This window comes from Lycium barbarum, chromosome 9, assembly GCF_019175385.1.
Source record: "Lycium barbarum isolate Lr01 chromosome 9, ASM1917538v2, whole genome shotgun sequence".
In the NCBI taxonomy this organism is placed as follows: Eukaryota; Viridiplantae; Streptophyta; class Magnoliopsida; order Solanales; family Solanaceae; genus Lycium; species Lycium barbarum.
In genome coordinates this window covers 22,955,577-23,099,755 of record NC_083345.1, presented here as the reverse complement: position 1 = coordinate 23,099,755, position 144,179 = coordinate 22,955,577, and the positions used below count along the sequence as shown (strand labels likewise).

Sequence of the window (144,179 nt, the reverse complement as noted above, 5' to 3'; positions counted from 1 at the left end):
CAGGCACCTCCGGAACAATGGAGGGCTTTCAATCAACTGGCAACTCTAAGAATCTGGAGCAATGTCTCCTCCCTGTCTACCTGTGGGCATGAACACAGCGTCCAAAGAAAAAGGACGTCAGTACGAACATTGTACTGAGTATGAGAGGCATAAACAGTGAAAGAATACATCTACAATATAGAAAAGCATCAACATAACATCTGGATCTGACTACTGATCATAAAAGAAGTAATGCATGTTGTCTTACTCATACTCATCATCATGGCATGTATGCATCATACACAAGCTGCCCGTTCATATCGGAACGGTGTGATAATCAATAATAGTAGCCCGCGTCCAGGCCTCCCGCGTCCGGGGTACCATCTCATGCCACCCACTAGTGGTGTCTGCCCATGCCCAAAGGTCATGGTGTCTCCGTATAGCTGCCCGCCTTGGCGGTGACTGCCCGGCCAACTAGGCACGGTGTAAAATGCTCATGACATGCTTAATGCAAAATGCTCATAATAGTATGGTCATCATAAAATACTCATCTTATCATGATATGTATATACGGCTCAAGATCAACTTTATTCTATCGGGGTGACGTAAGGTCGTAATCCCCCGGATACATTATGGAACCATTATGGACATTCTGCCTCACCTTGAAAGGACTAGTACATAAGGTGAGTGTAGGCAAGGAATAACATCCTCATATCGTATAGCTTATCTTATAGAGACATTCATAGGCATAAGCTTTTAACTTCTTAGAAGGTGAGAGCTCATGAAAGGAATAGGGATTTAAGCTAAGAGATTCATGCCATTAGAAGGAAGGACTAGCCTCACATACCTTTGTTGTTTAGCTAAGCTATCGGTCACTCGTTCACCTCCGATGTCACGTCGTCACCTTCATTAAAGAATGTGAGGTACATTAGCTAAATAACTATGAGAACGCGTCGTTAGTTTCTAGGAAAAATTGGGCAGCACTTCCTTTGTTTATACTACTTCTCCCATGTTCTACATCAACTCCCAACATTCTCAATATTACTCACAATATCACAATCAACACTCGTCATTCATATGCACTTAGCAAAATCCACCATTTTCTTCCAATTAACTCACATTTAGGGTTATAGCTCATTATCGTATTTTTCGCATTCATAAAACTCATTTCATAGCCTAAGCTTCATTCCCAACATGTTCATAATCACCACATACCAACATCCTTGATTCAATCCCTCTATCATCCAATTGTGTCACTATTCACTCAAAATTACCCCATTTTTTTATGTTCTTCTACATTTCAAGCATCTAAGCTTTCTAATACCTTAAACAACATGGGATGATCATAAAACTCACCTTGGATGATGGTTGAACAAGCCTTGAAAGAGAATACCTCTTTAGCACCAAAACCCTACTTCATTCTTTCTTGAATTTCCTTGAAGAAGATAAGCTTTACTTGAATCTACCCACTTGATTTCATGTAATTGATGTTGTTGATCTTGGTTTTCTTTTGATATCTCTTATAGATGGATATTGGAGAGAGTTCTAGAGCTTTCCTTAGCCAACAAGATGGAAAAAATGATTTTTGGACGAGTTGGGTACATTTAAAAGGGGTCCAGAATTTTCTGGACTGGCACGACATGCGACACACTTCGCGAGTCACGGACATGCTCCGCGAGTCGCAGGTTGTGTCGGGGAGCTCGCCAGATGACCGACCCTCACTGGCACAATCTGCGATGAAACGGCGTGGTCGCGGGTCGTGTCCGCGAGCCGCAGGTGGTGTCGCGGAGTGTGCCAGAAAGGTGATATTATTTGCCCCGAAACGGTCTGTCGTAGAGTGGCCATAACTTTTGATCCCGATATGCTGTGAGGGCCTACGACCTATGGTTAGAAAGATATTTCAGTTATCTACAACTTCCATACTGTGGTGTTTTTCCCAAATTCCAACTTTACAATGGCGTTTTGGCCCCTCCAAACCAGATCCTCCGAAAATGTTTCCTTAACTCGCCCTTTTGGATGGCTTATGCCCATATTTGGCTTATGGGTCCTTCTTGAAACTTACTTGGCACTTAATTACCAACATAAGGGGCATTATAATTCTTCTCCTAAATATCATTAAGACATCACTAGTTCGATACTCGTAATCGTCCTTCGCCCGTCGATTCACTGTGCGCGAACGAAAATTTTTCCGGGGTGTAACAGCTAGTCACACATCATAATAAGATGATATGAAATGAATATGGAACGATGCAAGTACAAACAATGAATAATATCAAGTTCAAGTTGTGCCACACACAACGCATCAATATCATCAACATATGATCCATACAGTAAACATAATGAATCTCCAATATCCATAACAATAAGGGCCGACTATCCCAAAATGGCTATACCAATAACGAGGCGTACACTAATTACCAATATCAATATCAAGTAATTTCATCCTTCCGATTTACTCCCAATTCACAAACAATCCACCAATTTATACACAACGTACCAAGCTGGGTCATATGGAGTCTACAGGCCACTAGCCTGATCAAACAAGTCATAAGCAATACCAACCCTAAGGCAACATCCAACCCAACATCATACCCGAACGTTTACATGAAATCTCCAACAATATCATCTAACTATACGCTTCGTTGGTCGAAGTCTCACCACAGGGGTAAACTGTAACCTACATGGAAGGCCGAACAACAATATCACCAACAATCACTCCTTAGACTTCCCTTTCCTCTGAGCCTCGAGATAAAGAAAGTCTAGGCACATTCGAATCAAAAAATTAGAATCAAGAAGAACATCAACGAACCCTACTTCTATTTAAGACCCAAATCCCCCCCAACCTGTGGGATAAGGTTTATGAACTAGAAGGGTGGAATTAGGAATCTAAAGGTCACAACATGAAATTAAATCTCTAGGTGATCAATTCTCATCAATAGCAAGCTAGAATAATCAACAATTCACTCAAATTCATATTCTAGGCAAAACCCCCAAATTTGGGTATAAACCCTAACTTCCAATTCCATAAATTAGCCTCTAATTAGGAAGAAGTTATGAAATAAGGGATTTTAATCATCAATTCAATGCTTAAGGAAGCTAATCCATTCAACAAATCATGATTTAGAAGCCTAGAAGAATAACTCATTAAACCCATTTTTAATCTTCAATCACTTAATGAACTATCAAGATAAAGAGATTCTAAGATGATTAGGGATAATGAAATAGCAAAGGGATTAGAAGGACTTATCATCAAGAATCTTCTCCAAGAATATCCTAGATTTGCTCCAAATAGCTCAGATTTTGGAATAGTAATAAATGGGGGACTAAGGGTTTTTAATACACAATTAATGAAATAACCAGACCCAATACCATTTTGGCGGCAGCGGTCTCGACTCGACGATCTCTCAGACCGTTGTGACGGTCGAGCCTCAAATACACTTGGCCACCAAAGCGGCCCATCCCTCCGCTATGGCGGTACCGCTGAGGTGGTAAGGGTGCCGCCAAAGCAGCGGTGCCGCCAAAGCGGACACCAGCACTAGAATTTCCCCAAAAATAATCTCTATCTCAATTCGAAATCCCGACTAATACCCGAGGCCATCTGCTCACAAACCACATACACATACATACATAAAAACACGCTACGAACACACTCGTGACCTCGGAATTCCCAACGGAGGCCTCGTTGACCGAGTCAACCCCCGATACCTCAATTCCAACTTCCCAACCCAAGTCCCAAAATGCACCCGAGTGCCTTGGGAACCGAACTAGATATGCACACAAGTTCTAAATAACCATCCGAACCTCTCAGAATCGACGAATTTCCTGAAAAAGTCCGTTTACCCAAAAGTTAGGTTGGAGTCAACTTTTTCTCGCTTAAAGCCCAAATTTCACAAAAAGTCACCCGAGTCAAATCTAAATAACTCGGGAAGCGTGTCAACGGTCTCCTTGGGTCAAAAAGTGTCGAAGAGACTATAACGACCAAGCGGGTCGTTACAATGATAGAAGTGTTATTTTATGCAGCTGCAACTTTATTCTACAGAGTAGACAATTGACAACTGAATGAAATTAAACCTGTCTTCATTTTTTAAGTAAAACAACTGTCTTATACCAAGCTAACAAAGTTAAACAATGGGACTACGAATGGAAACAATCATAGACCATTGTAGAAAATCACTAGAATTCACATTCAATAAAAACTTACTCTGATCCAAAATTGAAAAGAGAAGGATGAGAATGATACCAAACAATTTAATTGATGTGAAAATCGAGCAAGAACTGTGAAGTACACCGCTTAAGCTTAGAAAAATAGCAAATCGATGCACAAATTACTGGAATTCATACTCAACTAAAACTCTCATATCCAAAATCATAGTACAGAGAAGAATGTAAGATATTTTAACCATGGTCATGTCAGTAAAAAAGCAAATGGAAGTGAGCATACTTAGAAAAAGTCAATTTCAAGACAAGTTTTAATAGGAACACATTTTACACATTAACTTACACTACTTGACCTCTGAATAGAAAACACAAATAAATAAATACTAATTACCATCATTTACCAACTTTAAGGCATTGGCATTTCAAATCACCTTCTCTCAGACTTTCCGGATGACGCTTAAGCAGTATGCAGTCAAATCATACTTAAATTTTTAAGAAGAAAGCAATCATTCTAATTCTTGTCCTATTTTTAAGAAGAAAGCAAATCATTCTAATTTTTAAAATATATAGCAACGAAAAATATAATAGCGGAGCAACAGTAACATACCTTCAATATCATTTAAGCAAATATCAAACCAATTGCTATCATCTAGATCTATAGCTTGTTTAAGTGTATCACTTCAATATGATCCCAATAGCTTCACCAGCAACTTTTGATCCCTCGGCTACCTATCAAACGGTTTAATGCCAAATTAGGTTAATATTAGCATGAACAACAACTAAAAATGTCAAAATTAGGTTAATATGATATTTAGGTTAATATTAGAATGAACAACAACTAAAAAAATAACTACAAATGTCAAAATTAATTGCATGCAACCCAAATACCAACCAAAGCAGCGAAAATTTAGGAAAATATCAAACCTAATAGTTTAATAATACAAATTCTCTAACATAGTAACTTTAACTTAATTAGAATTTGGGGACAAACATAGCTAACTGATTCAAATGCCAGAATTCGAAATTAATAGTTTGCATAATCAGAATACTTGCATTTTCTTGACAAAGAAAGAAAGTTTTCTCAAAATATCTCATTCATTAAGTGACTGATTTAGAACTAGTAATTACTTTAACGCCTCAAGATGAAATTGTAAACAATTGTAAACTCCAACATCTTATCAGTGAGAATAAAAACATGACAAAATTTGTATAAAATCTATAGAAACTCAGAAAATTGAACAAATTTGCATCAAATCTATGAACTACCGCTAAAAATGTCAAAATTAATTGCATGCATCCAAATGCCAAACAAAGCAACGAAAATTAAAGCACTAGAACCCTAAAAAAATAGAAAAAAAGAAGAACAAAGTGATTGACTATAGAGCGATTCAGAGTTTAGAGCTATTACCATAAAGCGACTAAGAGTGATTTTGAGAATTTTGAGCTATATTGGGGAGATTAGAGTGATTGATTAGAGCGATTGAGAGCAATTTTGGCGAAAGAGAGAATATGTTGTGGAAGGTTCTAAATACGTACAACCTTAATATGCTGTGGGATGTACTCTTTTTAATTAAAAAAAATAGCGGCGGTTCAAACCGCCGTAATAATATTAAAACCGTCGCAAATAAAATTCTTAATATGGCATTTGGAAAACCGCCTTATTATTTCGCTTATTGTGGCGGTTATAGAAACCGTCATAAAAACACCACCGTAAGGAACCATTTTTTTTTTTTTTTTTTTTTTTTTTTGTAGTGATTCTTTCTTTTGAAATGCAGATGGTTAATGTTCCAGGAGACCAATCTGCTGCTTTGACATAGCTTCGGAGAAGGAAACAAAGTTGCACATGCATTAGCAAAGGAAGCAACTTAGCAGAAGCCAAGGCTGTTCTTTTTTGTTTGAATTGATGCATGAACAATAGTATGAGTCATATCATTCTCGAATGCGACTCTCTGTTGGTTGTGAATATGCTACTGGGAAAGACAATTCCTCCATGGAAAATGCTTGACACCATACAGGAGACTAAGAAGCAACCGAACAAGGCAATTACAAAATCCAACATTGTTACAGAGAAGCGGATGCCTTGGCTAAATGGAATGGAAAACCTAACAGATCGTCGGTCAATGGACTACCAGCTCAGGCAAGAGGCTCTTATAAATTGGATTTGGTTCATATGGCAAGTTTTCGACACATCCACAGGTGGAACCATTTCTTGTAATTTTTTGGGACATGAATTTGCCTCTGTTTAGCTGAGTTTTTTTTTTTTGCCTTATGGAAGATGTAGTTTTATAGTTTCCTAGTTTACAAAAACTCTTTAGGCAGTTACAGTTTTTATTCCTACTCTTATGTAACTAGCATTTGGATATATATGGAAGGGACACGCCACCGTACGGCGTAATTGCATTTAAAAAAAAAAAAAAGGGAAGCTCCCCAATGTCCAGCTCTACCAATGTTTATCGTTTTGTTAATCCTCCATGTTTTGTTAAGAAGCTACTAGACAATGATATCAGTAGTAGTACTATTTTTAGGAAAGAAGTTGATGCTAGCTAGTTTTGGCAATCAAAGTGTCCTATGTGACACTTCTATGGCTTGTACTGACTTAATTACGTAAGTAATATAATATTATTTTGAATGTTCAAAAAAAAAAAAAAGAGATACACAAATTGTCTTTCGATGTTGTAACTCTTTTTATACATAAAAAACGAAAATTCAAAAATGGAAGAATTTAATATTCTTTGTCAGTCCACAGACTCTGCCTTTCGATCTACTCTCTCTGTCTCAAATTATCTGTCGTAATTGGTAAAAATAGTTATCTCAAATTATTCGTCATAGAAGTTTAAGACAAAATTAATTATTATTATTATTCACCTTTAATACTTATTGTTTTTTAAGACCACAAACAGTTCAATTATGATATAATGTTATGATTGTTCAAAAATTATACCAATGAAATGGAGAGTAAAATAGTTAAAAACTCTTCTAACTAATACTCCCTCGGTTTTATTTTACTTAGCCCAAATTGACTTGACACGTTCTTTAAGAAAATTTTTTTTAGGGGTGTAGTTTACAAACTTACCTTAGTAATGATGCCTTGAAACTCTAAATTTAACTATTACAGTAATATTTTATGTAGTTATTTAATGCAAAGGATAATATAAGGAAAAGTAACGAAACTCGTTGAAATGGACAAATAAAAAGAAAAACCAATTATATTAGCATAGGGATCAAGTAAAATGAAGTATCTATATATATTATAAAACTAGGCATAAACAAGGTGATGTGACACCTCTCTATGGCCTCCATTCCCATTTATCTTTTTTCTCCTCTTTTTGGTATTTTTCTTCCTTATTCCTCTAAATAAAAATGTTTAAATATTAATTTTCCATGAATTTTCAGTTACAAATCCTTCATTATAATCTTAAACTAACATTAAAATCTACACAATAATGTCTTTGAGTCTCTTGAGTTTGACACACTCTGAAGCCAAGAAATCCATTAATTATTTTTCTTAATTTTTTTACTTTTCCTTCCTATTTCTTCCATTTACGTGCTTTATTAAGAAAATCAAAGGACACCTCTTAATAACTCACTTAAATATGAATTAATTTTATCCTATTGATTGAGTCACTAATTAGATGGATTTACAATTTTAGGTCAGTTACAAATTAACCGTTTTCATCTTCCTTATTTTTTCCTTTACCCCATATTTATACGCTTTTATAAATATGTTCCAGATCCCCATTTCTTGAGGACCTGTTATGGCGTCCAAATGGCTTCACAATTATGGTGCTAAATATGCTAATAGCTAGCTAGAGTATTGCTGTAGTTCTCAGGTTATATTGTTTAGTTACATCAATTAAGCTTAACGTACATTTTGTGATAAAATAATTATTTTTATTCTTGATGTGATTTTGTTTCTCCACGTTTTCATCATTTCACGTGGAATGTCATTAATATTATACTCGTGTTGTTGTTTTTCATAAAGAGTGTCATTTGGTGATAAGTTTATATTTTGAAGTAATCTTGCTTGGTAAACATGTCCAACTACTTCCTGCTTCTTAAATTTATATATGTGATATTTACTTTGTAAACTTGCAAGTTATTTGTAGCCACACTTATGGTAGAGGAATGCCATTTCCCCTGGTCTCATAGGAGGTTTTACTCCTACAAACAGACATTGCCAGTTGTAATACAACATATTCATATGTTACTTTTTTTAATGTCATGTACTATTGTCATAATGCAAGTCTGTTCAAAATAAGTATTGAACTGCTTTATCTATATATCAGATTGTTTGAAGTCTCATATAATGATGTTGTTTTATCGTCTGAAATTTGCATGAAGTGATTAATTTCAGCGAAGGTTGACAACATGAAGACAATAAAATTCATATCAATCCACCAAAAACAAGGCAGACGAGTACACTTCTTTTTATTGTATTTTTATTAGTTTATACTCTAATCTTCAATTTTATGATAGTTTTCTTTTTAAATGGAAAAAGGATTAGAGGAGACGTCTAAAGTGTCCATCTCTTGGATAAATATAATTTAGTGTGGAAAAAGCTAATCTTTCTCACCTAGCTTCTTTTCTTTCTCTTTTTTATATTCTTTTTCGTTATTACACCTTTTTCTTGATTTTGTTATTCTTATTTCTTCTTTGACGATTCTAATGTGATAACACGTTCGTGAATCAACGGAAAGATGTTTCTCAAATAGACTGAAGCTTGATAGATTTTTCATCTCAAGTCTTATGGATTCTCTATGTAATTTTGTGTGTGTAGAATTTATAGGATAAGCTTCCAAATGAATTTAATATATCTGACATTTTGAACAATTTTAGTATAATTATATGATTTTGAGGATGAAAATAAATCATTTTAGAATGAAAGAGCGAATATTAGGGAAGATGATAAGAAGATAGAGAAAGACGAAAGAAAAGTAGGATCGACATTTCTTTTTCTTTTAGAAAAATGAACAAGGAGTAAGCACGGAAAAAAGAAGAAAATGATTAAGGGTAAACAAGGGAAAAGAAATGAAAATATAAAGGCGATAATTATATATATATATATATATATATATATATATATATATATATATATATATATATATATATATATAAAGATAAATACAATTTGATTTTGAGGATTTAGTACAATTTGATTCTACGCTTCTTTATTTTGATTCTTCCTTATTTTATAGTCTTATTTAGATCTTAAAAATGAGAAAATTATGAAAATAATCGCCATTATTTTCTAATGAAAGGGAAAAATTAATAAAAGTGTTTTATAAAATAATAAAAGTGTTTTGAAATTGTATATGTATGCACGTGAAATGAGGAAGATTTCTTGAATCTTCCCTTTGTTTACATGCTTTATTAATAAACATTAAAAAGTTAGTTAATAAATTTATAATGTTCTCATTATCGCGCGACACGCGGTCATATTACCTAGTTTAAGTATAAAGAATAATCATAGATAGATAATTTAAGACGGGAGAGTATTTTATATATATATATATACGATAAAGAACGAAAATGCAAGAATTCAATAGTCTTTCCCAATTATCCGTCAGAGCGGTTTATTTTTGACATTGAAATTGAATGAAGAGACCGATAACGGGAGAGATTTTTTTATACAATAAAGAATGAAAATGCAAGAATTCAATAGTCTCTCCCAATTATCCGTCATAGCGGTTTATTTTTGACATTGAAAATGAATGAAGAGATCGATAGAGGAGAAAGTCGAAAGACATTACAATAATGAGATGGCAGAATCCAATACGCTAGGTAGCCCCTCGTGGCCCAAAATTCACGTGAACGAGGCACCGCAAAGAGGGAAATGACCACATTGTGCACGCATACAAAAACTAACCCCTTCCTCTTCACCAATCATATCTTCTTCCTTTCTGCATGGAACCAAAACCTTTATTTTTCCATTAAAAAATTGGTCATAAAATTAAAACATTTCATCTTCAACCCTCTCGTGTCACCATACTACTCGTCTTTCCCCTTGATGTAATTACTATCAGACTTCAGCTCCATCTCTTTAAGGAATTTTGGTTCAGTCTAAGCTTTGATTTTTGTACTGATTCTCTATTGGTTAAGCAATAAAAGGATGGTTGTATTATGCGTGTATTTGTAACATATTGTTAATTTTAGTAAATTGTGAGGAAAGGGAAGTGACACGTTGCAGCAAATGAAGAACTCCGCCACTTCACCTACGAATGAAGACAAGCCATTGTGAGCAAAGAAATCGCACTACCATTACCTCTTCTCAACCAGTCGGTCCAATCCTTCATGCTTTAATATTTTAAGCGCATGTTGTTTTGTTTTTTGTATTAATATGGTGATGGTGATCCAATCTTACTTTGCTTATTTGTTTTTTTTTTGTTTTTTTTTTTTTTTTTGTCAGCTACTTTGCTCATGTGATCGACACAAGTTATATTGTGAGTAATTTTGAACATCAAAATTTGAGCAGATAAAAAAATCGTCATTTTTTTTTTAATGCAGTTGTTACATATCGTTTCATATAACCATGATCTTTTTTATTTGCTCAAATTTATAAAAAAGAAGGGAAAATATTTAAAATGCACCCCAACGTTTGGCCAAATTTATAACTATGCATCTAACCTTTGCGGGTGATATATTACCCCCCGCACCTACTTATAGTATTTTATTGGCATTTGTTTGGTGAGCTGGACATGAGCGTGAGGACACGTACAAGGGGCGCGTAAGGTGCATATTAAACTCGGCTGACCCCTTTTTTTTGTCACTTGGCCCTCCCAATGACTATTTTTTTTAATCCCCTCAATTTATCAATATTGACCCATTTCAATACCACATCACCCTATTGGAACTCCATTGAAGCATAAAAAATTGAAACCCTAACTTCAAATTAAGGGATGGATTCAAGAAGTAAGTTACAAACTTGAGTAAGTTTCTCCTCTTCTTTCATTTCTTTTCTTATATCTAGTAGGTTAGCGTTTCCAATTTCCCCCAAATTTTTGTATACATTAAGTTGATGTGTGAATGGATTTTTTAGTGTCTTTAGTGTAAAATGTGCCAAAATCCAAACCTTAAACTCAACGATTTGACTATAATGTGCAAAAATAAGCAAATAATGTGAAGATTTGAAAGGGAGTCGGTTCGTTTTTTTTTGGAGTGTTTTTCGTCTAAGTGTTATAGAATGGGGCATATATTATAATGATAAGGGTGTTTTAGTCTTTTCTCAGGCGTGGGGTGCACCTGACTTTAAAAAACTAGAGGTGACATTTTAATGGCCAATAAAACACATTATAAATAGGTACAGGGGTGTAATAGGTCACCCGTAAAGGTTAGGTGTGTCGTTGCAAATTTGGCCAAACGTTCGGGTGCTTTTTAAGTATTTTCCCAAAAAAGAATAGGGTAGGGGGTATATCTATTACAAAAAGATAGGATAAAGGATAAAATAGAATTATTACTCTCTCTGTTTCAATTTATTTGTCTGATTTTGACCTTTGCATGGAGTTTAAGAAAGTAAAGAAAACTTTTGAATTTTGTGATTTTAATCTAAAGATATGTAGAATGTATCAATTTATCATGTTTAATCTTGTGGTCTTAAACATGCCACGTGAAAAGTTGAAATTAAAAAGTACTAAAAAATGAAAGAGACATTATTTTTGAAACACACTAAAAAAGAAAGTAAGACAAACAAATTGAAACTGATAAAGTAGATATAAGCAAAAGAAAAAAATGAGAAGAAAAAACAAGGTAACGAATCACACCAAATCGATCGTTACATTAAACAAGACTTTTGATCATTGTATAACAATGATTTAAAAATACAATACAATAAAATTTAAGTGAAAATCACAACAAACATTATATTTAAACCAAACACCACAATACTACTTCCTCTGTTCCATAATAAGTGTTACCTCCGCCAAATTTTTTTGTCCATAATAAGTGTCAACTTAGGATACCAATGCATATATTGACTAGTTTTTTTTTTTTTTTTTGCCTTTGGACAAAAAATGGCAAATGATGATGGTTGGATTCCCACTGTAAAAAGATGAACTACTTATGCATGCTTTAATCATCAAGAAGATTTTTTTTTTATATATATATAAGGGTAATTTGATAAACTTTGCAGTTCATTATATCTTAATATGCGTGTTTTTTCTAAGGTGACACTTATGATGGGGACAACGGGAGTAATTAGCAACCATCCACACAAGCTGTTACACAAATTGTTACTATATTCTTTTACCCATATTAGAAAGAGAATTGAGCTGCCTGTGTCATCAATGGTGGAGTAACGTTAATGTTTTTTTTTCACCTTACAAAAGTGTGAACAGAAGAGCACCGCTGGCTAGCACCATTTAGATGACAACGTATGTCATATGGCGGAGAATACGGGAATATGTGTAGAAACAAACGGCACCAGGTTTTTGTTTTGGTGGTTTCTTCTCTCATTTTTGAAAGTTTTCAAAACCACCCTTATCAGTTTATCTTTCACTCTCTCTGTCTTACATATTTTCTCTCTCTTACTTAACAACAAAGTTAAACCCCCTAAAAAAACCAAAACTATTTGAACTTATCTGCAACAAAAGTAGCTAACTCTTATGGAACTTCCCGGAAATGTCGACAAAAGTTAGTAGCGATAATAAGCCGCGGTGGGTTGTTTTTATTAGTGAATTCTGACGAACTTTAGTTTGTTGTTTGGTGTGGTGCTTTTTTCACTAATACAGTCTACAAATTTTTGTCTTGGAAGAAAGATAAAAAGAGTTGTTGTTCACAGTTCATGACTTCTTTGGTTTTGCCTGAATTCTACTTCCATTCTCCACTTGTTCGTGTTTCCTCCGCCTTGGTTTTTAAACTACCGATTTTATTTAGAGTAATGATACAAAAATTTTAATTTCCCTTGTATAGGTATCATCAGTACTTAAATTGTAAGTTGTTGTGCTTTAATAGAGTAATTTAAAGTGTTTGTGTATTTAATAATCAAGAACCAGAAAGAGTCGCTTTCACTATACTTGTTATTTTTATTTAAAAAGATACTCAAGGCCCTAGCAGCAGATGGTTTATGTTACAAATCAATCCCACTTGCAGATTTGATAAGAAAGTGTAGAGAAAAAAAGGGCCCCTTTTGCTTCCTTTAAACCTAGCTTGCTTCCTTAATCAGTTACAAGCAACTACTCACTTCCTTATCCGTACGCAGAGTATCTCTGCCCATTCTCTCTCTCTCTAAATTTCTCTTTTTCTCATCAGCCTCTCTTCTTCTTCTTCTTCTTCTTGTTTTTTTTTTTTTTTTTTTTTTTTTTTTTTTTGACCTTCGTATATAACGAAAGAAAGGCTTTTTTGTTTGTCTAAACAAAGATGAAAAGAGGATTAGAGTTTGATGGTAAGCAAGATTTGGAGGATGGACTAGAAAATGTTATGGTTGCTATGGAAGATATTCAAAGCCAACACCAATACCAGCAGCAGCCTAGTGAATTTGAACCTATGGAGGAAGAACAAATGATTGGTTCTATTGTGGGTGACACAGATATTTTTCTTGATGGAGATAGTCATCATGTGCATAATCTTGATGTCAATGACACTTCCATTTTTTCCACAGACTTCACCCCTATCCCTGATTTTCCATGCATGTCATCTTCTTCATCAACTTCTTCAGCTCCTCCTCTTTCTAATCCTTTTCGAACTTCATCTTCATCATCTTCAGCATCCTCTTCTAATTCTATCAACAAGAAAATCTTGTCAATGGAAGGTGATCTCCCTCTTCCCGAAGACGATGACTGCTTAAACGTGATGGAAGATCTTGGATACATGGATTTGATCGATGGAAATGAATTTTGGGACCCTTGTACGCTTTTCCAAAATGATCAAACTCCACAAGATTACAACATGTCTGAGTCATTCCAACTCTCAGAAAACGATAATCAAGAAAGGAAACCCGAGCTCGAAAGTGGTGATGATCAAAATGATGGGCTGAGTTTTTTCCAAGGTAACGGCGAGCTGGCCGTTATCTTCTTTGAGTGGTTGAAGCAAAACAAAGACTATATCTCTGCTGAAGATATGAGGAACATTAAGCTAAAGCGTTCCACTATAGAAAGTGCTTCGAAACGCTTAGGGGGAACAAAAGAAGGGAAAAAACAGTTGTTGAGACTCATACTTGAATGGGTTGAACAATACCAACTGCAAAAGAAACGAATGAGTGAAGCATCATCTGATTCGCCGTGTCAATATCAAGAGTCTCTTCATGAATCGAACCTAAACCCGAACTCCGGTTTCCAGTATAACACAACTGTTGCTCCTGATCCAAGTACTTGTTTCTATCCATCACCATATATGCCAACTCCCCCTACTTATATCCCTCCCCCCGAGCACTTTTACCCAACGCCTATGAGCGCGGGGTTTGTAGGCGATCCGTACTGTGACGGACCTTCATTTACACCTCCGTTGAGTCAAACAGTAAATGGGAACATGGAATATCAAACCATGGAGTCTGCTCAATCCTGGCCTCCATCGCAATTCTCCCCGATGGAAGCTTCTCAATACAACCCGTTAACTCCTGAGGATGATTGCAACATCGCCACAAATGCTAATCCTCACGATTTGTTCCGTCAATATCCTTACCAACTCTTCGATGAGAATGGCGAGAGAATGGTGAGGTCGGGCTCTTCTGCTACCAAAGAGGCTAGGAAGAAGAGAATGGCTCGGTCGAGGCGACTATCGTCGCATCATTATCGCCACCATAGCCATCAAACGCAGCATCAGAGCCAAAGTAGTGACCAAAGTTTAAGGATGGTCGGAGAGAATTGTGCAATGGCTCTGGCTAATAATCCAGGAAATTGGGTATATTGGCCTTCTGCTGCTCCGGCACCAATGATGATGGTTCCACCACCTGAGGCACCACAACCACATGCTACGACCGAGAGGCCCGGGATGCAACCACAGAACTATCAGAAGCATGGTTCTGCGGACAAACGATCGCAGGTTCATTTCTTTGTTTCGCCACATTTTCGTTAGAGTGTAACTTTTGTTTCACGATTATGTCATTTAAAAAGTAATTTCAAGTAACTTTCCATATTAAATGGCCTTGTTCACCTGCAAAAAGGCAGGGAACCTGCTACAACAAAAAAAAATATTGCACTATTATCAGTGTACATAACAAAGATCGTTTGACATGAAGATTATTTATGTATGTAAGCAGCCCTAAATTTTGTGTGGATGTTCTATGATAGGGTTTGAAAACAGAGAAGAACCTAAGGTTCCTGCTACAGAAAGTGCTGAAGCAGAGCGATGTTGGCAATCTTGGAAGAATTGTGCTGCCAAAGGTACATTATTTTTGTACTTATTTTTGCCGTCATGAATTTTGATCTATTTTCGTTTCAGGTTTTTAGTTAATATGCTTGATGAATTCTTAATGTTGTTAACAAACAGAAAGAAGCAGAATCGCATCTGCCAGAACTTGAATCAAGAGATGGAATTTCAATTGCTATGGAAGATATTGGAACTTCTCGTGTTTGGAACATGAAGTATAGGTGTGTGGACTCAATTGATTGGAGATGGTCATAATTAGTCTAGTTAATTTTCCTTTACAAGAACATAAAATTAATCAATTTTTTCCCCAAATTGCTCTGCTCAATTTGTGAACTTGTTTTTTGGGTGTTTCAGATTTTGGCCGAATAACAAGAGCAGAATGTACCTTCTGGAGAACACAGGTAACAAGGACACATTTTGATCCTGCTAGCATCTTATTAGAATAGATTTATTTGTAAAGAGTTAACTAATATACGTTGAGAATGTATAGATTTTTTTAATCATTAGTGGTGTGTTTTTTAACTTAGTTGTAGAAAAATATGACTTGTTTTCCCCGGTGAATAATCCATAGGCGGGCTGGGCTACTTGTTGTATTTTCTATGACTTGATAGTGTAAATTTACAATGTCTATTACTTAATTCCCACTTATAAATGTATCATCTACCATTTTTATCAGGAGATTTCGTACGAGCTAATGGACTTCAAGAAGGAGACTTCATCGTAATATACGCAGACACCAAGTGTGGCAAATATGTAAGTCCATAGTATTTATCTTCAAATCACTCAGTTTTGTTGATCACATCGGGTGTGACTTAATTTCCTGGCTAATTTCATTAACATTGTTGAATGATACATCAGTTGATACGGGGAGTAAAAGTGAGACAAACTGGACCAAAAGCAGAAGGCAAGAAACCAGCAAAGAAGAATGCCCGGAATTCGTCTTCAGCAGCTAATAGCACTCCAGTTGCACTGATGAAGCGACTTGTGAAATAGTGCAGCATCACAAAAAAATTCCACCCCTATGTGAAGGAATGAGCATGTCGGAGACTACTGTTCTTTATCCTACGTATATGTATATGTAAAACCTGAAGTTTCTGCAGATGGTCCTCTCATGCAATACTTCATTTTGGTGGACATGTTTTAGGGGTGTAATTGTGTAGAGAATCTGTATGTAAACTGTGTAATATGCGCGTTTTGGTAGCGGTCTTTTTTTGGGATCATTGAACACCATCAGCTATGATCATAGATACTGTATGTCTACTGCCTGTACCTACTAATAAGTGTATCTTATCTTTAATTATATCAATATTTCTGTTCACTGTTTGTATGTGGTACGATCACTAGAAAATAGTTGAAACTAATTGCTTAAATATTTGCGCTTTCCCTTTGAGTGACATGGGTTATAATTAGTTGCAGTACAAATCTCGAACTGTATTTGACACTGGTTTATAGAATTTTGGACGAGTATTTAGAATGCATAAATGGCTTCTTCAAATTTTACTACATCAAATGCTAATTCGAAGTTGGGAAGCTCGAGTTCTTCTCCAAGTTAGGGGTGTCAAATAAAAATTGAGTTGAATTTGGAGGGATCAAAATAAAGACTCATGTGTGATTAAAAGGTAGTGCGATTAAAATACACCATAATTGGAGAGATTTCTCAACTTTGGTTAAATTTTAATTTTGTAATTTTTTTTATAATTTGTTTACTATTTAGAATAAAATTAATACAAGTTATATTTTTATACCAGATATTTAAAATAATATTTGAATATGTTATATTTTTATTTTTAACTATATAATAAGTGTGAGTCATGGGTACGACGAAGGGTATTACAGTCATTTAATATGTGAGTCTCACTTTGTTATTCCACTTATTTCAGTTCCTCCCCGTTTCTTCCAGAACTTAATTCTTCGATTCTTTCATGTGTCACGGCTTGAAGGGGAGCCTTGGCGTAACTGGTAAAGTTGCTGCCATGTGACCAGGAGGTCACGGGTTCGAGCCGTGGAAATAGCCTCTTGCAGAAATGCAAGGTAAGGCTGCGTACAATAGACTCTTGTGGTCCGGCCCTTCCCCGGACCCCGCGCATAGCGGGAGCTTAGTGCACCGGGCTGCCCTTTTCATGTCTCTCCTCCGAGCTCTCCCTGTCAAACAACGATGGAGACTAGATTTGAGTCCTAACTCCACCTTCAAATTCTAATGATTGTCAATTTGGGTCTTTTCTTTCTTTTTCACCGTCTTTTTTTCCCAATTACTAACCCTACTCTCCCTCCAATTGTTTTTTTCACTCTCAACCCCCCTCTCTCTGTGTTTTAGAATATTTATTTCCCATATATTGTAGGAAGTAGTAATCTTTTTGAGGAATTTTTGGGGACCGAAGCTTAATTCCGAAAGCAATAGCTACTTCAACAACTCTATGAGATTCTAATTCATGAAGAGCACTTATTTAAAGCTCAGAAAATGATTCGGTTCAAAAAATTGCCAATTTTTTTTCATAAATTTAAATTTCATTCTCATTTATAAGGATTCCAGCTTCAATATGTGCTAATTTGCCTCCCACCTTTATTCTTAATGGGTTGTTTCTCCGCTTCGATAGAAATGTCCACAAACAAAGATGTTGTGGTGCGTAGAGCTCAAGAGATTAAGGAACAACGACGCACTGATAGAAATTTGAGACGTCGCACCAGGCGTGTACCAAATGAAGTATTTGAGAAATTGAGAATCAAAATGTTCATTCAATTAAAGAAAACGTATATAAAAGAATGAGTGTTTCTTTATGCCTGTTCGTGAAGTATAAAACGGTTCATTTGTTCCTGAATAGCTTCTTTCAAAAGGGCTTCTGCTTCCTCGGTAAATGATATTATATGGATGTGCTGTTTTCTCTTCTTTGTTTGCTATTCTGATTACTCTCCTCTTTTTTCTTTTTTTTTTTTGGTCTTCTTTCAATTTCAGAGTTCAGGGTGAAAGACCATTTTGTAGTGAAAAAATAACGAGAAGGCGTATATTGATACGCTCAATGGACATGTCTCTCTAGGTAATTTGAAGGAGGCATTTCTTTTGCATTATTGATTCCTAATAACAAGCTTTAGCTTCTTGATTTTTTGCATGATTCATTATTGGTGGACAATACCGGTAACTATATGTCCTTTTAATTGTAATTAAAAAGAACTATAAATTAAGATTTTAACTCCATGTCTTTGATTAAGAGATGTGCGTAATGGATGAGAAAAGAGTTAAAAGAGACAAATAGAAGAAAAACTTATGGAAGTGGTTCATGTTTTATCCAACAATTGCTTGATTTGATTAAGTCGTGGTGTACTTTTTGTTGTTTTTTAATGGGTCATATCTCTTTCAAGTGTTAATTAATGGGTAAACATCAAAATGCTAGAATTGATATTTTGCAGACTTGCATGGAGAAAAAAGTGTGAAAACGAGGGGAAGTCCAGAGCACCGGTACAAACACTGGTATATGCATCCAACTTTAATTCCCTGAAAACTTAATGTTCATGGAATGGTACATTCATATTATTTTAGTGACATGTTGATATAATGTTAAAAATAAGATATATATGTAAGCCATGCTATTTTAATATTGTGCTCGCAGGATTTATGAAGGCACATTTTAATTCACTATACAAGAAACTTCACTTTGACATCATCCCGAAGCTAAGGTTGAAAAATCTGAAAGGTTATTGTCTCCATATGAAGTCAATAAAACCTCCTACATAGAAATAATGCTCTGCTTTGACCAATTTTTGTAGTCAAAAGCATTTAAAAGTCAGCAAATTGTTCAATTTGTTTTCCTTTTCATGTTCCTGTTAAGGTATTGGTTTACCTATTCGAAAATGCTTAGTTATTCCGCTGCTTTCTTGCTGGAAGCTTCTAAGGTGAGCTGCATTTGGAGGAAAAGATGCAGAAAGAATGACTAAAATGAAATAGAAGTTCAAGTAAGGCAGCATTAATGTGAAAAGATTACTTTTAGTGTTCTTATCGATTGTTTAACCCAATGTATCAGTCCAAAGTTGACGGGAGAAGAAGTTTTGATTCAAAAGATACCCCTATATACATTTCTGGCGCTAAAGCTATGGACAACATAAAGACTTCTCATTGAGACAAATAAAAGAAAAAGGAAGTTTATATAGCATAGCCTTGCCCCCCTTACTATTTTAGAAAATATTAATGTTTTGCTTGTCTATTTCCCCTTATCAGGTCACAATCCCATCTTTGCTATACTTCAAGACAAAGAGATGCACAGTTGAATTACCCTGTGCTACATTATTTCATCATAGTAGGATCTTGACCTTATATATCCTGAAAGCTTCTTTCAGTATGTGCTTTTATCTCATGTTTTCAGTGAATATAGTGATGTAGTTAATTGATACTTCTCCAAGATAGATGACGAATATTTTATTTGTTTTTTTCTTTCCCTGAACAGTACTAATGTATAGTGAAGAAGCAATCAACAGAGGTGTGAAAAAGAAATCTGCATGGAAAAGTGAAAGCTACATAATTGCTCACAGTTCAATGATCAAGAAATATTTTTAGCAGCCACTATTTTCCTTTGGAGCTCTCTTTACTTTGATCTTTCTTAGCATTTTTAATACTGTAATTCTCAACTGAAAGTTGTGGTCATTTGCAATTTTCCTCCAAAGCTCAATGATGGCGGGGCATTTTCTCTTGGTTATTGCTCAAAATTACAACTGTTAATGACTGCTATGTGTTATGAGTTGTTGAAGCATTTAGATTTATTTTGCTGTGTCAAATGAAGATATCAATGGATGAAGTGTAACTTTTTGGTGATGTTGACACCCAATTTTGTCCCGCCTCTCCTCCGAAATACCTATTTATGCTTCTAATATTTTTGGAAAATTAAAAAATATATATATTATATCTTACTATAATTACTAGCCTCTTATCAATACCCACGTTTTATTATTCTATTACAGTTACCTATTATTATTATTATTATTATTATTATTATTATTCACAATTTTATCATTCCGGCATTTTTGCCAGCTTACGCACACGCATCGCATTTATCTTTGCATAATTAGATAATTGTGTTTATTTACTGTGAATTTTCGAAATATTATTGCACGGCTATTACAACACCATTTTTTATCTGAGCACTAATAATTGCATATTTTATATTAAGTAATATTTTAACACAAGTTATTTAAATAGGTCTTTTAGTTAAATGTAGTAGCCCAATCAACTCGTACTATTTTCGGACCAATTCACAAAAAACCAGTCCACATTTTAATTTACCTGACATCATTTTAATTTACCAGCCCAACTTAATTCACCCCAGCCCAAATAATTAGCCAACATTTCCGACCAACCCATTCTTCTTATTTGCCCAGCCTATTCTTTTTATTTGCCCAGCCTATATTTTAGCCAAACCAGCCCATTTTTTAACCCGACCCGGAAGCCCAATTCCCGTCCAAAATAAGGGAACCACTAGGGTCCCCTTCTTCATTTTCTCCCTGATCCGCCGCCTCCCCCTTCCTTATCCTCTCTCTCTCCTTCTCCCTCCTTTCTCCCTCTCTCCTCTCCACGCCACTGCCACTCCACCATACCTTGTCCCCCCACGCTTCTGTTCCCTCCACCTCCGTTTGTCACCCCACTCCCCTCTGTCCCCGCTCCTCTCTCTCTTCTTCGCAACAAACTCTAGAATCGCCCTATAAATAATCGGTTTTTTAAGTCATCAAGAGAGGTTTTTTGGATTGGTGAAAACCCCCCTAGAATCTGAGGATTTTTGATTGGTGAAAACCTCCCAAGAACCGAGAGGTTTTCAATTCAAAAATTCCCCAAGGAAACTGAGGTTTTTTTTTTCGATTCAGAAACCCCCTAAGAGATACCTTAATACTTCTTGATATTCATTTCGAAACACAAGTCTTTAATGGTTCCGGTCCCCTTTCAAAATATCGGCTTTTAATTGTTCGATATCGTCACAAAATTAAATCCTGTTTTTTGGGCTGTGGATGTTCGTTTTGAATCCGAGAATACGCAAGTTCGAATTTATGTAGTGTTCGAGTGGATATCGAAGCCCCGCACCCTAGTTCGCTGCACCCCAAAAAGGCCTGTAATTCCCCTTTCTTTTTACTTTGCATTTTTGTTCTGTCTCTTTGGTTATTTGTAGTTGATTATGTGTTAGGTTAGCATGTTTTATGTGTTGTTTCGTTTAGTTACTATATGGCATGATTTAGATGTTATTAGTCTTAAATTTTATTAAGTACATGATTGGTTCTATTTCTACCTATTGCTTTCTCAGGCATTTGCTATATTCCTATTACGATCCTGTTAGCATATTGGTTTACTTGTGTAAGTGATTAATTTGATCATAGTGTGCTAGCTTGAATATCTTGTTTAGTCAGAATCGTTGAAAATGCTTATGTAGTATGTTTGATGGTTTACCTGATCCCTATGTGACTTGTCAGTAGCTGTTTGGTATTTGAAAGCATAAAGTAATCTTTAAGCATGCATATGTCTGGTTGCTAGTCAATACAGAGCTGTTATTTCAAATGATGTTTGGCTTTAGGAAGTTTAAATTTTGTTGTATGTTAAACCCTGATGATAAGTTGTGTACCAATTTGTATAAGGCTGCTTAGATCTAAAACTACGTTCATAGAGACCAAAAAACATGTAACTTGAGTTATTAAACTGACCAAGACCTTTGTAAACTCCTTTCCTTTGGTTTTAAGTTCCAGCATTCTGTATGTTTGTGTGTGTATAACATACTGTGTGTTTATATGTGTATCAGTCTAGTCTTATTTAGTTGAGGTTTTAGGCTAATATGCTGATCAAACTATATATGATCTACCTAGTCCTCAGTATGGATTTCTGTTCAGTCTTGCTTATGTTTAGTTTATCACATCTGTTTATGCTTCGCTTAGTTAATGGTTTGATCAGGTGATTCACCTGTAGGATAGCCGACTCTAATAGTGTTATAAGTAACTCTGTGTTGATCTTAATTCCTTGATAAATGATTTAACTTGTTGTGGCAGTCTCACTGGTTGGCTATTGAAAGTGTCTTAAATGCTTAAAAGATGATTTGTATACATTTAACATTACTATTATTCCTTAATATGAACTCACATGCTCTGTGTGAAGTATGAACATCTACTAGGAATCCTATTAAGCTTCCTTATAACCTGGTTATAGTGTGTAATGACATGCCTTAACTCCTCTTGAAAAGCATGGCTTTAATGCCCTATTCTATTTTCAAAAGGTGTATTTCATTGTTTAGTGCACCTCACATTTGCTGATGCAAGAAATGGTACACATAAATTTAAGTCAATGCATGAAGGAAAGTATGGTCCCTTGGATTCTTTGTTTGGCCTGTGAAGTATTGCTATTGGTTCGGTTGTTGGCAGAAGTTTATTGTTGTCTGAAACAGGGTTCACATAGTCTTAATAAGATCTAAAAAATGTCCTGAAAGGTTTAGTCTATTGGACTATATGGAGGCGGTATGTTGGAATGATTTCGGTAAATATTTTAAGATTTTGGTTGGTTAAATCATGGCAAGATCTAAATTTGAATCTTTCCTGCTGACTTATATATAAGGTTGACCTTTGAAATACCATATGACTATACTGGAAAATGTATCTTCTTTTTTATTTAGGCCTGAGCTTGTTATTTGCCTCATTAGAGTGGCTTAACTTTTGGGTACATAGTCATGTTACCTTAATATAAAAGGGGTGCAGATCCGTGTGAAACGCCATGATGATTTTGTGCTTATTTGAATTCGTATATGTTGATGTATCTAATACATCCCTGTGAATTGTGTATACACGAAATATATTTAAAATATACAAATTATATATCATCTACTGATCTATTTTGAGCTTATATTTTTTACATGTTTTATCATATTCGTTGAGTGTATACTAATCCTTTTCCTTTTATCTTTCGCATGAAACTCGCATACGAGTCCGAGGGACTCGTTCTTCTCCTGCATGCGTTGTTGTTCTTCTCCTGCATGCGTTGTTGGGCTAAAAGCCCAACGAAATCATCTTGAATCATTTCTCATCAAGACAATCTGCAATATCAATATATAAAATTTATTGGGCCAAAGCCCAATAACATGCATAGTGTGCAGCAGCTGGGCCGGGAAGATGGGCCAGATGCATTCAACTTTCTTCCCCTCTACTTTATTTTATTGTTGCGTATTTTGATTGTTTTTGTATGACTAACCTTATCTTATTTTATTAACTTAGATGAATCCTAATGATTTAGTAGATTTAGTTTTAGTAATGGGTAGTTAGTTTAAGGAAGATTAACAATTAATTCCATAAGTTATACCATTCTTTTTCATGTTTCATTTTTTATTTGGGATAATTGATTTGCAAATGGCATGACTATATATTTTAAGTAAAGGGAATCATGTTTCTATCATAAACGTTTCAAAAACGTCACTAATACGCAAGTATAAACTCAAGTATTATTTTATAAATAACTCTTCAAGTTTGAATCAGTCATGTCTATTTTTTAGCCGAGTATAACTAAATAAATCAGTAAAAAAGAGAAAGAAATTCATCATCTTTGCATTCTATTTTTTAAAACAAGTCTAGATTTCTTACATTATTATACTGATATAATGCCACATTGGCTAGGTTTACTCTTAAAAGCATTCTATTTATATACAAATCATTATATTTTGCTAGTCTCATTTTTACAATAAAATTATTATTTTTAAGCTTAACAATACTTATAAGTTTTTTTTAAGTGGACTACTATGCGTTTCTTCAAAGTCAGTTTAAATAGCATCATTATGTTTCCCTTTAAAACCTCAATAACATTTACAACCTATTTTTCTTAAGAGTTAAGTATTATATTTAATCTGAATTAATTAACCTGAGTTTGGCCGGACAACCGTAGTTAGCGGATTCTAAAGGATGCTTGACCCCTTCCCTTTAGGATAATATAGAGCTCTTACCTAGAATCACATTGGTTAAGCAGACTATTAACGGAGGTTTAGTTTTAACTTTACCTTAGTTAACATTTAGGTGTCCTAATTCACCGTTAAATTAATTAGGTGGCGACTCCTTAAATAAAACAAATAGGAATCACCAATATGTTGCACTCTAAAATTAACCCAGTTAAAATGGGGTGTAACAGCTTGGCGACTCTGCTGAGGAATTTAGGCTCTAACCATAACAGACTTAGGTTAATAGTTAATTTGTTGAATATCTTGTTTGTTTTCTTTTTGCCTTCATTATTGCTTTTCCCTTATATGCTTTTGGGTGTTTGTATTTTATTCCTTATGTAAATTTTTCTATGTAATATGTATGTTATTGCTTTCCTTAAATTGGCATTCCGCTCATACTTCTTCCACTCCTGGAAAACTCACACATATTCACACACTTAAAGCGGCTTCGCAGTTTGCGCCCGTGCACTACTAAATTACCCCTTTAGTTGGATTGGTCTAGTGGATTTAGTCGATCGGCGGTGCAGTCGACGGCCACGGACTTTCCACTCCCAGGTTGTCCGCTTGGGGGAGCCTTGTGTCATAGGAAAACCACTCTTAGTCTACCTAGGTAGAGCGAAAACCAAAACCTTGTAAGGACATGCATCATTTTAAACCTAGGAGGCTTAATACCCTTGGTGTATTAAGTTCATTAGTCAACCTTACCAAATGTCGAAATGAGTCTATGACTCTAAGTGACACTATTCACTATCTATGTGCATTATTTGAAGGACAAATATGTGGAATATGTGGACCAAGGACTCTATAGATAAATATTTCAGGAAAAACTGACATTTTGTTGCAGGTTGTCGTGGAGCATTCAATTAATACCAGAGGGTTGAAGACAACTAATAGAAATTAGTGGAGATGGAATATTAGATATCTTAGATTAACTTTGAATTGTATTATTAAGCTGGCATGTAATAATTTTTTTTAGTTTTAGAAGAGTTGTGGAATGATACATAAAAGACATGTTTGTCCTTCAAATATTCGTTAGGCCTACCTCTGGCATAAAGAGGTCTCTTGCATTATAAAACGCGATGTATTATGTACAATAATTTGTTTATATGCAATAATATGTCCTTACCGTATACTGACTCATTTTCTTTTTCTTTTTTCTTGTTTTATCCTTTTTCTTTTTAAACCTATTTTCAAAACAAAAAAGATTGACTTGTGCTAAAAGGGGAACTGGCGGAGCATCCATATTTCACACGGTCTAGGGCCAAGAAATCAGACTCAGACTCATCACTAATCACCTGGTTAACCAAAAAGACTCGTTCTAAAATGGAGCAAAGTTTGATCAATGCAACCACTTCATCTGAGTCATCTTTTAGTTTACCGATCACGAGTGATCCCACATCCTCTAATGAACCAGAAACACATTTGGAGATCATTGCTCGTCTGGAGCGACGAGTTGCTGATTTAAGCCACATGGTACTTCAAAATCGATCATTTTCTCAAACTCCGCCACATATGACTCCATATCATGGGGTTCGTTAGACTTTGCCTATGCCAGATTCTCAAACCAAGCAAGCTATTTTACCTCTTCTCGACCAGCTCATTCCGAATCAGACGCCCACCTCATAATGCGGGTATTTTTAAATTTCAATTTAGGCAACCCACATAGGGTTCGGCCCTCCCTTTTATTAAAAACAAAACTCAAAAGTTCTTATTTTGATCACGAACTACGTCTGGCCTGATTCCTTTGGGATACATAGGCAACCCGAGGCGGGTTCGGCCCTTCTATTTTAATTTTTCAATGTCTTCGGTTTGTCCAAACCATTTTAGTTCCTATAAGATACATAAGGATTTTTATATAAGATTTTGATCTTCCCACTGTTTAAATTCATGTGTTTTACTATCTTGAAACTGGGACAAAATTTTGAAATCGGTCAAATCACTTTCAAAAAACTTTCATTATAAGTTCTCACTTTTCAATCGTTTAGAACCAAGTGTCTTCAGGACTGGAAACTGGGACAAATTTTAAAAGTAGCACAAAAGTGGTCTTAAATGTTTAACGATTTTAAATAAAAGTCCGCCCATATATTTCTAAAAATGCTGATAAATTCAAATTCGAGTCTTCACAATCTTTATCTATTGGAGCCATTAAGTATTTCCCTTCGAAGTCATCCAAATCTCGTTGCTCTCATTTTTCAAAATACACTTCTATAACTGAAACTCCCCGGCAAGGCAAAATATGTGGTGAGGCGTCGAAGAACGTGGACGCGACCGAAACAAGAATCAGTTCAAGGGTCAAGTTCCCCGACATGCACAAGTCAATCAATTTTCTTTCAAACTCACAATTTTTCTTTGATGAGACAGGTTTAATTAGCATGAATGTGGTTCATATTTGGCTCCTCTTAAAATTTTAATTATGGACATGATCAAAGAGTTGGCTTTCTTCAAAAAGGCAAATATTCTTCAATGTGGATGCAAAGGTAGCTTGCGCTAAACGGTGGACGTTGTTCCACTCATCATTAAATTTTGATCGCACCAGTGGACACAAATTTATCTTCTCAACCAAGGGCTGTGAGCATAATTCTTTCAAACCCAACTATTTACATATTCTTATCACTAACAGTTGTTTTAGCTCGTGGCATTTCTCGATGGATCAAGTACCCATAATCGTGGATTTAACCTTCTCCAAAGTGGATACTGACATTGGTCACCTGTTATTGGTTAGAATTCCTCAATTTTGTCATCACTTTATACATACTTATTTATTTCAAGTCGCTAACAAGTTCTTTTAGAATGTGGTTTTTAATAAGATAACAAGATCGAAATCTTGCGTCGTATATTAAATTGTGGGGATAATTATAGATTTAACTTCCGTCACAACGGGACATGGATTAGGATGTGGATATAAACGTGGATACCTTTCTACAATACTATTTTTAAAGTGGACGTGGATTTACATTTACATTGTGGATGTGGGCGTGGAAGTGGAATTAGATTTATATTACAAAAAAAGAAAAAAATATATATAATTGTGGAAGAGGATGTGGATTCATATGAACATTGTGGACGTGGAAGTGGATTTATTTTTAAAGTTTGTGAAAGTGGAGGTGGATTTATTTTCTTGCACCGTGGAAAGTGGATGTGGATTTATTTTTTGAAAGTGGATGTGGATTTATTTTTTGTACTGTATAATACGGACGTGGAAGTGGATGTGGATTTATTTTTGTACCGTATAATACGGACGTGGAAGTGGATGTGGATTTATTTTTTTGTACCGTATAATACGGACGTGGAAGTGGATGTGGATTTATTTTTTGTACCGTATAATACGGACGTGGAAGTGAATGTGGATTTATTTTTTGTACCGTATAATACGGACGTGGAAGTGGATGTGGATTTACATTTTTGTACCGTGAAATGCGGACGTGGATTTATATTTTGACCTGTGAAAGTGGACGTGGATTTATTTTTCTGCACTGTGGAAGTGGATGTGGATTTACATTTTTGTACCGTGGAAGTGGACGTGGATTTATATTTCAGTTATGCGGGTATTTTATATTTCAGTTCGGGCACCCACCTCATGATGCAGGTATTTTCAATTTCAGTTCAAGTACCCACCTCATAATGCGGGTATTTTAAATTTTAGTGGAAGTGGATGTGGATTTATATTTTATGCCGTGGAAGCGGGCGTGGATTTATATTTTACCGTGGTAACGGATGTGGATTTATTTATTTTACACCGTGGAAGTGGATGTGGATGTGGATTTATATCTATATTGCCTCAAAATAAACGTGGATGTGGATTTAGCTCTCGTTAAAGTGGATATCAATGTCGACTTAATTGGAAGTCATAAATTTAATTCATCTTCAAAGTATGTTGTAGATTCAACTTTCGAAACAGGGGTTGCAAGTGTAAGCTTCTCCAACCCTGTCTTATTTACACATATTTCTTTATTGCTAACAATTGTTTTTAGCTGGTGGCTTCTGACAATATCGAAGTTGGCATCACACATCAACTCGTGGAACTATTTCTTCGGCCGCGAACTGGGGCAATTTGTCGGGAAGGATAATCAGACTTCCCGACACGGGTCAAGGATCTACCTCGAACACTCGTCTCTAATCACAAGTATTCTACCTGCATTCCAGCAATTCAATTATCAAAATTCTCAAGTTCTATCATAATACCCAGTGTCATCATAATTCAACATTGGGACAATATTTTGCAAAGATTCGCACCAATTGGGATTCATTGGTCATAAGGTGTCGTAGTTGTCCCAGAACTACACTCGACCTGATTCTCGTGCAGCCCGAGATATGTAGGCAACTCAGAGACCGGAGTTCGGTCATAATCCTCTCAAGTTTCCTTTAGCCGGGACAAAATAGGCTACTGAGTCAACGTCTTTGCCCGACAACTCTTTTCATCATTACCGGGCAAAGAGGGACAAGTTGTTGACACCCAATTTTGTCCCGCCTCTCCTCCGAAATACCTATTTACGCTTCTAATATTTTTGGAAAATTAAAAAATATATATATTATATCTTACTATAATTACTAGCCTCTTATCAATACCCACGTTTTATTATTCTATTACAGTTACCTATTATTATTATTATTATTATTATTATTATTATTATTATTATTATTATTATTATTATTATAATTCACAATTTTATCATTCCGGCATTTTTGCCAGCTTACGCACACGCATCGTATTTATCTTTGCATAATTAGATAATAGTGTTTATTTACTGTGGATTTTCGAAATATTATTGCACGGCTATTACAACGCCATTTTTTATCTGAGCACTAATAATTGCATATTTTATATTAAGTAATATTTTAACACAAGTTATTTAAATAGGTCTTTTAGTTAAATGTAGTAGCCCAATCAACTCGTACTATTTTCGGACCAATTCACAAAAAACCAGTCCACATTTTAATTTACCTGACATCATTTTAATTTACCAGCCCAACTTAATTCCACCCAGCCCAAATAATTAGCCAACATTTCCGACCAACCCATTCTTCTTATTTGCCCAGCCTATTCTTTTTATTTGCCCAGCCTATATTTTAGCCAAACCAGCCCATTTTTTAACCCGACCCGGAAGCCCAATTCCCGTCCAAAATAAGGGAACCACTAGGGTCCCCTTCTTCATTTTCTCCCTGATCCGCCGCCTCCCCCTTCCTTATCCTCTCTCTCTCCTTCTCCCTCCTTTCTCCCTCTCTCCTCTCCACGCCACTGCCACTCCACCATACCTTGTCCCCCCACGCTTCTGTTCCCTCCACCTCCGTCTGTCACCCCACTCCCCTCTGTCCCCGCTCCTCTCTCTCTTCTTCGCAACAAACTCTAGAATCGCCCTATAAATAATCGGTTTTTTAAGTCATCAAGAGAGGTTTTTTGGATTGGTGAAAACCCCCCTAGAATCTGAGGATTTTTGATTGGTGAAAACCTCCCAAGAACCGAGAGGTTTTCGATTCAAAAATTCCCCAAGGAAACTGAGGTTTTTTTTTTCGATTCAGAAACCCCCTAAGAGATACCTTAATACTTCTTGATATTCATTTCGAAACACAAGTCTTTAATGGTTCCGGTCCCCTTTCAAAATATCGGCTTTTAATTGTTCGATATCGTCACAAAATTAAATCCTGTTTTTTGGGCTGTGGATGTTCGTTTTGAATCCGAGAATACGCAAGTTCGAATTTCTGTAGTGTTCGAGTGGATATCGAAGCCCCGCACCCTAGTTCGCTGCACCCCAAAAAGGCCTGTAATTCCCCTTTCTTTTTACTTTGCATTTTTGTTCTGTCTCTTTGGTTATTTGTAGTTGATTATGTGTTAGGTTAGCATGTTTTATGTGTTGTTTCGTTTAGTTACTATATGGCATGATTTAGATGTTATTAGTCTTAAATTTTATTAAGTACATGATTGGTTCTATTTCTACCTATTGCTTTCTCAGGCATTTGCTATATTCCTATTACGATCCTGTTAGCATATTGGTTTACTTGTGTAAGTGATTAATTTGATCATAGTGTGCTAGCTTGAATATCTTGTTTAGTCAGAATCGTTGAAAATGCTTATGTAGTATGTTTGATGGTTTACCTGATCCCTATGTGACTTGTCAGTAGCTGTTTGGTATTTGAAAGCATAAAGTAATCTTTAAGCATGCATATGTCTGGTTGCTAGTCAATACAGAGCTGTTATTTCAAATGATGTTTGGCTTTAGGAAGTTTAAATTTTGTTGTATGTTAAACCCTGATGATAAGTTGTGTACCAATTTGTATAAGGCTGCTTGGATCTAAAACTACGTTCATAGAGACCAAAAAACATGTAACTTGAGTTATTAAACTGACCAAGACCTTTGTAAACTCCTTTCCTTTGGTTTTAAGTTCCAGCATTCTGTATGTTTGTGTGTGTATAACATACTGTGTGTTTATATGTGTATCAGTCTAGTCTTATTTAGTTGAGGTTTTAGGCTAATATGCTGATCAAACTATATATGATCTACCTAGTCCTCAGTATGGATTTCTGTTCAGTCTTGCTTATGTTTAGTTTATCACATCTGTTTATGCTTCGCTTAGTTAATGGTTTGATCAGGTGATTCACCTGTAGGATAGCCGACTCTAATAGTGTTATAAGTAACTCTGTGTTGATCTTAATTCCTTGATAAATGATTTAACTTGTTGTGGCAGTCTCACTGGTTGGCTATTGAAAGTGTCTTAAATGCTTAAAAGATGATTTGTATACATTTAACATTACTATTATTCCTTAATGTTGACACCCAATTTTGTCCCGTCTCTCTGCCAAAATACCTATTTTTAAGCTTCTAATATTTTCGGGAAAAATAAAAAATATATATATTATGTTTACTATAATTATTAGCCTCTTATCAATACCGCCATTGTATTATTCTATCAATTATTATTATTTACCGTATTTTATTATTATTATTATTATTACTATTATAATTATTATTATTATTCACAATTTTTTATCATTCCAGTACTTTTACCAGCTTACGCACACACGTCGCATTTATCTTTGCATAATTAAATAATAGTATTTATCTTACTGTGGATTTTTGAAATATTATTGCACGGCTATTACAACGCCATTTTTTATCTGAGCATTAATGATTGCATATTTTATGTCGAACAATATTTTAACACAAGTTATTTAAATAGGTCTCTTATTCAAATTTAGAAGCCAAACTATTTCTTCCACTCGGTCCGTATTTTGACTTACCGGACCCCAAATCAAAGTCCGATTAACTCCTAATATTTTTTGGACTAGACCATATTTTTTACTCAATTTTTAGACCAGTCCATGTTTGAATTTATTAGTCTATTCTTTTAATACCCAGTCTAAAAATTGACCCAGTCCATTTACGGACTGGTCCGACCCATTTTCAAGAAAATAAGGGAACCCTAAAGGGGTTCCCCTTCATTTCTCCAAAAACCCTTCGCCGCACCCCACCTTCCTCCGCCTCCCTCTTCATCGTCACCTCCTCGTCTCCATCTCTTTCCCTCTCCCTTTACCCCTAACCCTAGCGCCGCCCATCTCCCTCACCTGACGCCCATCGTCACCTTCACATCTCCACCTCCCCATCGTCACCTTCACACCTCCACACCCATCACTCCACTACACCACGCGTCTGACGCCACTCCCACTATACCTCTGACACCACCCACGCCGCTGTCCTCGCCACTTCATCTTGTCTCCACCCACCTTCGTCTGACACCCCACTCCCTTCGCTCCATCTCACGCTTTCTGACATTTCCACCCACGCCTCTGCGCTCCACTCTCCTTTGTTCCCTCTCCTCTGAAACTCGAACCAAAAATCAGTCTATAAATGTGTTTTCATCATCCATTAGAAAGGGGGGGATTTTTTTGGGAGCTTGATTGGTGAAACCCCCAAAAGAATAGGACCTTTGATTCAGAAAATTCCCCAATAACTGTTTTTTTTTCGATTCAAGAAACCCCCTGCAAAACATTTTTTGTTTAGCTATCACAATATCACAAAAATATCGAATCAAAATACTCAAACAATTTTTTTCGTCTGTTCTGTGGTTGTCGCGAATCCGAGTTTCGCAACCTCGAATTTGAAGTGTTTCTAGTGTAAATCGAAGACCCGCACCCACTTCGCTGCACCCGAAGGAGGTAAATTTCCTTCCCTTAAATTATTTTCAGCAGTGGTTTGAGTGTTTTAAACTACTCATGTGATTCGTTTGGTTGATTATGTTTTAGTTCCTATTTGTGATGGTTTAGTTGTTAAATAAATTCTATTTATACAATTACGCATGTTAGGTATGGCAGTTTGGTTCTAATCTAATTCAAATGTGTGAGTTAATCATGCTAGTTGTTCAAGTTGCGTACTGCTGTATAAATCTGAATGATTAGTTATTAGAAAATTAGAACCTGTTTAAGTGTTGTTTCCTAGGAATCTGAATCTATACGAATCTGTCCTGTTTGAAAGTGTTCTGTTTCATTGCATTCATTGATGTTCAGTCACTAATCCTGCTGAGTCTAATCTGTTTCAGCTCATTTATGAGCATTGTTGTGAATCATATGAGTATATACCTTTAGGAGATGTTCATTTTAAAATCTGTATGAATTGTGAATCTGTTGCATCTGGTTTATATGTGGGAATCATGCTAGAAGCATTTATAGGTTCATTCTAGGTTTTCATTCCTAATTAATTTGGTTAATGATCAGTTAAGCATGTATAACCACTTGTTGTCTTCTAATTGTTTATGTTTGTTCAATTGAGTCCAACTTGAATCAACATGAACCTGTCTAGGTCATTCAGGTTTATTAAAGTCTTGTTTTGGATGATTTCAGTCTAGTCAGTGTCAGTGATCTATGTTGTTAATTCACTATTGGTTTTAGTATGTGAAAATCTCAGAATATGTTTCTTTAAAGGGATACAAGTATTTAAACTCAGTTCTGTCCCTTTTGTCTGGATTCTATATTTAAAAGAAGGAAGTGTCAAATTTGTTGAGTTTTGTCTTCTTACCATGACCTGGTCATTCCCCTGATTCGAAAGAAACTTATTTGCTATGGTTTTCATGCATGATGTTACCTTCCTGAGTTTGTATGAAATCAGTTAAGTGCTTTTTTTTACTTGGTATGTTGTAAGAATCTGAAATGAGCATGTTAAGGTTGATCTGTATGGCCATCATTTGAAAGATAGGAGAAATTGGTGAAATATAATGTCTGAATCAGCAGGGAATAATGGAGGACTCGTTAAAATGCGAGTAGTTGAGTCATGATTTCAATCATAAGTGGTTTCTTGTATTGTGGTGTGGTGCCTAAATTACTTTGATTCTGTATATTTACCATTTTTAGCTAATGACCATGTATAAGTTCCTTTCCATATTCAAGTCGTTTCCCTCCTGTTATGGTAAATCTTTTTTTTTGTCAGAAGGATTCCAACTAAATAATGAATTAGATCTGGGGGCAGTTTGGTTCACTCATTTGTTTGGATATTGAAAAATGAATATACTGGTTTGAACTAAGGCTAATTGGTTTCCCTGTTTAATCATACGCCTATGTTTGGCATTCTTCCTTCATCTCTTACTCATCCCAGCTAGTCGAATTTGGGTTTGCCACACTTTATTTCATAATAGATTGGTTCAGCAAGTGTAGAAACACATTTGAACATGTTTGATTATTTCTTTGTAGTTACCTTCCTAGTATCCTTATTTATTTGGTCGTTAAGCCATTCTCTTTCTCTGTGTCTCTATTTCATTTTTGGATATACACGGCATATACTCACCCGCTGATCTATTTTGAGTCTCATTTTGTGTGTTTGACCTTACCCCTCGATTAGATATTACTTCTTTTTCTCTTGTTTTATGCATGATCGTCGCTACAAGTCTGGGGGACTCATTTCCCCCCAACATTCGGTTTGGGCTAAAAGCCCAATGTGAATTACTCTTCCTGTGTCCAGCCCATCTATCCGCAGCGAAAAAATAGAAACACATTCTGGGCCAAAGCCCAATAGACAGGAACAGTAGCAGCATCCGCAGCAGTTTCTAAGATTTCAGCTGGGCCGAGACCCAACAGCAGCAAGCGGACCGAAGCAGCTCCAAATGGGGCGGAACCCATTTATTTATATTTCTTGGGCTTCTATTTTATTTTTATTCTGCATTTATCGCATTTAACTTATGTTGTTTTGACTAACACTTTATTTTATTGGTCTCTTAGCTTAGACGAATTATAGGAGATTTAGTGGGGTTTAGTTTAATAACGGGTAGTTAATCCAAGCAAAACTAATAATCAGTTCCCGTAAGTTTCATTTTCTATCTTTATACTAAAGCTATTTGTAGTATTTATAATATATACTTTGTAGAATAATTGATTTTCAATAGCATGAAATTCATATTTTGAGTTAAAGGAATTATATTTTATTATCTTGGGGATTTTAAAACACCACTGGCACGCAAATAAGAACTAAAGAATATTTTGTAGAATCTTTAAGGTTTTATCCAAATTATGCATATTTTTGGTCGAAAGGCAGTCAACGGAGCATAATCTCGTTCACACTTCTAAAACTTAAAGTCAATTAATACCTCATCGTTTAGTTCGTTTTAAATATTTATTAAAATATTGCATAAACTTGCATCTTCTTCCACTTATATGTAATTTCGTAAATTTCATTTTCGTTGTGCTGCTTTCATTTAAACTATTAGTAACGTTTGTAAACTTTATTTCAAATAATATTCTAAGATTTCTTATGCAAAGTATTAATTTTATTTTAATAGCCTTATTATTTAAAGCCTTAGCAACATGTATAAGTCTTATTTTAAACAACTTATATTTTCCTTTTTGAAACATTAGCAGCATTATAAGTCATTTTCTTAAAATTTAAGCACCGTATTTAATCTTAATTAATTAACCTAAGTTTGGTCGGATAACCGTAAGTTAACGGATTCTAAAGGATGCCTAACCCCTTCCCTTTAGGATAATATAGAGCCCTTACCTAAAATCACATTGGTTAAGCAGACTATTAATTAGGGTTTAGTTTTAACTTTGCCTTAGTTAACCTCTAGGTGTCCTAATTCACCGTTAAATTAATTAGGTGGCGACTCCTTAACACAAATAAACAGGAATCACCAATACGTCATACTCCCTAAATCAACCCGGTTAAAATGGGGTGTGACAGCTTGGCGACTCCACTGGGGATTTTAGGCTCTTAACCATAACAACTTAGGTTAATAAATCATTTGTTGGATGCTTTGTTTATTTTGCTTTATTTTGTCTATATTGTTGCTTTATATGCTTTTAAGTATTTTTATTCCTTATATGTATTTTCTGTGTAATATGTTATTACTGCTTTCCTTAAACTGGCATTCCGTTCATATTTCCTCCACTTTTGGAAAATTCACACTATCACACGTACACGCGAGGTGTGCTTAGCGCACCCGCAAATTTCTTCGTAGAATCCAAATTTTAAGGGAGTTGGCGCATGCGCGGGGGTGCCCGAATAACGGGGACCGCGTAGCCTTCTCACTCGAGTAGTCCGCTCGGGAACCTTGCGTCTAGTAAACCCACTCTTAGTCTACCTAGGGTAGAGCGAAACCAAAACCTTGTAAGGACATGCATCATTTTAAACCTAGGAAGCTTAATACCCTTGGTGTATTAAGTTCATTAGTCAATCTTACCAAATGTCCAAATGAGTCTATGACTCTAAGTGACACTACTCACTATCTATGTGCATTATTTGAAGGACAAATATGTGGAATATGTGGACCTAATACTCTATAGATAAATATTTCAAGGAAACTGACATTTTGTTGCAGGTTGCCGTGGAGCATTAATTAATGCCGGAGGTTGAAGACAACCAAAGGAAATTAGTGAAGTTGAAGTATTAGACATCTTAGGTTGATTTTGGGATGTATTATTAGCATGTAATAATTTTTATTCTTGCAAATTACTTTTAGGAGGAGTTGTGGAATGATACATAAAAGACATGTTTGTCCTTCAAATATTCGTTAGGCCTACCTCTGGCATAAAGAGGTCCCTTATTATAGAACGCGATTTATTATGTGCGATAATGTGTTTATGCAATATTATGTCCTTACCGTATACTGACTCGTTTTCTTTTTTCTTATTTTATCTTTTTTCTTTTAAACTTATTTTCAAAATAATAAAAAAAAAATTGACTTGTGCTGAAGGAGAACTGACGGAGTATCCATATTTCACACGATCTAAAGCCAAGAGATCAAACTCTGACTCATCACTAACCACCTGGTTAACTAAAAAGACTCGTTCTAAAATGGAGCAAAGTTTGATCAATGCGACCACTTCATCTGATCCATCTCTTAGTTTACCGATCACAAGTAATCCCACATCCTCTAATGAACCAGAAACACATTTGGAGATCAATCCTCGTCTTGAGCAATAGTTGCTGGATTAAGCCACATGATACTTCAAAACCGGTCATTTTCTCAAAATCCGCTACATATAACTCCATCTCATGGGGTTCGTTAAACTTTGCCTATGCCAGATTCTCAAACCAAGCAAGTTATTTTACCTCTTCTCGACCAGCTCATTCCGAATCAGGCACCCACCTCATAATGCGGGTATTTTAAAATTCAATTTAGGCAACCCACATCGGGTTCGACCCTCCCTTTTATTAAAAACAAAACTCAAAAGTTCTTATTTTGATCACGAACTACGTCTGGCCTGATTCCTTTGGGATACGTAGGCAACCCGAGGCGGGTTCGGCCCTTCTATCTTAAAATTTTTATCTTCATTTTGTCCAAACATTTTGGTTCCTATAAAATACATAAGGATTTTTATACAAGACTTGGTCTTCCCACCGTTTAAATTCATGTGTCTCAGTATCTTGAAACTGGGATAAATTTTTGAAATCGGTCAAATCACTTTCAAAATTTTTCATTACAACTTTCTCACTTTTCGATTGTTTAGAACCAAGTGTCTTAGTATCTTGAAACTGGGACAAAGTTTTGAAGTCGGTCAAATCACTTTCAAAACTTTCATTATAAGTTTTTACTTTTCAATTGTACAGAATCAAGCATCTCTAGGACTGAAACTGGGACAATTTTTTAGAAGTAGCATAAAAGTGGTCTTAAATAAAAGTCCATTCATATTTCTAAAAATGTGAGTAAATTCAAAAATCGAGTCTTCTTAATCATGTTACATATTAGAGCCACTAAGTATTTCCTTTCAAAGTCATCTAAATCTCATTACTTTTATTTTCAAAATACATTTTTTTTATAACTGAAACTCCCCGGCAAAGCAAGATATGTGGTGAGACATCGAAGAACGCGGACGCGACCGAGACAAAAGTCAATTCAAGGGCCAAGTTCCCCGACATGCACAAGTCAACCAATTTTCTTTTAAACTCACAATTTTTCTTTGTTGAGACAGGTCCAATTAACATGAACACGGTGCATGTATTAAATTATGGGCGTGATCAAAAAGTTAACTTTCTTCAAAATGCAAATATTCTTCAACGTGGATGCAAAGGTAGCTTATGCCGAACGGCGGACATCGTTCCACTCATCACGAAATTTCGATTGCAACAGGGGACACAAGTTCATCTTTTCATCCAAGGGTTGTAAGTATAATTCTTTCAGACCCAACTATTTATTCTTATCACTAACAATTGTTTTAGCTCGTGACATTCATCGATGGGTCGAATACATATAATCATGGACACTGACCTTGATCACCTGTTATCGGTTACAATTCCTCAATTTCGACATCATTTCATACATATTCAAATCATTATCAAATTCTTTTAAAATGAGGTATTTTAATAAGATAGCAAGATCTAAATATTGCATCGTATATCAAATTGTGGGGTTAATTATAGATTTAATTTCCGTCACAACGGGACAGGGATTAAGATGTGGATATCTTTTTACAATACTATTTCTAAAGTGGACGTGGATTTACATTTACATTGTGGATGCGAGCATGGAAGTGAAAATAGAATTATATTACGGAAAATATACCTACAATTGTAGAAAGTGGATACAGATTTACGTTTTCGAAAGTAAAGTGGATTTATTTTGCGCCGTATAATACGGATGTGAAAGTAGATATAGGTTTGTTTTGCAGGCGTGAAAGTCGACGTGGATTTATATTTTGTACCGTGAAAAATGGGCATGGATTTACATTTTGCACCATGGGAAGTGGACATGATTAGGCGCCCACCTTAGAATGCGGGTATGTCAATTTTCAATATAGGCGCCCACCTTAGAATGCGGGTATTTCGATTTTTAATTTAGGCGCCCACCTTAGAATGCGGGTATTTCGATTTTTAATTTAGGCACCCACCTTAGAATGCGGGTATTTCAAAATTTAATTTAGGCGCCCACCTTAGAATGCGGGTATGTCAATTTTCAATATAGGCGCCCACCTTAGAATGCGGGTATTTCGATTTTTAATTTAGGCGCCCACCTTAGAATGCGGGTATTTCGATTTTTAATTTAGGCACCCACCTTAGAATGCGGGTATTTCAAAATTTAATTTGGGCACCCACCTTAGAATGCGGGTATGTCAATTTCAATCTAGGCGCCCACCTTAGAATGCGGGTATTTCGATTTTTAATTTAGGCGCCCACCTTAGAATGCGGGTATTTCGATTTTTAATTTAGGCACCCACCTTAGAATGCGGGTATTTCAAAATTTAATTTAGGCACCCACCTTAGAATGCGGGTATGTCAATTTTCAATTCAGGCACCCACCTTAGAATGCGGGTATTTCAATGTCCAATTCAGGCACCCACCTTAGAATGCGGGTATTTCAATGTTCAAATTAGGCACCCACCTTAGAATGCGGGTATGCCAATTTTCAATTCAGGCACCCACCTTAGAATGCGGGTATTTCAATGTTCAAATTAGGCGCCCACCTTAGAATGCGGGTATGTCAATTTCAATCCAGGCACCCACCTTAGAATGCGGGTATGTCAATTTCAATCCAGGCACCCACCTCCGAATGCGGGTATCTTATATTTCAGTTCAGACGCCCACCTCCGAATGCGGGTATATTATATTTCAAGTTCAGGCACCCACCTCCGAATGCGGGTATCTTATATTTCAAGTTCAGGCGCCCACCTCCGAATGCGGGTATCTTATATTTCAAGTTCAGGCACCCACCTCCGAATGCGGGTATCTTATATTTCAAGTTCAGGCACCCACCTCCGAATGCGGGTATCTTATATTTCAGTTCAGGCGCCCACCTCCGAATGCGGGTATATTATATTTCAAGTTCAGGCACCCACCTCCGAATGCGGGTATCTTATATTTCAGTTCAGGCGCCCACCTCCGAATGCGGGTATCTTATATTTCAAGTTCAGGCGCCCACCTCCGAATGCGGGTATCTTATATTTCAAGTTCAGGCACCCACCTCCGAATGCGGGTATCTTATATTTCAAGTTCAGGCACCCACCTCCGAATGCGGGTATCTTATATTTCAAGTTCAGGCGCCCACCTCCGAATGCGGGTATCTTATATTTCAAGTTCAGGCACCCACCTCCGAATGCGGGTATCTTATATTTCAAGTTCAGGCGCCCACCTCCGAATGCGGGTATCTTATATTTCAAGTTCAGGCACCCACCTCCGAATGCGGGTATCTTATATTTCAAGTTCAGGCACCCACCTCCGAATGCGGGTATCTTATATTTCAAGTTCAGGCACCCACCTCCGAATGCGGGTATCTTATATTTCAAGTTCAGGCACCCACCTCCGAATGCGGGTATCTTATGTTTCAGTTCAGGCGCCCACCTCCGAATGCGGGTATCTCATATTTCAAGTTCAGGCACCCACCTCCGAATGCGGGTATCTTATATTTCAGTTCAGGCGCCCACCTCCGAATGCGGGTATCTTATATTTCAAGTTCAGGCACCCACCTCCGAATGCGGGTATCTTATATTTCAGTTCCGGCATCCACCTCCGAATGTGGATTCAACTTTCGAAACAGGGGCTGCAAGTGTAACTTCTCCAACCCTGTCTTATTTACATATATTTCTTTATTGCTAACAATTGTTTTTAGCTGGTGGCTTTTGAACAATATCGAAGTTGGCATCACACATCAAATCGTGGAACTTTTTCTTCGGCAGCGAACTGGAGCAATTTGTCGGGAAGGATAATAAAACTTCCCGACACGGGTCAAAGATCTACCTCGAACACTCGTCTCTAATCACAAGTATTCTTTCGCATTCCAGCAATCCAATTTTCAAAAATCTCAAGTTTCCTTTAGCCGGGACAAAATAGGCTACTGAGTCAACGTCTTTGCCCAACAACTCTTTTCATCATTACCGGGCAAAGAGGGACAAGTTGTTGACACCCAATTTTGTCCCGTCTCTCTGCCAAAATACCTATTTTTAAGCTTCTAATATTTTCGGGAAAAATAAAAAATATATATATTATGTTTACTATAATTATTAGCCTCTTATCAATACCGCCATTGTATTATTCTATCAATTATTATTATTTACCGTATTTTATTATTATTATTATTATTACTATTATAATTATTATTATTATTATTCACAATTTTTTATCATTCCAGTACTTTTACCAGCTTACGCACACACGTCGCATTTATCTTTGCATAATTAAATAATAGTATTTATCTTACTGTGGATTTTTGAAATATTATTGCACGGCTATTACAACGCCATTTTTTATCTGAGCATTAATGATTGCATATTTTATGTCGAACAATATTTTAACACAAGTTATTTAAATAGGTCTCTTATTCAAATTTAGAAGCCAAACTATTTCTTCCACTCGGTCCGTATTTTGACTTACCGGACCCCAAATCAAAGTCCGATTAACTCCTAATATTTTTTGGACTAGACCATATTTTTTACTCAATTTTTAGACCAGTCCATGTTTGAATTTATTAGTCTATTCTTTTAATACCCAGTCTAAAAATTGACCCAGTCCATTTACGGACTGGTCCGACCCATTTTCAAGAAAATAAGGGAACCCTAAAGGGGTTCCCCTTCATTTCTCCAAAAACCCTTCGCCGCACCCCACCTTCCTCCGCCTCCCTCTTCATCGTCACCTCCTCGTCTCCATCTCTTTCCCTCTCCCTTTACCCCTAACCCTAGCGCCGCCCATCTCCCTCACCTGACGCCCATCGTCACCTTCACATCTCCACCTCCCCATCGTCACCTTCACACCTCCACACCCATCACTCCACTACACCACGCGTCTGACGCCACTCCCACTATACCTCTGACACCACCCACGCCGCTGTCCTCGCCACTTCATCTTGTCTCCACCCACCTTCGTCTGACACCCCACTCCCTTCGCTCCATCTCACGCTTTCTGACATTTCCACCCACGCCTCTGCGCTCCACTCTCCTTTGTTCCCTCTCCTCTGAAACTCGAACCAAAAATCAGTCTATAAATGTGTTTTCATCATCCATTAGAAAGGGGGGGATTTTTTTGGGAGCTTGATTGGTGAAACCCCCAAAAGAATAGGACCTTTGATTCAGAAAATTCCCCAATAACTGTTTTTTTTTCGATTCAAGAAACCCCCTGCAAAACATTTTTTGTTTAGCTATCACAATATCACAAAAATATCGAATCAAAATACTCAAACAATTTTTTTCGTCTGTTCTGTGGTTGTCGCGAATCCGAGTTTCGCAACCTCGAATTTGAAGTGTTTCTAGTGTAAATCGAAGACCCGCACCCACTTCGCTGCACCCGAAGGAGGTAAATTTCCTTCCCTTAAATTATTTTCAGCAGTGGTTTGAGTGTTTTAAACTACTCATGTGATTCGTTTGGTTGATTATGTTTTAGTTCCTATTTGTGATGGTTTAGTTGTTAAATAAATTCTATTTATACAATTACGCATGTTAGGTATGGCAGTTTGGTTCTAATCTAATTCAAATGTGTGAGTTAATCATGCTAGTTGTTCAAGTTGCGTACTGCTGTATAAATCTGAATGATTAGTTATTAGAAAATTAGAACCTGTTTAAGTGTTGTTTCCTAGGAATCTGAATCTATACGAATCTGTCCTGTTTGAAAGTGTTCTGTTTCATTGCATTCATTGATGTTCAGTCACTAATCCTGCTGAGTCTAATCTGTTTCAGCTCATTTATGAGCATTGTTGTGAATCATATGAGTATATACCTTTAGGAGATGTTCATTTTAAAATCTGTATGAATTGTGAATCTGTTGCATCTGGTTTATATGTGGGAATCATGCTAGAAGCATTTATAGGTTCATTCTAGGTTTTCATTCCTAATTAATTTGGTTAATGATCAGTTAAGCATGTATAACCACTTGTTGTCTTCTAATTGTTTATGTTTGTTCAATTGAGTCCAACTTGAATCAACATGAACCTGTCTAGGTCATTCAGGTTTATTAAAGTCTTGTTTTGGATGATTTCAGTCTAGTCAGTGTCAGTGATCTATGTTGTTAATTCACTATTGGTTTTAGTATGTGAAAATCTCAGAATATGTTTCTTTAAAGGGATACAAGTATTTAAACTCAGTTCTGTCCCTTTTGTCTGGATTCTATATTTAAAAGAAGGAAGTGTCAAATTTGTTGAGTTTTGTCTTCTTACCATGACCTGGTCATTCCCCTGATTCGAAAGAAACTTATTTGCTATGGTTTTCATGCATGATGTTACCTTCCTGAGTTTGTATGAAATCAGTTAAGTGCTTTTTTTTACTTGGTATGTTGTAAGAATCTGAAATGAGCATGTTAAGGTTGATCTGTATGGCCATCATTTGAAAGATAGGAGAAATTGGTGAAATATAATGTCTGAATCAGCAGGGAATAATGGAGGACTCGTTAAAATGCGAGTAGTTGAGTCATGATTTCAATCATAAGTGGTTTCTTGTATTGTGGTGTGGTGCCTAAATTACTTTGATTCTGTATATTTACCATTTTTAGCTAATGACCATGTATAAGTTCCTTTCCATATTCAAGTCGTTTCCCTCCTGTTATGGTAAATCTTTTTTTTTGTCAGAAGGATTCCAACTAAATAATGAATTAGATCTGGGGGCAGTTTGGTTCACTCATTTGTTTGGATATTGAAAAATGAATATACTGGTTTGAACTAAGGCTAATTGGTTTCCCTGTTTAATCATACGCCTATGTTTGGCATTCTTCCTTCATCTCTTACTCATCCCAGCTAGTCGAATTTGGGTTTGCCACACTTTATTTCATAATAGATTGGTTCAGCAAGTGTAGAAACACATTTGAACATGTTTGATTATTTCTTTGTAGTTACCTTCCTAGTATCCTTATTTATTTGGTCGTTAAGCCATTCTCTTTCTCTGTGTCTCTATTTCATTTTTGGATATACACGGCATATACTCACCCGCTGATCTATTTTGAGTCTCATTTTGTGTGTTTGACCTTACCCCTCGATTAGATATTACTTCTTTTTCTCTTGTTTTATGCATGATCGTCGCTACAAGTCTGGGGGACTCATTTCCCCCCAACATTCGGTTTGGGCTAAAAGCCCAATGTGAATTACTCTTCCTGTGTCCAGCCCATCTATCCGCAGCGAAAAAATAGAAACACATTCTGGGCCAAAGCCCAATAGACAGGAACAGTAGCAGCATCCGCAGCAGTTTCTAAGATTTCAGCTGGGCCGAGACCCAACAGCAGCAAGCGGACCGAAGCAGCTCCAAATGGGGCGGAACCCATTTATTTATATTTCTTGGGCTTCTATTTTATTTTTATTCTGCATTTATCGCATTTAACTTATGTTGTTTTGACTAACACTTTATTTTATTGGTCTCTTAGCTTAGACGAATTATAGGAGATTTAGTGGGGTTTAGTTTAATAACGGGTAGTTAATCCAAGCAAAACTAATAATCAGTTCCCGTAAGTTTCATTTTCTATCTTTATACTAAAGCTATTTGTAGTATTTATAATATATACTTTGTAGAATAATTGATTTTCAATAGCATGAAATTCATATTTTGAGTTAAAGGAATTATATTTTATTATCTTGGGGATTTTAAAACACCACTGGCACGCAAATAAGAACTAAAGAATATTTTGTAGAATCTTTAAGGTTTTATCCAAATTATGCATATTTTTGGTCGAAAGGCAGTCAACGGAGCATAATCTCGTTCACACTTCTAAAACTTAAAGTCAATTAATACCTCATCGTTTAGTTCGTTTTAAATATTTATTAAAATATTGCATAAACTTGCATCTTCTTCCACTTATATGTAATTTCGTAAATTTCATTTTCGTTGTGCTGCTTTCATTTAAACTATTAGTAACGTTTGTAAACTTTATTTCAAATAATATTCTAAGATTTCTTATGCAAAGTATTAATTTTATTTTAATAGCCTTATTATTTAAAGCCTTAGCAACATGTATAAGTCTTATTTTAAACAACTTATATTTTCCTTTTTGAAACATTAGCAGCATTATAAGTCATTTTCTTAAAATTTAAGCACCGTATTTAATCTTAATTAATTAACCTAAGTTTGGTCGGATAACCGTAAGTTAACGGATTCTAAAGGATGCCTAACCCCTTCCCTTTAGGATAATATAGAGCCCTTACCTAAAATCACATTGGTTAAGCAGACTATTAATTAGGGTTTAGTTTTAACTTTGCCTTAGTTAACCTCTAGGTGTCCTAATTCACCGTTAAATTAATTAGGTGGCGACTCCTTAACACAAATAAACAGGAATCACCAATACGTCATACTCCCTAAATCAACCCGGTTAAAATGGGGTGTGACACTTAATATGAACTCACATGCTCTGTGTGAAGTATGAACATCTACTAGGAATCCTATTAAGCTTCCTTATAACCTGGTTATAGTGTGTAATGACATGCCTTAACTCCTCTTGAAAAGCATGGCTTTAATACCCTATTCTATTTTCAAAAGGTGTATTTCATTGTTTAGTGCACCTCACATTTGCTGATGCAAGAAATGGTACACATAAATTTAAGTCAATGCATGAAGGAAAGTATGGTCCCTTGGAGTCTTTGTTTGGCCTGTGAAGTATTGCTATTGGTTCGGTTGTTGGCAGAAGTTTATTGTTGTCTGAAACAGGGTTCACATAGTCTTAATAAGATCTAAAAAATGTCCTGAAAGGTTTAGTCTATTGGACTATATGGAGGCGGTATGTTGGAATGATTTCGGTAAATATATTAAGATTTTGGTTGGTTAAATCATGGCAAGATCTAAATTTGAATCTTTCCTGCTGACTTATATATAAGGTTGACCTTTGAAATACCATATGACTATACTGGAAAATGTATCTTCTTTTTTATTTAGGCCTGAGCTTGTTATTTGCCTCATTAGAGTGGCTTAACTTTTGGGTACATAGTCATGTTACCTTAATATAAAAGGGGTGCAGATCTGTGTGAAACGCCATGATGATTTTGTGCTTATTTGAGTTCGTATATGTTGATGTATCTAATACATCCCTGTGAATTGTGTATACACGAAATATATTTAAAATATACAAATTATATATCATGTACTGATCTATTTTGAGCTTATATTTTTTACATGTTTTACCATATTCGTTGAGTGTATACTAATCCTTTTCCTTTTATCTTTTGCATGAAACTCGCATACGAGTCCGAGGGACTCGTTCTTCTCCTGCATGCGTTGTTGTTCTTCTCCTGCATGCGTTGTTGGGCTAAAAGCCCAACGAAATCATCTTGAATCATTTCCCATCAAGACAATCTGCAATATCAATATATAAAATTTATTGGGCCAAAGCCCAATAACATGCATAGTGTGCAGCAGCTGGGCCGGGAAGATGGGCCAGATGCATTCAACTTTCTTCCCCTCTACTTTATTTTATTGTTGCGTATTTTGATTGTTTTTGTATGACTAACCTTATCTTATTTTATTAACTTAGATGAATCCTAATGATTTAGTAGATTTAGTTTTAGTAATGGGTAGTTAGTTTAAGGAAGATTAACAATTAATTCCATAAGTTATACCATTCTTTTTCATGTTTCATTTTTTATTTGGGATAATTGATTGCAAAATGGCATGACTATATATTTTAAGTAAAGGGAATCATGTTTCTATCATAAACGTTTCAAAAACGTCACTAATACGCAAGTATAAACTCAAGTATTATTTTATAAATAACTCTTCAAGTTTGAATCAGTCATGTCTATTTTTTAGCCGAGTATAACTAAATAAATCAGTAAAAAAGAGAAAGAAATTCATCATCTTTGCATTCTATTTTTTAAAACAAGTCTAGATTTCTTACATTATTATACTGATATAATGCCACATTGGCTAGGTTTACTCTTAAAAACATTCTATTTATATACAAATCATTATATTTTGCCAGTCTCATTTTTACAATAAAATTATTATTTTTAAGCTTAACAATACTTCTAAGTTTATTTTAAGTGGACTACTATGCATTTCTTCAAGTCAGTTTAAATAGCATCATTATGTTTCCCTTTAAAACCTCAATAACATTTACAACCTATTTTTCTTAAGAGTTAAGTATTATATTTAATCTGAATTAATTAACCTAAGTTTGGCCGGACAACCGTAGTTAGCGAATTCTAAAGGATGCTTGACCCCTTCCCTTTAGGATAATATAGAGCCCTTACCTAGAATCACATTGGTTAAGCAGACTATTAATGGAGGTTTAGTTTTAACTTTACCTTAGTTAACATTTAGGTGTCCTAATTCACCGTTAAATTAATTAGGTGGCGACTCCTTAAATAAAACAAATAGGAATCACCAATATGTTGCACTCTAAAATTAACCCTGTTAAAATGGGGTGTAACAGTTGATATTTATGCATTATAAATTTGATGATGAATATGACCTGTTATGAAGGAAAGGTATATGGAAAAGTATATCCTTTGGTCCTTGTTTGACAGAAGTGGTGGATTTCGTATATTTTAACACCTCAAAGATCAAATTGCTGAGTGGCCCCGTGCATCGCACGGGCATCTCCTGCTAGTATTAGATAAAATAACATAGGTTTGATTGACTGAAAGTGGGAGTTAAAGTAGTTGTGTTAATAAATAAGTGTATCATTAGCTTGTCCAAACTTAAATAAATTAAGCTGATTATATTTGTATGAACTGATTTTTCTCCTCCTAATTCAAATAAAGGACTAAATTATGTGCAAGCTGACCTAAACATCATTCTCGTAAAAAAATAAAGGAAAATTTGAGGATACTAATGAGTAATATAATATTTTTGTATTAATACTAAGACTTTGACAGATATGTCAAATTTATTGCAATAACACAACATTACAATCAACAAAAACACACACAACATTACAAGTACTTTACCCCTAGAAAGGGCAATTAATAGCATAATACAAGATCTGGAACTAAGCAATTAAACACATCAGTTTTACTCCTCCTTGGATAGCTTAATCACCTGAAATTATTAATTAGCAGAAAAAACATCATTAGCCACTGTATTCACAAACGAAAGTACTACTTCACTAATCAGAAAAATAATTTTAATTAGAATCTCAGAAAGAGAAATATATAAAGATAATTTGACAAAAAGATTTTTCAAACATATACATCTGGAATTTAAAACTTGCAATAAATAGATCAAGAACAAACATTCAATTTATACATAGTTAATTAATGGTTAGTATTGACACCTATTTCGTTAATTCTAATAGAGAAGAAAATGGACAATATCTTGTCTTCAAAGTGGCCCTAAGTAGTCTATACCAAGGACCCCAATATTTTTGTTGCCATCCTTCTGGTCGTTTTTATATGTCACTTCAGCTCAAAAAATTGTTTCAAAATATTTCATTTTAGAAATTATTATTTTTTCTTTTCGAATTACACAACAACTATTCCAAGAACATATATATCTTTTAAATAAGGGGACTACTCAAATTAATAAGACACCTTATATAAATTATTGTAGATAATAAATTCTTGAACGAGTCTGTCAAAATCTTCGGTAGGTAAAAATTGTAACTTACTTGCGTGTTCCTACAAGGGCTATCGACATCACAATAAGCTTCAAGAGTGATCAAGACTTGATTATCTAAATCCTCAGCATACTTATAGCAAGGGCAACTGGTACCGAGTATGCTCCTGAATGTTGGGCAGCATGCGTCAATTGAAGTTACATTGAACATGCACTTCTTCACCTGATCTTGGTCACTTGCCGAGCAAGTCGGTTTAGGGGGTGGGGGCGGGGACGGGCACCATGGCCAGTGGACAATCCAACATGGAAGTATTTCTACCTCGTTACCGTCATCGTCCACAGTCACAGCAACTTCTCTCGCTACAACCCCTTGTTGATGGCTGCAAAATAAAATTGCAGCCACCATTAACATCGTGAGCATCTTCATGGTTGCAAATTTTTCAGTGATAATTGGTTTTTGTCCTAAATTGAAGAGATACAACCCATCTATATATACAAACAAAATGAATTGTTGGTGCTATTGCGGTAGGTATGGTTTCAATAATTTCACATGATACACACTGCAGAAAAGTTAAATAAATTATCCAATAAAATATTACACTAATGTTATACAAGAGCGTGGTTTCAATAATTTTCACATGATACACATTGCAGAAAACTTAAATTTATCCAATACATCATGATACACATTGTAGAAAAAAGAAGTTAGCAAGCAGCAGGTCAACATGTCTGCTTAGGATTACGGAGGGCAATTTAGTCATTGCACCTAAAACAAAATAATATGATTGGTTGAAAAGAAGCCTACTGTAGCTGATGTATAGAATTTTATGTAACTTGACTGAATTACCCTGTGCTTTATCTTCTTTCTCCGTGCTACGTGGCATGTATTGAAAGGCCACCTACCTTTTTTCTCTCCACGTGTTGCCTTTCAACTGATAAAGTATTTAATAAGTACACACTTTTTCTCTCTCTTATGTTGCCTTTACCGTTCTTTTATTCTTTATTATTATTAAGTTTTAGATTTGCATTTTAGTCCTTACTATCAGTACCTGGTGCAGATAACAATACCAGAAAATGTTAGTAATATAACAGCTAAAGGTTCTCCTTCGCAACTTTCTTTTATTGTGTTTGAAAAACAACCAGCCATTTAAGTACCATACACAGTGCACATCTTTTTTCATACTCTTATTAAATAACAACACAAATACAAAGTTAAAATTAACAAAATATTAGAAAATTGAAGTTATATTCAGACATTTAATTTTAAAAATGAAATTTTGTGAGTGGCAATAATTTTTCACCTAAAAACTAATCAATTTATCCCATTCTTAAATAGTTAAATTATGTGCCCAATAAAAGAGGATCAAATAAATGAATACGGAAAAGTGTACAGTTTAACTAATTAAGTGAATGGACAAAGTAATCCCACGCGCTAGCCAACCCAGCAGGCCAAACACATTTTTTTTTTAAATCAGGCTTTTTGTAAAGATAAAAAGAGTCGCCACTAAAGGCTTGCTACAGAAAAATCAGACTTTTTAGTGGCAACTAAAGATCAAACAGTCACCACGAAAGGTCAAAATTCATACTGAGCCTTCGAAAAATATTTCAAAATATGTATAATATGTGTATACTTATACAGTGATTGAGCTTTCAAGAAATATCCCAAAACATGTATAATATGTGTATATTTATACGTTGATTGAGCATTCAAGAAATATTCCAAAACATGTATAATATGTGTATAATTTGTAATTATACGTTGATTATACATTTATTATACACATATTACACATGTTTTGGGATATAATCAATTTTGGGATATAATCAATGTTGTATAGAATATGTATCACTACTGTATATGTATGATACATTTTTTATACGTATGATACACTTTCTATACAAGAATGATACAGTTTGTATACACATGCTAGAATTATATATACAAATTCTACACAAAAATGATATAGTTTATATACACTTTCTATACAATAATGATACATTTTATATATTGTATAGGTATGATACACTGTCTAGACGTATGATACACTTTATATACAAGAACGATACAGTTTATGCATAAATTATACTACAACGATACATTTTCTAAACTTATGTATGAAACATGTATAATATGTGAATAATTAGTGTATAATCACTGTATAATGTACATAGTAATGTATAATATATGTATGATTAGTGAGTATACGTTGATGATACATGTATTATACACAAATTACACAACAATGATAAAAACATATGATACATTTTCTATAAATATACGGTAAGGTTACATATTTCATACAATAATGATACATTTTCGATACATTTTCTATACATATTTGATCTTTAGTGGCGACTAAAGTTACCACAATAAGTCCTTTTTTTTGCAACTAACTTTTAGTGACTACTTTAAGGTCTTTTTTTTTTTTTTTTTGGTAAATGGGCTGGGCGGGATACAAATTGGGTTTGGGGAAACTTGGGCCATCGGGTGGGATTTGTTTCACCCGGTCGGCCATTTCTGTCCTTTTTCCTTTTATATTTTGTTAAAAAAATATGACATGACTGTCACGACCCAAACCGGAGAGCCGCAACCGGCACCCGGGCCTTACTTGCTGAGCACCACCATGGCATACATCCATAAACTTACTAGCATGCATAAGTGGGCCAGGAGGGCCGCTATGAGACAACTTGAATAAAACATAAGGGATACTCGACAATAAACGACCCCAACATGATATACATGAGGTATACTGGCCTACGAGGCCGACATGAACATTCGAACAAAACATCTATATACATAACTTCTATCTACAAGCCTCTAAGGAGTACATAAACATCATGAGGTTGGGACAGGGCCCCGCCATACCCATAAACATGTGAACCTATCCATACTGACCCAAAAGGCAACTCCGGAGCAAGTTGAGTGCGACAACACTTCTGCTGAGCTGATAACCCACTGGGAGGACCGTCAACCTGTATAGTGAGGCCTGCGGGCATGAAACACAGCGTCCCCAGGCAAAGGGATTCAGTACGAATAAAGTACCGAGTGTGTAAGGTATGAAAGTAACATAAAGGAGACATAAGAGCAACATAGGGTAAGAGGATACAACCTGTACATCTGAATTACCTCTGAGGGCCATGATATTCATAAGTACTGAATTTATGCGTATATAGCTCCCGTTCATAGATATATATATATATATATATATATATATATATATATATATGCGTATCTAACGCCTGTTTAGGCCTCTGTGGGCATCATCATCCTAGCCAACTCATCAGTGGTGCGTATATAACGCATGTCCAAGCCTCTGTGGGCATCATTATCATAGTATCACACGTATATATAAATGCATAAGTATTGGTAAGAGTACATTCTGAGTTTGTCGGAGTGACGTAAGATCGTTACACCTCCGAACATTGTTATGAGACTAACATCATTATCATCACATGACTCTATAGGACTCCCAAATCATGAATAAACTTTCTGGAAGCAATACTATTTGATCATGAGTCAACATGGAAACTTCTAGCTACTAAGAGTGGATTCATTATGGAGTAGCGTTACATTTAAGCGGGGAAGGTGTACAAATACATCATCAAAGAATTGTACAAAAGGGATCATAAATTGTACTACTCCTATAAACTTTGTCCTATTTGAAACGTGGATTACACTTCTCTTTAGAGAACCACGTGTAGTACTTTAAACGTTATTAACCCTAGGTTTAGTCAGTGCATTTCTCTTTCTCCTCTGCTGCTCTTTGTTCCATGGTCTCAGCAATTTTGCCTCGCTACGCCCCCCCCCCCCCCCCCCCCCCCCCCTTGTTTGGTGAGCTTTTCTACTTCCTTTTGCATTTCTCTTTCTTCTTCAGTCTCACAGTGTCCCGCTTCACTTTTGGGTTTAGACTTTTTCAACTCTCTCGGTTCACCTTTACTTGTTCACTTTTGATTTTTCAGGCTGTTTAAGAAATAATAAATAGAATACATAATTACCAACCATATTAATTGATGCATATTTTTATTGGATTTAAAAAATAATTTGATGTGAATAATTAATACTATAGGTAAAATAAGAAAAAATAAATTGTCTTCTCTTGATATGCTGACAATTAAAAGTGAAAATCTATTTTTAGAATATTAGACAGTGAAAAGTGAACGGAGGGAGTATTGGTGTGTTCATTCTACAAATATCTTTCTCAATCAGATTTTATTTCTAATCATTGTTTGTTGGGTATTGTTCGTTTCCTCTTCTTTTGCTGAAATGTGTTAGTTTCCAATGAGTTTATTCTACAAATTTCTTTCGAATTTAAACTTCATTTCTGTTCATTGTTTGTTGGGTATCGTTCGTTTCTTGTTGAAATTTTTACATATATGTTAGTAATTTGACCTGCCTACTTGGAAATAGACCCATATTGTAGGAAGTAGGAATCTTTTTGAGGAATTTTTGGGGATCGAAGCTTAATTCTGAAAGCAATAGCTACTTCAACAACTCTATGAGATTCTAATTCATGAAAAGCACTTATTTAAAGCTCAGAAAATTATTCAGTTTAAAAAAAATGCCAATTTTTTGAACTAAATTTAAATTTCATTCTCATTTATAAGGATTCGAGCTTCAATATGTGCTAATTTGCCTCCCTCCTTTATTCTTAATGGGTTGTTTCTCCGCTTCGATAGAAATGTCCACAAACAAATATGCTGTGGCGCGTAGAGCTCAAGAGATTAAGGAACAATGACGCACTGATAGAAATTTGAGACGTCGCGCCAGGCGTGTACCAATTGAAGTATTTTGAGAAATTGAGAATCAAAACGTTCATTCAATTAAAGAAAACGTATATGAAAGAATGAATGTTTCTTTATGCTTGTTCGTGAAGTATAAAACGGTTCATTTGTTCCTGAATAGCTTCTTTCAAAAGGGCTTCTGCTTCCTCGATAAATGATATTATGTGGATGTGCCGTTTTCTCTTTTTTGTTTGCTATTCTGATTACTCTCCTCTTTTTTTTTTTTCAATTTTAGAGTTCGAGATGAAAGACCATTTTGTAGTGAAAAATTAACGAGAAGGCATATATTGATACGCTCAATGGACATGTCTCTCTAGGTAATTTGAAGGAGGCATTTATTTTGCATTATTGATCCCTAATAACAATCTTTAGCTTCTTGATTATTAGCATGATTCATTATAAATTTGATGATGAATATGACCTGTTATGAAGGAAAGGTATATGGAAAAGTATATCCTTTGGTCCTTGTTTGACAGAAGTGGTGGATTTCGTATATTTTAACACCTCAAAGATCAAATTGCTGAGTGGCCCCGTGCATCGCACGGGCATCTCCTGCTAGTATTAGATAAAATAACATAGGTTTGATTGACCGAAAGTGGACGAGTTAAAGTAGCTGTGTTAATAAATAAGTGTATCATTATCTTGTCCAAACTTAAATAAATTAAGCTGATTATATTTGTATGAACTGATTTCTCTCCTCCTAATTCAAATAAAGGACTAAATTATGTGTAAGCTGACCTAAACATTATTCTCATAAAAAAATAAAGGAAAATTTGAGGATACTAATGAGTAATATAATATTTTTCTATTAATACTAAGACTTTGACAGATATGTCAAATTTATTGCAGTAACACAACATTACAATCAACAAAAACACACACACACACAACATTACAAGTACTTTACCCCTAGAAAGGGCAATTAATAGCATAATACAAGATCTGGAATTAAGCAATTAAACACATCAGTTTTACTCCTCCTTGGATAGCTTAATCACCTGAAATTATTAATTAACAGAAAAAACATCATTAGCCACTGTATTCACAAACGAAAGTACTACTTCACTAATCAGAAAAATAATTTTAGTTAGAATCTCAGAAAGAGAAATATATAAAGATAATTTGACAGAAAGATTTTTCAAACATATACATCTGGAATTTAAAATCAAGAACAAACATTCAATTTATACATAGTTAATTAATGGTTAATATTGACACCTATTTCATTAATTCTAAAAGAGAAGAAAATGGACAATATCTTGTCTTCAAAGTGGCCCTAAGTAGTCTATATCAAGGACCCCAATGTTTTTGTTGCCATCCTTCTGGTCGTTTTTATATGTCACTTCAGCTCAAAAAATTGTTTCAAAATATTTCATTTTAGAAATTATTATTTTTTCTTTTCGAATTACACAACAACTATTCCAAGAACATATATATCTTTTAAATAAGGGGACTACTCAAATTAATAATATACCTTATATAAATGATTGTAGATAATAAATTCTTGAACGAGTCTGTCAAAATCTTCGGTAGGTAAAAATTGTAACTTACTTGTGTGTTCCTACAAGGGCTATCGACATGACAATAAGCTTTAAGAGTGATCAAGCGTTGATTATCCAACTCCTCAGCATACTTATAGCAAGGGCAACTAGTACCGAGTATGCTCCGGAATGTTGGGCAGCATGCGTCAATTGAAGTTACATTGAACATGCACTTCTTCACCTGCTCTTGGTCACTAGCCGAGCAAGTCGGTTTAGGGGCCGGAGGGGGTGAGGGCGGGGACGGGCACCATGGCCAGTGGATAATCCAACATGGAAGTATTTCTATCTCGTTACCGTCATCGTCCACAGTCACAGCAACTTCTCTCGCTACAACCCCTTGTTGATGGCTGCAAAATAAAATTGCAGCCACCATTAACATCGTGAGCATCTTCATGGTTGCAAATTTGTCAGTGATAATTGGTTTTTGTCCTAAACTGAAGAGATACAACTCATCTATATATACAAACAAAATGAATTGTTGGTGTTATTGCGGTAGGTATGGTTTCAGTAATTTTTACATGATACACACTGCAGAAAAGTTAAATAAATTATCCAATAAAATATTACACTAATGTTATAGAAGAGTGTAGTTTCAATAATCATCACATGAGACATATTGCAGAAAAGTTAAATTATGCAATTCTACGGAAGAGCGTGATTTCAATAATTTTCACATGATACACATTGCAGAAAACTTAAATTTATCCAATACATCATGATACACATTGCAGAAAAAAGAAGTTAGCAAGCAGCAGGTCAACATGTCTGCTTAGGATTACAGAGGGTAATTTAGTCATTTCACCTAAAACAAAATAATATGATTGGTTGAAAAGCTGATGTATAGAATTTTATGTAACTTGACTGAATTACCCTGTAGCAGGTCTCCGTGCTACGTGGCATGTATTGAAAGGCCACCTACCTTTTCTCTCTCCACGTGTTGCCTTTCAACTGATAAGGTATTTAATAAGTATACACTTTTCTCTCTCTTATGTTGCCTTTACTGTTCTTTTATTCTTTATTATTATTATATTATTATAAAAGTTTTAGATTTGCATTTTAGTCCTTACTATCAGTACCTGGTGCAGATAACAATACCAGAAAATGTTAGTAATATAACAGCTAAAGGTTCTCCTTCGCAACTTTCTTTTATTGTGTTTGAAAAACAACCAGCCATTTAAGTACCATACACAGTGCACATCTTTTTTCATGCTCTTATTAAATAACAACACAAATACAAAGTTAAAATTAACAAAATATTAGAAAATTGAAGTTATATTCAGACATTTAATTTTAAAAATGAAATTTTGTGAGTGGAAATAATTTTTCACCTAAAAACTAATCAATTTATCCCATTCTTAAATAGTTAAATTATGTACCCAATAAAAGAGGATCAAATAAATGAATACGGAAAAGTGTACAGTTTAACTAATTAAGTGAGTGGACAATATATGACATAAAGAATTTATTAGGAAAAGAAAACAGTATTAATACCATCACAGCTATAAGATTTCTACTAAAGCTCCATAAAGAAAAATGGGACGATGAAATTCAAAATGAAGTATAGTGAAATTCTAATTTATAGGTTATTAGTGATGAAAGGTTGCAGGTTAATGGATGAGAAAATAATTTTAAATATTAAATAGAAGGGTTAAATCATTTCAACTATTTAACTGTTGTTGCTGGACAAAAACAAGGAAACAAACAGATAGATTTTAGGAATTTCTCTCATTCTTTTTTTTTTTTTTTTTTGAAAAAATTGTAAAAAAGAATGGGAAAATGAATTTATTTAATTGAGTTGATATTTCTCTGCTCTAGCACAGGCAGGGTCTTTTTCTTTCCTTTTTCCCCCTGTTGGTAACATGCAAAATTATAGTACGGGCAATACTCTTAATAGGAAAAGATTCAAGGAAAATAGACATATTGATATCATAATACTAATATATTGTTAACATGGAAAATTATAATATGGGCAATACTTTAAATAGGAAAAATTTCAAGGGTAATACATATCATAGTACTATAAATGCTGTAATTCCTTTTGTTATTTCATGAAAGACATTTCTTGCAGAAAAGGTAAGTCAGAGAAATATTGTATTGTGTAAAGGAATTTTCTGCATCAATACAACAAACTACACTTAGCTTCACTTGATAAATAAATTCGGCTAGAGATCACTGTTTTGGTTTTTTAGTTCTTTCAACATGCGAGGAAACCAAAAGAGATCATTCAGTACAAAAGGGTTTAATGATTTCTAATCATTTGATAACAAATTTGTGTTGCATCATGCATGGCTTATGGATGCTTTTAATATTGTTCAATTTTTCATATCATATTCACGCCATTAACTTCATCGTATATAAATGAAAAACATCTAGGAACACATTAATTGATTATACTCAATTAGATTAATAAGCCATAAAATTTCAGGCATGTTCTATTTGATGGAATAGAGGCATAGACAGTGGAAGCAAATAACCAGGATCAACTTGCATGTAATTTAAACAACACATAATCAAGATATTAATCAAACATATAATTGATACTTATCTCTTGAAGTGTGAATGCGACCTCGAATCTAGCCTTCAAGCATGAGCAAAAACCATTCACGCGTTCATCCTCCAGTTCCTCGGTCTTCTACTGTGTAACCCCAATAATACCAGAATCTGCGAAATTTGTGTGAGAGAATTTCTATGGAAAAAGTGTAGAAACTTGTAAAACCCTCGATCTCCTTATGGAATAAGACCCCTAATTTATAACTACAGGTTTTAGGGTTCTCACCCTTTTCCAAAACCTGCTAGATCTTTATTTTCCACCAAGAAATAATATTCCATTTAATTCTTTATTATTCGGGCACAACAGGGACCACATAATTAATTAACAAGGCTTCCTATAATGAAATTAATTTGAAATATTTGAATTAATCCTACCATAATAAATTACAAATTATTTCACTAAAAAATCGTAACTGCATTCCTCAGTTCAATTTCGAAATCTTTCATTAAATCTTATTTAACTCCCCATGTTAAGATTACAGATACTAATCAATTAAATTAAATTACTGAAAATTTAATTCATTGACTAATTGAATCCTTTATATTCCGCTTAAGTTATATCATGTGATGGATACAAAATTCACCTGCAGAGTTTTAACATGAGACTTATAAGCATTTATAAAGGGGTATCATCAATCTCAAAGTCGAGACATGGATTCTATCAACTAACTATCAATTCACAAATGTATTTTGCCATTATTCAATTTACCAGGAATACATAGACTCGCAATTGGGTCGTACCTTTTAATAAATCAAAATAATGAACAAATCACATAGATCATAATAATTATATCAAGATTAAGAGTATAAGTACATTTAATGAACTAGAGAATTTGTTTTATATATTCAATATAAAAACACTTATCTCTACTTGGTTCGTTCAATTCATACAAAATGTACTAGCACAAGAAGACGAAACTATACCGTTCCCATACTGAAGATACATTAAATTAATCTTGTGCTACAATCATACCGACGACTTTGTCCAAATTCCATCTTAGATTGCGAACATAAACTTTATACTTATAAGAGCCGATGATTTAATCTTCTGTGTATAAGCTAAACTCTATACACTAAACCATCTACTATATAAGTAAAGGACACACATACTAGTACATGATCTATTTAACTATTTATTAAAAAATGAATAATATTTTTTCTATAATAAATACTATATCCAAACACATGGTTAATAATATATATCCCAACAATCTCCCACTTAGACTTTTAATCATGACAATTGTTAGAATATACCATATCTAAACGCATGGTTAATGGTATGTAGGGCTGCTTATCGGGCAGATTGGATGGATAATTACGCTTAACAGTTCGGCTTAATGGTTATCGGCTTTTAAAAGTGCTAATCCGCTAGCCAACCTATAAGATATCGGTTGGTTCGGTATCGAATTAGCAATTATCGGACGGTTATCGGGCAGTGTATCGGTTAAATCTAAGAGAAAAATGAATGATAAAATCACATGTTGTCAAGGAAATTACCTGCCTTTAAAGTGACTCAAAATGTAATATTTTTACCTTATAGGTTATAAAGAAGATACTGATATCCTCAAAAAAAAGGGATAGGAATATAACCAAGAAGATTGAAATGTTGGATTCAATATTAGTAAAAATACCGTAGCAAGTAGCAACAGTTTTCCAAGAAAATTATACAATATAGGCAAACAAGAAACAGGGAATGAACTATTTGATAGAAAACAACCAGGTTTCACAATTAACAGAAATTGAGATACATATTTTAGGTTGAGGCTTTAGCTTTAGGTTTACAACTTACAATCACAATACGTATTTTATTTGTTAGGGATAAGAATATAAATATGATAAATTTTTAACGGAATAACGGTTTACCCGATAAGAAAATTGAGTAATCCGCCCCCGCACCGATAAGCCGATAACTATAAAATTTTAATCCATTCCCCAACCGCTGATCCGATAACGCAATACCATTAAGCCAATAAGCCAATTTTGCGGTTGGGTTATCGGTAGCGGTTCGGTTCGGTTTTGAACAGCCCTAATGGTATGTACCCCAATAATCTCCCACTTAGACTTTTAACCATGCATTTACAACTTTCACATGTATTCCTTTTGCACAACTACCAAAGGTCTTAGCCAATAAGCTCTTTGCAAAAAAAAAAAAAAAAAAAACTTGCCAAGTTGTTTCCTAATGCAACTCGTCTAGTAGTGCTCCGTCGTAACTAATCAGTTCTGTACTAAGATCTTCAGGGATCCTATCATGAAATTCTCTTAAAAGTGTATTTCCTTTTAGGAATCCTATCATGAAATTCTCCCAAGAGTATACACTGAACCGATCTTGGTGATTATTCTCCCACTACGACTAAGTACTACTACTATTATAATATACAGTGACACTATCATTTGCTCAACATCACTCCACTACTTAGAGGTAGTAAAATTCCTTACGTCTATTAACGTTTCTCCCACTACTTAAATGCAATGGAACGTCAACCCTGACTTGTCGGTTAGATGTTCTTGAACTTCTGAATTTTTAGATGACTCATTTGCTATTTCTTTGCTCAGTTCTTATAAAACTAGTTTACTTCTAGGAACTTGGTTTAATAAATAGTCCTTTTCTAAAAATCTGGCATTTGTATTAACAATTACCTTATTTTTCTGTTAGGACAGTAAATAAACCTCCTTCCGTTCCCTTTGGATTTCTAATAAACATGTGTACATCCGTTCTTGATTCCAGCTTATATGTTTTCCCTTTAAACGCATGTGCTAGACAACCTCATATCCGAACATGTTGCAGATTTTCTTGCATCCAATCCACTGTTCTATGGGTATCAAAGGTACTAACTTAGAATGAATTAAATTAAGAATGTAACTCGCAGTTTCTAAGACATATCCCAAAACGAAAAAAGCAAATACGAATAAGTCAATCATTAATCTTACCACCTTCATAAGAGTCATATTTCTTTTCTCTTCCATGCCAATCTATTGTAGAATATGATGTGATTCTTTGAGTTAACAAAGAACCAATCGACCAAGATCTTGTTCTTGAAGCGATTTGATGGGCAGAATTCAAGAAACGAACGTAAATCGGGCTATATTTCTCGGAATTATGTGATTTCAAGACGAGGAGAAAGATGACGATTTGAATATAAAAATAACTATTGAATCATTTAAATCAAGTAAGTATTGTGGCCGGAACGATGGAAAGAAAATTAAGGTTCTGGGTATGAATTAGAACGAATTTTAATCAAGAAACGCGTTCTTGAATGATCAAGAACCAACAAAGTTCCCAAGTCACCACTTGAAATCAACTTACGTGATAAAGAAACACCACACGCTATTGAAAACAAGATAAAGACTATCACCACCTTGCTTGGAACCAAAAACAAGGATAAAGAAGACCAAATAGAGAAAATAACTCTATTGCAAAACTTAGGTTTAACAATGAATAAGAGCCCTTTATATAGGCCTAGGGTCTCTTCTTTGATGACTATAAATCCCTATTCTACTCTAGAAAGGAAATAGCTAAAAACAAGGAAAGTAAAATCCCTATTCTACAAGGAAAAGAATAAAGAAAACTGAATCCTACTAGATCTAGGATAAAAGTCCTACTAATGATAGGAAATTAAATCCTACTAAAATATAAATCAAGAAACAAGAAACCTATTTAGAAAAGGATTCAAGAAACAAGAATTGGAAATAATCTTCCTCAACTGAGCTTCTTGGACTTTTCTTTTTCTTGAATTTCAGTCTTGTGTTTCTTGATTTTCTTGAATTTCTTGATATTCTTCATCTTTCATCATTCTCCCCTTGTTGAGAAAGACTCGTCCTCGAGTCTAAAGGCTCCATAAATGGTGAAAGATTAGCAAAAAAAATTGGGAACAATCCATACTCACCAGGCTCTAAGTTGCATTTTTCTAGCTTGTCATAGACCTTCATCATGTTGTCAACAAGCTTTGCATATGGTCGAACCAAATCCCACTTTCTTAGTAGTAACTTTGTTCCATGATTTCTCAAATATATCATCTTAAATTTATCTTCAATGTTTAAGACATGATCAAAACTTATTTCTTTTTTATCTTCATGAATCTTGAAAACTCTCGTGCCTATGTGGTGTTTGCATGAAAAATCTGAGATAGTGCCATGAAAAATGGGACGATGAAATTCAAAATGAAGTATAGTGAAATTCTAATTTATAGGTTATTAGTGATGAAAGGTTGCAGGTTAATGGATGAGAAAATAATTTTAAATATTAAGTAGAAGGGTTAAATCATTTCAACTATTTAACTGTTGTTGCTGGACAAAAACAAGGAAACAAACAGATAGATTTTAGGAATTTCTCTCATTCTTTTTTTTTTTAAAAAAAATTGTAAAAAAGAATGGGAAAATGAATTTATTTAATTGAGTTGATATTTCTCTGCTCTAGCACAGGCAGGGTCTTTTTCTTTCCTTTTCCCCCCCTGTTGGTAACTGATAGATAATGTAAATATGTAGTCATAGAATATTTTGTAAATCTTCTAATTTAGGTTAGTATATTTTGTATCCTAATAGGACATTGTAACTATGGTATATTTACCAATTCCATCAATGAGAATAAGGACGGAATTAATCTCTTTCATGGTATCAGATACTAGGGTTTCTTTTCCTTCTCTTCCGCTGCCCTAATTCTCCGACGTCCTATCCCATTTTTCGGACGTCTTCTTCTTCTTCTTCTTCTTCTTCTTCTTCTTCTTCTTCTTCTTCGATTTCCGTCCATTTTCTTGCCTTCCATCAATGGCAGACACCAAGTTCCATCCTGCCTTGGCTATCTCCAACATCAAGAATCACATCCCACTCATTCTTGAGATGGAAACGGATCATTATTCGGCTTGGGCCGAATTATTCAAACTTCATGCCCGGTCTCACCGTGTCCTTTCCCACATTCTGCCAACCGGAAAGGAGAAGGCTCCTACCACCGACGACGAAAAGGAGTTGTGGTCCACTTTGGATGCCACGGTACTTCAATGGGTATATGCAACCATCTCTACGGACTTACTGCATACGATCATCGAAGAAGACCTATCGGCAAAGGAGGCCTGGGATCGCCTCCGTAATCCTTTTCAAGACAACAAAAACTCCCGTGTTGTTGCTTTGGAACATGATTTCTCTCATGTCAAGATGCGGGATTTTCCAAACGCTTCGGCGTATTGCCAACGTCTCAAGACCTTGGCCGATCAACTTAAAAGTGTGGGGGCTCCGGTGACCGACAACCGCCTCGTTCTCCAACTGGTGGCTGGACTACCCGAGGCATACAAAAATTTGGGTACCTACATCCGCCAAAGTAAGCCTCTTCCACCATTCTCCGAAGCTCGGTCAAGTTTGTGCCTTGAGGAAAAGGCGTTGACTGAGATGCACGATGACTCGCCCGCGGCTATGGTGGCTAATTCCAAACGTGATTTTGATGACTCTTCTCATCTGAAAAATTCTGTTCGGGCTCACCATCATCGGGGCAAAAATAACAACAAAAACCGCGGCTCTAGCGGCGGGAATAATAACGGCGGTGGCCGTGGTTCGGGCGGCAGCAGTGGCAGCCGACGCCGTGGAGGACGCTCCTCGGGTGACCAGCAGCAGTGGCAACAACCCTCCTCACAGTGGTAGTGGGGTTGGATGCCGTAGTGGGCTCCCCCTTGCCCTTATCCTACCATGCAGTGGGCTCGACCACAGCAGCAGTGGCAGCCGCCATCTTCTTCGGCTGGCCCGAGGTCGCTGGCCCAGCCTGGCATTTTGGGTTCGCGACCACAGCAGCAGGCATATGCAGCCGCAGGCCCCCCGATGCAATGGACTCCGACGGATATTGAATCGGCCATGCACACGATGACGTTAAACCAACCCGATCCGAATTGGTATATGGATACCGGCGCCACGTCCCATATGACATCCACAAAAGGTACTCTCTCGTCTTATTTTAATTTGAGCAATCGTAATACTGGCATTGTTGTTGGTAATGGTAATTCAATTCCAATTCGAGGTTGTGGTCATGCTAAATTGCCTCCCCCGAACCCTCCTTTATTGTTAAACAATGTCCTTCATGCGCCAAAACTCATAAAGAATTTGATATCGGTTCGTAAATTTACTACTGATAACTATGTGAGTGTTGAATTTGATCCTTATGGGTTTTCTGTGAAGGATTTCCGGATGAGGATGGCTCTCATGAGGTGTAATAGTAGGGGTGCTCTCTATCCATTGTCCACCTTCAAATATTCCACCAATTCACCGTCGACTTTTGCTGCCTTGTCTTCTGCCCGTTGGTATGATCGTTTGGGCCACCCGGGAGCTTCTATTTTGGATTTTCTTAGGCGTAATAAAAGCATTGAATGTAATAGTTCTAGTTCATCTAGTATTTGTCATTCTTGCGTTCTTGGTAAACATGTTAAGTTGCCATTTGTTAGTTCTATGTCCGAAACTTTGTTTCTGTTTGACATTATTCATAGTGATTTGTGGACTTCTCCGATTTTGAGTTCTATAGGCCATCGTTATTATGTTCTGTTTTTGGATGATTTTACCAACTATTTGTGGACTTTCCCTTTGGCTAGAAAATCTGATGTTTACTCAAAATTCATGGATTTTAGGACCCATATTCTTACTCAATTTGAACGTCCTATCAAGAATGTCCAATAATGGGAGGGAATATACTAATAGCCAATTCGGAAAGTTTTGTGCGTCCAATGGGATGTCTTTCCGTCTTTCGTGTCCTCATACATCCTTTCAAAATGGGAAAGCAGAAAGAAAAATTCGTTCACTAAATAATGTCATCCGGACTCTTCTTGCTCATGCTTCCATTCCTCCGTCTTTTTGGCATCACGCATTGCAAATGGCGACGTATCTCCTTAATATTTTACCAAGTAAGCTATTGGGTCACAAATCACCTTTAGAGGTCCTTTACCAACGGAAACCATCTTATTCTCATCTCCGAGTCTTTGGGTGTTTATGTTATCCCCTTTTTCCGTCTACTACTATTCACAAGTTGCACCCTCGGTCAACTCCATGTGTCTTTTTGGGATATCCACCAAACCATCGTGGCTACAAATGTTTTGATTTATCTTCAAATAAAATCATTATCTGTCGTCACGTTTTATTTGATGAGACTCAATTTCCGTTTTCCAAAATCCATACTCCGGCTCCCACCACTTATGACTTCTTTGATGATGGCCTCTCTCCTTACTTGATCCATCATATAGCCGCCAGCCCTCCATCGCTGCCCGCGACACAGCACCACGGCGACACCTCCCAACCTGGGCAGCAGCCTCCCTCGTCCTCTACGCCGGACCAGTCTGCCCCTCTCCCCCACCAGCTTGCCACCAGCCCGCCAACTTTGTCTATTCCTACACCTGTCCAGCCCAATACCCGCACTCACATGGTCACTCGTAGTCAATGCGGGATTTTCAAACCCAAGCACTCATTTAATCTACATGCGACGGTTACCAAGTCCCCCATACCTCGTAAACCGTTGGATGCTCTACGTGACCCGAATCAGAAATTGGCCATGGATGATGAATATGATGCTCTTATTAAAAATAAGACGTGGGATTTGGTACCCCGTCCACCTAATGTGAATGTTATTCGGTCTATGTGGATTTTTACTCATAAAGAAAAGTCTAATGGTGATTTTGAGAGGCATAAAGCCCGTCTTGTAGGTGGTGGCAAAACACAGCAGGTTGGCATTGATTGTGGTGAGACTTTCAGTCCGGTCGTAAAGCCAGCAACGATCTGCACTGTCTTAAACCTAGCTCTATCTAAGCATTGGCCAATTCATCAGTTGGATGTTAAAAATGCATTTCTTCATGGCGAGCTCAAGGAGACGGTTTATATGCATCAGCCTATGGGTTTTAGAGACCCATCTCGTCCCGATTATGTGTGTTTGTTGCGCAAGTCTTTATATGGGCTTAAACAGGCACCGAGAGCTTGGTATAAAAGATTTGCTGACTTTGTTTCTTCCATTGGTTTTGCTAATAGCAGGTCTGACCACTCCTTGTTCATCTATCGCAAAGGCCACCACTTGGCTTACATTTTACTATATGTGGATGATATTATTCTTACTGCTTCATCAGATGCTCTCCGCTGTTCTATTATGGACCTTCTTGGCTCAGAATTTGCTATGAAGGACTTAGGACCTTTGAACTATTTTCTTGGCATTGCGGTGGCCCGTCACAAGGGTGGTATGTTTCTATCACAACGGAGTTATGCGGCGGACATTATTGAACGTGCAGGAATGTCCTCGTGTAAGCCTTCTTCCACTCCGGTTGACACTAAACCGAAGGTCAGTGCCTCTTCTGGCGATCTGTGTGAAGATCCCACTCATTTCCGGAGCCTTGCAGGTGCTCTTCAGTATCTTACCTTCACCAGACCGGATATTTCTTATGTTGTACAGCAGATTTGTCTTCACATGCATGCTCCACGAGATACGCATATGCTTGCTCTTAAGCGGATTATTCGGTATATTCAGGGTACACTTGATCATGGTTTGCATCTCTACTCATCGTCAGTTACTGATCTGGTTTCATACATTGATGCTGATTGGGGGGGATGTCCAGACACCAGACGCTCGACGTCGAGTTATTGCGTGTTTTTGGGAGATAATTTGATATCCTGGTCATCTAAGCGCCAACCTACTCTTTCCCGCTCGAGTGCGGAAGCAGAATATAGGGGGGTCGCTAACGTTGTTTCTGAATCATGCTGGATACGTAATCTTCTCTTGGAACTACATTGTCCGATCCCTAAGGCTACTTTAGTTTATTGTGATAATGTCAGTGCCATTTACCCGTCTGGAAATCCGGTCCAACATCAGCTCACCAAGCACATTGAGATGGATATACATTTTGTTCGTGAAAAGGTGGCGCGCGGCCACGTCTGTGTCCTTCATGTTCCGTCCAGATATCAGCTCGCTGATATTTTCACTAAAGGACTGCCACAGGTCTTATTTGAGGATTTTCGGAACAGTCTCAGCGTTCGTAATCCTCCCGTTTCGACTGCGGGGGTGTGATAGATAATGTAAATGTGTAGTCATAGAATATTTTGTAAATCTTCTAATTTAGGTTAGTATATTTTGTATCCTAATAGGACATTGTAACTATGGTATATTTACCAATTCCATCAATGAGAATAAGGACGGAATTAATCTCTTTCAGTAACATGCAAAATTATAGTACGGGCAATACTCTTAATAGGAAAAGATTCAAGGAAAATAGACATATTGATATCATAATACTAATATATTGTTAACATGGAAAATTATAATATGGGCAATACTTTATATAGGAAAAATTTCAAGGGTAATACATATCATAGTACTATAAATGCTGTAATTCCTTTTGTTATTTCATGAGAGACATTTCTTACAGAAAAGGTAAGTCAGAGAAATATTGTATTGTGTAAAGAAATTTTCTGCATCAATACAACAAACTACACTTAGCTTCACTTGATAAATAAATTCGGCTAGAGATCACTGTTTTGGTTTTTTAGTTCTTTCGACATGCGAGGAAACCAAAAGAGATTCATTCAGCACAAAAGGGCTTAATGATTCCTAATCATTTGATAACAAATTTGTGTTGCATCATGCATGGCTTATGGATGCTTTTAATATTGTTCAATTTTTCATGTCATATTCACGCCATTAACTTCATCGTATATAAATGAAAAACATCTAGGAACACATTAATTGATTATACTCAATTAGATTAATAAGCCATAAAATTTCAGGCATGTTCTATTTGATGGAATAGAGGCATAGACAGTGGAAGCAAATAACCAGGATCAACTTGCATGTAATTTAGACAACACATAATCAAGATATTAATCAAACATATAATTGATACTTATCTCTTGAAGTGTGAATGCGACCTCGAATCTAGCCTTCAAGCATGAGCAAACGCGTTCATCCTCCAGTTCTACAGCCTTCTACTGTGTAACCCCAATAACACCAGAATATGTGAAAATCGTATGCGCAAATTTCTATGGAAAAAGTGTAGAAACTTGTAAAACCCTTAACCTCCTTATGGAATAAGACCCCTATTTTATAACTATAGTTTGTTTTCACCCCTTTTCAAAACCTGTTGGGTCTTTATTTTTCACCAAGAAATAATATTCCATTTAATTCCTTATTATTCGGGCACAGCAGGGACCACATAATTTAATTAGTGAGGCTTCATATTATGGAATTAATTCGAAATATCTGAATTAATCCTACCATAATAAATTACAAATTATTCCACTAAAAAATCGTAACTGCACTCCTCAGTTCAATTTCAAAATCTTTCATTAAATATTATTTAAGTCCTCATGTTAAGATTACAGATACCAATCAATTAAATTAAATTACTGACAATTTAATTAATTGACTAATTGAATCCTTTATATTTTCGCTTAACTTATATCACGCGACGGATACAAAATCCACCTGCAGGATTTTCACATGAGACTTATAAACATTCATAAAGAATTATCATCAATCTCAAAGTCGAGACATGGATTATATCAAATAATTATCATTTCACAAATGTATTTTGTTATTATTCATTTTACCAGGAATACATAGACCCACAATTGGATCGTACCTTTTAATAAATCAAAATAATGAACAAATTGCATAGATCATAATAATTATATCAAGATTAAGAGTATAAGTACATTTAATGAACTAGAGAATTTGTTTTATATATTCAATACAAAAACACTTATCTCTACTTGGTCCGTTCAATACATACAAAATGTACTAGCACAAGAAGTCGAAACTATACCGTTTTCATAATGAAGATACGTTATATTAATCTTGTGCTACAATCATACTGATGACTTTGTCCAAATTCCATCTTAGATTGCAAACATAAACTTTATACTTATAAGAACCGATGATTTATGTCACGCCCCGAACCATGGCCTGGGCGTAACACGACACTCGGTGCCTAACTACATGTGAGCGAGCGAACCACATGGCTTGCTGAACCATCATGAGGCATACATGAGCGGAATGTAACATAAAACATGATGGGCTTTAGGAAAACACATTAAGTCATAATAACTTATAAAATACTTGCTTAAAACATGAATGCGGAAATACCATGAATCAAGCCAAAGATGGCTAAACAACTCTGAATATCTGACATAACATAGCTGACTGGTCTAGTCTATGAAACTTCTATCATGAATCTGACTGGAAAACATACGTGCTGGGACAAGGCCCCCATCATACCTTTAAATGAATAGCTAATCATAAAATAAAGACAACTGACTAAACCCCAAAGAAGATGGGGCTCACCAACAAGCTGATAAGTGCGAAGTCCTTCTAAGCAGATGCATCGTCTTGTAAATCAGTACCTGCGTCGTGAAATGCAGGCCCCGGGCAATAAAAGGGGACGTCAGCACATTGAATGTATTGGTATGTAAATCAACTGAAAGAAAATAACATGGGACATCGAATAACATGATAAGAAGTGAAACCGAAAACCTGGATATGAACATGAGCATGAATGCACACACACACACACATATGTATATATATATAAACATTTTAAGCCGGGTGAGCAATAAACATATAAACGAAAATATGGTCTAGTACTTGCGTCCTACCAGCAGAACACTCACACCTTACCAGGGTAATGAGATTTAATAATATTATGAAAGAATCCAGTCATTATGAGAGATCGTCCTAAGCATGGGTGGAGCGATGCTCATCCTACGGTGGCTACGTAGTTTCAGGCTGCTTGAAGCCTTTTCGGTAATTAATGCAACTCCCAAAAACATGAACATGGAAAATATGTGGCACTTGCTGCCCATGGCTTTTCATGAATCATAACTTGCATGTACATGGATATCATTCATATTATTCTTGCATGAACTTACAAAACATATACAGCTTTTCTTGAAAATATCACAATAGTTCATAAACTTGCATGTAAGAACCCATGGAATGCAAAGCATGGGTTTTCATGGATTACGGATAAATTCTCAATAATCATAATGATGTATCAAGAACATAAAATGAAGAATTTGTAACAATTTAATACAAAATATAACATAGGGCATAGACCTAGGGTTATCATGAACATAGTTAAAAACCCTAGTTTTCGTAAAGCTTCATACTTTATGGAAGAAGAAGCGCGAGGAATAACAATGATGTTCCCACACGTAGATAGCAATCCTACATACCTGGTAATGTTCCAACTTGTATTAAAAATCTGATCTTGGAAGAAGAATTCCAAGGTTTAAGTCTTGAGCTCTTTAAATGGGTTTTCTTGAAAACCTTATGTTAAAAACAATGATTTCATGGTTAGATTATAAGAACATATGTTAAAATTGATTTGGAAGGGCTTGGTTTGACTTACCTTGATGTTCTTGGTGTTAGAGGAGAGGAACAGGTCGTTCTAGGGTTTAAGGACTTGTAAAAATAAGAATTATAACTGAAACCAGGTATTTATAGTTTCTGGTGCGACCGGTTAAATACAGACCAAAATACGGTATGTATTCTGAATTACGGTTCGTATTCCTGGATCGTAATTAAGCATATTCCAAAACAGAAACATTGTAACACCTCCTCCCAAAATACGGGCCGTATTTCAAAATACGGATCGTATTTAACAATATACTTTCCCAAGCCAAATTCCATAATACATAATGATTTTAGATGCCAAATTACGTTATAAAATACAGGCCATATACTGAAATATGATCCGTATTCTGGGGTGTAAATCCCCACCTGACAACAGAAGAGAAATTTCTAACTCTCACATTCTCTATCTGGTTTTCTAAGTCCAGAATCATGGTTAAGGTTTTAGTTAAAGGTGCGGGTTGTTACAATATCTCCCCGTTGGGATCATTCATTCTCGAATGATGAGTCATGGTTAGGAATATGGCTGGACATGGCTTGAGTACATAAACGTGAAAGAAACATGGTATGGAGCATAGAGACTGAATTGGCATGACATGATTACATGGAAGCATGAATAGTAAGACATGGAGCATGAGTGTTGGATACATGACATGAGTGTGACACATGAAACATGGCATGACATGGACTACAGAAATTTACCTTGAGCGTTTTTTGCTTGCTCTTCGAACAAATAAGGGTACTTGGATTTCATATCCTCTTCGGCTTCTTATGTGGCTTCCTCAACCTTCTGGCTTCTCCATAACACTTTTATTAAGGCCACTTCCTTAGTTATCAACTTGCGAACTTGACGATCAAAAATGGCTACAGGAACCTCTTTATAGGTCAAACCGTCCTTAACTGTTCTGGTATCAGCAGGAACAACCAACTACGGGTCTCCTACACACTTCCTCAACATGGACACGTGAAACACTGGATGCACTGCAGCCAAATCTTGTGGCAACTCAAGTTCATAAGTTATTAGATCGACCTTTCACAGAATTCTGTAAGGTCCAAGATATCTGGGACTGAGTTTTCCTTTCTTGCTAAACATCACAACACAAGGGTGAGACTTTAAGGAATACCTAATAATCAATTGAAAATTCTAAGTCCCTTCGCCTCACATCTGTGTAAGACTTCTGACGACTCTGAGCCGTTTTTAAACACTCCTGTATTAACTTGACTTTCTCCATATCTTGATAAACCAAATTTGGTCCTAACAACTATGCTCCACCAACTTCGAACCAACCAATCGGTGACCTACACCTTCACCCATATAGAGCTTCAAACGGTGTCATCCCAATGCCAGCATGATAACTGTTATTATAAGAAAACTCAATAAGAGGTAAGTGATCATCCCAATTACCTTTGAAATCTAGGACACATGCTCTCAACATGTCCTCAAGAGTTTGAATAGTGCGTTTTGCCTGATTATCTGTCTGCGGATGAAAAGCTGAGATTCAACTTCGTACCCAATCCTTTCTGAAAGGATTTCTAGAAGTTCGCTGTGAAGTGAGCACCACGATCTGAAATAATAGACACTGGGGTCCCATGCAACCTGACAATTTCATTAACATTCAACTTGGCGTAATCTTCTGTTGAATCTGTGGTCTTGATTGGCAAACAGTGCGCCCACTTAGTGAGTCGGTCAACGATCACCCAAATAGAGTCATGCCTCCTAGATGAACGAGGTAGAACTGATACAAAGTCCATATTGATCATTTCCCATTTCCAGACAGGAATATCAATATTCTGAGCCAAGCCACCAGGCCTCTGGTGTTCGGCTTTCACTTGCTGACAATTCGGACACTTGGCTACAAAATATGATATATTCTTCTTCGTATCATTCCACCAATAAATCTCCTTAATATTATGGTACATCTTAGTGGAACCTGGGTGAACGGAATACCTGGACTTGTGAGCTTCTGACATGATTCGCTCTCTGAGCTCATCTACATCTGTAACATATAATCTGCCTCGATACCTCAAGGTATCATCATCTCTCCCTTGTTCAGAAGTCGTCATCTTATGATTGTGAATCCCGTCCTGCAGATGCAATAAATAGGGATCACTAAACTGTTTCTCCTTGACTTCAATTACTAGCTCTATTCTGAACAACTATGTCGCCATCCTCAGAGTCCAAAAGTCGAACTCCAAGTCTATCCAAACGGTGCACTTCCTTGGTCATAAATTTCTTATCTGCATCAATATAGGCTAGACTTCCCATGGAACGCCAATTAAGAGCATCGGCTACAACATTCGCTTTCCCCGGATGATAGAGAATATCCATATCATAATCCTTAAGCAATTTGAGCCACCTCCTCTGCCTAAGATTCATCTCCCTTTGCTTGAAGATATACTGCAGGCTTTTATGATATGTGAAAAGATCAACATGCACCCCCATACAGATAATGACGCCATATCTTAAGTGGCAAAACCATGGCTGCCAACTCTAAATCATGAGTCGGATAGTTCTTTTCGTGAACCTTGAGCTGACAAGATGCATAAGCTACAACCTTACTATGCTGTATTAAGACACATCTGAGACCAACTGCCGAAGCAACACAATAAACCATGAACCCTTCGGTTCCTTTTGGTAGCGTCAAAACTGGAGCAAAAGTTAGCCTCTTTATTCAACTCTTCAAAGCTTCGCTCACGAGCATCTGACTATTGAAACTTAACCTTTTTCTGAGTCAACTTAGTCAACGGAGCAGAGATAGAAGAAAATCCTTCTACGAAGCATCTATAATAGCCTGCCAGCCCCAAGAAACCTCTTATATCAGAAACTGAAATGGGTCTGGGCCAACTCCTTACGGCATCAATCTTCACACCTTTACCCGAAATTACATGGCCTAAGAACGCTACTGACTTAAGCCAAAACTCACACTTTGAGAATTTTGTAAAAAAGTTCGCGATCGTTAATGGTCTGCAACACTATTTTGAGATGTTCTGCATGATCAGCCTCGCTACAGAAATACACCAAAATATCATCAATAAATACAATGACGAATAAATCAAGATACGGCTTGAAGACCCTGTTCATGAGGTCCATGAAAGCAGCTGGCGCATTTGTCAACCCAAATGACACAAAAAGAAATTCGAAATGGCCATAACGGGTTCTAAAAGCGGTCTTCGGAATATCAACTTCCTTAACCTTTAACTGATGATAGCCTGATTTGAGGTCAATCTTGGAATAACACTGGGCACCTTGAAATTGATCAAATAAGTTATCTATTCTAGGAAGAGGGTACTTGTTCTTAATGGTGACTTTGTTCAATTGGCGGTATTCAATACACATGCGTAAGGAACCATCCTTCTTTCGGACAAATAAAATTGACGCACCCTGAGGTAAAACACTAGGCCTAATAAATCCCTTGTCGAAAAGATCTTTTAACTGGGTTTTTAACTCCATTAACTCTCTGGAGCCATTTTGTACGGCGGAATAGATATCGGCTTAGTGCCGGGAAGTAGATCAATTCCAAAGTCAATCTTTCTGTCAGGAGAGACTCCTGGAAAATCTTCGGGAAGACCTTTGGAAACTCATTTACAATTGGGACGGACTGGAGAGTTGGAGTCTGGGCATCTGAATCCTTGACTCGAACTAAGTGGTAGGTATAACCCTTGGAAATCATTTTTCAGGCTTGTAGCTAAGAACTAAATCTACCTCCAGGTACTACTGAATTTCCCTCTCATTATATGATTGGCTCATTAGGAAACTCGAATCTTACAACTTTGGTTCTACAACATACTGTGGCATAGCATAAAGCTAACCAGTCCATACCTATGATTACATCAAAGTCTACCATCTCTAACTCTGTTAAGTCAGCTATAGTTCTACGGTGATAAACTAGAACTGGAAAACCCCTATAAATATGTCTAGCTATGACTGACTCTCCTACTGGGGTGGATACCTCAAAGGTTTCATGCAATGTTTCTGGTTCAAATCCAAATTTCTTAGTAATAAACGGGGTTACATAAGATAAGGTGGATCCTGGGTCAATAAAGGCATATACGTCAAAAGTGAAAACTGTTAGTGTACTTGTGACAACATCTGCACGAGCTTCTGTATCTTGACTGCCTGTCAACGCATACAAATGGTTTCGTCCTCTGCTTGCGTTTCCAGACTTAGCTGCATTGTGCCTATTTTAGGCCTGATTATTACGAGGGATTGCTAAGTTCGTGGACTGCGACACGTAACCTCCGGTACCCTGTCTAGCTGATGGACAATCTCTCTAAATGTATCCCTTTTGGCCGCAATCATAGCACGCATCTGTACCCATACAACACTCACCTAAGTGTCTCTTGCTACACTTGTTGTAAGCTGGAATAGTATAGGCTGACTGGCCCACACTAGCCTGAGAATAAGAACTCGATGGTCTGAAGTTCTGCTTCTTGTCATTTCGGAACTTAAGGACTAGAGCACTTGCTGTAGATGAAGCAGGTCTTACTGACCTGTTCTTAAAGAATTTCCTGTTCCCACTATCGCTGAATTGTCCAGTAGACTTGTACGTAACGTGGAACATGCGTACATAGGAACGTGATTCATATGGCATGAAACGTGAATAGCATGACATGGGGCATGGGACCATGAGCAACCTGATACATTATAGATGTATATCGTGGCATCTGGACCTGATTTCATGAGTATTGAGCTAATAATAAGACATAAGTGTGATTTGCGTGGAGTAAAACTGTAGGCTCACTCTTGGGTCAGAGACATAAGGCATGGATAAAATATTACCTTTAGAATTTAGATATACCGAAAGGATAGGACATAGTTCAACATAACTTACTCTTATCACAGTGAGTAAACGCCCTTTTTTTAAAAAAAAAATAAGGTTCATGAAAGAATGGATTTTAGGCATGAATACTTCGTTCTTCGAGCATCTAAGACATGGGTAGATAGTCACCTTTAACATAACGAGGCATAGATACTTAGCGAAAGGAGAAAGGGATCATGTCATCATGATCGTAAAACATTAGCTAAAGGGACATAAGCATGTGTTACATAGAATCGTGGATAGGACATCCATCATGACGTACTCTCATTATTGCCTACCAACATCATTTTATACTATTTCTTTAGGTGGATGCTCGAATAAGTCTATCGTGGACATGAGTATGTGAAAACATAGGTAGTATACCATTGGAGTCAAAATAAGTCATTCACCTAAGGCATTTTTCTCTTGTCCAAGGAATAGGTGTGCATTTCAATAGGATTCTCAGTCTTTAAACTATTATGTTACCTTCCCTTCGATCCTTATCAACGTCAACATCATAATAAGAAATCACTTAGGATCTAGAACGTGATCATGGGTACAAAAGCAAGATAAATATGTGAGACATGAATGCGGTCTTTAACCTTGGACATGAGTACAACCTGATGTGAGAAACATGAAAGAACATTCCCTTTCATAGCTTACTATCGTATGGAGTCTTAATTCTTGTATCTTAAATATAGAGTGTAAAGCTTTAACAAGGGCATAAGATAGGTATGCTAGGCATGTGTAGAGTACGTTTGGGCATTGGTACTACATAGTGCATGAATTATTCTGGAATTGGAACCGTTATACCCTTAAAATCAGCTATTCGATCTAGAACTTTATCTCATAACATAATTACCTAGTACTTGATCTCAACAGCATGATAAAAAATCACATTCTACGCACCTTATCTTGGCTACATGAAACTGTGATCCTCTGACATAATCTCCTTTAACACCTATCAACTTACGAAACACATAATCTATATTGGCACCTTATCACACGATCTCCCCCTTAGTTCAAAAGCTGACGTTTAAAGCCTGTGGATCACTTGAGTTATCAATAAGTGGTCATCTAGTGGTTTCGCTAATTTCCTCCAACATACTGACGACTCATTTCTTCGGCTTACTTCAAGCAAGTCTTACTTACTGAGAAAACTGGATTACTTAAATGAACGGGTTTCTAATATACATAACTGGCATACTAGCTTTGTCAGTCTTGAGGAAAACTCTTTCCTGATAACTCCTAAAGGCTCTTCTTCTATAGCTTGCTCTCTTACTGCTTAGATGTTTTCTTCTTTCACCAATTTCTATACCTCAAATTTAACTTAAACCCTTTGGGTTCTAACACGTCTTCGTTGTATTCAGACAGTTACCCACTTAGTAGCACGCATCGTATTTTTACTAACTCTGCTGAAAATTTCTAATTCACTGTATCTACTCAAACTTACTTACTATGCTTCTGTTAACCACTTGCTAGCATCATATTCTCTAATTCTTCTCTGAATACTAATGTGAAGCATAAGGTTATTTCTAACTTCTCCTCCTTATCTGACTCTATTCTAGGGTTGTATGCTATTTTTCTGAACTATAGACATGGATCACACTTAGGGAAATTTCATCGGTCTCAAACAAGGAATTGGAACAACTAACCCCAAACTCCCTGTACACTTCCAAAATTATATCATACTATACACATCAGGAATAAATACTTAATCACATAACCTAAGAGGGAATTGTCATATCTTTTATCTCATAGTAATATCTGCTTCTTGTAGTAACTTACTAACGTCGTACTCTCTAGGTCTGATCTGAATAAGCTTAAATAATTTAAAACTAACCCTAAAAAAATTCAATATCGTCTGCTCGCGGTTTTCTTATCACATCAGTCCCTTCCTAGTCATGTGCATAGATCATATGGCAAATATATATATATCCTTGAAAAGTCAGGACTTTCTAGTATTACAGGTGGTTGGCTCTTAAGCTATTTCCTGCTCAAAACTACCGTGGACAATTTATGCCTGCTGCGGTTAACTTCATAACATGTTACCTCGTGGGTTCTTAAATATGAACCATCACCCTTATACTATAGCTCCATGGTCAAAGAGTCCAAATAAACTTACTCTATAGGGTATATATAACCTACGTATGCTACCATACCGAAATTTGAATTTCAAATAGTACTAACACCTGATAAACACATCATGCACTATTTAGCAAGTCTTGGGTCTCGGATTTCTTTCTTGCCGCTTGCACATTTGATACGTTCAGAAATCGATGGAAAAAGAATGTTACTTACTGCTCTAAGCTTCATGGCACGAATTAGAATAATTCCTGATGACTTCATCTGAAAGCAACACATCGATAATGATTAGATTTACATCTTCCTCATCCATTGAGACATGGCGTATTCAATAGGACGGGAAACAACACACGAGTCCGAGTGATTTCTGAGAACATAGCTCTATTGTACGATCTAGAGTTGAAAGAAGTGAGACAATCTTAAATGTCTTGGTGGTCAACTATTTATATGTGTGGGCGCTACACACATATAAAAGTGATCCCACTGGACATGGTTTCATAGACTCCCTAAGACACTTGAACCTAGAGCTCTGATACCAAGCTTTGTCACGCCCTGAACCATGGCCTAGGCGAAACACGACACTCAGTGCCTTACTGCATGTGACCGAGCGAACCACATGGCTTGCTGAATCATCATGAGGCAAAACATGAGCGGAAGTTAACGTGAATGCATGATGAGCCTTTATAAAATGCAATAAGTCATAATACTTAATCAAAATACTTGTTTAAACATGAGTGCGGAAATAACATGAATGAGCCAAAATGGCTATACGACTCCGAAAGTGTGACATGACATAACTGACTTGTCTAGTCTATGAAACCTCTAACATAAGTCTGAACATGGAAAACATACTCGCTGGGACAAGGCCCCCAGCATATCTTAGATGCATAGCTGATCATTAAATAAAGAGTTGACTAAATCTCGAATGAGATGGGGCTCACCAATAAGCTGATACGAATGCTGTCCTACTGAGCAGATGTGTCGTCCTGTAAATCAGTACCTGCATCGTGAAATGCAGGCCCCCGAGCAAATAAAGGGGACGTCAGCACATTGAATGTACTGGTATGTAAAGCAACTGAAAGAAATAACATGGGACATGGAATAACATGATAAGAACTGAAACTGAAAACCTGGACATGAATATGTGCATGAGCATGAGTACATATATATATAAGTAAAACATGATAAGTAGGGAGAGCATTTCATAAACCGACCATGTGATATCACCACGTGGATACGTGGAGTCTGGTACCTCGCCGGACCAGCAGAGCCCCCATACCTTGCCAGGGTATAAGGTGGTAACGTGCCTGATGGATCCATTCAGTGTAAAATTAAGGTATCGTCCTAACTGGGCGGAGCGATCCTTGTCCTACGGTGGCTACGTAGTTTCAGGCTATCTGAGCCTTCTCGGTAATTCATGCAACTCCCAAAAACATGAACATAATATAGTTGCCTAAGAAGCCCATGATTTTCGTGAAATAACTTGTAATCATGATTTCACGAAGTAACTTGTAACATAGCTTGTATCATGGTTTCATGAGATAACTTGTAGCATGGTTTCATGAAATAACTTGTATTTAGCATGAATATTTCTTGTATCATGGCATGAAAGTAATTATATGATTTAATTGCATGAAAACTTTTAGACATATAGGATATTCATGAAATAATCATTCTTAGTCAAAAACATGCATGCAAGAACCCATGGAATACAAAATATGGGTTTTCATGGATTACGGACAGATTCTCAATAATCATAATGAGTATCAAGAACACAATGATAGAATAATAGCAATTCAAACATAATATAGTCATAGACATGGACCTAGGGTTATCATGAGCATAGTATAGAATAGAAACCCTAGTTTTGTAAAGTTTCATACTTTATGGATTAGGAGGCGTGGGGAAGAACAATGATGTTCCCACACGTAGATAGTAACTCTACATACCTGGTAATGCTCCAAAATTGAATTAAAGATTTTAACTTTGAAGAAGATTTCCAAAATCTTGAATTCTTGAACCTTGAGATGGGTTTTCTTGAAAACCCTAGTTTAGGAACAATGATTTCTTGCTTAGATTATTAAAGTATATGTTAGAATTGAGTTGGAAGGGTTTGGATTGACTTACCTTGATGTTTTGGATTGTTGCTAGGGCTTGGAATTGTGAATAATGAAATAAAAGAACTCAAGGCTTGAATTTATACAAAAGTGAGGCGGAAGTTTTATGGACATATTATACGGTCCGTATAAAGTTATACGGTCCGTATAATATGACCATATTTTATCATGGATGAACAGAACGTCGATTTCAAGCGTCATGAAGTACGGACGAGTTATACGATCCGTATAAAATTATATGGGCCGTATAACAAGTTCGTATAACATGACCAGTGAACGGACTGCTCTGTAATCCTTCAGTAAAATGGTCATAACTTTTTGTACAGATGTCCTCTTGACCCCCATAATATACCGTTGGAAAGGTATTTCAAAGGTCTACAACTTTCAAGCAGGAAGTTTTCACAAATTCCTAACGCAAGTACCCGAAAACAGGCCATAAGTACAGACTGTTCTAAACTTAGACGAATTTAGAAGGCCTTAAGAACTTCACTTTTTGGTTTGACTTCAAAACGACTGTTTATCACCCGAGTTCATCCCAAATAGATTCGTATAGCTAAAATATCACCTTTATACTAGATTCATAAATTTATACCTAATTCGGATTTACGGGATGTTACACGTGGAATGGAACATTCATATTATTTTATTGACATGTTGATATAATGTTAAAAATAAGATATTTATGTAAGCCATGATATTTTAATACTATGCTCGCAGGATTTATGAAGGCACATTTTAATTCACTATACAAGAAACTTCACTTCGACATCATCCCAAAGCTAAGGTTGAAAAATCTAAAAGGTTATTTTCTCCGTATGAAGTCAATAAAACCTCCTAAATAGAAATGCTCTACTTTGACCAATTTTTGTAGTCAAAGGCATTTAAAAGTCAGCAAATTGTTCAATTTTTTTCCTTTTCATGTTCCTGCTAAGGTATTCGTTTACCTATTCGAAACTTAATTATTCCGTTGCTTTCTAGCTGGAAGCTTCTAAGGGGAGCTCAATTTGGAGGAAAAGATGCAGAAAGAATGACTAAAATGAAATAGAAGTTCCAAGTAAGGCAGCATTAATGTGAAAAAATCACTTTTGGTGTTCTTGTCGATTGTTTAACCCAATGCATTTATCCAAAGTTGACAGGAGAAGAAGTTTTGATTCATAAGATACCCCTATAATACATTTCTGGAGCTAAAGCTATGGACAACATAAAGACTTCTCATTATATTTCACTCCTACTTTGAGACAAATAAAAGAAAAAGGAAGTTTATATAGCATAGCCTTGCCCCCTTTACTATTTTAGAAAGTATTAATGTTTTGCTTGTCTATTTCCCCTCTCAAGTCACAATCCCATCTTTGCTATACTTCAAGACAAAGAGATGTAGAGTTGAATTACCCGGTGCTACATTATTTCATCATGGTATGATCTTGATCTTATATATCCTGAAAGCTTCTTTTAGTATGTGCTTTTATTTCATGTTTTCAGTGAATATAGTGGTGTAGTTAAATGATACTTGTCCAAGATAGATGACGAATATTTTATTTGTTTTTTGTTTTCCCCGAACAGTACTAATTTATAGTGAAGAAGCAATCAACAGAGGTGTGAAAAAGAAATCTGCATGGAAAAGTGAAAGCTACATAATTGCTCACAGTTCAATGATCAAGAAATATTTTTAGCAGCCACTATTTTCCTTTGGAGCTCTCTTTACTTTGATCTTTCTTAGCATTTTTAATACTGTAATTCTCAGCTGAAGGTTGTGGTCATTTGCAATTTTCCTCCAAAGCTCAATGATGGCGGGGCATTTTCTCTTGGTTATTGCTCAAAATTACAACTGTTAATGACTGCTATGTGTTATGAGTTGTTGAAGCATTTAGATTTATTTTGCTGTGTCAAATGAAGATATCAATGGATGAACTGTAACTTTTTGGTGATATTTATGCATTATAAATTTGATGATGAATATGACCTGTTATGAAGGAAAGGTATATGGAAAAGTATATCCTTTGGTCCTTGTTTGACAGAAGTAGTGGATTTCGTATATTTTAACACCGCAAAGATCAAATTGCTGTTTGACATAGGTTTGATTGACCGAAAGTGGACGAGTTAAAGTAGTTGTGTTAATAAATAAATGTATCATTAGCTTGTCCAAACTTAAATAAATTAAGCTCATTATATTTGTATGAACTGATTTTTCTCCTCCTAATTCAAATAAAGGAGTAAATTATGTGTAAGCTGACCTAAACATCATTCTCATAAAAAAAATAAAGGAAACTTTGAGGATACTAATGAGTAATATAATATTTTTCTATTAATACTAAGACTTCGACAGATATGTCAAATTTATTGCTAACACAACATTACAATCAACAAACACACACACACACAACATTACAAGTACTTTACCCCTAGAAAGGGCAATTAATAGCATAATACAAGATCTGGAATTAAGCAATTAAACACATCAGTTTTACTCCTCCTTGGATAGCTTAATCACCTGAAATTATTAATTAACAGAAAAAACATCATTAGCCACTGTATTCACAAACGAAAGTACTACTTCACTAATCAGAAAAATAATTTTAGTTAGAATCTCAGAAAGAGAAATATATAAAGATAATTTGACAGAAAGATTTTTCAAACATATAAATCTAGAATTTAAAACTTGCAATAAATAGATCAAGAACAAACATTCAATTTATACATAGTTAATTAATGGTTAATATTGACACCTATTTCATTAATTCTAAAAGAGAAGAAAATGGACAATATCTTGTCTTCAAAGTGGCCCTAAGTAGTCTATATCAAGGACCCCAATATTTTTGTTGCTATCCTTCTGGTCGTTTTTATATGTCACTTCAGCTCAAAAAATTGTTTCAAAATATTTCATTTTAGAAATTATTATTTTTTCTTTTCGAATTACACAACAACTATTCCAAGAACATATATATCTTTTAAATAAGGGGACTACTCAAATTAATAATATACCTTAAATAAATGATTGTAGATAATAAATTCTTGAACGAGTCTGTCAAAATCTTCGGTAGGTAAAAATTATAACTTACTTGCGTGTTCGTACAAGGGCTATCGACATCACAATAAGCTTTAAGAGTGATCAAGGATAGATTATCCAACTCCTCAGCATACTTATAGCAAGGGCAACTAGTACCGAGTATGCTCCGGAATGTTGGGCAGCATGCGTCAATTGAAGTTACATTGAACATGCACTTCTTCACCTGCTCTTGGTCACTAGCCGAGCAAGTCGGTTTAGGGGTCGGAGGGGGTGGGGGCGGGGACGGGCACCATGGCCAGTGGATAATCCGACATGGAAGTATTTCTACCTCGTTACCGTTATCGTCCACAGTCACAACAACTTCTCTCGCTACAACCCCTTGTTGATGGCTGCAAAATAAAATTGCAGCCACCATTAACATCGTAAGCATCTTCATGGTTGCAAATTTGTGAGTGATAATTGGTTTTTGTGCTAAATTGAAGAGATACAACCCATCTATATATACAAACAAAATGAATTGTTGGTGTTATTGCGGTAGGTATGGTTTCAATAATTTTCACATGATACATATTGCAGAAAAGTTAAATTATGCAATTCTACCGTTATAGAAGAGCGTGGTTTCAATAATTTTCACATGATACACATTGCAGAAAACTTAAATTTATCACATGATACACATTGCAGAAAAGTTAATAGAAGTTAGCAAGCAGCAGGTCAACATGCCTGCTTAGGATTACAGAGGGCAATTTAGTCATTTCACCTAAAACAAAATAATATGATTGGTTGAAAAGAAGCGTACTGTAGCTGATGTATAGAATTTTATGTAACTTGACTGAATTACCCTGTGCTTTATCTTCTTTCTCCGTGCTACGTGGCATGTATTTAAAGGCCACCTACCTTTTCTCTCTCCACGTATTGCCTTTCAACTGATAATAAATATACACTTTTTCTCTCTCTTATGTTGCCTTGACTGTTCTTTTATTCTTTATTATTATTATTATATTATTATAAAAGTTTTAGATTTGCATTTTAGTCCTTACTATCAGTACCTGGTGCAGATAACAATACCAGAAAATGTTAGTAATATAACAGCTAAAGGTTCTCCTTCGCAACTTTCTTTTATTGTGTTTGAAAAACAACCAGCCATTTTAGTACCATACACAGTACACATCTTTTTTCATACTCTTATTAAATAACAACACAAATACAAAGTTAAAATTAACAAAATATTAGAAAATTGAAGTTATATTCAGACATTTAATTTTAAAAATGAAATTTTGTGAGTGGAAATAATTTTTCACCTAAAAACTAATCAATTTATCCCATTCTTAAATAGTTAAATTATGTACCCAATAAAAGAGGATCAAACAAATGAATACGGAAAAGTATACAGTTTAACTAATTAAGTGAATGGACAATATATGACATAAAGAATTTATTAGGAAAAGAAAACAGTATTAATACCATCACAGCTATAAGATTTCTACTAAAGCTCCATAAAAAAAATGGGACGATGAAATTCAAAATGAAGTATAGTGAAATTCTAATTTATAGGTTATTAGTGATGAAAGGTTGCAGGTTAATGGATGAGAAAATAATTTTAAATATTGAATAGAAGGGATAAATCATTTCAACTATTTAACTGTTGTTGCTGGACAAAAACAAGGAAACAAACAGATAGATTTTAGGAATTTCTCTCTTTTTTTTTTTTTAATTTGTAAAAAAGAATGGGAAAATGGTTGATTTATTTAATTGAGTTGATATTTCTCTGCTCTAGCACAGGCACAGTCTTTTTCTTTCCTTTTTCCCCCTCTTGGTAACATGCAAAATTATAGTACGGGCAATACTCTTAACAGGAAAAGACTCAAGGAAAATATACATATTGAGATCATAGTGCTAATATATTGGTAACATGGAAAATTATAATATGGGCAATACTTTAAATAGGAAAAATTTCAAGGGTAATACATATCATAGTACTATAAATCTGTAATTCCTTTTGTTATTTCATAAATTCATTTATTGCGGAAAAGGTGAATCAGAGAAATATTGTATTGTGTAAAGGAATTTTCTGCATCAGTACAACAAACTACGCTTAGCTTCACTTGATAAAAAATTCGGCTAGAGATCACTGTTTTAGTTTTTTAGTTCTTTCAATTTGCGAGGAAACCAAAAGAGATCAATCAATACAAAAGGGCTTAATGATTTCTAATCATTTGATAACAAATTTGTGTTGCATCATGCATGGCTTATGGATGCTTTTAATATTGTTCAACTTTTCATATCAGATTCATGCCATTAACTTCATCGTATATAAATGAAAAGCATCTAGGAACACATTAATTGATTATACTCATTATTAAATTAATAAGCCACAAAATTTCAGGCATGTTCTATTTGATGGAATACAGGTATAAACAGCGGAAGCAAATAGCCAGGATCAATTTGCATGTAATATAGACAACACATAATCAAGATATTAATCAAGCATAAATTGATACTTATCTCTTGAAGCGTGAATGCAACCTCGAATCTAGCCTTCAAGCACGAGCAAAAACCATTCACGCGTTCATCCTCCAGTTCCACGGCCTTCTACTGTGTAACCCCAATAACACCAGAATATGTGAAAATCGTATGCGAGAATTTCTATGAAAAAAGTGTAGAAACTTGTAAAACCCTTAACCTCCTTATGGAATAAGACCCCTATTTTATAACTACAGTTTGTTTTCACCCTTTTCCAAAACCTGCTGGGTCTTTATTTTCCACCAAGAAATAATATTCCATTTAATTCCTTATTATTCGGGCACAGCAGGGACATAATTTAATTAATGAGGCCTCCTATTATGGAATTAATTCGAAATATCTGAATTAATCCTACCATAATAAATTACAAATTATTCCACTAAAAAATCGTAACTGCACTCCTCAGTTCAATTTCAAAATCTTTCATTAAATATTATTTAAGTCCTCATGTTAAGATTACAGATACCAATCAATTAAATTAAATTACTGCCAATTTAATTAATTGACTAATTGAATCATTTATATTTCCGCTTAACTTATATCATGCGACTGATACAAAATCCACCTGCAGGGTTTTCACATGAGACTTACAAGCATTCATAAAGAATTATCATCAAACTCAAAGTCGAGACATGGATTCTATCAAATAATTATCATTTCACAAATGTATTTTGTTATTATTCAATTTACCAGGAATACATTGACACACAATTGGATCGTACCTTTTAATAAATAAAAATAATGAACAAATTGCATAGATCATAATAATTATATCAAGATTAAGAGTATAAGTACATTTAATGAACTAGAGAATTTGTTTTATATATTCAATACAAAAACACTTATCTTTACTTGGTCCGCTCAATACATACAAAATATACTAGCACAAGAAGACGAAACTATACGTTTCCATAATGAAGATACATTATATTAATCTTGTGCTACAATCATACTGATGACTTTGTCCAAATTCCATCTTAGATTGCGAATATAAACTTTATACTTATAAGAACCGATGGTTTATGTCACGCCCTGAGCCATGGCCTAGGCGTAACACGGCACTCGGTGCCTGGCTACATGTGACCGAGCGAACCACATGGCTTGCTGAATCATCATGAGACATACATGAGCAGAATGTAACATAAAACATGATGGGCTTTAGGAAAACACATTAAGTCATAATAACTTATAAAATAATTGCTTAAAACATGAATGCGGAAATACCATGAATCAAGCCAAAGATGGCTAAACAACTCTGAGTATCTGACATAACATAGCTGACTGGTCTAGTCTATGAAACCTCTATCATGAATCTGATTGGAAAACATATGTGTTGGGACAAGCCCTCCAGCATACCTTTAAATGCATAACTAATCATAAAATAAAGATAACTGACTAAACCCCAAAGAAGATGGGGCTCACCAATAAGCTGATAAGTGCGAAGTCCTACTAAGCAGATACGTCGTCCTGTAAATCAGTACTTGCATCGTGAAATGCAGGCCCCGGGAAATAAAAGGGGACGTCAGCACATTGATTGTATTGATATGTAAAGCAACTGAAAGAAAATAACATGGGACATCGAATAACATGATAAGAAGTGAAACCGAAAACCTGGATATGAACATGAGCATGAACACACACACACACATATGTATATATTTGTGTGTGTGTGTATATATATATATATATATATATATATATATATATATAAACATTTTAAGCCGGGTGAGCAATAAACATGTAAACGATAACATGGTCTAGTACTTGCGTCCTACTAGCAGAACACTCACACCTTACCAGGGTAATGAGATTTAATAATATTATGAAAGAATCCAGTCATTATGAGAGATCATCCTAAGCATGGGTGGAGCGATGCTCATCCTACGGTGGCTACGTAGTTTCAGGCTGCTTGAAGCCTTCTCGGTAATTAATGCAACTCCCAAAAACATGAACATGAAAAATATGTGGCACTTGCTGCCCATGGCTTTTCATGAATTATAACTTGCATGTACATGGATATCATTCATATTATTCTTGCATGAACTTACAAAACATATATAGCTTTTCTTGAAAATATCATAATAGTTCATAAACTTGCATGTAAGAACCCGTGGAATACAAAGTATGGGTTTTCATGAATTACAGATAGATTCTCAATAATCATAATGATGTATCGAGAACACAAAATGAACAATATCTCCCCCTTGGGATCATTCGTCCTCGAATGATGAGTCATGGTTAGGAATATGGCTGGACATGGCTTGAGTACATAAACGTGAAAGAAACATGGTATGGAGCATGGAGACTGAATTGGCATGACATGATTACATGGTAGCATGAAGTAAGACATGGAGCATGAGTGCTGGATACATGACATGAGTGTGAAACATGAAACATGGCATGAAATGGACTACAGAAATTTACCTTGTGCATTTTTTGCTTGCTCTTCGAACAAATGAGGGTACTTGGATTTCATATCCTTCTAGGCTTCTTATGTGGCTTCCTCAACCTTCTGGATTCTCCATAACACTTTTATTGAGGCCACTTCCTTTGTTCTCAACTTGCGAACTTGACGATAAAAAATGGCTACAGGAACCTCTTTATAGGTCAAACCGTCCTTAACTGTTCTGGTATCAGCAGAAACAACCAACGACGAGTCTCCTACACACTTTCTCAACATGGACACATGAAACACTGGATGCACTGCAGCCATCTCTTGTGGCAACTCAAGTTCATAAGCTATTAGACCGACCTTTCGCAGAATTCTGTAAGGTCCAATATATCTGGGACTGAGTTTTCCTTTCTTGCCAAACATCATAACACCTTCATGGGTGAGACTTTAAGGAACACCTAATCATCAACTGAAAATTCTAAGTCCCTTCGCCTCATATCTGTGTAAGACTTCTGGCGACTCTGAGCTGTTTTCAAACGCTCCTGTATTAACTTGACTTTCTCCATATCTTGATAAACCAAATCTGGTCCTAACAACTGTGCTTCACCAACTTCGAACCAACCAATCGGTGACCTACACCTTTACCCATATAGAGCTTCAAACGGTGTCATCCCAATGCCAGCATGATAACTGTTATTATAAGAAAACTCAATAAGAGGTAAGTGATCATCCCAATTACCTTTGAAATCTAGGACACATGCTCTCAACATGTCCTCAAGAGTTTGAATAGTGCGCTCTGCCTGACCATCTGTCTGCGGATGAAAAGCTGAGATTCACCTTAGTACCCAATCCTTTCTGAAAGGATTTCTAGAAGTTCGCTGTGAACTGAGCACCACGATCTGAAATAATAGACATTGGGGTCCCATGCAACCTGACAATTTCATTAACATACAACTTGGCGTAATCTTCTGCTGAATCTATGGTCTTGACTGGCAAACAGTGCGCCGACTTAGTGAGTCGGTCAATGATCACCCAAATAGAGTCATGCCTCCTAGCTGAACGAGGTAGACCTGATACAAAGTCCATATTGATCATTTCCCATTTCTAGACAGGAATATCAATATTCTGAGCCAAGCCACTAGGCCTCTGGTGTTCAGCTTTCACTTGCTGACAATTCGGACACTTGGCTACAAAATCTGCTATATTCTTCTTCATATCATTCCACCAATAAATCTCCTTAAGATCATGGTACATCTAAGTGGAACCTGGGTGAACGGAATACCTGGATTTGTGAGCTTCTGACATGATTCGCTCTCTGAGCCCATCTATATCTGTAACACATAATCTGCCTCGGTACAAGGTACCATCATCTCCCCCTTGTTCAAAAGCCGTCATTTTATGATTGTGAATCCCGTCCTGCAGATGAAATAAATAGGGATCACTAAACTGTTTCTCCTTGACTTTAATGACTAGCTCTATTCTGAACAACCATACCGCCATCCTCAGAGTCCAAAATTCGAACTCCAAGTCTAGACAAACGGTGAACTTCCTTGGTCATAACTTTATTATCTGTATCAATATAGGCTAGACTTCCCATGCAACGCCGATTAAGAGCATCGGCTACAACATTCTCTTTCCCCGGATGATAGAGAATATTCACATCATAATCCTTAAGCAATTTGAGCCACCTCCTCTGCCTAAGATTCATCTCCCTTTACTTGAAGATATACTGCAGGCTTTTATGATATGTGAAAATATCAACATGCAGCCCATACAGATAATGACGCCATATCTTAAGTGCAAAAACCACGGCTGCCAACTCTAAATCATGAGTCGGATAGTTCTTTTCGTGAACCTTGAGCTGACGAGACGTATAAGCTATAACCTTACCATGCTGTATTAAGACACATCCGAGACCAACTCCCGAAGCATCACAATAAACCACGAACCCTTCGGTTCCTTCTGGTAGCGTCAAAACTGGAGCAAAAGTTAGCCTCTTCTTCAACTCTTCAAAGCTTCGCTCACCAGCATCTGACTATTGAAACTTAACCTTTTTCTGAGTCAACTTAGTCAACGGAGCAGAGATAGAAGAAAATCATTCTACGAAGCATCTATAATAGCCTGCCAGCCCCAAGAAACTTCTTATATCAGAAACTGAGATGGGTCTGGGCCAACTCATTACGACATCAATCTTCTGAGAATCAATCTTCACACCTTTACCCGAAATTACATGGCCTAAGAACGCTACTGACTTAAGCCAAAACTCACACTTCGAGAATTTTGTAAAAAGTTCGCGATCGTTAATGGTCTGCAACACTATTCTGAGATGTTCTGCATGATCAGCCTCGCTACAGGAATACACCAAAATATCATCAATAAATACAATGACGAATAAATCAAGATACGGCTTGAAGACCCTGTTCATGAGGTCCATGAAAGCAGCTGGCGCATTTGTCAACCCAAATGACATAAAAAGAAATTCGAAATGGCCATAACGGGTTCTAAAAGCGGTCTTCGGAATATCAACTTCCTTAACCTTTAACTGATGATAGCCTGATTTGAGGTCAATCTTGGAATAACACTGGGCACCCTGAAATTTATCAAATAAGTTATCTATTCTAGGAAGAGGGTACTTGTTCTTAATGGTGACTTTGTTCAACTGGAGGTATTCAATACACATGCGTAAGGAACCATCCTTCTTTCGGACAAATAAAACTGACGCACCCTGAGGTAAAACACTGGGCCTAATAAATCCCTTGTCGAAAAGATCTTTTAACTGGGTTTTTAACTCCATTAACTCTCTGGAGCCATTTTGTACGGCGGAATAGATATCGGCTTAGTGCTGGGAAGTAGATCAATTCCAAAGTCAATCTTTCTGTCAGGAGAGACTCCTGGAAAATCTTCGGGAAGACCTTTGGAAACTCATTTACAATTGGGACGGACTGGAGAGTTGGAGTCTGGGCATCTGAATCCTTGACTCGAACTAAGTGGTAGCTTCCTCCTCCTTTAGCCTTGTCTCATTCCCTTATACGAAAGCAACCATCTTGTAGATAGTCATTCCCCCGTTATGTGCAGCAATATTGGCCCCATCATACAAATGGGAATCAAGACCTCCAACAAACCTCCTCACTCTTGCTCTCATATCTGGTACCATATGTGGAGCATGCTTAGCCAGACTGACAAATTCCAAATAGTAGTCTTGAACTAACCTGCCATTCTGTTTAAGTTTCAGGAATTGCTCATGAAGTGGTCTAGGAATGTGCTTGTAAATTCATCCCATGTAACATCAGGTGCATCCTCACCTCGGGATAATTGTCAAGATTTATACCAAGTGTTAGCAATGCTCTGTAGTTGATGAGCTCCAAAAGTAGTTGCTTCGATTTTCAAAATTATCATAATCCTGAAGATTTTCGGAAGAGCATCAATGTAGTCCTGAAGGTCTTCATCCTTCTTTGTCCCTGTGAAGACTGGGGGATTCATCCTGAGAAAGTCCTTAATCTTAGAAGACTCTCCATCCCTGAACTTGACCCAGATTCCTGACGTTGGGCCTGAGCTGGCACTAGTTGTGTGAGTATATTGATAGCACTCCTAACATCCCCATCCGAATCATTATAAGGTGCAACTATAGGAGCAGTTGGGGCTGTTGTTTGAGTCAAAACGGTCTATTCATAAGCTACATATGCGGTAGCCCTCTGGCTGGTGGTTGTGGTCTTCCTGGTGTATTTTCTTTGCGCAGGCCTTTTCTGAAAATACATAAATGCACGAATTAGAAAGGCATCCAGAGAATACTGCTCTAACTGCACGATCTAGAGTATGAAAAAAGTGAGACAATCCTAAATGTCTTGGTGGTCAACTGTTTATATATGTGGGGTGTTGACACCCAATTTTGTCCCACCTTTCTTCCAAATATTTATTTACGCTTCTAATATTTTTTTTTGACAACTTAAGAACAATTATTTATTACGATTACTAGCTTTCTATTAATATCGTCGTTCTTCATTATCCAATTGTAGTCACTACCTATTATTAGTATTATTTGTCGTTCTTCATTATCCAATTGTAGTCACTACCTATTATTAGTATTATTTGTTGTTGTTGTTGTTGTTGTTCTTCTTCTTCTTCTTCTTCTTCTTCTTGTTATTATTATTATTATTATTATTATTATTATTATTATTATTATTATTATTATTATTATTATTATTATTATTATTATTATTATTATCGCCATGATCACTTTTAATATTTCTATTTATCATCTTACGCAAAAATGCATCGTATTTATTTCATACATTGAACGACAACATTACTTATTTTTAAACTTTATAAATATTATCGCAACTATTACAATATCATACAATTTTATTTTTTTATTTTTATTTGAGTACTAATAAATTATTTTTTATATTAAGTAATATTTTAGCGCGCGTTAATATATAATTATCTAGAGAGTGCCTTTCATCTTAATTTAGAAGCCTAAATAAATATGAGGAAGAAAACATCTTAAGTCCAAGATAAAAGACTTCATACTAGCCCAATTCATATAAAATCTGATCCTTGATTTGGCCAATAATAACCCAAAGAAGAGTCCAATCCACACAGCCCATTTCCATACCTCCTTTCCATGTAGACGCCACGCAAGCGCCACGTCCGTGCCATATAAGGCGCCAAATGTTCACAGCACACGCCTCTCACAGCCTAGTGCACGCCCAGCTCCTTCCCTCCACGTGTCGTGTTTTTATTGGTCATTTAATTCAAATTAAAAATCCTAATTTCGTCATTATTGTAAGATGCATGTTTTGCCCTCATTTAATCCATCTGAAAATTCCAAAATACCCTTGAATCCCTAAAATATTGTAAGGTTTTCATTCTTTTCCTCACCAGCCGCACATGACCTTCCTTGCTTTCTCTGCCATGGCAGAAAAGATTTTGGCATTTTCCTTCATTTTTTACAAAGGTTTGACCCCAAAATTTCACCATTAGAGAACTGTGTGCTCTATTTCGAGTAATAGTTATCCGTTTCTACCTTTTCCTTGGCAGGCCATCAGAGATTTTCCTCTTTTGCATCCCAAAAATCCTTGCGAATCCATTTGTTTTCAGAAGGAAATGCACCATTTGAGAAATGCTAGGCTCCTAAGCAAGAAAGATTCTGATCGAGGCAACAAAAAACTAGCAGAAAAATCACATAAACCCGCTATCATTTTCAAACGTTCAGATTCAAGAGAAATCTCACCCAAAATGACAAACCCAAAATCTCTAGCTTATAGCTATAAATATCAGCCTTAAAGATTCATTTTAAAAACATCAGGAACAACACACACACTAAAAAAAACCACTTTTTTTTCTATCTACGATTTTTTTCTGAACGTGTTCAAGTGAGTCGACTATTGAGCGCAGATCTGTGACCCAAGTCCTAGTTCACTGTACTCGAAAAAGGTTAGTACTAGTCCTTTCTTTTCTCTCTTTTTGATTCTACTCAGAACCTGTTTTTTATGTGTCAAACGTTCAGATTCAAGAGAAATCTCACCCAAAATGACAACCCCAAAATCCCTAGCTTATAGCTATAAATATCAGCCTTAAGCTTCATTTTAAAAACATCAGGAACAACACATCACACTAAAAAAACCACATTTTTTTCTATCTAAGATTTTTTTTGAACGTGTTCAAGCGAGTCGAGAGCGTAGATCTGTGACCCAAGTCCTAGTTCACTGCACTAGAAAAAGGTCAGTACTACTTCTTTCGTTTCTCTCTTTTTGATTCTGCTCAGAACCTGTTTTTTATGTGTTAAAAATGCTTTTTAATTTTCAAGATGTTTTATTTCGTATTGCGGATGCCATTATAATAGGGGATTTCATTTGTGCTCGTTAAATCGAGATTATTACTCTGTAATTGATATTTTCATTTGAAAAACATGGTTTAAGATCCCTGTTTCACTAAGTAATATTTAAAAGCAGTTCGATAAAAAAAAATCATTTTTCTTTCTCACTCGAGAGTGCTCATCTGTATGTGATTTTGTCACTGTTCATGTTAGAATATACACCACCGATTTATTTTTATTTGCTTAAAAGGACATATTGCTTGCAGAAAACTTGTTTATTGTTTAAAGTTTGGATATTATAGCTATACCGGGATCATTTGAAGTTTTCTTTCTTTTGCTTGTATCAGTAATATAAAATGTCTTCTATGGTTAAAGGAGATCTATGACATCCATTCTAGTCGAGACCTAGAAGTTCAATGATGTACTGTATCTGCGTTGGGAAATCTGCTTGCGGTCGTGTTAGTTCTTGTGTTATTTTTAAGTAGTGTGTTATGACTTTACGACAGTTTAACCAGTCATGTTGTCAAATAAATTTTTGAACTAATAATCACTGTTTTTTTATGCTCAAAATTGAACAAGTTGTCGGAGAATCGTTCTTTTCTTTAGAATGTAAACTACATCATTGTTTCCAACATGTTTAAGATGTATGTAGTTTTGTGCGAATAGCTCTGGTCTTATATTCACGTAGGGGTGTCGGTTTTCACAGTTAAAAACATAGCATAAACTTCATATATAAGTAACACCCTATAAATCAGTAGCTAAGTTAAGGTCAAAATCAAGTCGTTAAAACGATTTACATGATATCCCTTTGATTTCTCTGTATTTTAGTATGTTGTTTGCATTTTAAGTTTAATGTTCGTTTCTTTTCACATCTTGTTGTATCCCTGCTAGTTATGCTTTAAGATATAGCTGAAGTGTGGTGTGTGTTTATTTTTTTATGACCACGTATACTCGTCTGTTGGCTTTTTAAAATTCAGATTCATGTACTAATACTCTTTTAAATGCATTAACACAGTTTCATACTTCACTACATGTAGAATTTATTTTTTTAGTACTTTAGTTAATTTAAAATTACTCAAGATGAGACTTTGGATAAAAAAATGGAATTTTTTTTCTCTACTGGACATAGATCATTTCATTGGAGTACTTCGTCGTGGGTTCTTTTATCGAGTCTTTCTATCTGTAAATGCATTGTGAATATATTTTGCATAAGTTACCTTGCTGATCTTCACATTTTTCTTTTCTTCACATGTAATGCACCCGGAGTGACAAAGAGTCTCGTTTTGAGACTCGATATGACTGCTGCTAAATCCAAGACCCGCATTTACATCTTATTGCATCTTGTCTCGCCCTTTATGCCTCCAAGCAGAAAAGGAAAACAGAAAGAGGGGCGAGATGACGCTTCTATCTCTCATTAGTCATTGCCTTCGCTCTCTCCTATCCGAATATGGAAATGAGAGCGAGGGAGTTACTTCTATTTTTAGATTTCTTTCTCTTTGACTCCTTTCTGCTTTGTTAGTAACTTGCTGGACTTTTTTACTTTGATTATCTTCATAGAGGAATATGACTAGTGCTAGTATTAACTTAGAAAGGGTAGTCGGTATAAGGGGAAACCGATAGTACAGGGGTATATTTGACCCTTTTTCCGTACTTACAATGTTTTTCAACGTTCTGAGAATTTAGGTATGTATTTGTAATCTTTTTATTTCATTGGTAGTATTGCATAGAAGAAGACGTGATCTATTTTCAAGTTTGTTGCAAACTGATTTTTTCGAACTTGGACAACTTCTTTTGAGATATTAAAGATTGATTTTCTACATGAACGTGGTTTTGAAATGCTAATCGATAACATGTGTATCTGTTGAACTCTTCTTTCCTTTTAACAAACAATTAACAAGTTTAATATGAAGGTACAACTTTTTTTGTTTAATCATGATTCGAATTTGGGCTTTTAGATGAAAGAAAGCTAATCAAAAGAAGTACTCCCTTTTTTTGCCTCACTAGATCATCTTTTGTTTTAAGCTTACATCCTTTTCTATAATGTTTTTTTTTTTTGAAGCAAATTTCAGATTCTGTTCAACTTTTCTTTTATTAAAATCAATCACTTTAAGTTCAAATCGTTAACTTCGTATAAGACGGTGAGATTTCTATCGGTTTCCTTTTTAAACAAAATGAGTCAAAAGATTGTTTTTTTTTTTATGATTTTGGTTGCCATTTGTTGAAATTTGGTTACAATTTTTTTATTCCTTTTAAAATTTGAAGTGATTGATAATAAGTCCACTTCGTTACAAGAAGTAAACATTTTTCTATCTAATTACCTTAATATTTAGCTATGAATACCTTTTCTCAAATGACATATAAAGTAGTAAAATATTATTTTATCTTCATTTTCAATATTAATCTAAGTTTGATCGGTAACTGTATTTAGCGGATTCTAATGGATGTCTAAGACCTTCTCATTAGGATATTTAGAACCTTACCTAGAATTTATTAGGTTAGTAAGATCTTTAAAATTGGAGTTTATTTTAGGCATTTACTTTGTTAAAATAGGTGTCCTAATTTACTGTTAAAATAATTAGGTAGCGACTCCTTAAGTTAAATGATTAGGAATCACCAATATGTTGTACTCTGTTTTGATCCGGTTAAAATGGGGTGTAACATGGGGCCCTCACACATATAAATGTGACCCCGCTGAACACGGTTTCATAGACTCCCTAAAGACACTTGAACCTAGGCTCTGATACCAAGCTTTGTCACACCTCGAATCATGACCTGAGAGTAACACGACACTCGGTGCCTGACTACATGTGATCGAGCGAATCACATGGCTTGCTGAAATATCATGTGGCATACATGAGTGGAATGTAACATAAAACATGATGGGCTTTAGGAAAACACATGAAGTCATAATAACTTGTAAAATACTTGCTTAAAACATGAATGCGGAAATACCATGAATCAAGAGAAAGATGGCTAAATAACTCTGAATTTCTAACATAACATAACTGACTGGTCTAGTCTATGAAATATCTATCATGAGTCTGATTGAAAAACATACGTGCTGGGACAAAGCCCCCAGCATACCTTTAAATGCATAACTAATCATAAAATAAAGATAACTAACTAAACCCCGAAGAAAATGGGGCTCACCAACAAGCTGATAAGTTTGAAGTCCTACTAAGCAGATACGTCGTCCTATAAATCAGTACATGCATCATGAAATGCAGGCCCCCGGGCAATAAAAGGGGACGTCAGCACATTGAATGTACTGGTATGTAAAGCAACTGAAAGAAAATAACATGGGACATGGAATAACATGATGAGAAGTGAAACTGAAAACCTGGACATGAACATGAGCATGAATACATACATATATAACGTAGGTAAAACATTTTAAGCTGGAAGAGCAATAAACATATAACCGACAACATGGCCTGGTACTTGCGTCCTACCAACAGAACACTCACACCTTGCCATGGTAATGAGATTTAATAATATTATGAAAAGATCCAGTTTTTATGAGAGATCGTCCTAACCTTGGGTGGAGCGATCCTCATCCTACGGTGGCTACGTAGTTTTAGGCTGCTTGAAGCCTTCTCGGTAATTAATACCAAAAATATGAACATGGAAAATAAGTGGCACTTGCTGCCCATGGATTTTCACGAATCATAACTTGCATGTATATGGATATCATTTGTATTATTCTTGCATAAACTTACAAAACATATACAACTTTTCTTGAAAATATAATAATAGTTCATAAACTAGCATGTCAGAACCCATGGAATGCAAAGTATGGGTTTTCATGAATTACGGACAAATTTTCAATAATCATAATAATGTATCAAGAACATAAAATGAAGAATTTATAACAATTTAATACAAATTATAACATGAGGCATGGACCAAGAGTTATCATGAACATGATTAAAAACCCTAGTTTTCGTAAAGCTTCATACTTCATGGAAGAAAAAGTATGGGGAAGAACAATGATGTTCCCGCACGTAGATAGCAACCCTACATAGTTGGTAATCCTCCAACTTGTATTAAAAATCTGATCTTGGAAGAAGAATCTCAAGGTTTAAGTCTTGAGTCCTTTAAATGGGTATTTTTTGATAACCCTATGTTAAGAACAATGATTTCATGATTAGATTATAAGAACACATGTTAGAATTAATTTGGAAGAGCTTGGTTTGACTTACCTTGATGTTCTTGGTGTTGGAGGAGAGGAACAGGTCGTTCCAGGATTTAAGGACTTGTAAAAATAAGAATTAGAACTGAAACCATGTATTTATAGTTTCTGGTGCGACGAGCGAAATACGGACCAAAATACGATCCGTATTCTGAATTACGGTCTGTATTCCTGGATCGTAATTAAGCATATTCCAAAACAGAAACACTGTAACACCTTGTCCCCAAATTCGATCATCAAATACGGGACGTATTTCAAAATACGGTATATATTTAACAATATACTTTCCCAAGCCAAATTTCAGAATACACAGTGATTTTAGATGCCCAATTAGGTTCTAAAATACGGGCCCGTATACTGGAATACGGTCTGTATTCTATATCGTAAATCCTCACCTAACAACAGAAGAGAAATTTCTAACTCCCACATTCTCTATCTGGTTTTCTAAGTCTAGAATCATGGTTAAGGTTTTAGTTAAAGGTGCGGGTTGTTACAATTTAATCCTCCGTGTATAAGCTAAACTCTATACACTAAATCATCTACTATATAAGTAAAGGACACACATACTAGTACATGATTTATTTAACTCTTTATTAAAAAATGAATAAATAATTTTTCTATAATAAATATTATATCCAAACACATGGTTAATAGTATATATCCCAACAATCTTCCACTTAGACTTTTAATCATGACAATTGTTAGAATATACCATATCTAAATGCATGGTTTATTGTATAAACCCCAATAATCTCCCACTTAGACTTTTAACCATGCATTTACAAATTTCACATGTATTCCTTTTGCACAACTACCAAAGGTGTTAGCCAATAAGCTCTTTGCCAAAAAAAAAACTTGGCAAGTTGTTTCCTGATGCAACTCGTCTAGTAGTGCTTCGTCGTAACTAATCAGTTTTGTGCTAAGATCTTCAGGAATCCTATCATGAAACTCTCTTAAAAGTGTGTTTCTGTTATAGCCCGCATTTTGTACGTTCGGATATTTCGAGATCGTCGTGGCAAGTTAAGGGCAAGACCATTTTAAAAAATTATTTTAAGGTACAAGTTGGTTATGGATATTAATTATGAATATTATTAGTATGAAAATATTGAGGAAAGCTAAGGAAAAAAAAATTCACAAAAAGGGTTCATGGTAATATTGTGGAAGACTAAGGGTAAAATGGGAATTTCACATAGTGTTCAAGAAAATTCTTGAAATGCCACTTTGGCCATGTGACATAAAAAGTGGGCCCCACCCATGGCCATGTGTCCATGTTCTTACTTAAGGGACCAAAGTTTATACAACAAGACAAGTGGGTATAATTGTTATTTTAAGAAAATTCTAGAAGAAGGGGACAAGAGCCATGTGCTCATAATTTTTAGTAGGACCATGCAAAAATATACATGTATGAAGTGATGACAAAATAAGAAAAATTAGTCATCTTAGTTTTAATTTAAGAAACCTCTAGAGAAGGGGGCATGTGCCCCTCACATGCTTGTGGGAACTATATATATATGGAAAGGTGGGGGAAAAATAAGACATATTCTTCACTTTGCAATTCTAGAAAATTGAAGGCAAAGAAGGAGAACCATTCGGCCAAGGGGGCTGGCCGAATATGGTCCCTAATTTTTTATTAAAAAAAAATGTTTTCTTCTAGCTTTCCTACCAATTGGAAGGTCCTCTACGACGTGGAGTAATTGTTAGAGCAAGTAAAATAGTCTTTTGGTGCAAATTCAAGCCCTAGCCGAGTGAAGAAGATGTGTGGAGAAAGGTATGTATCTAATTTTCTTTTACATGTGTTATGGATGCCTCGTGCATGTTATAGTATGTGGAAAAGGATGAAATTCATGAAATATGAAAATATAGTGTTGTGGCCGAATGGAAGGAGTGTGGTGTAGAGTGATGAGTTAATTTTATTTAGTAACTTGATTGTTGCGTTGCGAATTCCATGATGAAAAATGAATGAAAACCATGAATTTAGTGTGTTAGTGGTTGGCCGTGTATATGCTATGTTTGGCCGTGGATGTGTTGTGTTGTGTAGAAAGAATGGATTAGTTTTACTTAGTATTTAAATTGTTGTTGTAATGTATAGCAATAGATGAAAATTCATGAAAATATGTATGTTGTTGTTGTGGCCGAATAAGGGGTTGTTTTGGTAAGTTATGGTGAATTGATTCTATTTGACATTTTAGTAGTTGTCGATGTGGATTTTATGATGGAAATGATGGTTTGGTAACTTGAAAGGAAGTTGTTGACGTGTAGGTTGTTGATCTAGTTCATGAAGTTGAAAGTAAGGAATGTGTTATTGATGTTTTTGTTTAATTTGGAAGGTTGCGGATTGAGTTATGATAATCGGTTGGAACCTAAATGAAATGCCGTGGAATTATGTAAAACAAGTTATTAATGTTAGAATGCATTTTGAGGAAGTTGTTGAAGATTGGAGATATGATTGTTGGCATCGTTATTGATAATTTGGCCGAGTTCCATTCTCGGGTTTGTTGTTGATGATTTAGCCGAGATAGACTCTCGGGGGTGATGTAGTTACAGGGAAGATGCTGCCGAAATTTCGGTAGAATATAAGTGAATTCATTTGAAAAACTAAGACAAGTATATATCGATGAATCTAATGACTATGTCAATTTTCTTAAATGTAGATTAGCAAGGTTGGACAAATAGGCGTAGCTAGTTGGTCGCGAGACAGGTATGTAAGGCTTACCCTTTCTTTCTTTAGCATGTCCTAGAGCCCAATAAGGTATGATATGCATCTTGGGATTACTCTATTCTGTGATTCCGAGTTTGTTTATGATTCGTATTCACCCTTTTTGATATGTTTATATGATTCCTGAAGTTCTATTTAATATGTTTCCGAGTCTGCCTATGATTCTGATTCACTTCTGATATAAGTATGTCTGGTATGATCAAGTTTGTTATACGATTGAATAATGAGATGTGTATAAAGAGTTTTGTTTCTGAAAGAATTCTGTAAGCTTTAATGTCCCTAACCTTTGAAAAGAGATCTCGGATTTGCTTTGAAAGGCTTATAGAACGTTCTGTACTTCAAACATCCATAACTTTCCCATACGAAGTCGGATTGACCCGAAACTTGTTTCTGAGCCGTCAGATGTCGGTAAGTGTACGCATCTATCGGGTCTTGATTTTTGTGCATATGGTTTCGCACTACTCTGTTCGTGCAAGCCTCAGTTTGGATTTCACTGAGCCCGGGCCAGGATATGTTCTCGTGCATACTTTTCTGCATTGTTCACCACGTCCCTCACTTGCGGGTCGGGTTCTGTTATATGTATGTTTATGATGATATGGGGCGGCGGCCAGGATGGCACATGATTCTGTCACCGCGTCCCGCAATAGAGGGCCGGGATCTGTTATTTGCATATCTGATATATGATTTTGGCATATGATGACTCTGTTCACCGCGTCCCTTACTAGAGGGCCGAGATCTGTTATATGCATACATACGATATATGACTCTGGCATACATGATTTGTGTTTGGAAAGTAAGTATTTTGGCTTTATGTACCTTCTGTACTTCTTCTGACATACAACTTCAGCATATATGATCTGTGTCTGGGAAACGACCATTCTGATATTCTGGATAATGTACTTACTCTTATACTATTTTGTTTCGATGATGGTTCTGTTTTCTGTATTTCATGTCTTACATACTCAGTACATATTCCGTACTGACCCCCTTTCTTCGGGGGCTGTGTTTCATGCCGCGCAGGTACACCCAGATGAGTTGAAGCTATTACAGAAGACGTTCCAGCGGAATTGGCAAGCTCCACTTGTTCCTGGGGTGCTGCCAAGTCAGAGTATATGTGTTATGGTGTCTGATTAGTGTTAGAGACTTTGCAGACAGAGTCGTGGGTATAGAATGTCAGTTTGTAAGCGGCTCCATCAGCCGATGCGTCATTTGTGTTATGATATAAGTTCTATATGATTACAAATTTTGTATGATTTAAAGATTATTTCTGAAAGTTGTAGTATGTATATCATCTTTATTAATTTAACAAGTCCAAAAGATTATGTATGTAATAAGAGTCAGTGGGTTCGCTCGGCTCCGAATAAGGGGTCGGGTGCCCATCACACCCTAGTAAGGTTAGGGTGTGACAGTTTCCTTTTAGGAACCTATCATGAAATTCTCCCAAGAGTATACACTTGAACCGATCTTGGTGATTATTCTCCCACTACGACTAAGTACTACTATTATTATAATACATAGTCACACTATCATTTGCTCAACATCACTCCCACTACTTAGATGTAGTGAATTTCCTTACGTCTATTAACATTTCTCCCACTACTTAAATGCAATGGAATATCAACCCTGACTTGTCGGTTAGATGTTCTTGAACTTCTGAATTTTTAGATGACTCATTTGCTATTTCTTTGCTCAGTTCCTATAAAACTAGTTTACTTCTAGGAATTGGTTTAATAAATAGTCCTTTTCTAAAAATCTTGAATTTGTATCAACAATTACCTTATTTTTCTTTTAGGACAGTAAATAAACCTCCTTTCGTTCCCTTTGGATTTCTAATAAACATGTGTACGTCCGTTCTTGATTGTAGCTTATCTGTTTTCCCGTTAAACACATGTGTTAGATAACCTTATATCCAAACATGTTGCAGATTTGACTTACATCCAATCCACTATTCTATGGGTATCAAAGGTACTAATTTAGAAGGAATTAAATTAAGAATGTAACTCGCAGTTTCTAAGACATATTCCAAAACGAAAAAGCAAATATGAATAAGTCAATCATTAATCTTACCACCTTCATAAGAGTCATATTTCTTTTCTCTTCCACACCAATCTATTATAGAATATTTGGTGTAGACAATTGAAATGAAACCCCTCTATCTGATAAGTAACTAATGAACTCTGCAAAGAGGTATTTGCCACTACGATCAAATTGCAGTGACTTAATATATTTTTCCTGACGCTTTTCATTTTTGCCGTAAATACCTTGAAATTTTCAAAGCATTCAGACTAATAGGGCATCAAATAAATATATTCATATTGTGAGTAATCTTCTATGAATGTCACAGAATACTCAAAATCACCTCTTCCCTTGAAGTTCATTATACCACACAAATCAAAATGGATTAGCTTAACTTATCATTAACTTTATTTCCTTTTAAGATAAAATGTCTCTTAGTCGTCATTTTTCCTTCTGAATAGGACTCACAAGGTGGTAGTACCTCCACTTTCACAGAACCTTAAAAGTTCATCCTTTAACCAACTTTGAAATCCTATTTAGATTAAAATGACATAGAGCCTGTTTGGATGGGCTTTTTTTTAAGCAGCTTATAAGCTGAAAACAGGTTATAGGCAAAAAAAATAAAATTGGGATAGCCCAACTTATTTTTTTGGGTTATAAGCTGCTTAAAAAAAGCCCATCCAAACAGCCTAACTTATTTTTTTGGGCTTATTTTAAGCATAAAATGACTTATAAGCTCGCCAGCCAGACACTCAAAAAAGATGAAAACAGCTTATAAGCTGTTTTCAGCAACCTATAAGCTAAGCCAAATGGGCTCATAGACACAAGTGCCATGGATAAGTTCATTCAATTTACGAGAAAAAGAAATTCCCTTATGAACCATATTAACATAATTTAGTTCAGAAGAGATATTAATTTAAAGTGCCCACGAATCAATGTACCATAAGAGATACAATGTTTATCAAACTCAATAACACAAGAGTTATAAGAAAAATAAACTAATTATCCATTTCTTGTTTGGTTAAAAGCTGAAAATAAATTCTTTCTAATAGAAGTTACATATATGCATTCTTTAAATTAATGTCTTATCTCAATTAGACGAACTTCCTGATTAGTAGTGAGTGGGCTGGATAAAGTCTATTGAGAATTTGAAATACAATCATTAAATAGATCATTAGTCATGTAGTAAGAATAATAAAATTCAAAACATAGATCACACATACAACCAAGCACAATGAATAGCTAGATTCAATAGGGAAACTTAACTATTCATGCAAACTATATGAGTCATGCCAAATAATTCACCCCATAAATTAAAACAGGTCTAACTCAGATGGAGAGTAAACTGCTAATTTAAGTTAGGTAAATGTCACTTTTAATAAACCCTAGTTCCATTGAACCAACGTGTAACTCAGTTGGAGAGTCAAGATAAGCCATCAATTAACTAGGGACTGAAGCACAGTAATTTACCATAAAGAATCTATCCAATGGGGAAGAATACCTACGTCAACATATAAACTCATTATATCACTGTTATATACAATAGAGACCATAGAGAATGAACCTTATCACCACTGTTTGAATAAATAAAAAATTTATTTAACAATTTTTTTTTAGAAAAAATAAAAAACCACTAAAAACCCATCTAAACGATCCCGGATGGCCTAGAAATGGTCCAGTGAGTATTACTCAGTGGGTTGTTTCCGATGAACCTACCAAATTTCGAGTCAATCGGAATTCATCAAAAATCAGAATTCCGAAACCATGATCAGTTCGGATTAAAAAAATACTTTATTTTCCAGCCAAAATAGAATTTAAAAACATATACATTTATTCAGTAATTCTTATCACATATCATCATTAGCGTACTAATCTACATGAATCAAGAACAACGAACAAAATTTTAAAATATGTTTACATAATCTCAGTGTTGCTTTCTGGAAATTAGCATGTTTATGTAATCATTGAATATAAAATTCAAAACACACCACATCGATATCCATGCATCTTGAACAACAAATTTCAATGTAAAAGAACAATTCATGCAACATATATATGTGATGCCAGATATATTCACTTCAATAAATTTAAAACAAGAGCTAACTCAGATGGAGAGTATGCTGCTAATTTAAGCTAAGTGAATATCATTATCATTATCTCTAGTTCCATTGATCCAACATGTAACTCAAATGGAGAGTTAATACAAGTTATCAATAACTAGTGACTATACCTAGTGACAACCCATAATAAATCTATCCGATGGGGAGGAAGACCTAAAGTTAACACATAAATTTATTATTTCACTAGTATTTAGTCATGAAAACCATAGAAAACAATTTCTATCACCACTAGATCATAGCCGAGTTATTTTTTAAAAAATTAATTTTTTGTAACGATCCGTTTAGTCGTTATAGTATTTTGACCCATTTAACCTTGTTGAACCTTTCCCCAAGTCCCGTTAGTATGATCTATGACTTAATAAAGTCATTGGGTTGGTTTCCGCAAGGTTTTAGTGTAAATCGAGTCATTCATGGAGAAACTAGTTAAGTTGATGAGTTAGAGTTGACCACGGTCAACGCCGGGTTAGGATGACCCCATGTCAATGTTTTGGAAGTTCCAAAATATTATTATGATGATTTTGAACTTGTCCACAAGTTTTGGTGAGGTTCCAAAGAGTTTCAGATAGGTTTGGGGTTTTGTCGCACTCGTATTTGGTGTTTTCGCCGGAGGTCTATGGATAGAAAAGGCTCCATATTGAGAATCTGACATTTTTTTGAGTCAGATTTGAACCATGATATCCATATCAAAATTACGAAGCTATAGGAAAAATAATCGACGCGTTTGGCCTCCGGATGAGGGAGTTATGCCCATTTTCGTTCTGGCTGTTCCAGCTGGCCGCTGGCAGCGACCAGAGGACTGCTATGGGGCCCGGTGACCGCCACAGTGGCCCAACTGGGAAGTAGACTCATTTTTAATTGTTTTGTTTCAAGTCTTTCCCCTCATAAACCTAAAAACACTTCCCTATAACATAAGGGTCTATTTTCCTAGGGTGAGGGTGAAGTTCTTCCTTGAAGATAAGTGCAAACCCTTATGTGATTCTTTATCATTCCTTCTTCAAATCCCATGACAAGCTTAAGCTCCATTAATGGTGGGTGTAAGATTAGAACCCAAGAATTGATGAAACCTTCAATAGTTGAAGGGTTGGGAGATAACAATGGAAAATCATTCACAAGCACTTTGGGGTAAGATTCTAACCTAATATTCATTATTTATGTGTCGATTATCATCATCTCGTAGTCATTCCTATGCATTAATTGTGAAGAACTAATAGGTTAAGAATCCTAGGGTTAGAAACATAAAAGATGAATTGGAATATCTTGTGATGAATATAATTTCATGAAATTAAGACTGAAGGTTAACTAGATGATGGGTAACATAATTGTGCACTAAATCTCCCATTTTACCCTCATAAGCCCGGATTCACATTGTAGGGGTATTTTGGGCATTTTTACTAGAAGCATAGCAATATGGGTATCGTTGGACTCATTTAGACTCGTAAAACACTATTTTGACTATATTGTATCTGAATTTTTAATAAAATTACAGTTTTGCCCTTGTGGCTCGAGTTTGGCTATTTTGGGTCCATTTTAAAACTATGGCAATATGGGTGTCCTTAGATTCGTATTCTGACATAAAATTCATATTTGATAGACGTTAATTATTTTGAGGTTCTCCAAAGAGAAGGCAAGGCTAAGGTTTGGCTATACGAGACTGTTGCTCGACATTCCAGGTAGGTTATGGCTTACTTTAGTTAGACATTGATTACCAAAACGTATGTATTGTGTAGAATTGATAGGAGAAAACACGATTAGGTCTTCGGACATGGTGCTTCGGTTGGATATCAGCTGGGTTGGTATGACTTTTGATTTTGTGGGCTCGTTGTCATTACTTTATGTACTGAAATATGAGGTGTAGTTGTATTCATACTGTGGCGATTCGGGATGGATTCTATTAGGTTGATTGATTGTCGATGGTCGTGGCCCCGTTATTTTGATTATACTTATTACCTGAATTGTTATGTTGTACTCAATTCTCTCTTATTGTGACACATATCATCGGAGAAAGGAAGGAATACTGAGTTTAGACCTGAATTGTGATTTATATATTTATGATAATGCGTAGATGAACACTTGATGTATGATTTACTGTTGATGATAATATATAGAAAAGTGAAGCTTCTTAGTGATACAAGACTTAGTTGTGAGGCGTACTTCCTACATGTGTAAGTAAATAGGGACATAGACTATTATGTTGGTTGAGACGATTGTATGATTCATTTCATGGCTGAGTTGATCCAAGACTTAATATGACTTGTGACTTTGTGACTTGTACCTTCACTGTTGCTTTATTGGCTTGCTTTAATTTACCACGTTTACACTCATTTATACATTCATACACTCATGCATGATGAAAATAGTTTGGAAGACTTGTGGCATAATGCCTTGTGTTTGACATTGATGTTGCTAATTGTTCATAGTCCATACATACTAATGAAATGGAATACATTGAGACATACATAGTGATGTGAAATTAGTGAAGAAGTTAATATAATCTTCTTGTTGAACTTGTGATACTATTTGATACATGGTACTTGATGATTTTAGCATGGATAATAAGAGGTAGGAAGTACCGTTACGTACAGATATATGAAAAAGCACATATGTGACCTAGATTATGGCTCGTGGTCCGAGGTTCATTATAGAAACGAGGGATACATTGATGTGGCCCGCATCCGACGTTCTTTCCGGAGCGGAGGTTTATGCTCGGGTCTGAGGAGTGAGTCCGGAACGAGTGGTACATGGACACCATGGGTCCCTTGCAGGCCATGACTACTGAACAATGACATTAGTTAGCATGTGTGTACAGTTGGAGTGATTGGCCAGTGCATTGCATTGCATCGCACATTATTATATTTTGCATCGCAGATTATTACAATTTATTCTGCGTTATTATATGCTCGTTTGGTTCTGATTTTGATATGGATGTTGAATGTCTATTGTGATATCAATATGACTATCGACTCAGTTAAATGGTGGATTAGTGACTCTACGTAGGGACGGAACTTGGGCTTGTGATTATCAAGTGAGATTATTGAGAATTGACAGACTTGTGGTTTAGAAGCTCCATCTTAGGCTGTGACTCTGTTATGGGATATTCTGTGACTTGGATTTGAGTATTAAGTGCCTATCTGTTTATCTTATGATTTTATGCTTATATACGTGAACTAATCTTAGTCGACCTATGATGCTTACCGGTGCATAGTGTTTGTACTGATACTACCTTGTTGCACCCTTTTTGAGTGCAAATTGTGTTCTAGAGATTTCATCCAGACTCCATCTTTAGCTTGAAGCTAGTTTGCTCGATCAAATCCGAGGGTGAGCTTCTATCCATGCCATGCCACCTGAAGATCTCTCTTTCTAGATGTCTATTTTTATTCCAGACATTATTTGTTATTATATTTGAGATATACTTCAATATTTAGACATTGTTAGTTAGAGTCCTTGTACAATGACTTTCAGATTTTGGGGGTGTAATAGTTGAGACTTCCGCACTTATATTATCTATTAATTATGAATTGTTTAGTTATTTATTTATTCACATGATCATTGATTGTTTAAGTATAAATGATTAAAGAAGTTAAAATTGGCTAATGATTGATGGGTTAACGGGTAAGGGTTTGCCTACTAGTGATAATAAGGTAGGTGCCCGCACAATCGGTAATTAGGGTCGTGACATTTTCAAAAGCCCAAAACACCATCTAAGCAACCGTAAATTGCTGAAAAAACGATATGATTCACTGCATAGCAATGAGTATTTCTTACTGGGTCATTTCCAATGGACCAACAAAATTTCAGGTCAATCAAAGATCATGAAATTTTTGATCTCCAAAGCTATGAATAAATTCAGAAGATACCCGTTTTAGGTATATTTAGAAAAAAAGATTCATAATTTAATACTTTTTTTATGATGATCCGAAGAGCTCAAGGCATGCATTTTGTCTCTTCTAATGGGTAAGATACACATCACCTAATTACGATAAATTGTCCTTTTCATTAATATAGCTGAGAATCCAAGATATTATGTTTCTTTCTTTCGGGTGAAAACCTCTATATCTCTTCTCATGAATTAGTTCAGTGTTACTAGTATCTAAAGATAAATTTACTTTCAAGTAAATAAACCTTTATCACCAGTGTACACTTATTTAGGACGATTTACACATGATACATCGAGCGAATTCTAATGACTCAAATAAATAGATCATTTTTGTCTTCTAGTGAATCCTATTTATTAATCATAATTCATGTATTGGCATAATCTCACAAGTATAAAGTTATAAAGAATTTTCAACAATTCCAAATACATAAACCACTTTAGTGGTACTTATTAATTAATCATAAATTCTTATTTTCAAACTATCACATACATGTGAAATTAACTAAGGCCATATAAGTATTCAAAAATAAAACAAAATATAAACTTCCAATGCAATGATGGGTCAGTACCTTCATCGCCATATATTCCAAAAGTGCATTTGTTTTAGGGAAAAGGACATATATGGCCGGTCGGCCATAAATAATCCCACCCTCTAGCCCAATTTTTCCCAAACCCAAATTATACCCATTAAATTAAGAAAAATTTACTTGTCATAGCTACTTCTAAGACCTATTTATAAATAGTAACTACCTTTTATTTTATTTATTGATCATAACTAAAATATTTTCTTAAATTACACATCATAACTAATGTCCTGTATTTCACAAGTTTCTCTTTTGAATTGGTTTTCTCTCACCTCGCAAATCTATTTTTCCCTCACCCTTCTCTTTTCGTTCCCTCTCCTTCCCCCAGATCTGTGGGATCTACTTCCCTTGCCTGGACCCTCCGAATGCCGCCCTCGATCTGTGAGATCTACTTCCATTGACGCCTTCAGCTGCGGCACAGCCAATTCCAATTGCTATATCAATTTTTCTTCCATTGGCATTGCGAAGCTTCTAAAAGTTTCTGGATCTATAATTGGATTTTAATGACCAAAGGTCTGGTGATTGTTTGATGTCAAAGAAATGTGTGTTTAAATGTTTCTTAAAGATCTTCTTCAATCTAAAACAGTTGAAATTCGAACATATGTATATATGCTGTAGCAGCCCTTTAGTGGCCACGTTTTTGTGGCGACTAAGGTTTTTTTTTTTTTTTTTTTTTTAAAACGCCTGGGCTGTTGGGCCGGCCAACCTTGACATTATTTTGGGCCGACCGGTCATTTTTTGGCATTAATTTAGACTAACCGGACACCTAGAGTAATTAGGCCCAAATATTAACCAAATGTGCCATTACTTTGGGCCATTGGACACACAGTGTCCTCTTCCCTTTGTTTTACCATCTCCTTTTGTTTCAAGTGTTGACCAAGGGCCAAAGATTTCTTATGGCTCATTAACAGAGGAGACATGTTGCTAACATGCAAGAAATTTAACATAAAGGTGCCGCCGTTTGTTCAAGACCACAAACAAACACGTTTCTTTTTAAAATACCATAATTATTCTAATGCCCAACCAGGTAAAAGAAATACCTCAATAACTTAGTCACGGCAAACTACCGCCTAAAACTGTTGATGACAAATATGAGACCACAACACAATACATGTTCAAAAATCTTCTATTTGGCCATGGTTCATGAATGAAGCAGAACCTGTACATGACAATTCCGCCGCCCAAAATCTCAGCTTTGCGACAAACAAGTATTAAACAAAGAAAAAGTCCTTAATTCCTTTTGTAACAAAAACATTATCTACATCCGCAAATGCAATTTTGGGTCAACACTTGAACCCAGTTAATATAAGATCTCACGTTATCTCTCCAACGCACCATTATAGAAAACATTAGACCACTCTTTTAATGAATTCGGACCAGTCATCAAAAGAATACTCAATTTCATGACAATTAGTTTGTCTTCGACTGTGGCGGCGGGAAGGAGAAAAAAAAATTAGCAAAATTTTCGATTTTGCTATATGTTATCTAGGTTATCTATTTAGATGCAAGTTGTCTCTTGATGCCAATTGATGGAATACAGGCATAAACAGCGGAAAAAAATAGCCAAGATCAACTTGTATGTAATATAGACAACACATAATCAAGATATTAATCAAACATAAAATTGATACTTATCTCTTGAAGCGTGAATGCAACCTCAAATCTAGCCTTCAAGCACGAGCAAAAACCATTCATGCGTTCATCCTCCAGTTCCACGGTCTTCTACTGTGTAACCCCAATAATACCACAATCTGCGAAATTCGTGTGGGCAAATTTCCATGGAAAAAGTGTAGAACCTTATAAAACCCTCGACCTCATTATGGAATAAGACCCCTATTTTATAACTATAGGTTTGTTTTTGTTACAATCCGTAGTTTCGTATGTTGAGATTCGAGCTACCTTTCAGGAGGTATGTGAGATGATATGTGTTTATCTTATGGTTATGAGGGTTTAAATTCATATAATAAGCCATGGGAGGATTGGAGAAAGAATATCCTTTAGTATATGTGAATTTTTGAAAGGAACAACCATGGGAAGTACGTAGCAATGAAGTAAAGGACGAATTACGATCTCTTAAATCGTAACCGGGAAGGACAACCTTGGAACCAAAGGACATGACCATTATCAAGTATGATTAATGATAAATATCATGTATGGAGAGTTTTGGAAGATTCCGGGACTAGGCAAATCGAAGAAAATAAGTTTGTCGAAAATTTGGAAAAAAATTGGTAGAATTTTGGGTCAAATTTGGAGGGGTATATCTCTGGGTATATCAGGAGTTTTAAGGTGTTTCAAAAGCCAAAAATAAAGTTTGTCGAGTCTAGTTTCTAACCCAACAAACCGTTCAACAATACGACACCGGAGCAGGGAGTTATGGGCATTTTAAAATGGATAGTCAGAGGAATCCGAACCTGGGTGGAAAATCCGGAAAGTTTACTTAAAAAGGCCCAACAATTTCGGCCCAATGGAGCCTAAACCGACCCACGCACCTATAAATACCCCTCTAACTCATCATTTTTCACCATTCTCTCATCCCCACACTTCCAAAGAGTTCTTTAGAGTCCTTAAGGGTTCCATAACCTTCCACAATCTTCCATAATCTCCCATAATTTTCCACAATCTCCCATAATCTTCCATAACCTTCCACAATCTTCCATAATCTCCCATAATTTTCCACAATCTCCCATAATCTTCCATAACCTTCCACAACCTTCCATAACCTTCCATAATCTTCCATAACCTTCCAAACCTTTCCATATTATCAAGAGAGAAGACCAACATCAAGACCCCAAGGATAATCCATGGAAGGTAATTTTTCTTGTTTCTCTTCATGGTGGTGATGAACTTGATCTTGGAAAGAGTTGAATAAAGTGAAGTTCTTCTACTATAAGGTATGTTCTTTCTATTATTTACATGATTGAGATGATGCAAAGATTTAGCAAGTCTTAAAGAGGAAAGGATCATAGGAGGAAAAAAATATCATAAAGTGTTGAATTGAAGTTGATGGCCATGAGAAGAGTTTGAAAGAGAATTTTGAATTAATTTGAGATTAAATTGAATATAATTCTTTGATTATGGTATTGTGGGTATTATTATGGTTGGTTGAGAAATTGGGAAAAACATCATGTGGGGTGTTTTATGGAATATATTGGTATTGATAATATTGTTGTTGATGTTGGTATTGTTGTTGTTATTGTTGTTGGTTGCTGGATTGTGATTTTGGGCGAGACATATAAACAGGGGAGATGCTGCCCGAATCTTGGCAGATTTTAAATGGATTTTAATTAAATGCTTAAGATAAGTGTATGATGGTGCGCCTAACAATAGTACGAATGGTCTTATATGTAGATTACGAGACTACGAACGATCATAACTACATTGCAAGACAAAAGGTAGATTGGAAAGTCGGAAAGTGAGCTTCCAGGTATGTATGGCTAAACCCTTTCTTTCTTAAGACATGAGTCCTTTGTTGTGAACCTATATATGACATCTTCAATAAACTCGTTTCTAAAAGTACCAAAGCTTACAGTTCCCGATGTTCTTGTAATATCCTTGAGCTTGTTTCATGGCTATTGATGTTATTCATTGATGTTGATCTCATCTTATGACCTTGTTCCTTCAAGGTGAGACGTGTTCATGATGACGGTTCTATAATAATAATCCAATGAGTTTAGAAATAGGTTCTTCAGGAATGTTTTATAGGACATGAATAGAGTGCTAGCAGAGGATCTCTAATGAGGTATTGATGTTCGAAGAGAGGTTCATGTTGTATCTTAGGATTTGGTTATAGTCTAGTCAAGTGGGAAGAAGTACAAATGGCCTGAGTTGTGCTTATAAGACGGGTTAGGTGATGACCATGGGAAGTGTATAGAGACTACTTGTAGAAGTTTAGTTATGATGTTGATTATAATTACCACTGGTCTACGACCAGTCGGGTAGATGTTACCACCGTGCTACGACCGGTTGAGCAGATATGTGTTTACCACCGAGCTACGACAGGTTGGGCAGTTACCACTGATCAGTTGTACAGTTGCGCTCTACCGTCGGGCAATAATCAGACGGGCAGTTATTGCCACCGAGCTACGGCCGGTTGGGCAGTTACTACTAATCAGTCGGGCAGTTGCGCTCTACCGTCGGGCGATAATCGGACGGGCAGTTATTACCACCGAGCTACGACTGGTAGGGCAGTTAGCACTAGGACAGTAAGTAAGTTAGAGATACAGTATTGTCCACATATGCAGTAAAGATATGAGAGTATTAAGAGACATCCGTACTAGATTCTCATTAGTAAGTCAGAAGTGCCAGGTTGATTCTTATCTTCTTTCTTTGCGGCATACGTTGATTATATTACATTTCCACCTTACATACTCGGTACATTATTAATACTGACGTCCCTTCTTATGGACGCTGCGTTCATGCCCACAGGTGTGGACAGACGGGACAAGGATATTCCCCAATAGGCTGCTTTCAGGTACCAGTCTTGATTGGTGGGCTCCATTTCTTCCTGGAGCATTTTCGAGTCTGAGTTTTATATGTTTTTATGACAAGAGGGTATGTCGGGGGCCCTGTCTTGACTTGTGTACTTCAATCATGTTCCTAGAGGCTTTGCAGACAGATTCCTGTGTACAGCTCAGTTATGTTTTGTTAGTGGATATATGGACGTCGCAGGCCCATTGTATATATACATATGCATGCTATTATATTCATAGTTGGCCTTTTTGGCCTTATTTTGCCGTTTGAGACATAGAGGATGCAAGTTACAGTTTGGTTCGCTCGACCCTAGTAAGGTGACGGGTGCCAGTCACGCCTTACCAGGGTAGGGGTGTGACAGTTTTCACCCTTTTTCAAAATCTGCTAGGTCTTTATTTTCCACCAAGAAATAATATTCCATTTAATTCTTTATTATTCGGGCACAACAGGGACCACATAATTTAATTAACGAGGCTTCGTACTATGGAATTAATTCGAAATATCTGAATTAATCCTACCATAATAAATTACAAATTATTCCACTAAAAAATCGTAACTGCACTCCTTAGTTCAATTTTGAAATCTTTCATTAAATCTTATTTAACGCCCTATGTTAAGATTACAGATACCAATCAATTAAAATAAATTACTGACAATTTAATTCATTGACTAATTGAATCCTTTATATTTCCGCTTAACTTATATCATGTGACGGATACAAAATTCACCTGCAGGGTTTTCACACGAGACTTATAAGCATTCATAAAGGGGTATCATCAATCTCAAAGTTGAAACATGGATTCTATCAACTAATTATCATTTCACAAATGTATTTTGCCATTATCAATTTACCGGGAATTCATTAGACTCGCAATTGGGTCGTACCTTTTAATAAATCAAAATAATGAACAAATCACATAGATCATAATAATTATATCAAGATTAAGAGTATAAGTAGATTCAATGAACTAGAGATCATAATAATTATATCAAGATTAAGAATATCAAGATCACAATGCCTACGTAGGCTCGAACCCCAATATATCGTAAGACAGAATTTTGCAAATCTGCCCAACAAATTCTGCTTTTTGGGCCGCACAAGGCAGAATTTGCATGGACAGAAATTCTACTTGCGCCATGTAAATTATGCTTGAAGGTAGAATTTCTACCCGAAGGACAAAATTGAAAGACCACCATTTTGAGAGATAAAAATTAAAAACCACCCCAGCGAAGGGCAATCCTGCAAATTGCCCCTACACAATTGCAGAAAAGTTAAACTATCCAATAATATTATATTGTTGTTATAGAGTGAGTTAAGAATCATGTTTCACATGTTAACTAGCTTATTGTCATTAAAATCAAAATCATGTTTAACATGTTAGCTTATTGTCATTAAAATTACAAGTAAAGATATTTTGGACTTTCAATGTATATCCTAGCTGGAATTTTGACACTCTTTTTTTTCTTCATAAATTTGAATCTTTAGAGAAGCTTTCGTTTCTGTTTGTTCTTTATTTATGGCAGGAACAGCTAGACAAATTCGTAATTTCAAGTTATTTTTTTTTAATTTCCTTTTCTTAAACTTAATTAAATAAGATAACAATAAATTTATTACACACATATATAAACGTACTACATATCATTAAGAATCCTGCTTGAGTAAAAAAAAAACACACACATATTAAAATTCCTCCTTCGCAATAGTTGTCTTAATGTAAAAAGATATTTTTCAGTTGATTCGAGTAATTTCTTTTTACACTAGCCAAATATTTTAGTGAAATTTGATTCACAGCTTTCTAACGAGATAACTAGAATTCTTGTCTTAAACAATCTTCATTGGGATAGAGTTTATAAATATATCAAATATTGTATATAAAAAATATTTTTATTTTTTTAACACAGCACAATTTTATAATGGATCGGATTTAGTTGAACTCCTTTTGATCAGCCCAAACGATGACTTGAATTAATTTTGCACTTGCTTGGACCTCATGGGACATTATTCTTTTTCTTTTCTAGATAACTATACGCTCCATTGGATATTTTATCTTGGGGCCAATGTTAACTTTCTTTAACTCCATTTGATTTAAGCCTAAATAACTGATGTAAATATAAACATTACAAATGATACCCCGAAGATATCATTTGCGTCAGGAAGCCTCACATTAGGGGCAAAGTGTTTCCTAACAAGGATGACTGCGTACTCAAGGGGATTCGAAACCGAGACCCCCTGTTAAAGATGTACACCACATTGGTAACGTTAATAAACTTAATTGACGGCCTCGACAACATCGATTTAAAGTGAGTCGGTCTTAGCTAACCGAGGGGCAACATTGATTTTAACCGAGGGACGTTCGTTGGTTAAGTAAAATTCATTTAGCTCGATTTTTTATTTAAAATCCGGTGAATGAATTTAAAAATAATCGACGGACAACGTCTGTTTTTTAATTAATATTATTTAATTTAATTTTAAAAAATATTTAAATTAATAAATAAAATTATATTGAATAAACCAACACAGTCTGCCAATTTGTTTTTCATATTGACGAACAAACGATAGACTGTATCGACTTTCTAGATTTCTGCATATGATACTTTTTGCAGAAAATTGATGGACAAATCAATACAGCCCGTCGATCTTCGCAAGAAGATCATATGCATAAATCTGTGTTTTACGCAACCCACCTGCCAAAAAATTACAATTGATATATACCAGCTATAACCAGTAATAATGCTGCCAAATCAACCATAAAAGACCTAACATAACATTCAAATACCATCGATACTTCAGAATATCAGAAAAAGAATAAAGATCCATCAAGAAACATCTAAAAAGACCACTAATGTTTAACGATACTAAACATTCAATAGTACCAAATAATTGTAAAAGGTATCAACATAACATATATTAAATGCTAACTAAGGTGAGTCACCATCAAGTGCTCGGGCTACATATTCATCATCTTCATCATCTGGGTCAGAGAGAGGATAATAGGATACCCCATACCTCCCACATGCAATTCAGCTATGTACCTCTGCCTTAAGCGGTTTTACGGTCACATGGTCCTGTTTTCAGCAACCCGTCTTGATTCGGCCTGTTTAATGACTCAATTACGTTGAATAGCTTATAACACTGCTAAAAAAACAGGTTTTACCGACCTCAAAAAATGGCTATTTCCGACCTCATGAGGTCGGTTTTGGCCAAAAACCGACCTCAAAATCAGGTCGGAAAACAGTGGGTCGGAATTATTACCGACCTCATGAGGTCGCAAAAAACCAACCTCATGAGGTCGGTAAAGTTTTTTTAGCCAGGTATTAATTAAATAAAATACCGACCTCATTAGGTCGGTAAATTATATTAATAATATAATAATATGAGTTTACCGACCTCCTGAGGTCGGTAATTTATATGAATATATGATATATTTTGCATAAAACCGACCTCATGAGGTTGGTAATTTGCAATTTCTAGATAATTTTGCAGAAAACCGACCTCATGAGGTCGGTAATTTGCAATTTCTGGGAATATTTTGCAGAAAATCGACCTCATGAGGTCGGTAATTTGCAATTTCTGGGAATATTTTCCAGAAAATCGACCTCATAAGGTCGGTAATTAGCAATTTCTGAGTAAATTTTGCCCATAACCGACCTCATGAGGTCGGTATTCTGCAAAAAAAATTGTAGCACCTAGCTGTTACTCCAACTGCCTCCCTGTCAAGATGAAAATAATTTTACTTTCAACTAAAACGAGCCCAAATAGCTGCCAACAATACACCAAACTACTATAAATACATAAAACAATAAGCTACTATTACAACACATACAAAACAAGAATTATATTCTCTTCTTTTCAGAGATATTTCCATAACAAGAAATGATTCCAACAGTTGCGCAGAAACTAATATAAGGCCACAGTTACACTTGTTATCAACAATAATGAGAAATAAGACATAGACATTACAGTTCTTCTATATCAGTCAATACAATGTGACCAAATTTATGGATCACTGCAATTGCATTTATCTATAAAACAATGCCTGCAACAGAACTCATTAGACTGGAAGGATTCGATGAACAGAGCGGACCACAAACAATTTGAAAGAACATCTTCATGGTTTCACCTCCTACGAGAATCAAAGTTGTCGCAGTCCCTACAGATAGGTAAACAGTAGGGAAGAGAGCAAGCCAAACCCCAAGTCTTTCACCTGAAAGTGCAAGTGAATACAATTTTGGCAATGTTAGCAAGCAAAGTGAAACTATGTTCATTTCCTTACGCTTAAATAACAAGTAGGATTTAAATAACTCTATCATCATTTCATACATCTCATCGGGACACCGTTTGACTGGTCACAGAGTCTAAGATATTCATTTGGACTTAAGTATTCTAATAGTGGTAGTGAATGAAAATACTCCCTCCGTCCCAATTTATGTGACACTCTTTTGTTTTTAGTCAGTCACAAATAGAATGACACCTTTCTATATTTAGTAAAAATCTAACTTTATGAATTGAAAGACATGGAGTTTGACGTATCGGATAAGTGAGGTTTGAGATGCTTAAATAGGATATAAATTGAGCAGAGATAACAGAACGAGATAATTAGATTGGACAGGAAACTTTGAATAGTTGGTAGCTAAAAAATTTATAACTTGATTTTCTTACCAAAAGCTGCTTGTGCAAGTTCCACATATCTATTGCATCTCTTCCCGGGAACTGCTTCATGCAGCTGAACAAGGATCCATAAAGTATAGAGTTGCCAGAAATAAGCTATAGTTAAGGAAATTATTCCCCAGCTCCTGCATTCAGAAGGAAATATTACTGTTTCGATTCTCTCAAGAATATTATAGGTAAAATTTTGTAAGCAAGACATTTATTTGACAGACGTAGGCTATGACACTCCTAGCTCACTGCTTGAGTTTCACTAAGCTGTTAGCATGATAACGCTCTATGTTCCTTTCGGAAGACTAAAATTTAAGAGTATCTGGTAAATGCTGGCGAAAGGTTAATTAAATTGGAAATTTAAGGACATAGAATGGACGATCAGTTATTTAAGAGGTATACATCAGATCATAAAAGGAAATTTAGTTATTAAATTTACAATATCTCCTATCAATGAAGATGGAACATACAGTAACAAGGGCACAATAGTCCACTTGGTAGTTTCAGTAGCATTTAGAGATATTAGATCTTAAAGTCAAAATGATAGGTCAAAATCATCTAAAGCAATCATATTTGGGCCATCCCAAAAGTAAATTCACATAGCCAACAGAAAACAAACCTGCCTTAAAATTTCCTGGACCAACTGTTGACTAAATTGCAGTGCCAAGAATGTTACTAAAATATCAATTTTCTTATATTAAATGGTCTCGAAACTACATTAATTCCTTTTATACATTATTGTATCAAGATTTATTAAGATATGTACATGTAGTTGATTTTTAAAGTAAAAATAATTTTTGGTAAATGTACAGAACTTAAATCCTTTGATGCAGCATGGGACCATCTTTCTTAAATGACATGGAAATGCAAAAGGAAGATGGAATAAAGGTATAGGCACAAACCAAATGAGTACCTTCAGACCATCTTTCTTTTTTTACTGATTTCATTTGAAATTTGAGAAAAGCAAGAAAAAGTAAGTCCAAAGAGACAGATATAGAAGATTTCTTGTTGGTCCACAAAACGATAATTTTCTTAAATAGTAACAAATCAATAGATAGAGGGGTCCATTAATTCATCTTAAATGAGTGCACTATAGTCAATCAAGGTCCCCATTTTCAAAGACAACTGATATGCATTTAGAAAAGCAGTAGTTATAGTTAAAAAAATAGCAGAAATATCAAGACTTTCGAGACTGAAGATTTGCTTTGAGAAAATGTATGAAACAAAAACAATTTTCCCAACTCAAGTAAATCCCCCAATTAGCAAGACAGAGTTCTTTAAACCAAGAAAAAAGAAGATTCATAGAAAAAACCAAACCAGAATAAGCCTAAACTTTCCTGAAAGCAGTCAAAAGCTGGTAGCTTTCCAAGCAAATTCTAATGAAGTTCTTACATATAGATCATATAACTTTAAAGTCCCTAAAGAAATGAAAAAAGATCCAAACTTTGACCATAACACTATCAACAATAGCAATAACAAGCACCAAACAGATGGAAAAGAGATAGTAGTTCTTTAAACCAACAAAGCAGAAGCTTTATAGATACACCAGAATAAGCCCAAAAATTATTCTTGAAAAGCAGTCAAAAGACAGCTTTGCAAGCAAATTTGAATATAACCCTTACCATCATACTACAATAAATCCACTGATGAAGAAGTCAATAAAAATGAGGAAACTCAAGTCCCAACTTTTGAAGATAAATGCAAGCAAGTGGCAGATTAAAAAAAAATGAGGAATCTTTTTTTGACCTTATTCTTCCCACAATGACAACAATAATAGAAACCATCCAAACAATCAAAATGAGGAATCTTTTCCCTGCAAAAACAACTGTAACACTACCTGTTTATCCCACCTTAATATTACATACTTTCTATGTAGTTAGCACAAGGGTGTTAAAGTTGTACAATCCAACAAAGCTACACAGTTGAGGTAGTGGGCATTAATCCTTGACCACTCTATGGCAAGTAACACTAGAAACCACTAAATCAAGTGATAATTCCAAACTCACAAAAATTTATGTAAAATAGCAGAAACAAGGAATAAAGGAAAAGTATGGGGTCAGCTAGTCTGTTGAAAGTAATTTTTAGTGAAGTTACATTAAGGCACCAAAAACAAACATGAACAGATGAACCAAGTTACGGAAACATCATACATTATAGTTGGAAGTTTATCATCTAGATGCTATGCAATCTTCCATAGCTTAAGCAAAGAAATCAGACCACTGAGCAGTTTGTATAGTTTTGCCTGACCAAAAAAGATCAAGTTTTTGTTTTTGTGGGTACTTGTCAAAGAAAATTATGTTCATGTGAAATGGTTTTTATGCATCTTCCCTGTGTTTTTTCTATTAGGATAGTAACTTCAGCAAACTTGCAACAGCAAAATGAGATACCTGCAGGTCTTGCTAATGAGGAGAACAACTTTGTATCTCCATCTAAAGTTGTTGAGATATGTGGAAATATCCAAAACAACTGCAGGCAGTCAGGAATTTAACAAACCACCTGCAGATCATACAAGCAGTAAGGGAGGCATCTTGGTTATTGTAGATAATGCAAGTCTTAAAGTTCAAGTTCAGGAGAGTAGTAACATTAATCATCAGCTTGGTACTACTTGTAGTACTAATTTGCAGAAGCACATTAGTTTGGTGTCAAGTGCAACTGGGAATGCAAAGAATCAGGTGCAAGAAAAGGAAAATGCAGACATTCAAAACACAAGCACTGCAGGTCCTAAACAGAAGCAGCATGGTACTAATTTGCAGAATTTATAGCAGCATGGTGTAATATTTCTTCAAGTTCCAAGAGCAAAGCAATAGAGAACAAAAAATGTAGATTTGAACGGGCAAAGCACATGACGATTAATAATGATGCTCCTAAACTAAACATAGAACAATTAGAAATGGATATGTGTGGCAAAGCTAGAAATTTCATTAAGGATGTTCAAGATTTAATACATATGTATAAAAAATGATTTTTGCCTATATGCACATTATAATTTTACAATAAAGGGTGTTCAATTGAGCACCATTCTGTCTATGCGGCTACACCACTGGATATGCTAATAATGAGTGCACATCTACTAATGGGGAAAAAAAAAGCACAAAGAGAGCAAAAACAAAATTCGACGATGCTAATGAAAAAGGGGCAAGACACAAAACTAATATCATTCATCGAGGAAACCATTCTTTGGATAATAATACCCGAAGGTTTCTAAACTTGATTCAGGGAGTTTCTACAATCCCCGAACTCCAGAGGATTTATCTCTAATAACGTTGCTTTCTTTTTCACCAACACATAATTGAAATACGTATATAGCAACAAACTAAATTAATTACGAGAAAAAAGTTACACGTTTCTCTTGAACTATGCAAGTTCAATTCATTTGTCAGCCAAATAGAGAAACAAGACATATTAGGCAGAAAAAAGGAAAACACTAAAAGAGGCACTACATCAGAGAAGTTGGGTTTGCAGCTCCTAATTAAGGGAAGAAAACTGCAAAAGAATATATAACTAACTCAGATCTAGAAAATGAAATAGACAGATAGCAAATGCACTAGAGTTCATACTGAGTCCTTAACTTCCAAATGAATAACAAAAATATTAACTGCAGTAGCAACTAGCAAGTTTACCAGAGTTGGAACCCTATCAACAAAAGTAAATACCTCTCATTTGCAATCCACTATTAGCTTATTTCTAAGAAAAAGGTACTCCAAATAAAAAACTGAATCATTTGAGAATGGTGCAAAACCCTGTTCTTCTTAGAAGGATTCAAGAAAGTCTGGTAAAGAAATTAGTGAATCAAAGGAGAAGTTAGGGCTTACCCAGAAGATGGAAAATGAAGGTGGAGAGCATTGGAAGAAGAGAAGGGCGTGAGATATGGGGAAAATGAAGTGAAGAAAGTGTGAGAGCTTACAAAATGGGGGAGAGATTTGGAAGAAGTAGTCAATTAGGTAAACTCTTTTTTCAATGTCATATCTGAAACAAGCTTTTTTCAGCTGGGTAGGGATGGCGGCGGCGGTGACTGACAGGAATGATGGTGACGTCGCCGGAGTTATTAGGGTTAGACAGAGAGGGGCGGGGGGAGAAATGGGAAAGAGACGGGTTTAATTTCATCTGTCTTGTAGATTAAGTAATTATACCGATCTCATGATGTCAGTATATTTAATAATTTTATTTTTAATTTAAAATAATACCGACCTCGTGAGATCGTTATTTTTTTAAATTAAAAATAAAATTATAATATATTTAGCATGAAATAAATTTCCGACCTAACGAGGTCGGTCCATTATTTTTTTAAATTTTGGTACATTATTACCGACCTCACGAGGTCGGTTTATTTTTAAAAAAATTAAAAAATAAATATTACGACTTTACCGATCTCACGAGGTCGGTTTCTTTTCGACCTCAACTGAGGTCGGTTTTTTGAGGTCGGAAAATGCTGTTTTTTTTAGTAGTGTATAAGTTAAAAGAATAATATTACTTATCAATTTCCCGTAGTCGTCCCCGTGCTGACTGCATTGTGTGTAACGAGGCACCTTTCTCGGATCTCCAGACTTTCTTTGCCTGCTCAGCCTTTACCCTAAACTCGTATAATGGCCAGTATATGTTAGAAGTTAATCGGGCTTCTTTCGTTTTTTGCGACTTGAGAGTATCCCCAAACCAGTTAAATAACTTCATCCTTGACTTCTTCTCAAAGATTGTAGCAATCAACCTGTCGTGTCCCAGAAGCCATGTACACTATTCTGCAAGCTAGATAGATAACGTTAGATGAAAACTAAATAGGAAAAGGGCCTAAAATACCTGGTATACCCATTTTAACTGGGTTAAATTAAGGTACAACATATTGGAGATTCTTAAATTGCTTTGTTTTAGGGAGTCGCTGCCTAATTGATTTTAAGGTGAATTAGGACACCTAACTAAGGTAAATCTATCTAAACCTCCGTTAATGGTCTGCTTAAATTTTAATTCTAGGTAAGGGTTCTAATTATCCTAAAGGGAAGGGGTTAGACATCCTCTAGAATCCGTTAACTACGGTTATCCGACCAAACTTAGGTTAATTAATATAGTGCTTAAATTTTAGAAATGACTTACAAGTATTGCTGAGGTTTTAAAGGGAAGTAATGTTAATTAAGATTTACGGAAAATATAATAATTTGTACAAAAGAGGACTTTAAACGCTACTTTAAAATAAGACTTATAAATGTTGCTTAGACTTTAAATGAAAGCAATAATAATGCTATTTAAAATAATACTTGTAGAAAATATAATAGCTCACATAAAAGAAGATTTTAAATGCTATTTAAAATAAAGCTTAAAATGTTGCTAAGACCTTATATGAAAATATAGTAAATGCTATTCAAGATAAGACTTGTAGGAAATATGGTAATTTGCTAATAGCTTTTGAGAAGAGATTTAGCAATTTTGAACTTTGGATAAATTATGTTATATGAATATAACAATGTAGAAAAATCTAGACTTATAAATAGGATTCAAAAGGAAGTGGGTTTTCTTTTTCCTTTTATTATTTCTTATTAACTATGCTGAGCTAAAAATATGCATGATTGATTCAAATTTGAAGAGTTATTTATAAAATATACTTGAGTTTATACTTGCGTACTAATGACGTTTTGAAATGTTTTATGATAAAAAATATGATTCCCTTTGCTTAAAATACATAGTCATGCCATTTTGCAAATCAATTATTCTAAATAAAATAAATATTAGACGTTATAAATAGTTTTAACATGAAAAGAAGAGAATAAAACTTATGGAATTAATTGTTAGTCTTCCTTAAACTAACTACCCATTACTAAAACTAAACCTACTAATTCATTAGGATTTATCTAAACTAAGAAAACAAAACAAACAAAGAGTTAGTTGCATAATACAAATTAAATGCACAAAATAAATAGAGGAGTAGATAATTTAAATGGGCTCAGCCCATTTTTTTTAAAGAGCTGCTGCAATCGGGCATGGGCTCAGCCCATTTTAAAGTTGCTACGATCTGTTTGCTGTTGTTGGGCCTCGGCCCAGCAGAGATTTTATACACTGCTGCGGATGGGTTGGACACGAAAAAGATTTCGTTAGGCTTTTATCCCAACACCGAATGTGGAAGAAGAACAAGTCCCTCGGACTCGTATGCGATGTTCATGCATAAAAATGAAGGAAAAAGAATTAGTACGTAATCAATAAGTAATGCTAAACATATATAATGTAAATTCAAGTGGGCACATCAATAGCAGGCAGAAGATTGCAACGGAAAAGAAAAAAATCAATCTGACACCTAACTACTATGTTCTGTTATAACTTGTGCATTTGACAAAGATTTATGCTTTCATTTGGGACATAATTACCGTAACATAGTACCAACAAAAACATATTGAAATCTGCACTAACACATACATATTCAGACAGAGAACTTCCTTAAGCAGATCTGATTTTACCAAAACAAGCTAATTATTTTATATCCACATTTTATCCATTTTCGAGGTTTCAAACAAACAATTGGAGGCTGCATTATGTGGAAGGAGGTAAATCAAAACAGATTTTGAACAGGCTAGTGATTTCTTTAAATAAATATAGAAAAGTACTAGCGCATTTCCCCTATCGATCTACTTTGTATAATAACAAAAACAATGATGTTGAGCCATCTTTTATAAGATAACATCATATCAAAAGACAAGCGAAATTTCTATTGTTACGACATCCGACACATAAACGTTAACACAGTCAACTCCAACTTGGAAGAATCATACTGCAGACGTAAACCAGAATACTAAATCTTATTCCATAAACCCACAGCGAAGAATATCTAAATACCATCGATCAGAGCATATTCATGTTTTAAACTAAACTCTTTCATTAATCATTTGAACATTAAATAAGAAAGGCCATGGACTGGTTAGAAACAAAACTCCTATGCATACGGTTTCGAACAAGCAGGCGACCTCTTTCAAATTAAGATCCAAAAGCTGAATCGATTTCTGGGAATATTTCATTCAAATTTACCACTGAACAAACCAAACTTGACTCAAGCTCATCAATCATGTTAAGTTTTTCATCACATTCAAATTTGACAACCAAGATAAGAAAAATGACAATAACAAACAAGTTCACACGAACTAATGGATTGCTGATGTTTGGATAGAAAAGATTATATTTCTACATACTTGAATAGCAACCCAAATGAAACACAAGAACAGGTCTGATTTTTTCTTCGAAAGTGTTTAACACTGATATTACGACCAAAGTAAAACTAAACAAATACTTATGGGTTTGAATAAACTAACTGAAGTCAAATTCCAAACAAACAGAAAACAAAGTACTGAGAACTAAAATCAAATACCAAGCGTAATAAAGTCGTAGCAAAAAAAATAAAAGGAAAGGATAGAGAATCACTCATATAATTCCAACATATGTAATTGTATAAATGGAACTAACTCAACAACTAAACCATCATACAAACTGATTAAGTCCGAATTAATATCAACATATAAACAGACTTATCCATTGAGCTAAACCAACCTAACTAATCGACATGTTTTAAACGACACACCAATTAAAGAAGCATAGATAAAGCAGAAGATAAAGGGGGAAGGGAGGATTACCTTCTTCGGGTGCAGCGAAGTGGGTGCGGGGCTTCGATATCCACTTAAACACTACAAACCTCCGGATTTGCGCGCACTCGGATTCGAAACAGCGAAACGGGAATAAAATGTGTAGTATTTTGAATCAATAATCAAAAGGAATTATGAAAACTAATATTTTAGAGGAATTTGGGCGGCTAACAGACTTTTTTTTTTTAGGGGGAATTTTTGCGACTCGAAAAAACCTCCCTTTGAGTATAAGAAGGCCCGTATTTATAGGATGAAATTAGGGTTTTAAACTAACATTTTTGGGCGGGATTTCACCATCTCTGATTTGCTTTTCAAAATCCTTTTCAAACACAAAACGTTAGAAACCTCTGTCATCGATCAGAAGCAGACCAAATAAAGAGACAAAGTTCACTAAACTTGTACTACGAAAATGAAAAAAAGAACTGGTAAGAAACGATTTGAAATCAACAAACAGCCAAAATTCATTAAGGATGATTCAGATGCAAGCAGAAAAAGAAAGAAGAAGAAAACAAGAGTTGACCTCTTTCAACGGTCAAATCCTGGTGGGGGTACCGAGCATTAATTTCCCTTCCCCAAATCGACCATGCACGGTCTGGGGAAGGTGAAAGTCGACTGCGATCTTTACTATTTTTGCGAGGAGAGAGAGAGAGATATGAGCGGCTGAAGAGGAGGCAAACGAAGTTTGCACGAAAATGGGAGGGGACAAATCTGTTTATGGCTAAAGAGAAGGGAAGGTTTAACTGGAAAGGGAGGTGGGAAAGAGGAGGAGAAAGGAAGGGCAGGGGGGTGTGCGGCTAAAGAGGAAAAGATGAAAAACCTAATCGTTTTCCTTTTTTTTTTTGTTAAACAGACGGGTCGGGTCAGGTAGGTTCGGGTAGTGGGCCGGCTGAAACGTGGGCTGGGTGAATAATAAAAAATATATGGGCTGGGTCGATTTAAGCGGGTAATGGGCTGGGCAGATGAATTAACATGTAGATTGGTTTGAAAATATTGTTGTTGATTGGGCTTGGATTTGGGTTAGATGAATTAAAATATGGCTGAATGAAAGAAATAATTTGGACTTCTAAATTTAAGTAAAAGACCTACTTTAATTAACTATATGCTAACATGTGCCAAAATATTACCTAATATAAAAGTACGTATTTATTAGTGCTCAGATAAAAATAAAATTATATGACGTCGTGAATAGCCGTGCGATAATATTTTAAAAATTCAACAATAAATAAACGCTATTATTAAATTGCGCAAAATAAATGCGATACGTGTGCATAGGATGGTAAAAATGCTGAAATGATTATAATGCAAATTAGAACAATACCGGTAATAATAATAATAATAATAATAATAATAATAATAATAATAATAATAATAATAATAATAATAATAATAATAATAATAATAATAATAATGATAGCTAGTGACTACAATAGGGTAGTGAAACACGGATATTAATAAAAACTAATAATCGTAGTAAAATATAACTAATTATTTCTTGAATTGCCAAAATATTAGGAGCGTAAATAAATATTTGGAGGAAGGTGAGACAAAATTGGGTGTCAACAATACCCTTAGACTATTAGAATTGGTACCAACCGCTACCGATAACCAACCGCAAAATTGGCTTATTGGTATTGGGTTATCAGATTGGCGGGTGGGGAATGGATTTAAATTTTATAATTAACGGCTTATCGGTGCGGGGGACGGATTACTCAATTTTCTTATTGGGTAAACCATTAACCCGTTAAGAATTTATCATATTTTATTATATTTTTACCCCTAAACAAATAAAATATGTATGGTAATTATAATTTGTAAACCTAAAGATAAGCCTCAGCAGGCCAAGCCTATTTAGTCAGTAAGACAGTAAGTGTATTCACTTAATTAATTCTTAGAAAATAACCCTAATTTACCTAAAGGGTAAAGCACAGCAAGTCAGCAACTGCTACTGCACGCAAGACACAAGTATTGTTCTGCTGAATGAACTGATTAAGATCCTACAACTAGCAAGTTCCCGCATAGGCACCAATTAATGCATTTGTGCTATATATATCAGAAGAGAACTATATTCCAGCATCCAACTACATGGACTAGAAGCACATCTGTGAAAACTTCTCAAATGTGGCTTTCATTTTTGCACTTTCAATGAGAAACTATAGGCAATCCATATAACAGAGTGAGAATGTGTTGGGTCATTATTTTTAGTGTCGGGTCTTCTTTCACTTCTTTCATTTTCTCTTATATTTAGCCAATACACCTCCCGATAACCGTCCGATAATTGCTAATCCGATACCGAACCAACCGATATCTTATAGGTTGGCTAGCGGATTAATACTTTTAAAAGTCGATAACCGTTAAGCCGAACCGTTAAGCGTAATAATCCGCCCGATAAGCAGCCCTACCTGTCGTTAACTTATGGGGTCTAAAATGTCCTTATTTGTAATGGCCGACATCAAATTTAAAAAATCAATAGTTATTTAACACATGGAATCACCTGATTGGCCTAATTTTGGATCCCACAATAAGCCCCCGTTTGGCCATAAGAATTATTCACTTTATTCAGGAAATGTTTTTCACTTTTTTCCGGAATCAGCATTTGGCCATGAGAATTCCGAATACAACTTGATATTGTATTCCGGAATACCAAAAACTCAAAAAACTTATTTTTCAAAAAAAATTCACTTTTTTACAACTACATTTCACCAAAAACTACAATTTCAAAAACTATGGCCAAACATAACTCCAACTCCAAAATTCCAAAAAAAAGTGATTTTTTTTTTGGTATCTATGGACAAACCGGGCCTAATTTTTTTGAAAAAAAACACTCCCCCCCCTCCCCTTCCCATCTACACTCACCGGCCCACCCAACCTCCTTTGACCCGCTTCTTCTCTCTCTTCCGTTTCTAGTCTTCTAAATATGTCAAATGGATGCAATAAGTTCTTATTATATTTTAATAAATTATAATTTCTTATACTTAGTTATCTTTAATTGGACAAAAATTCTTATTACATTTTAATAGATTGTAATTTCTTATACTTTAGTTACCTTTAACTGGGCAAAGTGGAGTGGATTGCGGTCTTCTTCCTCCCATCAACGCCTCCCACCTCCAATATTTTCTCTAATTAGTTATTTGTTTGCTCATTTTTTAAAAGTAAACCGTTTAATTATGCAAAATTATTTTATAATGAAATTAGTTTGAGTTTGAATCTGATCCTAAAGTTTTATTGAGTTTATTTGTGTTGAAATTTAGTTGAATACTGCAAAAAAAAAACTTGTTTAATCTCATGAAACCTCCATAAAATTTGGACATTCATCGATGAACATTGACCTCAATTTGAAAATTTAATTTCGAGATTTATTGGCTGTTTGAACTTGGTACGTTGGAGTTTGGTTCTTAAGCTCAAGCGTGATTGAGTAAACTTGGTGAAAAAATCCATTAAAGAAGTGAACTAAAGCCGCCATTGAAGGAACTTTTCGAAGCTTGATTTAAATTTCTAAATCTGTAAATTTGGGTGTACAAATCAAAAGTTTTGTCCATTAAAATCAAATATGGACGAGTAAAAATTGTTTCGTCTCAACACTCATTCAATTAAAGAATGCAAGGTGAAGGAGGAGGGTGTGGGTAGATTGGGAAGAAGAAGACTAAAAATGGAAGAGAGATGAGAAGTGGGTCAAACGGGGGTTGGGTGGGCTGGTGAGTGTAGAGAGGGTTGGGGGCTTTTTTTATTTTTTTTTTTATTGTGGAACCCAAATTAGGCCAATTAGGTGATGCCACATGTTAATTAATTATTGATTTTTTAATTTAGACGTGCGCCGTTAAAAATAAGGGCAGAAGTGCGAATAATAGTTATGAATTATTCAAAGAAAACTATTTGACAAAATTACTTTCTTTCTGTCACGACCCAACCCCGTAGGCCGTGACTAGTGCCCTACTTGGGCACCCTGACATACCTGTACATATCGAATCGCATCCAAATAGTATATGCGGCAAAAATGCTATATGCCGTCTCAAACTATCTCAAACTGTATCAGACACAAATATATACATATACATATATCGAAGAGCCGGCAAGGCTATCAAATACGTCAAAAGCCGACAAGGCTGTCAAATATATCAAAAGCCGACAAGGCTATCAAATGGCACAACGACCCAAAAACATATATAAAATGCACGCCGACAAGGCTGCCATAACGAAAGGGATCATATGGACACAACTGTACAGAAGTAGGCACACACACCCACAAATAAGTCTACAGACCTCTAAACAGACCAAACGAATCATATGGCGGGACAGGGCCCCGCCGAACCCCGAAACAAATGTATACATACATAGCGAACAAAAGTATATACCAAAAGTGTATGCTCTGAAATGAGAAGAGCACTCCGAACAGCTGAAGGGGATATCCTAAACTGGGGGATCACCAAACTGTGCGTCTGTACCTGCGGGCATGAAACGCAGCCCCCGAAGAAAGGGGGTCAGTACGAAATATGTACTGAGTATGCAAAGCAGAATGTACAGAAAGCAAATTTGAGACATAAACGAAATGGAAGTATCAAACATAAGTGCAAATCCAACATATCAAAATTTGTTTACTGTAAAAAATATGCAAGTCATGCATAGGGTACAGAAGAATATGGTCGCCCGCCCGTCGATGGCGCCATAACACAGCATAACACCAGAAAGTCTTAAATCTCCGTACCCCCTTCACATATCACATCACAACATAACGCCATATACAACACATCACCAAACATAAGTGGAACCCGACCCTCATTAGCGAGTAGCTCGGAGAACCATAACACAGCATAACTCCGGAGTATATCAAAATGCGCACGATAACAGAACCGGCCCGGGACTCGGCGAAGGGAATAACAAAATGCACGAATAGAGTCGTGAGTAGTCATATGCATAACATTATTATAATAAATTCAAACATAAGTAAGATAATCATACTTGCAAATCGAAATAGTAGTCATATCAAATTCTTTGAAAAGTTCTCCGAATTACATAAAGGAAAGTCGCGGGACCCACGGAAGGGTATTGACCCGAGTCGGGCCCGCCTATAGGAAATATATTCATCATATGCCATATAAGCTCTTACAAAAATATTAAAGCAATCCGAACCTTTCGGAGGAAGATATGGCGTTTATAGTTCGGAATTCTTTAAATCAACTCATTGTGCAAAGTTTGGAAATCAATTTCTTCAAAGGCATAATAGTTCATATTTCATCATATCATACATAGGAGTGCCAAAGAATATATGTAAAGATCATAGCGAACTCGGATTTCGAATTTAGGATTTCCTTAAGACTAGTAGTCTAGCCTATTCGTAACTAAGGCATGCCAAATGAAAGAAGGGTGCTTTACATACCTCGAACGCACTTCCAAGCTAGCCAATCTAAAGCTACTCCAAATCTACGCCTCGGGCTCCCCAAGGTCTACAAAATGTGCCAATGAATATCCAATATTAACCATAGGCACTTAAGCAATTATTCATTCCAACTAACTCTAAATTTTACAGAAAATTCGGCAGCACTTCCCCTGTAAATAGGCCATCCCGAGAATTTAACTCGGCCAAATCAATCAACAACAACAACCAATCTATCAACATTAATATCTCTCTTTTCCATCATTCTATAACTTTCATGATTTCAATTCGACGACTTGCCTTTAAGCCAACATCGATGCTTATTTATTCAAATACTAACCCGAATCCATACCAACAATATTTAATGACATTCTAAGCGATTCATACAACATTTCCGACAATCCAAAATTTTTCCACATTAGCCGAGAACAGCCCCTAACCCGAGAACCTCACTTTAACCCACTCCTCATTTTCAAATCATGATTTGCATCCACAATTCACATTCTAACAATGCTATTCTCATCAACATACAAATTACATTTAATATACTATAACCTCCAAATCAGGCCGCATCAATTACAACATCAATTTGAGTCATTAAGCATTCATTTCCAACATCGAATTCATAACGACGACGACTAAAACATTAAGCGACATTAATTTATTCATTTCCATATAAGGTGACCCATTTTCGGCTAGCACACCAACATACACATATGGATAATTCTCAATCATTCCTTCACCCTACAATGATCATAATATACTAACTAGGCATTAATTCATAGTTTCAACACAACACAACACAACACAACACACACATACTTACACGGCTCAAGCACCACACACACAACTCACTTCCAACATTCCATATTTCATGATTTTTCCTCCATTTTAACATACTACAAGATGCATACAACCTTCATAACACATAAAACATAATCAAATCTTACCTTTTCTCTTCCATTTCCCAATAGCCTAGGGTTTCCAAGAATGAGAAATAATGAATTGATCACTCCAACGACACCTCCACGCTACTTAGGGACTTCAATATAGTTGATCTACACCAAAGAATTAATTTTAGAGAAGCTAAAAATGGGGGTTGGTTTTCTCTTGCCTTGGCCGAAAACAGTGAGGTTGGGAGCTCTCAATGTTTGATATTTTCTAAGTGTTGCAAAATGAGAGAAGATGACTACTTAGTCATCTATTTAGTCCCACAAAAATATCTATATTAACTTTGGCCCACATAATGTGTTGGACTAATTAAATTTGGCCACACAATGTGTGGGACCAATCCCATTTACATGGCCACCATGGCATTCTTGTACAACATTTTAAATTCCAATTTATAAATTTGGGTCCCAATTTTTCCTAAGTGTTCAATGCCATCAATTTCATATATAACTTATGTCCCACAATAAAATCAAATGGTCAAAAGTCCCGACTTCATATCCCGGAATAATCTTGGCCTTAAATTATCATAGTTAATCCGGGTTGTCCCAATGTATAAAAATACGGGACGTGACACTTTCTCTGCTCTGGCTATCGGCGCATGGTAAGTGAACCACGCCGGTAGTGGTGTTCATGGTGAGAGGACGAGGAAGAGGGCATGGCAGGCCCAGGAAAATACCACTAATAGCATTTGGAAGTTCAATTAGTACTAAATCGCAAGAAAATAATGGGAAATCAGTGCAGAATGAGGAAACCCTAATGCCCCCCCCCCCCAAAAAAAAAGAGAGAAACAAAAAAAATGGAGACAAGGGAATCATCTTTGTCGGTCTTAGAAACGAATGAGGAGGCAGATCTAACCACCCCGCAGGCCTTGGTGACTACTAAGGGCAAAACACAGGTAACGCTTACTCCGGTGGCCGCGAGCACCAATGGCAGTGTACTTGGAGCACAACCCCAGTCGGTAACGGGAGAAACAACAACTCCGACTGTCACGAAGGCCGAGCAAGAAAGTGGTGAGAAAAATCGACCTTGAGTGAACCTGTTCACTAGAATAGGGTTGCATCTAATGGAATGAAACTCAATTGTATCCCACCTTTGATCATTGATGGGCAGCCCAGTGGTGCAGTTGGAACAAAAGGAAGTTGATCTAGAACTGGCCAAATGGGAAACAATGATAATTGCTTATTTCATAGGCGATACACCAAGGTATAACATCATGCGAAGATATGTACAACAAAACTGGACCGAAGTAGTAGAACCGGAATTATTCTTACATGAGGAAGATTATTATGTACTGAAGTTCAAATTGATTGAAGATATGCATGAGGTACTCTATTCAGGACCTTATACCATTAATAACCGACCTATCATTATCAAGCCATGGTCCATTGATTTTGATTTTAGCAAAGAGTATCCTACTGAAATTCCACTTTGGGTGAAATTCCCTAAACTTCCAGTGTCATGTTGGAGTGCTCTTAGCAAACTAGCTAGTGTCATAGGAGTCCCATTGTATGCTGATGAATGCATTACTAAACACACAAGAATATCCTATGCTAGAATGTTAATCGAGGTGAACATCACAAAACCCCTACCAGGCACCCACACAGTACTTGACCCTGCATGCAAGAAGTTTACCCAATCAGTTTCGTATGATTGAAAGCCACAGTTCTGTATGAAATGCAAGGTTGTAGGACATATGTGTCATGTTCCAGCTAAACCATATGTTCTATCTAAGAGAATGGCTAAAGAATGGAGATCTACAGGTGTGATACAACAGCCAGTTGGGCAGGCTCCACCTGTGGTTCCACTTGTGGCTCCACTTGTAGTTCCACCTGAGGCTCCGCCACCATCATTGGAGCAGACAGTAGCTATAACACCAGGTGCTAACAATAAACCTGCCGTACCTGTTGTAACTACAAGGAAGAAAACTAAATTAAATGCAACTGCTAGGACCAGTGATAAGACCAAAGAGCCTCAGTTCAATTTGGAAGAGTTTCCTAAACTGGGATCTGTGCCAACAAATCTTCAATCAGGTTCATCTAGCCAGAGAAATGAGGGAGGATTGGAGTAAAGTCCTTGCCTCTAGACAAAGGAAAGGATACCAAAACTGTCTAATGAAGTGGCTCTTCTGGAACATTAGGGGGATGAATAAGAGATATATATAAGCAAAAAGAACTCAAGAATTATATACATAATAATAGAATAAAATTAAATGGGATTATAGAAACCAGGGTCAAAGAACATAATGCTTAGAAGGTGCACAAAAACATCTTGTTTGGATGGGGAATGTACAACAATTATCAGGCAACAGTAAATGGAAGGACATGACTCACAAGGGATACAAACTGGTATAATGTACTAATGTTAAGGGCTAATGCACAAACATTACATTGCTCAATACATCATAGAAATGGAGATTTTGTTACGTTCCTCATAGTAGTATATGGATACAATACAAGTGAATAGAGAAAAGGGTTGTGGGAAGCACTACAGGAGATAGCAGTGGGTATTACAAGCCATGGATCATTGTTGGTGACTTTAATGCTATTCTACAACCACAAGATAGGTTATTAGGGACTTCAATCAGCTATAATGAAATCAAAGATTTTCAGACTGTCTACATAACTTACAGTTAAATGAACTTCATTGGAAAGGCAATTATTACTCATGGTCTAACAAGCAGAAAGGCCCAGACAGAGTTTGTAGTAGGATTGATAGAGCCTTAGGTAACCATGACTGGATGCTTCAATGGGGACAAGTAGTGGTGGAATATGCAAGTCCATTTATATCAGATCACTCTCCAATGCTACTAGATCTCAATCAGAAACACTGGAATACTAAAGTCCCTTTTAGGTTTTTCAATGTGTGGGATGGACATGATCATTTTCTTGGCTTGGTGTAGGAAACTTAGCAAATACATGACACTGGGGAACCTATGAGACATGTCTGGCAGAACCTACAAGCATTGAAACCAAGGCTGAGGAAACTTAATGATGATAATTTCAGGAGCATTGATCACAAAATCCAGAGAGCTAGAGAGGAATTGGTGGTTGTCCAGGATCAATTAAACACTCACTTCACTGATGCACTGCGGGATTAGGAAAGGGAAGCAATCGTGACCTTGGAAAAATGGTCTGATATTGAAGAGAGCATTCTTAAGAAAAAATCAAGAGCTCAATGGATCAGACTAGGGGACACAAATAGTAAATATTTTTCTGCTATGATCAAGGAGAGAGCTCATAAAAAGCAAATCTTGGAATTAGAATCACAGACAGGGGTAAAGCTGACTACTGAAGATGCCATCAAAGTTGAGATTACTAATTTTCACAAGAACCTTATGAGAGCTACAAATGCAGTGCTTCCAACAGTTAGTAGGGTGGTGATGAGGAAAGGTCCAATATTAACACATGAGTAGAGAATTCTGCTATGTGCTGAAGTTACTGAGGCTGAAATTTTTGGGAGATTATATTCCATTGGAGATGATAAAACACCTGGGGTTGACGGCTACAATGCATATTTCTTTAAGAAGACCTGGCCAATCATCAAAGAGGACATCATCAAAGTAGTTAAAGAATTATTTATTAGTGGTACACTCTATAAACCCTTTAATTGCATTGCAGTAACTTAATTTCTAAAACCTCCAACCCATTAAAGGTAAAAGAGTTTAGGCCCATTGCCTGTTATATAATGATTTATAAACTGATTGCCAATGTCTTTGCTGCTAGATTATAGTCAGTTATATCATCTGTCATATGCCAAGCACAATCAGGTTTCATTCCAGGAAGGAAAATAACTGACAACATAATTTTAGCCCATGAATTAGTCAAGGCCTAAATTTTAGCCCATGAATTAGTTAAGGCCTACACTAGAAAACATGTTTCACCTAGATGTATGGTCAAGATTGATTTACAAAAATCCTATGATTTAGTTGAGTGGTCTTACTTAGAACAAGTCCTGGAAACCTTAGGATTCCCCTATCGGTTCATAGCCTGGTTGATGGAGTGTGTGAAATCAGTCAATAACACCGTTTTAATCAATGGAGAACCTTCCCCTCCATTTGATGCTAAAATAGGGTTGAGGCAAGGAGATCCCCTATCCCCATTTTTGTTTGCCATTGCCATGGAGTATCTAAGTAGATTGTTAGGTGGTTTGAAAGGAGAGACAGGGTTCAAACATCATCCCAGGTGCAGCAAGCTTAATATTACCCATATGTGCTTTGCAGATGACATGCTATTTTTTGCTAGAGGAGATCAGTCATCTGTTTCAGCATTACACAACTATTTTAACAAATTTTTTGCAGCTTCTGGCCTTACTGCTTGTTGACACCTAATTTTTGACCTCCCATAATTTATTTTAGTCCTTGAATATTAAACGGAGTGAAATGTGTCAAAATGATTTTATAAATTATTTAGATAATTTTTTGCCATTTCATTTGGCATAATGATTTCTATAATATCATAAATCATTTAAAAATTAATTTGCATATTTCATAAATAAAAGATTTTTTTTTATAAATTTCAATCAAAGGGATGATTTAAAATAATTAGTTACTTAATTGTTAAAATTATCAGAATTCAATTAGCAGGGAATTTTACTCCGTTTAATTGAAGGAATCTGATTAATTAAATAAATTAATTGAGCCAAATGTGGCCATTATTGAGATGACCTATTCTATAGGTTAGGATCAATTTAGGCTATATTTTCAATTTAGGTCCATTAGATTAATTAGTTATAATTGTTAATGGCTTAATTGAGGGTTAAATCGATTCGCTTTCTCAAATTATGGCCATTTCTTAAATTAATCTATATTTTCCTTCGTATATATATATATATATGCATGTATATACAATATATACACGTATATACATGTATATCGTTTATACACACGAATATATGTACACTGCCCCTAAGTCCTTTTAAAAATCGGACGGAGCCAGGCCCAAAGACACTGTGACCCGACCCAAGAACACTTTTGGAGGGGGTGGGGGAGGGGGGTAACACCCTTTTCCTCTTCACTTTGAACCAAGCAACCTCTAAAGTAGAGAATACGGTTTTCTAGAGAAACCCTAGTGCCTCCAAAGGCTTCCTGCTTCTCTCTCCTCGTCACTACATTTGAAAATGGCAAAAATCTCAGAGAGGACGGGCTTTTGCAGTCCTTGCGAGCTGAGAGGGGTAAATAATTTAATGCTCCGCCCCAATTTCGTCCTATTCTCACTAAACACTGCTCATACATGGTAAGACTCCACCCTCACTCTTACTTTTTTTTTTGAATTTCACGGTCAACATGGTACAAATCTCTTAATGGGGTTTGTCTCCATCCTATTTCAACCCTCAATCCTCATTGGCTCATGAGGAACCAACTGGATTGAGCTGTTGGAAAGCAAATCTGACCCTACATTTACTTATTTGTTTGAATCGTGGCCATTGATGCTTGAGTTTGAGACTTGGTTTTCAAAATTTTCTTTCTATCCCACATCGAATCCGATTAGGGTTTGGGGATTCTATATAAAGAACCCCAAACTACATTGTCTAAGACATTTTTCACACCGAATATCACTGCATATTCACAAAAACTCAAAATACTTAAGTTTTTGGCATTTTGCTTTAAAAAACTTTAATAGTTTGAGTTAAGTTAAAATTTTAAATTTTTTCTTTGTTCTTGTGTGGTTTTTGGATGAGTTGAGGTGAAAGGAGGCTAGGATCCTCCAAAAAGGTAATTCCCCTCCCTTTTAGTTCATTTTGATTTATGCTTTTGCTGTTTATATGAGTTATTTTTCTATTAGTTAAGCCTAGTTTAATTATGTAGCTCTGTTTAGTATGTTAATCATGTAAGTTGTTAGTTTAGATTAACCTGCTTATATGGTTAAGTATGCATGATTAGTGTTAGTCGACGTGTTTAGCGTAGGTAATCTTGTGATCTCATTAGTTAGTTTATCGCCTTATTATCTTGTTAGTTTAAAACTGTTAGTATAATCATCTAATAGATATGTGTTGAGCACAAATCCGGTTAATCATACTAGCCAAGCCTAATTTGTTCCTTTAAGGGCATTTAGCCATTGTTCATATGTCCTATGTTAGTATAAACTGTTCTTAATCAGTAATCCAGCATGTCAAGTGAATAACTTCATTAGAATAATAATGTTTGATTTATATTAGATGAGCCCTATTTTAGCCCTATAAACTTGCTTTCTATGTACAAGATGTTGGGTTTGATGGCAGGCCTTGAACCTATGTGATTTTCTGCTTAATATTTGATTAACTCCATGTTTAGCTTGGTTTAGTCTCCTGTCTGGCTACTTGTTTGTTAACCCCTAATTGTGTATGTTGAGCTTACTTAATCTGGTTTAGGCGCATGCTAGGCAGTTCATAAGTTCACATATTTGGTGTCATGATTAATATGCTTAACCCCCTGTCTAGTTTGAACTAATATATGTTTAAGATTAGACTAATCTTGAATACTTGAGGCATGCCTATACTTGTTTACTTGTAATCAGAATCAGCTATAGTCCATGTTGCTTGCTTTGTCAAACTACTTCTCTGTGGTCAGTTGGTCTAAGTCAAATGCTGTGCTTCACAATGTATTATTGATAATGAAGTAAGATCTCTATGTTTACCATGCCTAAACTATGCATAGTCAATGTTTGTGAAGTGGTCAATCCTACTTAATATGCTGCTTGCTTGTTTTGTTTCCCCTGTATATGGCCTCTCGTCTCACTGAATGTCAAATATGCATATATGTGGTATCTTACCCAAGTCATCATGCAGTATCTCTTTTCCTTTCTCTCACTTAAAACTGGAGTCTTTTGCTTCCAAACCTATAAATTGCAATGTGATCTAAGGTCTCTATTGAATCTTTATGAACTTGTATGATAATCTGATTGAGTATAAGTGGTATATATGGAAAGTATACCAGGGTATACTAAATATATACAAGCTCTGTATACTTAAGATATATGGATGAGCTTGTATATATAGTATTGTTACACCCCATACTTTTGGAGAAGCACTTGTTAAATTTGAACGTAAGTATGTCGAGCTATGGCCAGGTAAAATAACTTTGGATTATGAGGAATGAAGTATTATTAAGTATATTGTTTAAGTAAAGGATGAATTACGATCTCGTAAGTCGTAACCGGGAAGGACAACCTTGAAACCAAAGGATATGACCATTATCAAGTATGATTAATGATGAATATCATGTATGGAGAGTTCCGGAAGATTCCGGGACCAAGCAAATCGAAGAAAATAAGTTTGTCGAAAAATTGGAAAAAGTTGGCAGAATTCTAGACAGAATTTTGGGTCAACTTTGGAGGGGTATATCTCCTGGTATATTAAGAGTTTTAAGGAGTTTCAAAATCCTAAGATGAAGTTTGTCGAGTCTAGTTTCCAATGCAACAAATCTCTCATCGATACAACATCGGAATAGAGAATTATGGACATTACAAGTTAGGTTGACAGAGCAGAAACGCGTGCTACAGCACTGCTACAGTACCCCGAACCGACTTTGGCATCTTATAAAAGGGGTTTTACCCCTCATTTTTCATCCAAAACACTTCTCCAAACCTCCCAAAAATTCTAGAACCTTTATCCACTAAACTTTAGCCCAAAATTAAGTATAATCTCCGGATTTAAGTTCGGACAGCGCGTAGTTGCGATTATACTATCGTATTGTGGTAAATCTTGGTTGGAATTCAAGGCAAATATTGGAGATATCGCGGTACTAGCGAGAATAAGGTATGAATCTCTCCTTATTGATATGGATATAAGTTTATTCACCAAAGTAGAGTTGTTGAATAATTGTATAGTGGATTTGTTGGTGGAAAAATTGGACAGATGTCGTGTGGGATATTTTATGGAATATATTGGTATTGATAATATTGTGGTTGATGTTGGTATTATTGTTGTTGTTGGTTGCTGGATTGTGATTTCAGGCTAGGCATATAAACAGGGGAGATGTTGCCCGAATTTCAGCCGATTCAAAAGGGATTTTTATTAAAGGCTTGAGACAAGCATGTGACGATAAGCCTAACAATAGTGTGAATTCTCTTGAATGTAGATTTACGAGCTTGGGTGGACGAGTGCTAAGTAGTCGAGGTTAAGGTGACTGAAAAGGTATATTAAGGTTAAACCTTTCTTTCAAAAGGCATGATTCCTATATTTTGATTCCATACATGACATCCATAATATTTTTACTCCTAGAAATGCCTGAAGTCTATAATTCTGAAGATTTTTATGATGACTCCAATCCTAGAGATTTCCAAAGTCTAAGGTTCTAGATGATTTCATGACATGACTGAGCGCGCTAGATAATCTTGGATTATATTTCGGATATGTGGCCTCAGCTTATGTCTGAGCGTGCTACATAATTCTTGATTACATTCAGGATATGTGGCCTCAGTTTATGTCTAAGCGTGCTACATAATTCTTGATTATATTTAGGATATGTGGCCTCAGTTTATGTCTGAGCGTGCTACATAATTCTTGATTATATTAAGGATATGTGGCCTCAGTTTATGTTATGGATCATTCAAAATGAGACATGATAGTGGTGATGATTATGGTAGTGATGAAGATCCTTATTATCTGAACGAACCCAGCAAATAAACGGATTCTAAAGACTCTATTCCTAGACAGAGTCGGGATATTTGTATCCTTGACCTCTTAAGTCCCGAAGGGGCATTCATAAGTTGTAAGATTTCATAACGATGTCTAATTCCCGAAGGGGACATTCATAAGGTTTCCTTATTCCTATGCATTTCACATTTGATTTTTGAGTCTCGAAGGAGACAAATGAAAAGGGGGAAGAAGTTCCCATTTTTGAAAAAGGGGAAGAAGTTCCCGTTTTGAACTAAAAGTTGCTCCGAAGGGAATCTTTTGACGGTTTCCAAAGATTTTCATACATTGCCTATTTATATGCATGCACGACATCATTTCACGGGGAAGGGGAAAAGGGCTAAGGCATTATATATGCAAACCACCTAATCAGCTGGTATACGATGATTATGATGCCCGAAGGGGCCATTATGCTATTATGCTCGAAGGGGCTGCGAGGAGGGCGAAGGCATGCATTATATATATATATATATATATATACTCATGATGCATTAAAAGTTCATATGCATGTACATTATTCGCAGTGTTGGTTACAAGTACAGATTGAGTCTGTTACTCTTTTATTATTCGAGTCGGGATATATTATTTCAGTTCTGCCTTACATAATCGGTATATTATTCGTACTGACGTCCCTTTGCCTGGGGGCACTGTGTTTCATGCCACACAAGTGCAGACAGATGAGTAGATGACACTCGCTATAGGATGCTCCCAGACTATCAGCTGGTTTGGTAAGCTCCATTTCTATTCGGAGTATTGCCAAGTCGAAGTACATATGTATATATATGTTTCATATGCATTATGGGTACATCGGGGCCCTGTCCTGACCTATGTTATGGTATCTTGATTCATGTTAGAGACTTTGCAGACAGTATCTTGTAGATAGTGCGTCGAGACGTCGACAGTTGTGTAAAGCAGCCATGTAGGTCGACGTGTTCATATGCATTGTTTTAAAGATTTTATTATGACCAAAGGTATTTTTTGAATTAACGATAAGGGAGAAGTCCCTAACCTGACGAAAGAGTTTTACTAAAAAGGTTTTTCATGTTTTACTTGACAGAAGCGTCATTTCATAATTTAAAGGTTCACATAAAATTGTGACTTATGAATGGAATGGTAGTGTGGCACTCAAGCGAGTAGGGTCTTGAGTGTCAGTCGCGGCCCTCCAGTTTGGGTCGTGACAGGCATTCAGCCGAGTATGATCTTGGGTGTCAGTCGTGGCCCTCCGGTTTGGGTCGTGACAAGTATACATGTGGTATACCCCTTAGAAATTTTTTGAATATTAGGTTCTGCCTACTATAGTGCTATATTTGGGCCTGGTCTTACTTGAGTATCCATGTTGGGCTTCTTCTTTACATATTGCATCTTTATTTGACTTGGGCCAATCTGTTTGATTTTAAACGTCCTATTTAGGCTTTGAACTCTGTTTACATTATTTGATTTGGGCCTGAGGTCCTCTTTAGTGTTCTTGCCTTTTATATACCTGCATGTTTGTGCATTTAACTTACTTAAGTATAAACTATTCTTGCTTTAGTTTAATACATTGGTTCTAGACATATTCTAATCCTTATTTCTTTGCATGTTCTATGTGATTCAATCTCGGGCTACTTGGGCCGTTCCTTGCATTAAACCTTGTTGGGCCATAGGCCCAACATCACTTCTTGATCGAGTCCGTGAGAAAATATAGAAAGGGAAGCTAATACATTGAAGGCCCAACCATGGGTGAAAATGGTGAAGGCCCAACTATGAGTTAAAATAGCCAACTGGTGGGCTTAGGTCGGCCCACCAGCCTAACCTCTTCTTCATTTCATCTATTTATATATATGTATGTATTTGTAAAAGCACTTAAAAAATATTGAAACCCATGTGGATGCTAGAACTTAGGAAAATGCATAGTATTTTTAGGAAGTCGCCTCAAAACATTTTTCAAACTTGACCGTTCTGAAAGTTGCATAAATTTGGATACTTAACTCAATTATGGCTTTAAAATTGTTTTATATTGTAAATAAGGCTAAGTGATTTTTAAATGATTACGTATCAAGTTTTGGGCTCTTCGCCCTTAGCGGATCTGATAGACAATTGTTTTTTGACCTTAAGCCCATTACTAAGGTTATAAATTGCTTATTGGGCCTTAAAATCGAGTTTAAGTTAAAACAGAAAATAATTTGACTTCAAGAATAGTTTTTTTTTTTTGTTTTAAATGATAAGGAACGATTCTTTGAACACATGAGTTAATTTTTTGATGTGAGAAGTATTAGAACTTCGATTTTGTTTTAGAAAAGGATAAAAGGATTCTGTGAGTTTCGGGCTTGAACAATTTTTGGAGAAAGAATTGAGACCTGGTGGGTCAAAGGCCCAAAACCCTGTGGACTGAAAGAAAAAGAAAATTCATTTGGGCTAATTTTGAGGAATGATGGATTTGGAAAGTTGAATATGACTTGACCCAACTGAGCTTCAATAAATAAAATTGGACTTAATAAAAAACCCTCTCATTTTTCCTTATATATATATATATATATATATATATATATATATATATATATATATATATATATATATATATATATATATATATATATATATATATATATATATATGTATATATGTATAGAAACCGGAGGTATACTCCATATTTTCTTATGTTATATGTATAAAACCCATGAGTACTAAATTCATTTTATTAGGACTAAAATAGTAGCGACTCTATTCGGGAGAAATTCCGGGTTTGTCTTAATCCGGCAATAAAATGAATTGAACACTTATTCGGATTTTCAAATTCAACCCCCCCCCCCCCCCCCCAATCCTCTTTTTGTAAAGGGATTTTTTGCCGAAATTTCTGAGTTTATGATAAAAATGAATGACATTTTGAGAAAAATGAAACATTTAAACAAATAAATACATTAATCACACATTGAAGCTCATAGGTCAATCATATTCTACGGATCCTTAATACTAGAGTCTTTAAAACCTTTCTTGGGAGATCACCAGAACCCTTACCTCTAACTTTGGTCCAAAAGGATTTTTCTCTTGTTTAAATAAACCCTTGTAACCTGATTTTCCTAATTTCCCTTAATAAATTAGGTAGTAACTGTAAAAATTCTAAAATCCAAATTAGAGCACCAACAACCTCTCAGTAGCTTTTATGCGCCCTCATAAAAGTGAACCGTAACACTACTAATCTAGGGAAAAGCTATATTTATTTTAGGGGTGTGAACCAAACAGTGAAAGTTAGTATTATGCACCAATTGGGGTACTCTGTTAGGGACTTGCCATTCAAGTATTTAGGTATCCCTCTATCTACCAAGAAGCTGCCTTTTGTTCAATGGATTCCACTCATTGAGAAGATTGTCTCCAAAATAACATCTTGGAATGCAAAAAACTCTTATATGCTGGTAAGGTGCAACTGGTTGAATCAGTTTTACTTGGTGTCCAAGCCTACTGGGCACAGTTGTTTGTATTACCTTCCAGAGTTATTAAAGCTATAGATGCATATTGTAGATCATTTGTGTGGTCAGGAACAAGCACTATAACAAAAAGGCGTTGGTTGCATGGGATAGAATTTGTTTACCCAAGTCTGCTGGTGGAATGAACTTGATCAATCTTTAGTTGTGGAAAAAAGCAGCTATCGCTAAATCATGTTGGGACTTATCTCATAAACAAAACAAGATGTGGATATAATGGATACACACATTCTACATAAAGGAGCAAGCCTTTCATGCAGCACCTGTCCCTCAACAAGCTTCCTGGATGGTGAGGAAATTGTTAGAAGCAAGAGGGGTACTGAGTCAGGTGCACATATAGTCGACTGCCAAGCAATGAGTCATTAGACACTAAAAAAGTCAAGGAGAAGCTTCCATTCTAGAAGCGGTTGCTTCCCGCCTCCCTCGGAGTGAGAATTTCCCTTCCCTTTTCTAAAATGCCTGAGTGGTCTGCTCATCAAACGTACAAAGTGGACCCGACAGGCAATAGAATCAGTCGATAGGCGCAGGCAAGCGTAGCGAATCACATAGATAAGTCCTTACCTGCCAGCGCGTAGATGGATAGGGCGGGCGAAGCGTCAAGGGGATGGATGTCTGAGACAGATTTATTTGCAGTTGCTGGGAGATCAGACCAGAGTAATATGAAAGAATATGGTGTTCAAGAATGCAGCCAGACCTAAAGCACAGTTTACCCTTTGGTTGCAGTTACAAGGGAAACTACTCACTGCAGCCAGATTAACCAAATGGGGATTTCAAGTTGTCCCTAAATGTACATTGTGTCAGACCCAAGATGAGACTCGAGATCACTTATATCTTCACTGCCCTTACTCCAAACAAGTATGGTTGAAGTTCTACCATGGCTTCAACATAATCATTTTAAAGATACAAACTGAAACCAACACTTACAATGGGCACTGCAGAATTCAAAAGGCAAGACCCAACCTGTCACGATCTAATTCGCGAGTCGTGGTGACACCTACACTATCCCACCGAGTAGGAGAACCACATTCCCAATAACATTTTTAAATAAGCAGATTATTAAATAACAAGGAGTTATCAAGTCTTAAATACTTATCATATCTTGAAATGTCACGACATCCCCAAAATCTGGTCAAAGGGTACAAGAGCACTAAACATAGTTCGGACTACAAGTCTGAAAATACCCTAAGACTGCATATTGTCTGTCGAATACAAAAATAGAAATAAATAAGGTTCTTCAGGGGCCACGGATGACCAAGTAGCTCACCTTGAATGACTAAAAGATGTCACCCTCGCGTATCAGCCACGGGTTGTAGAACTGGAGCCTGGATCGTACTCTGCACTCAATAAAAAGTGCAGTAAGAGTAGTATCAGTACAAAACT

The 144,179-nt window shown here is 35.8% G+C and overlaps 5 protein-coding genes and 6 long non-coding RNA genes across 13 annotated transcripts in view; 6 read left to right on the top strand and 5 right to left on the bottom strand.

The window, feature by feature from the left end:
• LOC132610708 (uncharacterized) overlaps positions 1-6,419 on the bottom strand; it is a 17,151-nt gene extending 10,732 nt beyond the window's left edge. Inside the window, exons 1-2 of the long non-coding RNA XR_009571274.1 lie at positions 5,546-6,419; positions 4,745-4,866 (exon numbers count right to left, since the gene is read on the bottom strand). This is a non-coding gene — a long non-coding RNA (uncharacterized LOC132610708). The remainder of the gene's footprint in view (positions 1-4,744; positions 4,867-5,545) is intronic.
• Positions 6,420-12,591: 6,172 nt separating this feature from the next.
• Positions 12,592-16,753, top strand: LOC132610670 (B3 domain-containing transcription factor ABI3-like). Its single transcript, XM_060325002.1, has 6 exons — positions 12,592-15,108; positions 15,357-15,449; positions 15,556-15,656; positions 15,790-15,836; positions 16,112-16,188; positions 16,294-16,753. The coding sequence occupies exons 1-6, from the start codon at positions 13,489-13,491 to the stop codon at positions 16,426-16,428; spliced, it is 2,073 nt and encodes a 690-aa protein (XP_060180985.1). The 5' UTR covers positions 12,592-13,488; the 3' UTR covers positions 16,429-16,753.
• Positions 16,754-18,076: 1,323 nt separating this feature from the next.
• On the top strand, positions 18,077-20,233 carry LOC132610197 (uncharacterized). Its single transcript, XR_009571059.1, has 3 exons — positions 18,077-18,283; positions 18,386-18,467; positions 19,869-20,233. It is a non-coding gene; the product is annotated as an uncharacterized LOC132610197 (long non-coding RNA).
• A 27,271-nt stretch (positions 20,234-47,504) lies between these two features.
• On the bottom strand, positions 47,505-48,701 carry LOC132610196 (uncharacterized). Its single transcript, XM_060324483.1, has 2 exons — positions 48,275-48,701; positions 47,505-47,706 (listed from the first exon to the last, which is right to left on the bottom strand). Exons 1-2 carry the CDS (start codon positions 48,647-48,649, stop codon positions 47,680-47,682), a joined length of 402 nt encoding a protein of 133 aa, XP_060180466.1. The 5' UTR covers positions 48,650-48,701; the 3' UTR covers positions 47,505-47,679.
• Positions 48,702-52,047: 3,346 nt separating this feature from the next.
• Positions 52,048-80,396, top strand: LOC132610198 (uncharacterized). 2 transcript variants are annotated; one of them, XR_009571060.1, is made up of 2 exons: positions 52,048-53,321; positions 80,003-80,396. It is a non-coding gene; the product is annotated as an uncharacterized LOC132610198 (long non-coding RNA). The 2 variants fall into 2 exon arrangements; XR_009571061.1 differs by lacking the exon at positions 52,048-53,321 and adding an exon at positions 77,256-79,855.
• On the bottom strand, positions 53,795-54,994 carry LOC132610195 (uncharacterized). The gene is made up of 2 exons (XM_060324482.1): positions 54,556-54,994; positions 53,795-54,002 (listed from the first exon to the last, which is right to left on the bottom strand). The coding sequence occupies exons 1-2, from the start codon at positions 54,937-54,939 to the stop codon at positions 53,976-53,978; spliced, it is 411 nt and encodes a 136-aa protein (XP_060180465.1). The 5' UTR covers positions 54,940-54,994; the 3' UTR covers positions 53,795-53,975.
• Positions 80,397-80,726: 330 nt separating the features above from the next.
• LOC132610194 (uncharacterized) lies at positions 80,727-81,936 on the bottom strand. Its single transcript, XM_060324481.1, has 2 exons — positions 81,499-81,936; positions 80,727-80,930 (listed from the first exon to the last, which is right to left on the bottom strand). Exons 1-2 carry the CDS (start codon positions 81,880-81,882, stop codon positions 80,904-80,906), a joined length of 411 nt encoding a protein of 136 aa, XP_060180464.1. The 5' UTR covers positions 81,883-81,936; the 3' UTR covers positions 80,727-80,903.
• A 9,224-nt stretch (positions 81,937-91,160) lies between these two features.
• LOC132610189 (uncharacterized) lies at positions 91,161-100,559 on the top strand. Its single transcript, XR_009571047.1, has 3 exons — positions 91,161-98,136; positions 99,020-99,066; positions 100,105-100,559. It is a non-coding gene; the product is annotated as an uncharacterized LOC132610189 (long non-coding RNA).
• Positions 100,560-110,232: 9,673 nt separating this feature from the next.
• Positions 110,233-112,534, top strand: LOC132610979 (uncharacterized). The gene is made up of 3 exons (XR_009571387.1): positions 110,233-110,569; positions 111,027-111,102; positions 112,104-112,534. It is a non-coding gene; the product is annotated as an uncharacterized LOC132610979 (long non-coding RNA).
• A 3,435-nt stretch (positions 112,535-115,969) lies between these two features.
• Positions 115,970-120,908, bottom strand: LOC132610628 (uncharacterized). 2 transcript variants are annotated; one of them, XR_009571197.1, is made up of 4 exons: positions 120,459-120,908; positions 119,193-119,301; positions 116,809-116,942; positions 115,970-116,353 (listed from the first exon to the last, which is right to left on the bottom strand). It is a non-coding gene; the product is annotated as an uncharacterized LOC132610628 (long non-coding RNA). The 2 variants fall into 2 exon arrangements; XR_009571196.1 differs by having other exon boundaries at positions 120,618-120,907.
• Positions 120,909-134,619: 13,711 nt separating this feature from the next.
• LOC132611773 (secreted RxLR effector protein 78-like) lies at positions 134,620-135,051 on the top strand. The gene has a single exon (XM_060326147.1). It carries the CDS (start codon positions 134,620-134,622, stop codon positions 135,049-135,051), a length of 432 nt encoding a protein of 143 aa, XP_060182130.1.
• Positions 135,052-144,179: the final 9,128 nt, after the last annotated feature.

What these genes read in the sequence shown, in the direction of transcription:
- LOC132610670 (XM_060325002.1), top strand. Translation starts at nt 13,489, where the DNA reads ATGAAAAGAGGATTAGAGTTTGATGGTAAGCAAGATTTGGAGGATGGA. An exon ending in CTGCGGACAAACGATCGCAG is followed by an intron (nt 15,109 to 15,356) that starts GTTCATTTCTTT and finishes GTTCTATGATAG; the next exon opens with GGTTTGAAAACAGAGAAGAA. An exon ending in GTTTGGAACATGAAGTATAG is followed by an intron (nt 15,657 to 15,789) that starts GTGTGTGGACTC and finishes TGGGTGTTTCAG; the next exon opens with ATTTTGGCCGAATAACAAGA.
- LOC132610196 (XM_060324483.1), bottom strand. Translation starts at nt 48,649, where the DNA reads ATGAAGATGCTCACGATGTTAATGGTGGCTGCAATTTTATTTTGCAGC. An exon ending in GCCCTTGTAGGAACACGCAA is followed by an intron (nt 47,707 to 48,274) that starts GTAAGTTACAAT and finishes TAATAATTTCAG; the next exon opens with GTGATTAAGCTATCCAAGGA.
- LOC132610195 (XM_060324482.1), bottom strand. Translation starts at nt 54,939, where the DNA reads ATGAAGATGCTCACGATGTTAATGGTGGCTGCAATTTTATTTTGCAGC. An exon ending in GCCCTTGTAGGAACACACAA is followed by an intron (nt 54,003 to 54,555) that starts GTAAGTTACAAT and finishes TAATAATTTCAG; the next exon opens with GTGATTAAGCTATCCAAGGA.
- LOC132610194 (XM_060324481.1), bottom strand. Translation starts at nt 81,882, where the DNA reads ATGAAGATGCTTACGATGTTAATGGTGGCTGCAATTTTATTTTGCAGC. An exon ending in GCCCTTGTACGAACACGCAA is followed by an intron (nt 80,931 to 81,498) that starts GTAAGTTATAAT and finishes TAATAATTTCAG; the next exon opens with GTGATTAAGCTATCCAAGGA.
- LOC132611773 (XM_060326147.1), top strand. Translation starts at nt 134,620, where the DNA reads ATGGTCAAGATTGATTTACAAAAATCCTATGATTTAGTTGAGTGGTCT.